Raw genomic sequence first — 144,179 nt, 5'->3', positions numbered from 1 at the left:
AGAGATCTTTTTCCCATTGTCCTCTTGGATCTTTAAAAGGAAGGAACTCTAATAAAATTTTATAAATTGCAGAAATGGTGTCTAAGTCCTCGAGGTTGAGCAGTATTTTTTCTAGCATAGTGGAGGGTATGAGATGAGGAAAATCGGGCAAGTTCTGTTTAACAAAGTTTCTAATTTGAAGATAGTGAAAGAAATGTGTAGCTGGAAGGTTAAATTTGGAATGTAATTGTTCAAAGGATGCAACGATGTTGTCTATATAAAGATATCTGAGCAATTTAATCCCAAATCTTTTCCAGATATTAAAAACTGGATATGTTTGCGATGGTTGAAAGAGGTGGTTCTCTTGCAGGGGTGCCACAGATAGATTTTCCATCTTAAATTGCTTTCTAATTTGGTTCCATGTTCTGAGTGAGTGAAGCACAATTGGGTTATTAGTATATTTGCGATAACTTGGATTTATTGGAGCGCAGAGCAAGGAATATAAAGAAGTGCTGCAGGATTTTATTTCTATTGCGGACCAGGCCTGTGTATGTTCATTTATTTGTGTCCAGGTTTTTATGGCTTGTATGTTTGCTGCCCAGTAATAAAACTGAAAATCAGGAAGCATTTTAAGATAGAGAATCTTTTATCTGTGGCACCTCTGCACGAGAACCACGTTTTTCAACCATCGCAAACATATGCAGTTTTTAATAACTGGAAAACATTTGGGATTAAATCACTTGGAGATCTGTACATAGACAACATCTTTGCATCCTAAGAACAATTACATTCCAAATTTAATTTTCCAGCAACACATTTCTTTCACTATCTTCAAATTAGAAACTTTGTTAAACAGAACCTGCCCGAGTTTCCTCATCTCCCGCCTTCCTCTATGCTGGAAAAAGTATTGATCAGTTTCGAGGACTCAGACAGCATTTCTGCAATATATAAAACCATTTTACAGTCCCTCCCTTTCAAAGATCCAAGAGGACAGTGGGAAAACATCTCTCTCACTCAACATATCAGAAAAGGAGTGGAAGGTAGCAATGCAGAGAATTCACTCGAGCACCATATGCGTAAAGCATACAATTATTCAACTCAAAATTATATATCAAGCACATCTGTCTCATTTAAAATTGTCCAAAATGTTTCCAGGGCAAGATCCAACCTGCGAACGCTGCAATCAAGTTCCAGCCTCACTGGGTCACATGTTTTGGGCTTGCACCAAATTAACATCATTCTGGACCAAAATCTTTAAATGCCTTTCGACAGTGTGATGAATTAAGCTCACAAACAAAGCATAAAGGTTTGGGGATTAGCCCCTTGTAATATTTTTTTCTGGTCAAAATGATAAAGTAACTTAAATCAGACATTCGACGACAGTGCTTGTTTCTGCCACCCTTTATATAGTACAAATTATTCAAAATGGCTACAGGAAATGATTAAAGCAGGATGTGACGTCATCAATGGTGGTCGGTGGTGACGTCATCACTGGGGGACTGGAAGTGACATCATCAATGGTGGTCAGTGGTGACGTTATCACTGGGGGACCGGAAGTGATGTAGTAAACTGGAGCCGGAAGTATTGTTGGTTTTGAATTACATTCTGTGAGGGTATTTGTTTCATTATTTGTCGTCTTTATTTCTGTAAGGTCAGAAAGAGAGGCATTAATACCATCATACAACCCCCCCATCTGATAACCATTCACTCACCTCTGGGCCTTTTGATTGCCTCCTAAGTGCACATGTGTGACAAACAGCCTTGGTGTAACAATCCCTCCTAACCCAGCTGTGTTTGGTGTACTTCCAGATGGACTTAAAGTGGAGAAGCCAAACAAACTGTAATTGCCTTTACTACACTATTGGCGCATAGACTTTTAAGTTTTACTCTGTTGGCCATGCTCTCTTTCTCAGGGGTGTGGGTTGATTTGTTTTCAGTCCTGTTTTTGTAAAATTGATCTATTTGTATGGAATGATTACAATAAAATAAAAAAATAATTTTAAAAAATAAATTAAAAAGTCTTTTTTTTTTTTAAAGTCCTAAATTTATGTGCCAAAATCTGAACTAGTGTGTAGTGGTATTGGAATTGGCTGTATTGATATCGGTTTCAGAAACTGAACTTCAAAAGCTCAAAGATGAATAGTAGGGATTCACCCAAAACCTAATCAACTCTTAAGACTATCAAGTGTAAGTTGTTCCCAAAATGTGATCAGACTCAGTCCATTTGTTTTTAATTTAATGTCCACAAAATGTCTACCACAGAAAATGCTCAAAACATGTTCTAGGAGTATCAAAATTATTTTTTGATTTAATAATATTTCTGAAAACAATCTTCCATATATTAAATAAGCAGAAGGTAAAAAAATATGTTTAAATTTAAAGGTAAATTTTTTTCTAAAACAATTGCTACTTGCTTATAGTGTATAGTCCCTGGAAGCATAATGCCATTTTTCTGCACGCACTGTGAGGACATTCTCCATGCATGCCACAAACAAGTTAGAAGTTGTTTTCAGGGAAAATGCCATGGAACATTATTCTGTTTTTCTTTGACTGTTATTGCAACCACATTGCTAAAAAAAAACTTAATTTTTATTACATTTTTCTGTCACAAGTGGAAATATTCCTGCCTCAACAGATGTTCTCCTATTAATCACAGACAAGTGATTGAAAGTACATTTACTCTGTCATCAGATTTGCTAAAGTTAAAGAATACAAATTCATTAGTCATCAATGCATTTGTTTGCAGTTTGATTTATTTTGATTTAACTAAGATCTTTAATTGAATGTATAAAAAAGACAAATAGTTAAGGCAAATATAAGAAAGGCTAAGGTGATGTAGAAGGGGCAGGAGAGCACAGAAGTTCTGAGTGCCTTATTGTGCAGGAAGTGTGGTAAATATATTTGGAGGACTTGGTTCATGGCACAGGCTGCTTTGTAACTAACACTCGCTTATGAAAAGTAGAATTCTGCCAGTTGTAGTCTCTGGCCAATCGAATGGTGCACCTTTGAAAAAGAGTTTTGTTTTTGTTGCTGAATGTTTTTTTGATGCTCATTTTTTGATCATTGTGCAATATTTGCAAATGTTTCCCCCACACCACTTTCCTTGATCCCTTGATGTTGTTCCTTATAGTTCATTAACAGTGAAATATAAAAACAGGATTAGTGCTCACACACTATGATGGCCCTTTATTAAGTACACCTAAATAATGACAAACTGGTCCTTCATTTGCCCTTGGAATGAACTGAATGGACCAGCATGTAGATTCAAGAAAGTGTCAGAAGAGTGACAAATTCTGCTTCATGTTGACTGTGCCATGGTTGTTGCAAATTGATGGTAAATTTCAACTCTGAATAAGTTGCTCCATCTAATTTTTAATACATTTAAATTCATTTGGGGAGTCTTGTGCATAGAGCATCATCCTCTTGTATTAAAAAAAACACTTAAAATTTATAAGTTAGTACACTCTTACCATGCAAGGATGCAACAACAAGCAACTTGTTCAGATATCTTGTTACTTATAAATGTTGCTGTACCGTTATAAAAGGATCCAACCTGTGAGGTGTCCCAACATCTTTTTACATTATCATTAACAGGCAGGATGAAACCATTAATTTGAAGGCGTAGTCTTACCTGGGTCCTCCAATTAGCACAATACAGTAAGAACTGCAGAATATCTGTGTAGGTGATTTTCTTCTAGTCTTCTAGTGTCAAACAAGGGGGCTCCGCCCCCTGCTCGCATCGCTCGCCTACCCCCAGCGTTGGGTATCCTGAAATACATTAGTCGACCCAAGCAGCACATTATTCCTAACTTCACTCCGCAGTAGTGCCACTCACAATATGGCGGTGACGCCTGTGCCTTCATTCCGCAGTAGTGCCACTCACAATATGGCGCTGTTCGCCTGCGCCTTCCGTACTTTATGGACCTGTGGGGCCTCCGTAGCCTCTTCCGTTTGAATCTGGGCTGCAGCGCAGAGGCCTCTTTTTTGTGTGGCTGTGTGGGTAGTCGTTAGCCATGGGCGCGTTTTTGCTTCATTTCTCATTCTCGGCAGTTGAGCTCTTTCGTTTTTGGGCCATGACTCCTTCGTGCGCGGTGGATACGACTTCGCGTGCGGTTTATGAGACGCGCGCTGTACGTGCCTGCGCAGTATGTCTCATGGTCCCAACGCCGTGTACCTGCGTCCATGCCATCCGGTTTACCATTCTCGGTTAGTAATATGGATGATTGCATACCTTAACCAAATGCAACTGCATCTTGCAACTGGTATGCCACAGTCATGTCAAGGTACAGGTTATGCATTCTGATATTCTTCTTTTGGCACTAGTTCAATACTCCAATGTTTGTTAACTGACTGTTGCTTATCTATTACTATGTACAAATGTGTTCACTTCTGACAGCACTTTCATTACCAGTCTGTTTCTGTCCACAAGATCTTATTTATTTATCTCATTTAACACACATTTGGCGTGTTGTCACAACAGTGCCTTTGCTTTTTCTTGAATGAGTGGAACCACATAAAAACTGCTTTTTCGACATCTTCAAATGCAGCGGTTTGCATATGTTTGTGCTGAGGAGGGTGACAATGAGTTAAATTCCAATGGATGTTTTTCAAATGTTAACGAGCAGTAAGTAAAAAGGTATCACAGAAAACAAACACCGCAAAAAACAGTACAAGGAAAGTTCGAAGAAAGAAAAAAGAATTATAATGTTTCTATTCAAGGATCATTTTGCACAACTGAGCTGTGATCACAGAACTAACTGCTCTGTGGATGATTCATTCAGGCATTTCAAGGTCTTTCATTACAATGAAGTGCCCAAAAGTATCTGCTGAATGTATTTCGTAGTAACAAGATTTCTATAGACTCTGTCATATGGGGAAACTGCTGGGACCGTAAAAATACTTTGTTGTAATGAAAATTTTTTGCAATGATATTTGTTGTAACAGAATTTGACCTGTATTATATAGTGAACTTTTACTTAAATATCTCGTTAATATTTACCACTCGCGTTAGTTTTTGCTATTTTTGTTTTACTAGTCATCAGACAATTTTTTCATGCATGAATACTAAATAATAATATGACCTATAAATCTGGTTTGGGTTTGAAGGAGCCAATAAAAATCTGAAAAGTTGAAAACAGCCATTTGAACAGTTTATCAGCAAAAATTGTACATTTGTATTTTCATAAAGATTTAGATTTGTACAGGCTTTGTTGTAATCTTTACATTTTTAATATCATGTCATGGCTTGCATGTTTGTACTTTTTTTTCATCTGGGCCATAGTGCTTTTAGTGAATTTTAATTGTTCTAACCACAGTTGAATGGTTCCCATACATGATCTCAGTGTGTACATTTTGTTTATGGTTCAATAGTTGCACTACTTCTTTGTGCTTATGACACAACACCTGACCTGCCAAACATTCCCTTCTGTGACCTTGGGGAAATAATGAGTTAGTGAATTTTGAACTGGTGAATTGTTACCAAAAAAATCACTTGTTTTTACTCTTACTTTGTTAGAGCACATGCACACCACTGTGATGAGATTGAATCTGTTACTTGTTTCAGATATATACAGTAGATCTACTGATTTTCACTTTAGTTGTTTGCTGCAATTGTGACATTAAAATATAAAGAACTATGTTGTATGGCTGTAAGAAAGAATGTAGTCATGTCTGTGATTGGTTTTGCAGTGTGGTGAACAGTGTTGTTGAAAAATGGATGGTGCAAAAAAAAGTTGTAAAAGTTAAATACTTGGCATTAGTAAATGTAATATTAATGTTTTAAAGTTCATTTTTTCTGTATAAATATAGCTTTTTAAATTTTGGCTTCATTTTAAAATATCAATGTTTTCTCTGTAGTTTGAGACATGGTTCCAGAATGTATTTACTTCTGTTATTTTATGTCATGGCTATCCTATAAAGTAAACGGACATTGGGTCTGAAATAGCTGTTGAGCCAGTTTACAGAAAGCTTTAGCAGCTGCACAAATTAAAATTGTGCCCCACATTTAATGTTTATTCCTTGAACCACCTTTAAAGATGGTTGACAGTAAACACTTGAACAGATGTTACATTGTTACCTAAATGTAATTCCAAATGTGTCAACAGCCAGAGAAGTAAAATAAATTCTTATTTGTATTTCACAAACTCTGTTTTCTTCCTACCTTGATTTAATCATATTACATTTTTGTAGCATTGATTAAAGTAGCCCATCATAAACTCATTGTTATGTTTGTGCAATTATTTTGGTTGGAATAATGAAGATATACAGTGGTGTGAAAAACTATTTGCCCCCTTCCTGATTTCTTATTCTTTTGCATGTTTGTCACACAAAATGTTTCTGATCATCAAACACATTTAACCATTAGTCAAATATAACACAAGTAAACACAAAATGCAGTTTGTAAATGGTGGTTTTTATTATTTAGGGAGAAAAAAAAATCCAAACCTACATGGCCCTGTGTGAAAAAGTAATTGCCCCCTGAACCTAATAACTGGTTAGGCCACCCTTAGCAGCAATAACTGCAATCAAGCGTTTGCGATAACTTGCAATGAGTCTTTTACAGCGCTCTGGAGGAATTTTGGCCCACTCATCTTTGCAAAATTGTTGTAATTCAGCTTTATTTGAGGGTTTTCTAGCATGAACCGCCTTTTTAAGGTCATGCCATAGCATCTCAATTGGATTCAGGTCAGGACTTTGACTAGGCCACTCCAAAGTCTTCATTTTGTTTTTCTTCAGCCATTCAGAGGTGGATTTGCTGGTGTGTTTTGGGTCATTGTCCTGTTGCAGCACCCAAGATCGCTTCAGCTTGAGTTGACGAACAGATGGCCGGACATTCTCCTTCAGGATTTTTTGGTAGACAGTAGAATTCATGGTTCCATCTATCACAGCAAGCCTTCCAGGTCCTGAAGCAGCAAAACAACCCCAGACCATCACACTACCACCACCATATTTTACTGTTGGTATGATGTTCTTTTTCTGAAATGCTGTGTTCCTTTTACGCCAGATGTAACGGGACATTTGCCTTCCAAAAAGTTCAACTTTTGACTCATCAGTCCACAAGGTATTTTCCCAAAAGTCTTGGCAATCATTGAGATGTTTCTTAGCAAAATTGAGACGAGCCCTAATGTTCTTTTTGCTTAACAGTGGTTTGCATCTTGGAAATCTGCCATGCAGGCCGTTTTTGCCCAGTCTCTTTCTTATGGTGGAGTCGTGAACACTGACCTTAATTGAGGCAAGTGAGGCCTGCAGTTCTTTAGACGTTGTCCTGGGGTCTTTTGTGACCTCTCGGATGAGTCGTCTCTGCGCTCTTGGGGTAATTTTGGTCGGCCGGCCACTCCTGGGAAGGTTCACCACTGTTCCATGTTTTTGCCATTTGTGGATAATGGCTCTCACTGTGGTTCGCTGGAGTCCCAAAGCTTTAGAAATGGCTTTATAACCTTTACCAGACTGATAGATCTCAATTACTTCTGTTCTCATTTGTTCCTGAATTTCTTTGGATCTTGGCATGATGTCTAGCTTTTGAGGTGCTTTTGGTCTACTTCTCTGTGTCAGGCAGCTCCTATTTAAGTGATTTCTTGATTGAAACAGGTGTGGCAGTAATCAGGCCTGGGGGTGGCTACGGAAATTGAACTCAGGTGTGATACACCACAGTTAGGTTATTTTTTAACAAGGGGGCAATTACTTTTTCACACAGGGCCATGTAGGTTTGGATTTTTTTTCTCCCTAAATAATAAAAACCATCATTTAAAAACTGCATTTTGTGTTTACTTGTGTTATATTTGACTAATGGTTAAATGTGTTTGATGATCAGAAACATTTTGTGTGACAAACATGCAAAAGAATAAGAAATCAGGAAGGGGGCAAATAGTTTTTCACACCACTGTATAGTAACCTGTTGCTTTTAGTAAATGTTTAGCTCAGAGCATCTGTGTGTGTGTTTATTTTTTCATTTAATACTTAAAGATCCACAAATATAATCCTTAGAGAGCCATATTAAGTGTAAAGCAATAAACATAAGGATGATTATAACAGTTCATCATGAGGTGAAAGTTTATTGTCTGTTATTGTAAAACTTTTTGTTTTTTAATTATCTGGCAACTAGTATGGTTCAAGCATGGTTTTCCAGTTTACTTGCTAGGCATGTACCTGTCTAAGATGGGCTGAAATGTAAGTTTTCAGTGTTGACCTCAGCATTAATGTTGGCAGTGCACCATCTATTGGAATGTATTTTGTAATACTTTAAAAAATGTGTATAATATTGTAATAATGTTGTATATGTCATTTCAACAAGTGTTGCATCACAAACATTAGTGGTAATAAAATGCATTGCCACAAATGTTTGTGATGTGCCATCTGTTGTAATGACAAATGCAACGCATTTTAACATTATAAGTGTGATGTACAATTTGTTGGATTGACACAGAGATAGCAACTGGACAGACACAGAAACCCACAGATGCTTTTTTTTTTTTTTTTTTTAACTAAGTTGGATTTATCTAGATGCTAATAAATCTTTTTTTTATTAATTTCTCATGTCTATTTTTTTGGCCAAGTGTGTAACTTTGGAACTTAAAATCTGTGTCCAGGAAAATAAATTGCTTTTTAAGATTTCTTTGTTGCTGCCTTTTTCTTGCTTTCAATGGTTATGATATTAATCTTTTTTTAGATGGAAGACCACAATGGGAAGTAGATGCAAAAATAATGCGTGAGAAGTTTCAAGGGGTAAGTACTATGGAAAAGAAAAAAAATAAATGCAATTTTTTGATAACATCAGCAATACCATATCTGAAGTTCTGTTTACATTATTTAAGTCACAAGATGAAATGTGTATTGTGGGTGTAACTGTGTAGTAAATGTTTTCACCTGGTGTTTACCTAAATTTTTATAATTTGATAAGATTTTCTTTTATATTTAGTAAGATGTTGTTTGGTTTTCCTGAATTTTTAGTCACTTGCTGGAAAAATCAAACCATCAATGACAACTTGCAAACTCAATAACTAAAGACTTATTTTATCTAAAAAAGCATTTATCAATTTAAAATGTTGTTATTAAGCAGGCATCTGGTTTTCTATAAATGTAAACTAACACTATTTTCATCTTTTCAGACTAACATAGTTGTTGAAGTTCCTCCATACCGAAGTAAAACAATCTCATCTGCAGTCCAGGTGCAGTTTTTTGTTTGTAACGGAAAGAGGAAAAGAAGTCAGTCTCAACGATTTACGTATTTGTCAGGTAAACTCTATAAACATGTATTTCAGTTTTAGTCAAATATGCATCAATCCAGTGATTACACAAGGAATATTAATTTTAAAATTGGGCATCATGTTGTGGGTGCTGATATTGAAAGAGTTTTAATTTTGATCAAGTGTAGATAAGATAAAATGGTGTGTACAAAGGCTGCTGAATAATTTTTTTTTCTATATTTGTTATACATTTAATTCTACTGTATATGGCTGTAGTTTCGTACAAGAGCAGTAATTAAATGTGAATTGATAACCATCACTGATAGTGTATTTATTAATAATATTTTTATTTATTTTATTTGTTTAGAAATTTTGTCCTTATTGTTTCAGAGCTATAAGATACATGTGCATCAGTTATTATTTAATAGTGTGATAAAATAAAAACACTATATAAATATTATAGTTGCACAATTGTTGTAGATTAGTTTCCTTTGGCACAAACCACTTGTTTCAAACTCCAGTAAATTAAATCTGTCCTAAATTTAAACTGAAAGAAAAATTTCACGAAAGTGTGTAATTTGAACCAAAACCTAAACACCCACCTTCAGTGCTTGTAGTGCACCCACTAGATGTTGCCTGTTTCCTGTTTTCCTTTTAACAGCCAGAATATGAACCAATGAATGACACGCACAGGTGGCTGCAGGAAGTGGCTGTTCATAGTTTTAAGCAGCAGTCACTGATTATCAGTTAACCGCGGCCTCATCGCTTAGAGAGAGTGACAAAGGCAGGGGCCCTAAACCGTCAGCACAATGTTTGTTATTAACAATATGCTGCACGTGGGCGGTCAGCAAGTGTAGGAATGGTGCGAATTGCGTAGGCAGGGGGTGGCAATATGATCAATTTGAAATGAAATGTAGCTTCTATGAACTATTTTTCAGATGAAAAGTCTTTAGAATATGTACACTTTTATTAAAATTTTCAATTTTTATGTAAAAAGCTTTAGGAATACATATTATGTTACAGAATATTTCTAATAACTGCATTATATATCTGACAAGATATTTATTCTTAAGTTGTCCACATAGCTGTTATAGAAAACAAAAAGTTTGCCTTTCAAAGTTGTCCTACTAAGTTTATTCTGTAGCTGTTAAAGCTTATTTTGTGCCAGAAAAAGCACATGCATTTTCTGAGAACTACCACTTATATTATGTTAAATCGTGAACATTTTCACTTTTGGTTTTTGTGGTAATGTTTCCTGATTTTCCAAATATGACAAAAATACCTTTTGAACAGCTTTTACTGTTCTTTGTAACTAAGTGACTTGTTATTATGGTTTGACATCAGCATAATGTCACAGAGCTTAAGTACAGTTTGTAAGATGAAAAACTGGGGTTTGAAGTAATCATCAAGTAATTATCCAAAAAGGAAAAAAATTAAGCTCTTGACAGGTTCATTTCAAATATTGTTGCATGTCCAAGATTAGGTCAAGTCAGGATGTAAAGACCTCCCAAGGATATAATTTCATCTACACTGTTAGTGTCTTTTAATATTTATCTACTCTGTTCTCTTTTTTTGTGCAAAATTAACAGCTTGTGACTGTCATTTTAACATGGAAAAAAGCAAAAATATTGTTGTAACATTTAGGCATTTTAAAAGGAAACTACCGGTGCACTTTACTCTGCCTATCGTGTCCCTCAACAGTGATCTTTCAGGGCCAGGTGTGTAGATTTACAATGGAAAGTCATCAGCAAGCGCTCTATATTGACATTATTGAGTGTTGATTCCCAAAGTGAATTTCTGTCTGTTTTGTAGACAGCTAGATTCTAATACCTGAAAAGTCACACTTTTTCAAATAATTTTCATTCTTTCAATATACGGAAATATTTCATTATTTTGTAAAGTTATTGCCTGCTGCTGCCGGACTGATAATGAACACATGTGCTTCAGTCAGAAAGGATATTGTAATGACCCAGTGGGTGGAATTAGCCAGTTTATACTAATTACTGGTGAGATGGCTCATAAAAAGGACTTTTTGATTTTTTCAGAGGGTACTTACACCACTGTCAACCAGATATTCGATGGCAACATGCTCTCCCAGCTGCTTCGTCCTGTTCCATGCCTATGCATGCCATCCAGGGTAGAAGCAAGCCTGTTTGTCATTCTTTCACCAGGGTACACATCCAAGATTCATCAGTAGCCACATATCAGAGTCTATGGCATCTAGGATCCAGGAGGCTCATCCAAAATGCTCTCTAAGTGCAGGGTCTGCACATCCCTCCACTCCACTGCTTGCAGATATCCTTTCCTGCTTTTAAGTTTCTCCATGTAGCACAGATCTGTCATTTCTGCCTTATAACATCAGGGTCTGCATGAATTTTACATTTTCTCACTGTGTATTTTCACATGGATTGATCGGTATGAGTGAATGTCAGTGACTTTACCCTCTCAACCTAATTTTGCTTTGTTTTTTTATTACCATATTCTCAGAAAGAGCAATTCATTGTACATTCAAAAATTAGATAAATATCTGTGGCGCTTCAATCTGCTCTATTGCACACTCTGCTTTTTTCATTTTCTGAGTACCATATTTTTTTATTTTTTTTTTAATCGTGCATGCATTCAACACACCACAGATAATGCGGTGTGCAGGTGTCATGGCTCTTTCAAAAATCTAAGGCATTTATTATAAATACAATTCAGTGTTATCATTTCACTTTAGATTTATTGTTACTTGTATGAAGTACAGTGAAACTCTTATGTGCTTTTTTCAATATGTTGCCACACAGTGTGAATCTCTTGCTATATACTATGTAAAATAGCACAGAATTGTATGGGTGAAAAGCAAAAGTGCCATTTAGAGGGGAAAAAAATGTGTGAGTTTAACAAGCATCTGTCTGTTACAAGCCACGGCAGAACACAACTGCTGAAGAAAAAGAATTGTCAAAATAAAACTAAGATTATATGCAGAATATAGCTAAGTGCTGGGGGCTTATTGGGGTTTTCATAACTCTACCCATGATGGCTGTGAGTAGACAACCAAAAAGGAAATGTATTCTTAACTCAAGAAAAACAGTTCTTAAAAAAAACTGATAAAATAATTGTTTCTAGCTTCCTTTTGTTATCAGAAGGATGGATGCCTTATAAACACAAAAGGCAAGCTTTTGTAACTCAAAACCTTTGCTGCTTCAAGGTGGCTATATTCGGCAAGTTTTAAGGCTTTTCCATTCACTTATGGACCCTGGTATCCTTCAGCCCCATTGTAAGCTGCAAGAATAGACAAGGTTTTCTTAAAATTTATTTTTAAAAAATGGTTCACTTTACAGCTCAATTTTATATGGTAAATTAATATATACAATGATTGTGAACAAATAACTTTGACTGAAGAATACCTAACCTATCCTTTAATCAGCATTTTTACCTGTAGAAACTGAAAGTCCCCCCCCCATTCCCCCAGTGACTCCCATTTGTATGGTTAGCTATCTTGCATAATTGTTATAGAAACAGATCAAGGCATATTTATGTTTGCACAAATATTAAAGTTTGTTTTTTTATATGTGCATTAACAGTTATAATATTCTTTCCAGTTTTAATTAAACAGGAACACCAAGAAGACCCCGATTTACCTACAACACAGCCTATTTCTGTGCCCATGCCAGGAATCCATGCAGTAAGAGCACAACTAGCTTCTTCTGATCCTAGTCATCTTCATGAGAGCCTTCTGTCTGTGTCACCAAGGAACCTTGTTTCTTCACTACAGCACCCACAGCCTGCATATGCATCCATAGTGGCATCAGCAATACAGCATATGCCAAACGTCCAAGCTCTTAGTATTGGTAATGCTTCAGACTGTCAAATGGTTAATCCATCAATAGTGCATCAGAATTTTCATAATTCACCACCTCCACCTGTGAGGCCTTCCTATCAGACTATGCAGCAAAGCATGATGTACAATGGACAGTCTGGTCTTCCCATGAACTCTGCCTCCTCCCAGGGATATGAAAGGGTGCAGTTCCAGTCTGATGCTGTAGTATCCCATCCTTTAAATCATGGATGCCAGCCTATTGTTTATCACTCCTCAAGTCCAGGTTCCACGTCTACGCCACCACCTCCTTTACTTCAAATGGCTGCATCATCTCATTCAGGGCAATCCACACCTAACTTGCCACCACTTGGGTATCACTGCCCAAATGCACCTACAGCTTCTTCACCAACAGCTGCTCTTCCTTTGGCACATCCCTCACAACATATACAGTCAATGTCCTATCATTCTGCAAATCCGGGAGCTGCCTCATCTCCCTCTCCAACTGCTCCACTCGGTATGGTGCATTCTCCACACTCTGGGCCGTCCTCCCCCCAAATACATTCAATGCCATACCAATCCCCCACCTCAGGGCCAGCTTCCTCTCCTTCTCCAACGTCTGCTACTTCTATGATTCATCTGGCACATAGTGGGCAGCAGTCTCCTCAGGCGCACAGTCCAGTAATGACCAGTCTTTCTGGAGCAACATCAATTATCCAGCAACATGTACATGATTCTACACCATACTCTACAGAAAAAGGCAGTCTGGACATTAAACAAGAACCCGAAGAAGGTGAACTAACTTTCCAGTCCATCGGTCTACAGGACATCACACTTGATGATGGTAAGTCTTCATTTGGGATCTTGTGTATGTGCACACATGCAGATTTGTAATAGAAATAGCTGCATTTATTAAATGCTTATTTTGACAACACTGCTCCCATTTAGTGTGTGACCTTTCTGAAGTTGTACAATATGTGTATTCTGTCCTGTGCAGAAAGAAATTTTAGTTTCCTTGTTCATGTTTTGTGTTGTTTTTAAACACAATTTCTTTTTATGACTGCTGACCAATAAAAATGTAAATATAATTAGGTGTTTTATGTGATAGATTTAACTTGTGATTTGTGACTTTCAAATGTCATGGCAGGGACTTAAATAATCCATACCCATTCCATCATATTCTTAATACAGTGATAATGCAAACAACAGTTGGAAGAAAAACAAAAGTCAAACAAACAACCAGAAAACCAGTTAATAAATTAAACCAAAAATGTATTTTATGAAAGGAAAAGTAAAAGTTTGCTGATAGCTTTTGAAGTATCCCACACCATTTATGTATGGGAGAGTAGAACATCTACTTTTTCTACAGCCAGATGTTGGAAGTGTTGAGTTTAGTTTGTTTTACCTCAAAGCATTGCCACACATTCTTAGGACAGTTTGACTTGTTCTGTTGTATAACAAAAAGAAGCTGAAGAGTTGTTGTTTTTGTGCTACAGAGCCCATATCTCTTCAATATTGATTCAATACTGCATTTACTTTATACTTCATCAGTGATGGGTACATTTTTTATCTTGTCTAATAATATGAATGTTGTACTTTGGTTATACACTCTAAATGGGGAAAAGAATAATGTGGGGAGGAAAGTCATTACTCTTTTGTTTCTGATAGAAGAAAATTGGATCTCTTTAATTCTTGGGACTATATATTAGATTTGGATGCATCTTGCCTGAAGAAGGGACCTGAGTTTCCTCGTAAGCTTGCATATTGTAATCTTTTTAGTCATTTTGCTTGACTTCTCACTACATGCATAATGGCTAACATGGTACAACACCTTAGATTTGTTGTACATTTTTAACTTTTGGAAACAATAAGAAAATTGTTCCCCATTTCCAATCAACATAGTTTAGCTTATGCATCACTATAGAGAGCATATCATAATGTTAAATTACTTTTAAGTTTGATCAGTTTTTGAATATTCTTTTCCTCTTTTTTGCTGTACTGTTAATTGTTTCCTAAATGAGTGAAACAATTCATAATTAAGTAAGAACAATTACAGATTCACTGATCACAAAGCCGTTCATCTCCATTTAATTTTAGTTTAGTATGTCTGTGATTTGCGGTTCAGCAAGCAAAACAGTGCAGCAGTGTACTGTCTATGTGAGGTTTCATGACGCTTAAAAGATCTTTCTGATGAAGATTATCTTGTATTGCCACAAAGAAAGTTTAAGATCAAGTTCACAGTGTTTTACAGAATGATATTTTATATTTTTACTAAAATTACATTATACAATTTAGCTTTTTAATTTACTACAAGATTAGTTTGGTCATATTGACTCAATATTGAATTATATACTTTGTATCATCATTACTAAGAAATTCATCTTTGAAACAATTAAATTGTCTTAAGCTGGAAAGCTTCAAGTACAGATATGGGTTGTGGATGTTGTAGAGACTATACTACCAGGTGTTGTAATAGGCTGGATTGTTAATGCTCAATCATCAAACAGATTTCTACCAAAGGTTTTGTTTTTTAATGAAGCCAAATAGTCACTGAGATAAAAAAAAAAAAGAAATAAATATGATGTTCATTTCTTCAGTTTATACAGAAGTCAGTCATTTTCTAACCCACTTAGTCCTGAACAGGGTCACAGGGGATACCACAGCCTATCCCAGCTAGCACTGGGTAAATGGAGCAACGAACCCTGAACAGGGTGTCAGTCTATCACATTGTGAACACACACACACTCACCATAACCATACACTATGGCCAGTTTAGCATCATCAATCCACCTAACCTGCATGTCTTTGGACCGTGGGAGGAAACCCATACAGACACGGCGAGAACATGCAAACTCCAAACAGGGGAGGACCTTGGCCTCCTTTTTGCGAGGCAGCAGTGCTACAGAATTATCAAATTCATTTAAAAAATTGTTAAAAGGGTTATTTTGACATGTTATCTTTTCAGTAATATTTTAAGCAAGTTTGACAGTGCTTTTCAAGGTGTAACATTGATTGTGAAGAACTTTCTCATTCTAAGAGTGTCCACACTCACTATGCATTCTTCATTTTGTTATTCTCTCTGTGTTTTAAATGCACTAATATGATGATGGTGGGATGGCATGGCATGATGTTAGTTTTTCTGGATTTCACATGACAGCTTAATGTAAATCCACAAGGCTGTCAAGTATTAATAAAAAAGACTTGTTTTTTCCCATTGCATTTAAGTCGAGAAGCTCCACTAAAAACTTACTATGTCTCTGACAAGATATCATATTCCATATAAACTGTAACACTCAAGCCTAGCACTTATACGCAAAGCAAGAGGTACAAGGCTATATACTCTGCATCAAGGAAGTGATGTACAGTAATCCCTCACTTATCGCAGGAGATAGGTTCCAAGGCCAACCATGATAACTGAATTTCCGCGAAGTAGGGACACCATATTTATTTAATTATTTAATGTGTATTTGGACGTTTTTAAACCCTCCCTGTATTGTTTACAACCCACCCTTTACTCTATTAATAACAGGGACAACTGCTAAGCAATATGAAATCGGTAGATAAGTTTACACTTACTGTATAGCGAAGTACATGTAGCAGCTTGTAGGCGGTCATGACGTCGTCGACCTTGTTGCAAAGATTCCTAAAGCAGATTCCATCCAGACTACTGCCTTATCACGTCCACTTGCAACTCGTTTTGCGCCCTGGTTAAAGGACACTGCGGCCATAGATCTTATATGCTTTTCCTCCTTTTTAAATAAAAAGAATCGTGGACTCATTGATGCTGTAATGGTGTCCTGCAGCGGTGTAGCTGTTCCCTTCCTTCACCATATCCAAAACTTTTACCTTTTCTGCAATCATTTGTATCTTCTGTTGGCGCTTGGACACGGCCCCTGAAGCAGTAGCACGTTAATGCTGAATGAGTGAGATAAGACTTCCTGGTTAATGCAACACTCCGTCGCTGAGCCAATCAGCAGCACACAGGAACTTAACTGTGTGCTCTGATTGGGTAGCTTCTCAGCCATCCGCCAGTAGCATCTCTTGTATGAAATCAACTGGGCAAACCAACTGAGGAAGCAAGTACCAGAAGGAAAAAGACCCATTGTCCACAGAAACCCGCGAAGCTGCGAAAAATCCGCGTTATATATTTAGATATGCTTACATATAAAATCTGCGAAGTCGTGAATCCGCGAAAAGTGAACCGCAAAGTAGCAAGGGATTACTGTATTATTTAAAGTAATTCAAAGCAGACTTGCAAAATAAAGCCTCTGCTCAGTCAGGCTGCTTAATCAGCATTACTGTAGTTAAAACATAGATACGTAGCTTGATTCAGCCACAATTGTATTTAGTTGTTTTACATGTTAAGTGTCCAAGCAACATTATAAACAATCTAGTCCTGTTGTAACAGCTAAAATATACCATTAGAGTTCAGTGTTAACCTTTATTAAACCCCACAAAATGAAGAAATTCTAAAAATGAAGTACACACAATAAAATGTGTACACTTTGGCAGTTAATTAAATGTGTTGGTCTCAATTTATTGTTACCATGATACTTAACATATTCCACACAACTGCTGTATAGCACACTTGTAATATTATGTGACTAATGCTAATAATAACACAGTAGTTCAGCTATTGTTTATGCAAGCATAAAATTCAGTTTATATGTATACATATATACACAGAGAGAGAAATTGTGTTTAATGAGGAAATAAAACCTTATTTCCTAGATAACTAACTTTCAAAAATGTTCTAGTATGGTCCATGACTTTGCACTGTAGTGTATGTAGAGTAGACTCAGTATATTGCACTGTTGGTGTGTTGTCCTAACACTCATATTTATTAGATATGCTTAGTTAATTTGAGTACTTCCAAATCTCTGTACCCTGTAATCTCTCATTCTGAAGTTTTCCAGTCAGTATCTTCAAATCATGTATCATTACCAGGAACAACCTGCTTATATTTTTCATTAGAGAGCTTCTATTATAATCAATTAAATTGGAAGGATTCCAGCCATTGAGAAAGAGCAGACTTTTTCTGTTCTACTGAGCTACATTAACATTTTGCTTTACCTTTACTTTCAACTAGATGCACTGGCCTGAGTATAGATTTATGGTCACAGAAGTCTTTTCTTTATGCAGAGCTAAATTTCATATTCTCTGAATGCACAAACCAACACTTTCCAAAGGCAAAGTGGAGAAGCCCACACTTGAAGCTATATGTCTCATTTTGCCTGTCACTCCTAGTGGGGCTGTTGGAGTTTTCTGTATAGAAAAAGCAGTGTAAAAATCATCAATGATTAGTCAGACCTATCACATATAGCCAATCATCCATGTTGTTTCTTTCAAATACAATGTGCTGCCAGAGGCTAGAATGCATAATGTCACTGGCAGTTTCACTTTAATATAAAGTAGGCCACTGTAAGGCTTTACACAAGTGATTTTATTGCATGTTATAATGTAATTGTCATGAGAGATGGATCATTATTATTATTTTTTCTGAATTAAATATAAAAAAAATCAAAATACTGTAATCAAATTATTTTGAGCAATTAGTAAGAAAGAATAAAGTTAAGAACATAGCAAACATTAAAGAAGTACACCAGATGTTTTGTTGGATGAAAATAGCTTTGTAACAAAACCACAGCTTGGCAAAGGGTTGATAACCAGGAAGGTCAATATTGATCCAGTAGAACAATTGAGCAGTTGCAATCCTGAGCCAATTGAATATGCTTTTTGAAGAGGCTTGTTCAAGATCTTAACTGGTCTCATGGATCTCTACAGTGTATTAAAGTGTCTTATTAGTTAAGCAGATAGTGTTTATATTTTAGTTTGATGCCTAACTTCTTATGTGATACCTTATCAAATGTATTCTGAAAGTCGAGATAATATTCTGTGCAAGTGTGTTAAGTATAAATCGCCTATCCACACATGTAAATAAATACAGTAATCCCTCCTCCATCGCGGGGGTTGCGTTCCAGAGCCACCCGCGAAATAAGAAAATCCACGAAGTAGAAACCATATGTTTATATGGTTATTTTTATATTGTCATGCTTGGGTCACAGATTTGCGCTGAAACACAGGAGGTTGTAGAGAGACAGGAACGTTATTCAAACACTGCAAACAAACATTTGTCTCTTTTTCAAAAGTTTAAACTGTGCTCCATGACAAGACAGAGATGATAGTTCCGTCTCACAATTAAAAGAATGCAAACATATCTTCCTCTTCAAAGGAGTGCGCGTCAGGAGCACAGAATGTCAGAAAGACAGAGGAAAGCAAGCAAATCAATAGGGCTGTTTGGCTTTTAAGTATGCGAAGCACTGCGGCACAAAGCTGTTGAAGGCGACAGCTCGCACCCCCTCCGTCAGGAGCAGACAAAGAGAGAGAGAGACAGAGAAAAACAAACAAGCAAAAATCAATATGTGCCCTTCGAGCTTTTAAGTATGCGAAGCACCGTGCAGCATGTCGCTTCACGAAGCAGCTGCACAGAAGGTAGCAACGTGAAGATAATCTTTCAGCATTTTTAGACAAGCGTCCGTATCGTCTAGGTGTGCGAACAGCCCCCCTGCTCAATCCCCCTACGTCAGGATCAGAGAAAGTCAGCGCAAGAGAGAGAGAGAGAGAAAAGTAAGTTGGGTTTCTTCTCAGCCATCTGCCAATAGCGTCCCTTGTATGAAATCAACTGGGCAAACCAACTGAGGAAGCATGTACCAGAAATTAAAAGACCCATTGTCCGCAGAAATCCGCGAACCAACAAAAAATCTGCGATATATATTTAAATATGCTTACTTATAAAATCCGCGATAGAGTGAAGCCGCGAAGCGCGATATAGCGAGGGATCACTGTAAATTAATACAATGCTTAAATGTAGGGATGAAGATCATTGACTAATTCATATAGAAGTTTTATTAGTATTTATAAAGTAAAATGACCTCAAAATATTTTGGTCTTTTAATATCAGTGTCTAGATCAGAAGTATGTATGAAAGTTTAATTTACGTTAGCATTTTAATGTTTTTTTTTTTTTCTAGTTTTGTGTTCTTAATGCAGAAACATAAATGTAGACCCATAATTGAGTGTGTTTGAAAGTAATACATATTGTTAATATGAAACATTTGAAGCTGGTGCCAGAGGTTATTTTTTCCTGCTGTAAAAGATGGCCCGGACACAGACAGACATGACACCAGATGTCCACAACACACACAGATTATTTCTCTTTCCTGCACACACAGTACACAAACCAGTACCATAAACTCAGTTCTTATCTTTTCTTCTCTGTATTGCTGTCTCTACTCCACTCCTCGCAAGCTCCATCCTCTTCCACCTGACTCTAACTACTTGAGTGAAGTGAGGCAGCCTCTTTTATAATGCACCCAAATGTGCTCCAGGTGCTCCCTGCTGATCTCTCTGTAGCACTTCCTGGTGTGACGGAAGTGATGCATAGGCACCCGGAAGTACTCCGGGTGTACCTGCTTCCAGGTTCGGTAGCACTTTCTAGAGTGATGTAAGTGCTTCAGTCCAAGGCTCCTTAGTTCTTTGGGCACCCCGGTGGTCACGGATCCCCATAGGGTTGAGCCTTCCAGTTCCATGGCTCCCACACAATCCAGGATGGCTGCCCTCTTGTGTCCTGGGGAAGGAATTGCCCCTCCCAGTCCCCTGCTTCTCCAGGTCTCCTGGTGGGGCAAAGTTCCCGGCCATCCATCACACTGCATTAATACTAATTTACTTTGTTTATTGCAATCACATGACTGATGAAGTATAAGTAATAGGCTTCTCAGAAACTTAGAGTGGCCTTTTGCGATCTTAGTGTTCAAACTACAGTGATGTATATCACCTTTGTCTAGAATATTAGGAAAAAATTAGAAGAGAACAGACCATTCAGCCCAACAAAGCTCTCCAGTCCTGTCCACTTTATTCTTCTAAAACAACATCAAGTCTAGTTTTAAAGGTCCCTAACATCCTCCTGTCTACCACACTATTAGGTAACTCATTCCATGTATCTGATTCTCAGTGTGAAGAAATCCTTCCTAATGTTTGAGAAATTTACCCTTAATAAGCTTCCAGCTGCGCCTCTGTATTCTTGTTGAACTCATTTTAAAGTAACAGTCTTGATATAATTCCTTTCATAATTTTCATCATTTCAATCATGTCACCTCGTAATCTTCTTTTGCTTAAACTAAAAAAGGCTAAGCTCTTTTAATATTTCCTCATAACTCATCTTCTGCATTCCTTCGCTCTTCTCTGGACTTTTTCTAGAGCTGCTATGTCTCTTTGTAGTAGCCAGGAGACTAAACCTGTACACAGTACTCCAATGAGGCCACACCAATGCATTAAAAACTGAGCATAACCTGCTTTGATTTTACCTCTTCACATCATTCTGCATAACCCAACATTCTGTTAGCCTTCATAATGGCTTCTGAACACTGCCTGTAGGTTGTTACCGACTTGTCCACTACAGCTGTTAAATCCATCTCATAAGGTGTACTTTGAATTTTCACTTCTCCAATTATGTATTCAAATCTAACCTTTTTATTTCCTAAATGTAATAGCTTACATTTACTTACATTAAATCTGCCAAGGCTGTGTGCTGTCCAAGTCCCTCTGTACTACTCTTAAGATCACCCAGTTTTGATAGGGTTTCTTTCACCATAACCCACTGCTCCCTATATTTTAGCAAATTCTACACTCACCTATACACTACACCCTTGACTCCTACTCCTTTTAGTGTGATGACCAGCCACTCATTTGGTAAGTTATCAGACTTTCTTTGAAAGTCAAAATAAATAACATTATATATATGCACCACTCTAATTGTATCTTTTTGTTGCTTCCTCATAGAATTCCAGCATGTTAGTAAAACACAACCTCACTCTTCTGAACCTATGCTGACTGTTCAGTAAAACACCTGGGGCCTCATGTTTAACGCCATGCCTAGAACTCACACTATAACATGGCGTAAGCACAAAAGCGGGATTGTGCGTACGCACAGAAAAATCCAGATGCAGGAATCTGTGCGCACGCATACTTTCACGTTCTTCCACTACATAAATCCCGATCACCGTGAAAAGTAACGCACGTGCACGCGCCTTCTGTCCCGCCCCAACTCCTCCCAGAATTACGCCTCTTTGAATATGCAAATCAATATAAATAGCCTTCTGTGAAAAGACAATGGGAAAAGCACGGGGGAAAATATAAGAATTTCAGCGAATACCAAGTGGAGGCAAAGGAAAAACGTACTATTTGTTGGTTTAAACAGTGGTATAATCAACAAAAGAAAGTTGATCAAGTGACAGAGTATCGGAGAAACTCGAAAGATCAAGTTCACAAAGTCACACAGTGCCCGAAATAAAAAAGAAATCATATATCAAAGTCGCCATGAAAAGGCAAGTCGTAGCCCACCGTCTGAGTGTCATATGAAAGCTTATTAGGGTACAGACAAAAAAAATAGGCACACCGTGGGGAAAAAAGCACGAAATGTCAACTTTAATCTCGAAATTTCCACTTTAATCATGTAGTTTATTTTGCCATTAAAGTAGAACATCATAAACTTCAACTTAAAATCGTTTATTTTACTAGTTTCTCAAGTAGCACGTTAAATGCTTTGTTCTGTATTTGATCTTCTATGTGCTCTTTGTGTGTGAATCACTACGTGCTTCCGTTCTTTCTCTTTCTCCGACAGGACACAGAATCCATTACATTCGAGATATTACAGCCCTCTGAATAATTAAAATACTGAGATGTATACGTGATATCATTTTCATGATGATAGGAATGAAAGCATGTTATTAAACATGGGAACACGGTGGCGCAGTGATTGTTCATATCTCACGCAAGAGGCTTGCTGCGCCATGTGCGACCTTCGATGAAATAATTTATTACAGAAGTACTGTCTCTTTCAAACGTACTAACCTCCAATTCCTGTACTTACTTTTCTTTCTCCAAATACCCAATCGCCACACAATCAGCTCTGTAATAGACGTTAAGCCATCTGTAAGCTTAGAACGCCGATTCTTCAAAACTTTTAAGGAACATTGAAATATCTTCGTAGTACATGTTTAATTATTCTATTCGTCTATCCTTCCAGTGTCGCATCAGCACTAGCAAGAATACAGCGCAAGGCAGGAGCTATCCATGAACTAGCTATATGCTGCGGCACCGTGTCCTCACATGTTTAATTATTAACAATACAGATTATTTAAATGAAGTTAAAGTTTTATCTGTATACTATAAGCAACATATTTTGCTGCATTTCATCTTATAAATGATTTTGTCATCATACGCGCTTTATAAAGTAGCGCAGGTTGTGCAATATTATAACTGTAGTGTAAGTTTATAGTGAGGTAATTGTACTTATAAGTACAAACAGTTCTACAAGGAGCACTTGATGGACTGATTGAGTGCGTTTATAGTTCTTGGGATGACACTGTTTCTGAAACACGAGGTCCGTACAGGAAAGGCTTTGACGCTTTTTGCCATGGTTGAGGTAGTGTGTACTTGAAACTGTATACCGATAATTCTCTTTCCAATCAGCTGCTACTGTGATTCACACTCAGATACAGTGATATAAATACTCCGAGTGGTGCAGTGAGAGTAATATGGAAAAAGATGATCCGCAGTGGCAACCCTTAATGGGAGCAGCAAAAAGAAGAACAAGATGCAGTGAGCGTAACAACGCTAAAGCAGTTATGGTATTTGGAATACTATGGCTATTCCCTGAACCATTATATTGCTACAGGTTAATTACAATCAGATGCATTACACTAATAAACAATATGCAGTTAATTTCAGTGTATTTATAAAGCCGCGTCAGGAATGTGGAGCTAAGAAAGAAAGGGTGACCACACAGGAACAGTAGCACTGCTTTGACACTGGGTGCTGCCAGTCTGCAAAACCGAGCGGAGAAATTGCGTACGCCAAGGTATGAGTTACCGTGGAAATGTGCGTGACTTTACGCCAAGTTTAGGTTTTATACATCGCGATTTGAGTGTGGAAACGTTCGTACGCAACATTTCTGTGCGTATGCACCGTTTATACATGAGACCCCTGTTCTTGACATGTGTTTCTCAATCTTATCCTTAATAATTCCTTCCATTAATTTATTTGTGATCTATGTTAAGCTTACTGACCTATAGTTACCTAGATCCACCCGATCACCCATTATATATAACAGAATATTATTTGCCATTTTTCTGTCCTTCAGAATTTCCCCAGTGCACAATGAGTTCCTAAAAATATGTGTCAAGGGTTTTTGTGTGTGTATTCATTAATCTCCTTAAGCACCTCAGGGTACATAATATCTTGTCCTGGTGATTTGTTTGATTTCATCCTATTTCATCTGAGCAGTACATCTGCCTCTACAATTTCAGAATCCCTCAATACCTCCTTACTAGTCTGTATTACCACTGGGAGGTTATTTATTTCTTTATATGTGAATGCTTCAGAAAAAATTCAGTTTTGAGCATTTTCTATTTCATTGTCTATATATTTTAATTCCCCTTTACTATTCCAAATACACTTGCCTTCTCTTTAACTATTCTTTTACTGCTGAAATACTGTAAGAATCTCTTTGGAACCCACTGTGGAGTTTGTTTGTTTTTTTTTTAAATTTCCTACTGATTCCAGATTTTGAGATGTACCTGTCCTGCATTATTTGTAAAACAGTTTTAAACATGTTCTACTGCTCCTCAACTAAATCTACACTTATAGGCTTATTCCAGTTTATTCCTTTTAGACTTTGCTGCATCTGTTCAAAATTTGCCCTACCAAAGTTAAATTTAATAGTTTCAGTCTTTACACCTGTGCTCTTCCAGAACACTGAGATCAGTATTATATTGTAGTCACTTCATCCTAGTGGTTAATTAATCTCTCCAGCCTAAATTCAATCCTGGTTATTACATAATACTAAATCTAGACACCCCAGCCCACCTGCTTTGGTGGTCTATCATTGTGTTAAAAAATAGGGACTGTTTACGTCTACAATCAGTTAATATTCAGGTAGTTTAAAGTCTCCCATGACTATAATATCCCCTGTAATCTTACCTTTTTAATATTATTTTAAAAATGTGTATTGAAATTACTGTCTATATGGGGGGTGTGGTCTGTTGCACACCCCTAAAATAAAACCTCTATCCCAAATGCTTTCCAGGTGAATCCAGACAACCTCACTGAGATATGGCTCATCCTCCAACTGAAGAAAATTTGTGTTTAAATTATCTTCATTAGTCACTAATCGTCTACTGTAGAAAGTGATAAAAATAAGTAATTGGGGAATATGTCAAACTAAAGCATATTATCAACAGGAATAGACAGAGACTTAAAATCATGAGCAGAACTTCAAAGTGATGAACATTGTGCCTTTCATTTGAGATATTTGCTAAATTCTTAACCACATCACATATGTAAAAGTAAGTAATCAGAATATCACTGAAGTGTCACAACTAATTAACCACAAAAAAAAACAAAAAAAAAAACTGATAAATCCTAAAATCTCCATATGTGCAGTTAAGCATATCTGTTTCCTTAGGCAGTAATGAGGAAGACTTGCCCGATATATTTAGAAGTACTGCTGAGAAACACACTCTTCTCAGATTGGAACCTAGGTAATGTCAGGGATTATACATTAATCAGACACTATAAATAGTAAAGGTAACATTCTGACACTGCTGGAAGCCTAATTATTTTTCAAAAGTCAGCTCAGTATTTGCTGGTCAAGAAATATGATCTGTAAAATTAGAGCATTAAATAAGAGTGAAAACATGTTTTCAGTGGTTTGATTATTTATTTTAATTCAGAGTGTTGGTGTTTTTAGACATATATGACATTTCATGTCTTTCTGTTGCAAAGTCCATGTTTTTACGTAACTCAAATCTCTTGGAGAACAAAATGGAATTTGTTTTAATGTCAATAAATTAATAAATCCTTCCCACATTTTTAATGTTGTATAAAAAAAATCAGGCATTACAGCAAAAGACAAAATTGTTGAAAAACATAAATCTTAGCCTTCCTAATCCTTTATAGGTGTACAATTTTGGCTCTTGATTCAGATGGAAAATAAACTATATCTTCATGTCATGAACAAACCATGAAATTGCCAAGAAATATGACAACAGCAGACAGCAGTGCACTAGATTAAGCATTAAGAACATTTATAGTTACAAAAGTATTGGAAAACAAATCCTAGATACTGTAACTTCCAAACCACTGAATGTTGTTTGTCTTCTGTTGTTATGCTGCTTCCACCATCCCCAGCCAAATTAGAGTCATGGAAGTGAGTGTGTTTGACCTTGTGACTGGCTGAGAAGAGCTGGATTTTAGTCGAGTGGATAGCAGACTTTACACTTTGAAATGGAGAAGGCGTTCTTTTGATTTGCAACCTTAAAAATATTTATCTGTATGCAGTAATCCGTGATCTCCTGCTTCATACCCATAGGTATTCGGCATTTGGAAGCTCCAGAGTTTGGAGCTTTCTTTTGACGATGTAATTCTCCAGGCTTTTAAATATACTTAACAAAATATAAAATTCAGGAATATTTGTATAATTAGTGAATCTGTAACTGTAAAACTTCTTTAATATTCTACATTTAGTATTTCACATATGAGGTAAATTGCCCAATTAGGGTCAAATACAAAAATAAACTTAATTTAACATTTAGGTAGTAAAAAGTTTTGGTTGTCTTAATGATTTATTTTCCATTAGTAAATAAATGCATTTTATTCTCGTAACTTGATGGATATGCATACAAGGTGACAAACATCCCAGGAAATGACAATTAAACATATTACATACTGCAAGTAATTTGCATAATTTGTATTTTTACACTTTGTCCTATTGTTCTTTCTCTTTCTACACAACATTCATTTCAGACATTAAATAGTGATTTACCTTTCCATTAACTTGAAATTTTAAGGAGGTTGATTTATATCGGCTGAATTATTTTTTGGCTGTAATTTACAATCCAGTATGATGCAGTGAACACTCGGAGGACAACTGTGCAAATATTTTTGCATAAGGAACTTCTTTGATATAAATGCTGGTCAAATGGAAGTAATGTGACTTGATTCAGGCACAAGAGTATGAATTAGGTTCTTCCTAGTTTAATATGATTAATTAGCAGATGACCTTCAAAAAGTGACGATTTTTGGCTAGTATTGCCCTTTTCTGAGAATCTTTTTAATTTATAGAACATATGGCATTTTTGTTAATCTAAAGCAACAAGATTAATTTTGTGACTTGATTTAGCAATACAGAAGTCCATAATGTGTATAACTATACTAAATGACTATTTTGTTTAAACAAATGTTCATTTACTGTGTTTCCTGTGAGGTTTCATTTACCTGTCTTTTAATCTTTCTAATCCTTCTTTTCTTTGTATCCTTATTGCGTACAAAGACTAAAATCCTATGCTTAAGACTTTGTACGTTCAGCATACTAGACCTACTTACTAAATGTGCATTGAACAGGAGTTAATTTCTTATGTCACTTGTTCTGTTAGACAGGAAGCAGATTATTGCTATAGCTATAGCCATAGACTGCCGATCCCGGCCTAGAGTTAACCTTGTTAAATATAAAGTAGATTTACTTTCTGGTGCCCTTTTTTGTGGGAGGATAAAAGCATGTTTAAGTTTGCGCAGAAGTAATATTTTAGGTTACAAATATACAGTGCATTCAGAAAATATTTGTCCCCCATCATTTTATTCCACATTTTGCTGAATTACAGTTTTGTACTTAAGTCATTAGGTTTTTCCCCAACTTCAACCAACACTCAATACCATAAAGTCATAAAGCAAAAAAAGTTTTTGATATTTTTTTGCAACTTTACTGAAAAATAAAAATCTGAATTCTTACATTGACACAAATATTCAGTTCCTTTTTTCAATACTAATTTGAAGCATATTTTTCAGTGATTACTGCCTGGAGTCTTCTTGGCTGACTTGGCAAGCTTTGCACACCTTGAATTGGGGATTTTCTTCTAATCTTTTTTGAAGATTTCAAGCACTTTCAGGTTGGATGAAGACCATCAGTAGATAGCTGTTTTCAGCTCTCTCCAAAGATTTTTGATTGGGTTGAACTGCAGGATCTGTCTGGACCACTCAAGAGCAGTCATATGTGCTTCAGAACAGGTCATCCACTTGAAGCTAAGCATGTTCGGGCCTGGCCAGGACTTGGATGGGAGACCATCTAGGAAAAGCTTGGGTTGCTAGTGGAAGAGATGTTGGTGAGACCAGGAGGGGGTACTTACCCTGTGGTCTGTGTGTGGATCTCATTGCCCCAGTGCAGTGAAGGGATCAATAAATATGGTGCTATCCTTCAGATGAGACTTAAAACCGAGGTCTTGACTCTCTGTGGTTATTAAAGATCCCTGGGAAGCTTTCGAAAAGCCCTCCATGGCCTAGTCATTGTGGCCCCCTAATCATCCCCTGTCTCTGATTGACTATTTATCTCTCTCTCTCCACTTCACCTTCTAGTAGGTAATGTGTAGTTAGCATGCTGGCAAAATAATGATTGCTGTCATATCATCCAGTTGGGTGGTACACATCGGTGGTGTTTGAAGTGGTTCCCCTCTGTCTAAGCACTTTGAGCAGCAAGAAAAATGCTATATAAATGTAAAGAATTACAGAGCTTTCCCTCAGCCTTTGTGCTTAGCGTTACTGTTATCTTTGAATCTGAACCTTCTGAGGTCCAGAGCACTCTGGAGCAGGTTTTAATTAAAGGTGTCGCTGCACTTTGCTCCATTAATGTTTTCCTCAACTCTGTCTATTCTCCCAGGTCTTACCACTGAAAACAACCCCATGGCATGATGCTGTCAACACTAAGCTTTACCATTGGAATGGTACTGCACAGATGATGAGCTGTGCTTGGTTTCCTTCAGACATTATACTAATCGTAGCTTCATCAGGCCAGAGAATCTTGTTTCACATAGTATGAGTGTCCTTTAAGTGTTTTTTTTTTTTTTTTTTGCAAACTTCAAGCACACTTCCATGTCTTATAATGAGGAAAGTTTTCTGTCTGGCTACTCTTCCATTTCCACAAAGATGCTCTGGAGCTCAGTCAGAGTGACTGTCAAGTGCTGGGTCACATCTCTTACCATGGCCTTTCACGGCCAGAAAGAAAGAAAGGTTTGATCTTCCCTGTTGCTGTTGAGTGTCGTGCAGGCTAAAAGATGAAACACATTTTGTAAAACAAACTAGCAGTGCAGTGGTATTATTAGGAAAGTATTAGAAAACACAACTAATTGGATAAATTACATATCAATAGATGACCTACTTGGCTCTACATTTGTGAGCAAATACCTAACTTGACATCATTAGCTAGCACCAAGAATTCTGTTTCTAAGGATTTGTCTAATAAAATTAGTCATTATGTACAGTCTTCTTAAGATAGTGACTCTTAACTATGTAGTTTGTTTTATAGTTAAGAAGATGAAAAGAAAATGAGTAAATATTATGGATCCCCAACAACAGATTGAAATGCACACACAACCCTATTATGCATTGTTCTAGTTAATTGTTGAGTTAGAAATGATTCTGTAATACAAAGGTTCTGACATTGTTTAGCCTTGCCTATAGTAGCACTCTGCTTGAACTGTCAAAGTCTTGTCATTATCATCTCTGTTACTAAAATATCACTAATCTGGTCAGCAGTGGAGAGCTGCGGTAAGCTCAGATGTAAATAATGCCACAGTGCAGTCATTGATCATGTGCATTTTATTAATCTGTATTTTAAATGGTCTGTTACATATTAGAAATGTAGGTTGATCTTCATATGCAGTATGATTATTTGTCCTGTTTAAGGTCATTGGTGGGGAATAAGTCAGAAACTACAGTATATACTGTAGGTTCAGCATCTTGTATCTCTATGCTACACTGACACATTATGGCATACTCTGACCTTATATACATTAGCAAGGCATATAAGGTCACATCTGAAGTACGTTTGAAATGCTGATAATGTTGTAATAAAGTTATCTGTCTAAACAGTTACGATAAAGTGTTGCATTATGACAGAAACTCAAGTTTTAAAAAGTGTTTTACAAACAAAAAGTTGGCCTGGTAAATTCAAGCTCAGTTAAATGTACTTTTATTATTTTATTTACATCCGTAAAATGTTTCGGATTGCTTTACTTTGTCATCTTTTATCATTAAGAATACACTTAAGTCAACGTTATTCTTAAGAGAATATATAATAATAAATTAAATGTATTGGAATAATGTGATGTGGTGAGACTTTCACTCGTATGCAGCACAAATTGATTTTTCCTAATAAGAAACACGGAATTGAAACACGTGTGGATGTATGTCAACTGAAAAAAACCATTTTAATGTACAGTAAGAGAAGGTGCTAAGTTTAGGTAAATTTATTATTGTTATATTCATCCATAGATTCCACTAGGGTAAGGTTGTTTTTAAAGGGTGTGTAGGCAGCCTATATATAGATCTACAAAGGGTGTATTTCTGTCACATGGAATACTAGAACCAGCACATGATAAAGCCATCCAAACAAAGTGAGCGCATTATTTTATGTTTAATTATTTATGCTAAAAACACAAACTGTAGCTTTGGCATTCAAAACACTAATCATGCCATGTTCTCCAGAGAATGACTGGCTGTTGAAGCAGTTACATAAAAATTCATATTGTATTAGGCCTTGTATTTAATTAATTACCTTACAATTGGATGCTGTTTACACTGTCAGTGTAAGAAAAGCCTCCTATCTGCCATATGCCTATCTTTGTTTATGCTCCTGCTGAGAAACGCAGCTGGTGCACAACGCAAAGAACGATCTAGGTTAATTATAGGCACAGCCTGCTGCTATGGTGAAAGTCGACACTGTTCCACTTGCAGCCTCTACGCAGTCACAGACAAGGCTAAATATACCACACCAGCTAATCTGGTGCAGTTACTGGGGCTCCCGACATGACCGCAGCTGTTACAACACTGCATGTAGACGACATACATGCCAGCTCTTATCAGGGGAAGCATACGCTGTTCACTGCCCTTCATATCCCTTGAGGCTTACCGGTAAACTCGCATCTAGAGAGAGAGAGCATGTCAGTCTCTTTGAACTACACAGAGGTTATATCTGACTTTAGAGCGCATTTTTACAGGGCCTGTTGTACGTTGTATATGTTAGGGAAAGTTAACAGTTTGATTTCACACTTAATTTTCTAAAGTAGTCTCTCCCTGTATATAGCTAGTTTGGGGTTCACCACAAACCTATTTAAAGGCAAACAAGAAACCCCCACTGTGAGCTGCTACCCAGTCAATTTAGTTCCCTTATTTTGATTATTTAGATTTAAACATTGACTTTTTAGATTTTATTTAAGGACTTGGGCAGGAGACAGGGCAGCATGACAGTTAACTATTAATGTTTCACGTTGTTTAGGTACCTGGAAGGAAATAAAGCAGTGATACTTCCTGTGTGAAGATGCATTTTTGTGAGGCTCCCTGCTGTTTCCATTAATAACTGGTATCTGAACTGCTGGGAGATCTACAGGGCAAAAAAAATAAGAAGAGATGGATTTTTAAGATAAGGTTAACAAGTGACCTTTATCCAACGCAAGATCAGGAATTGTATACATTAATAGTTACAGTTGGGCCGCAGTCAGTTAAGTGTCTTTTTCAGAGTTGCACAGTGAGTCGGCGTAAATTGAGTTGGCAGTCTTGCAGATTTAAGTCCAGTGCCTTACCCACTGCACCACATAGCCTGTGGTTCTTAAGTATCTCACCTAGTGTTTGCCTACATTGTTTTTTCTGTTTAGTTCTAATTTGGAAAGTATTTGCTCAGCCCATTTAACAGACTACTGTTTATATAACAGCTTCAAGAAACTTAAGTTCAAATCCATGCCTGGTCACTGTATGTGTAGATTTTGCATGTTCTCTCGGTTGGTATGTACTGCAGGGTCAGTTCCTGCCCTGCACTCAGTGCTGCTAATGTAGGAGCCAGGGCCTATGACATGATTATGGCATTTTCTTACAAGATTCTGATTGTCTCAATGAGAAAATAATAGAATAAAAAAGAAAAACAACTGTCTTGTTAAAACACTTCACCCAATCGTGCATTAGTCTCTTTTCTCAATCCTTACATCTCACAGAGAGCACAGGGCCATTAGCACTCACACCATTAGATTTAGGCACAGTTTCTACCCACATGTTTTAAGGTTTCTGAATACATAGTCAGAATAACAAATCCTGTATGTGGTTTTTATATGTTGATATTACTGGTACAATTCTCAGAAAACATGCAAGTAACAGTTTCATTGTACTATTGTACATTGTTGCTGTCATGTGAACTTTAATGTACTGTATGCATAACAAACCTGACCCTATCCTGGAATGAGACTACGACTGCCTTACAAATTATAATAGCAAACTGCATACATAAAAAATACAGTCAATGACAGTACATGTCTGGCAAAAATTAGAAAAAAGAAATAGTACTTTTGAGTGCAGTTCAAGCTGAAGGGATACTTGCTAAGATAACAGCCTTCTGAATGGAGAAACCACAAAAATACATTTACTGTTTGGAGTAAAGCTGAGCGTGTTAGCAAAATTCTGCTGCCTTTTATATAAGAAATGAGCTTCACGTTTTCCCAGAGCTGGGTAACATCAGGCACATTGTTTCCAAATCATTAATTAAACTCAAGTCAGTGAGTAAGCTAGTTAGATTTGAATTCTGCATCTGCCCTGTGCATCTTGAGATCTGTTTTTAATTGTGGTCAATATAGAAATTACAAATTTACGTTTAGTTAATTTTTATTAGAATGTACAAAGCATTTGTGTATGTTACGTTGAGTTAATATTTTTTTTCTTAACTTAGTTTTTAAGATTTTCATCATCATCATGTTTATTGTTCTGTTTTTCCTTGCGTTCTTGTTATTTAATACATTATTTATCAATGAGCACGAAGTAGTTGCTCATTGAAAATGAAGCAGTTGAAGCCTTTCAGCATTCAGTATCCTCTATGTAGGTGTTTGCTCTACTTATACTCGGATACAATAAAGAGAATAAACTACACAAAAAAGGGTTAATTAATAGGAAAACAACAAAATAGAGTTAAATATTCAATGCTATAGCGAAAATGCTAATATTTCTAATTGTTTTGTAGGATTTAAAAATCACACTGACTGCCAATTTCTGAGTGTAAAATAAGAGAAGAGAAAAATGAAAAGGGAATTAAATGAAATCAGTTAGAGGTGAAATGACTCACTGATTGTTCAAAAAAAAACAAAAAAAAAAACCTGTAACCACATGGGGGTCCCAGGACAGAGTTTAAGTATCAATGCCTTAAATATTACATATACCCTAGATATCAAGTTTGTTTCTCTTTTAACTCAGTTCAGTTTGAATATATATGTTTGGCCAGTTAGACTGACATTATTCATAAAGGCAGGCTCTGCCATACAGTAACAACTCCAAGCCTACCAGCACTTCCCCAATTTCAAATGTGCTCATACAGAAAGCCTGGGCTTGTGCCATTCTCCACAATGTATCTGTGGGGTTGTGATGACCTCTATTGGCATACATAGGCACTGAAGCAGAATAAGACCAAAGGCATCAGTGGTGTAGCGGTTTATACCCACAGCACCCTTATGATGTTACTTCAGGTATAATAAAGAATGTATCCAGTGCAACATGTTATTGCCTCAACAGAGACTGGTACAATGTCAGTTGACACATCATTAAATGAGATCAAATTGTTTAGGTCTTGGATCACTGAAAAGCAAAAAAAATACATGTATATGCTATTCATCTACTGTGATCATTTACTTATATTAATTAACAATGGGATTAGCAGGTTGCAGAAATTGCAGACCTTTGCTAATATACTACATATATTCACAAACAAATCTCATCTTGAAATACGAAAGCCCAGAATTCTTTCAGGACTCATCATGCAGTCACGAATGCCCTGAGTGTGCTGTGCTGTCCTCATCTTTTAGGTATCATTGCAGTTAGCACTTTGCTCTGTACCTACGGACTGATCATGTTAAAGAGATTTAAATTCTCCAGTTTAGATGCGCAGCATCATTTTATTTTTTGTATGATTGCTGCCATAGCTATGAAATACAGTATTAAATAATTATGAAATGATATAATTCAGATTTTTTTTGCATCTTTAAGTTTATTTCTAGTAGTGAGAGCTTTTGATTTGTTCTTTTGCTGTGTACAATCTTCTGTATGAAGTCTACCAACAGCTGCTGTTTTTCATATTTCCATGTGTTTCTGATATGTATGTGTTTGTTTGTTGTAATGAATAGTGAATCTGTTTTTTCATCTTAAAAAAATACAATATAATGATTTCCAAGTTTCCTGACTGGCCGTATTAATGAATATTATACTGCTGGTGGATCAATACACTGTGAAAGACAAATGAAAAAAATATGAGGCGGGCATTTCCCATGTCAGCTGTAATTAGGACAATACTACAAGCGACCTTTACTTGATTATCTGTGTGGTCAATTGACTGGTGCTTAACATGCTTACATAAAATACAAGAGGGCTGATAACCCTGCCTTTTGCCTTTCATTTGCTCCTCCAGTTTTTGTTTGCAGTGCTAAGTATTTACTGCGTAAATCGTACCCCTTAAAAAGAGAGGAAAGTAAAATAACCTCACCTTCACGATAAAGGCTGCATTCAGCCCAATGGTTAACTTGAGGGTGAGGAAGGGTTTTTTTTGTGTCCTTGAGACAGGCAGAGTGAATGGTATTTTGCTTCCGAAGGTGCACTGGAGTATTGTTGATTTTTCCAGTGTTTAACTGATTAAACAAAAAAAAAAATCTTTGAAACACATGAATTTATCTCCGATTATGAAATTGTTTTAAATAGTAATCTGCAATTAGTGAAGTCTACATGAGTTGAGTCTTGTTGCAGGTTACGTGTTACACTCGTTTGTATTAAGTTTAAGTTTAATTCTGTATGTCTGTTTATCATGTATTACTTTACATATCTATCTGTTCCTTTAATTTGTATAGTAATTATGCTGTAAATCTAGCTATCACACAGTACTGTGTATAAGTATTTGGCCTTTCCTAACACCCAATGTTTTTTTGCACATTTTACTCAATGAATAGCCTTAGACCTTTAAACTGATTGCTGTATTAAAGAAAGAAAACCTGTTTGACTACAGTGCAGTTTTTAAATAATTTTCTTTATTCAAGGAACAAAGTTTTCCAATGTGTAAAAGTAGTTGTCCCCATAGTTCCAGTACTTGGTTGCAGCATTAATTGTGACTAAAGGCCTCCTATAAGTTTATATCAGTCTTTGACATTATTGAGGAATTTTAGTCCACTTGTTTCAGGTCCAGCCAAGAAACCTCCATTTAACCAGGCCACTCCAAAATTTTAATTTGGTTTCTTCTGAGTCACTTAGTTGTGCACTTGCTTTTGTGTTTTGGGTCATTGTCAATTTCTCCTTAATAATATTCTGAGAAAATACAGAGTCGATGCTTCCTTCAGTAATGGTAAGTCTTCCAGGTTTTGAGAGAGAAAACCATCCCCCAACTATCACAGTGATATCTCCATATTTTATTGTGTGATTTTTCTTACTGTTAAATTCTGTATTAACTCTATAGAAGACAGAGTGGTACCTGTGTTGTGCGGAGAGTTTCACATTTGACTCATCTGTCCATAGAACATTACTCTTAAATGCTTGTGTATCATCCAGATATTCCTTTGCAAATGGGAGACAAGAACTGATGTTACTCTTCATTAATCTCATTTTTACTCGGTGTCTGTCTTATCATGGAGTCATCAGCACTGACTTTAGCTGAGGCTAGAGAGGCCTGCAGCTTAGATGTTCTTCTGGGATCCTCTGCGACTTCTTGAACGAGTCGTCACTGTGCCCTTGGGGTAATTCCAGGAGGGCTTTATTTCCCGGGAAAATTTACCACACTTCCAGATGTCCTCTTTTTGGAGATAATGACTCTGATGTAGTGGAGTCCAAGAGGCTTACACTTGTGAGCTTGTTATCTGCTATCCAGTACTTGAAAAAACAATGGCCACTTTGAATGGATCTGTATTAGGAATTAGGAAAGTTACATTCAAGTTTTTGTTTGTTTTTAGTAGTCGTAAAAGTCCTCATCACTGACACAGACAATGAAACAATTAATATATGCAAATAATAAAAAGATGCAATGAAAATTCTGCAGGTACATTTTTACTTATCTTCATATAAACCATCAAATATCCAATTTTCATAAAAAAGCATGAAAAATCCATGAGAAAATCTGCAGTGTGTTACAAATGTTTGTTGCTGTCTTCTAATATTTGCTAAATTAAATGCTTTGGATAAAATTTATTTCTTGTGTAAACTGTTCCTTTTCTCTTCCTTTTTTTCAGTGAATGAGATCATAGGACGGGACATGTCCCAGTCTCCTGAGGCCCATGGGGCAGCCACACACATGGCTGCAGTTTCCAGGTCCACCTGAGATCAAACGCCACCATCTCCGGCTCCTTACACTATTGTGCTTCCAAATCTGTGGCCTTTTTGGACTGTAGCATCGTCTGGAAACTTTGAGCAAAATTGCGGTTTGACTAAAGAGATATGCCTTGGATTTCTAGCTCTCATTCTGATGAGTGTACATGAAGTACTAAGTTATGTTTTCTTTCCAGCACTGTTAGGTGTACATGTCGGAGTGTTTGTGTGCCTGTGTGTGTGTGTGTGAGGAGCCTGACTTGCAAGGGCAGGGAAGCTCTTTAACCTGCATTATCGTAGCCAGCTTTATAGGTTAGAACTACTGAAGTAACTGCTTTAGCCTGGCCGTCACTCGATGCTCCTTTGTAGTATGAAAAGCAAACAAATTTCACTGAAATGCAGGATCTTTGAGTTTTCGTTTCCAGGAAAACTGCAAAAGGTAATACTTCATCTGTAACGACAAAGCGGAAGTCTATGACGCCTAATGTAACCGCATAGCAATCTTCAGAGCTACCACGTCTGTAAGCCACAGGTTCCAATATGAACGCAACCATTCCACTAGGAACTATTAATGAATCGCAACATTCCACACATTTGTTTCTTTAATGTTTTATAACTTTGTAGAAAAATATCTGTAATTCAGGTAGCAGTACAGATGCCTTACACATTTGCTGTAGCTTTTAAAGTTGTCAAGTAGCTTTGAATAAGAAATCCTTTTATAATAGTTTGTATTAGATAATCAGATTTTTATTTCACACTTCACAAGGGCATGCTGAATGATGTGTGCTACACGTGTACACACATCCTGAGTCGCTTTGCTGTAGCCAGTTGCAGCCCAAATCCCAAATTGGAGGACAAAATAAGTATCTGTTTATGTAGGAGCACCTTAAAGACAAGTTATGTAAAAGTGTTCATAAATGTAGCAGTTTTAAATTTCTGAGTAAATTGTACACACTTAAAAATCCTCCGCACAGTCCTAGTGAGTAGGAGTGCGTTTGTGCCTTTTTTTTATCAACATAGCTAATGCTTTTAATATTTATTTAAAATGTGGAATGCACATAGTAAAAATAGAAACAAATTAAAATTGACGATGTTGTTCTGTGAACAGCATTATAAAATGCATAGTGAGCAAAAGCCAAGCACAACAGAACAGAATTTATAATGGGAGATATATATTATATATTTTTTTTTTTTAAAAAGGTAGCACAATAGAAGTGTGTCATTTTCATGCTGTGTCGTTTGCTGACATTTAAGAGTAAGCAAATAATAAAATATTTTATTGCCAAAATATTTGTGTAGAAATAAGGATTTAGATGCGTAAAACATGGGGTAGATGTCATTCTCAAAAGACCAAACTGTAAAGAGAGTCTCCTGTGGTCCCCATGCACAGTGCAAGACGAGCGTCCAGGCCTTGGATCGATCACAGACGGCAGGTCTATGCACATTTCAGCTGGTTTGATGCCTTAAGTGTCCGACTTTGTATATTTCATTTGCAGTGATGGCCACACCATCGCAGCCGCCTGTACAATCAAAAGTGTTTGTGTGTGTGTGTGTTTGACCGAATGTGTGTACATAAATGGAAAAAGACAACCTGCTATGCACTAAAACCTTTCTGATGCCTTTCGAAAACCTTGATGCCTGTAGATTTTAGAAGCTGTAGAGTTGCTTGAATATTAAAAGTACTGAAACCTGAATAGTTGTATATAAAGAGAAGCACTTACTGTTGCTTCTGCATACTCTTCCTTGTAAAGAATGCAATACAAGGGTCTTAAGATTTTTTTTTTTTTATTATTTACGCTGTTCTTGTTTTTTTGGTTGTAGTTAAGGACTGTTCGATTTTTGTTTTGATGTTAAAGCACACAAAACCTTGGGCTATGCAACTAAATCTCCACTCTTTGGAGCACTTTGTAATTATCTAACGCCAGGCAGATGGAAGGATGACTTTGTGTTTCTGCACAGACAATATGTGCTGACACAAGGAAAGCTTAGTTGGCACGCAGGATGTGCTGTGACTTGGTGGTTGGAATGTGGCCTGTTCTGAGGAAGCTTTCATTGCAATAGTCCATTTTAGAAATGGGGAGCTGCGTCTGACCAAGTGCGTGCATGCGTGTGCATTGAGTGTTAGTCCATGATAGACTGGCGCCCCCTCGTGAGCCTGTCAATAGGCGTGGTGCTTTTGCATTCTTCAAACCGATTTAGAATTTACAATGCATAAAGTAGAAAAGCCTTAATACTTTCAACTTTTTATAACTACTAGTTTTAAGCTTAGTTTGTTATTAAGATCCACATACAGAAGCAAAAGGAGAAAAAAAAGAGAGATACTGAGTAACTTTACATTGTGGTGAAAGCTCTCTAACATAATGGCAAACATTTTCCCTATTCATTGTGTCAATGGAGTTGCCATTATTTTTTAACCAAAGAGTAAAAAAAAATGTTTTATGATCGTTTTACTTCCTGGTGTGAATACAATTCTTCAAAGCTCTATTTTTGATACTCCAAAGAGGAATATCATTCCTCGGGGTTAGGGGGGTGTGGGGTTGGGCAGTAATGGGTGATAAGTCAATGTTTTTTTTAAAAAAAGAAAAAGAAAAAATTAATAATAAAAGGGAAGATGTAGGCAAAGAGAAATTTTTAGCTGATGTTTACAGAGCCTTGTATTGTAATTTCTTGTACATTTTGTATTTTAACATTTTGTAATTTTTAAGATTGCAGTGCTATTTGGAAACATTCAAAGGGAATACCTTGCAATGTAGGCTCTTTAGTCATAGTGTATAAATAAAAATGAAAATGCAACAAAAATGTCGTCTTAGTGGGGGATGTTAAAAATGCTCTGCTTCTTCACTCAACCTTTTACCTGTCAACTGACTGCCCTTCATCTTATGAATCCAGTTTTTGGGCCAGTCTAGGTGGTCCTGGTGTAAAATCTGAGTACCCATAGCAGTCCCACCTACACAAAGGAAGAGCAACCATTGAAAGGGCCTGAAGTCTAACTCTGGAGCTGTGCCTGATTGATAAGGTGTTTTGAGAAGAACACGTGAATAGTCCAGTAAGCTTTTGTAATGGATCAGGGTCCACAGTTAGATTTTCTGTTGTAATCTTACATGGCATGAGAAGGACCTTGACTTGTTAACTGTGCCATACATTTGTAACATTAGTAAGACTGTTTTAGGTCATTTAAACAGCAGCTGCATTCAGCACTCCTTGGCACTACACCTTATTTTGGTGCTACGATATTTATTTCCTTATCACATGGTGTCCTCTGGTGGCTCAACGGTGTCAGTACAGCTACAACAGCTTCTTTACTTTTAGAGCTAGGCCTGCCCAATTTCCTAGTCAGGTTTTTTGAATTTGTGTCAAGTGACAATGAATTTTAAGCAAGTGAAAAAGTCTGAATTGGTGTAAGCTGTCCTAATTTCAGGTGTGCATAAGAAATGTAATAATTTACTTCATAAGGTAGAAGAACATAATAAACAAGAATTGTTGTGTTATATGTTGAAAATATTAATATTCTTGATTGTAATAGAATTTGTCATTTTTCACCCTCTGGTTGGGGTCTGTAAAGAGCTAAAGTCTCAGTAAAGGATCAAAAATAATATCATTTCATAATCACTGACCTTGAAGTAGTCTAAAACAATACCCCACATGATTATGTCTGAAATTTCTCATTTGTAACCTTCTGGGAGTTGCTGTTAGAGGGTTAGGACCATCGATAAAGAATCGCATATCAAAAATAGTTTTGTAAAAAAGGGGGTGAATGGCTGGGGGTTGATGTGGCAGGCACAGCTTGCCAGTCCTGATTGTTTTTGCTTAAGTGGTACCCCATGTTGTGGGAATTGGCACCATGCTACACTCTGGGCACTTGAGGTTCATGGACCAAATGTATCAATGGTGAGAGGATGAAGAGACACAGACCCTAATTTGTAGCAAGGTGAAAAACAAAGTGTTCTTACTTTACAGGTACTCCTAAAAAAGTGCAACAATTAAACGGAGAAATAAAACTCATAAAAATGTCTTTAAATAAAACACAGCCTCATAGACTGTGACACTCACACAGAAACAGAAAAAAAGATGAAAAATATTTACAAAAATGTAGTCCTCTCTCTTCCTCCTGCTCCAAATAAAAATCAGGAAAGGAGGAAAAAAGAACTCCTGTACACAAAACAATATTTACAAAATGAAGTGATCTTCTTCCTTCAAAAGAAATTGTCAAGGGAAAAGAAAAATGTATCAAAAAATACTTACACAAAATTATTTCTGAAAATAAATCCCTCCATCTTCTTTTGAAAAGAAAAATAATAAAAGGATGAAGAAAAAGTGTTGACAAGGTTATAACCAAAATAAAAGCACTCTCATGAGTTGTAATGCCAGGTAACTCTTGGACTGATGCACAAGCTCTCTGTGACACTTCCTCCACTCGTGTGGTTTGTTCTGAAGGCTTGATGCTGATCGCTCCACCCAGTCAAAAGACGACCACCAGCATTCATGGAGGTCATGGTGCCCAATCCCAGCTGATGCACACTCATTCCTCCTATTAGTAGGCGTGCAGCGACTCTGCCCACACTGCACTTCCCCACCTCCCAGGGCACCCCATCTTCTTCAGTTCCATTTTGTGTGTGCCCGTCCTAATGCAGCTGATCCGCCTCGCTGTTGCACTCTCTCCAGTAGATGCTCTCATTACTTTTCAGACTTATTTCTCTGAGGCTTTTCTAAATTCCTACAGCTTCCTGTTTTTACAGGTGCTGGTGATAAAATTAGAGTATCATGACAAAGTTGATTTATTTCAGTAATTCCATTCAAAAAGTGAAACTTGAATATTAGATTCATTCATTACACACAGACTGATGTGCAGTGATCCCTCGCTATATCGCGCTTCGCCTTTCGCGGCTTCACTCCATCGCGGATTTTATATGTAAGCATATTTAAATATATATCGCGGATTTTTCGCTGCTTCGCGGGTTTCTGCGGACAATGGGTCTTTTAATTTCTGGTACATGCTTCCTCAGTTGGTTTGCCCAGTTGATTTCATACAAGGGACGCTATTGGCAGATGGCTGAGAAGCTACCCAGCTTACTTTTCTCTCTCTCTCTCTCTCTCTCTCTCTCCCGCTGACTTTCTCTGATCCTGACGTAGGGGGATTGAGCAGGGGGGCTGTTCGCACACCTAGACGATACGGACGTCTAAAAATGCTGAAAGATTAGCTTCACGTTGGCTACCTTCTGTGCAGCTGATTCGTGAAGTGACATGCTGCCCGGTGCTTCGCATACTTAAAAGCACGAAGGGCACGTATTGATTTTTTTATCTGTCTCTCTCTCTCTTTCTCTCTCTGTCTGCTCCTGACGGAGGGGGTGTGAGCTGCCACCTTCAACAGCTTTGTGCCGCGGTGCTTCGCATACTTAAAAGCAAACAGCCCTATTGATTTGTTTGCTCCTTTGAAGAGGAAGATACAGTGGTGTGAAAAACTATTTGCCCCCTTCCTGATTTCTTAATCTTTTGCATGTTTGTCACACAAAATGTTTCTGATCATCAAACACATTTAACCATTAGTCAAATATAACACAAGTAAACACAAAATGCAGTTTTTAAATGATGGTGTTTATTATTTAGGGAGAAAAAAAATCCAAACCTACATGGCCCTGTGTGAAAAAGTAATTGCCCCCTTGTTAAAAAATAACTTAACTGTGGTGTATCACACCTGAGTTCAATTTCCGTAGCCACCCCCAGGCCTGATTACTGCCACACCTGTTTCAATCAAGAAATCACTTAAATAGGAGCTGCCTGACACAGAGAAGTAGACCAAAAGCACCTCAAAAGCTAGACATCATGCCAAGATCCAAAGAAATTCAGGAACAAATGAGAACAGAAGTAATTGAGATCTATCAGTCTGGTAAAGGTTATAAAGCCATTTCTAAAGCTTTGGGACTCCAGCGAACCACAGTGAGAGCCATTATCCACAAATGGCAAAAACATGGAACAGTGGTGAACCTTCCCAGGAGTGGCCGGCCGACCAAAATTACCCCAAGAGCGCAGAGACGACTCATCCGAGAGGTCACAAAAGACCCCAGGACAACGTCTAAAGAACTGCAGGCCTCACTTGCCTCAATTAAGGTCAGTGTTCACGACTCCACCATAAGAAAGAGACTGGGCAAAAACGGCCTGCATGGCAGATTTCCAAGACGCAAACCACTGTTAAGCAAAAAGAACATTAGGGCTCATCTCAATTTTGCAAAGAAACATCTCAATGATTGCCAAGACTTTTGGGAAAATACCTTGTGGACTGATGAGTCAAAAGTTGAACTTTTTGGAAGGCAAATGTCCCGTTACATCTGGCGTAAAAGAAACACAGCATTTCAGAAAAAGAACATCATACCAACAGTAAAATATGGTGGTGGTAGTGTGATGGTCTGGGGTTGTTTTGCTGCTTCAGGACCTGGAAGGCTTGCTGTGATAGATGGAACCATGAATTCTACTGTCTACCAAAAAATCCTGAAGGAGAATGTCCGGCCATCTGTTCGTCAACTCAAGCTGAAGCGATCTTGGGTGCTGCAACAGGACAATGACCCAAAACACACCAGCAAATCCACCTCTGAATGGCTGAAGAAAAACAAAATGAAGACTTTGGAGTGGCCTAGTCAAAGTCCTGACCTGAATCCAATTGAGATGCTATGGCATGACCTTAAAAAGGCGGTTCATGCTAGAAAACCCTCAAATAAAGCTGAATTACAACAATTTTGCAAAGATGAGTGGGCCAAAATTCCTCCAGAGCGCTGTAAAAGACTCATTGCAAGTTATCGCAAATGCTTGATTGCAGTTATTGCTGCTAAGGGTGGCCCAACCAGTTATTAGGTTCAGGGGGCAATTACTTTTTCACACAGGGCCATGTAGGTTTGGATTTTTTTTTCTCCCTAAATAATAAAAACCACCATTTACAAACTGCATTTTGTGTTTACTTGTGTCATATTTGACTAATGGTTAGGTTAAATGTGTTTGATGATCAGAAACATTTTGTGTGACAAACATGCAAAAGAATAAGAAATCAGGAAGGGGGCAAATAGTTTTTCACACCACTGTATGTTTGCATTCTTTTAATTGTGAGACAGAACTGTCATCTCTGTCTTGTCATGGAGCACAGTTTAAACTTTTGAAAAAGAGACAAATGTTTGTTTGCAGTGTTTGAATAACGTTCCTGTCTCTCTACAACCTCCTGTGTTTCTGCGCAAATCTGTGACCCAAGCATGACAATATAAAAATAACCATACAAACATGTGGTTTCTACTTCGCGGATTTTCTTATTTCGCGGGTGGCTCTGGAACGCAACCCCCGCGATGGAGGAGGGATTACTGTATTTCAAATGTTTATTTCTTTTAATGTTGATGATTATAACTGACAACTAATGAAAGTCCCAAATTCAGTATCTCGGAAAATTAGAATATTGTGAAAAGGTTCAATATTGAAGACACCTGGTGCCACACTCTAATCAGCTAATTAACTCAAAACCCCTGCAAAAGCCTTTAAATGGTCTCTCAGTCTAGTTCTGTAGGCTACACAATCATGGGGAAGACTGCTGACTTGACAGTTGTCCAAAAGACGACCATTGACACCTTGCACAAGGAGGGCAAGACACAAAAGGTCATTGCTAAAGAGGCTGGCTGTTCACAGGGCTCTGTGTCCAAGCACATTAATAGAGAGGCGAAGGGAAGGACAAGATGTGGTAGAAAAAAGTGTACAAGCAATAGGGATAACCGCACCCTGGAGAGGATTGTGAAACAAAACCCATTCAAAAATGTGGGGGAGATTCACAAAGAGTGGACTGCAGCTGGAGTCGGTGCTTCAAGAACCACCGCGCACAGACGTATGCAAGACATGGGTTTCAGCTGTCGCATTCCTCGTGTCAAGCCACTCTTGAACAAGAGACAGCGTCAGAAGCGTCTCGCCTGCGCTAAAGACAAAAAGGACTGGACTGCTGCTGAGTGGTCCAAAGTTATGTTCTCTGGTGAAAGTAAATTTTGCATTTCCTTTGGAAATCAAGGTCCCAGAGTCTGGAGGAAGAGAGGAGAGGCACAGATTCCACGTTGCGTGAGGTCCAGTGTAAAGTTTCCACAGTCAGTGATGGTTTGGGGTGCCATGTCATCTGCTGGTGTTGGTTCATTGTGTTTTCTGAGGTCCAAGGTCAACGCAGTCGTCTACCAGGAAGTTTTAGAGCACTTCATGCTTCCTGCTGCTGACGAACTTTATGGAGATGCAGATTTCATTTTCCAACAGGACCTGGCACCTGCACACAGTGCCTAAGCTACCAGTACCTGGTTTAAGGACCATGGTATCCCTGTTCTTGATTGGCCAGCAAACTCGCCTGACCTTAACCCCATAGAAAATCTATGGGGTATTGTGAAGAGGAAGATGCAATACACCAGACCCAACAATTCAGAAGAGCTGAAGGCCACTATCAGAGCAACATGGGCTCTCATAACACCTGAGCAGTGCCACAGACTGACCGACTCCATGCCACGCCGCATTGCTGCAGTAATCCAGGCCAAAGGAGCCCCAACTAAATATTGAGTGCTGTACATGCTCATAATTTTCATGTTCATACCTTTCAGTTGGCCAACATTTCTAAAAATCCTTTTTTTGCATTGGTCTTAATTGATATTCTAATTTTCCGAGATACTGAATTTGGGACTTTCATTAGTTGTCAGTTATAATCATCAACATTAAAAGAAATAAACATTTGAAATACATCAGTCTGTGTGTAATGAATGAATCTAATATACAAGTTTCACTTTTTGAATGGAATTACTGAAATAAATCAACTTTGTCATGATATTCTAATTTTATGACCAGCACCTGTACACTCACCCTTACACCATTCTTATTGCCTCTTTCTATCATAGCCACAAGATGAAGACAGACAGCTGGCTTTGCCCGTCTGTGCACTCAGCCCATTCACGTAGTGCTCCATGAGTCAAACGTGCACCGCAAACCTGCATAACGTGAGTTGCTGTCAATCCACTTCAAATGCGGAGATTTGTTGCACCTCGTGTTTTTCTCTCCAGGTAAGTATCCCCTTTTCCCAGTAATTATTTTTTTTAAAATTAATGTTATAAACCGCTACACTTTGTGACAAGTTTTTTTACTGAAGAAATTTCAGAGTATTCTTACTTCCAGTTTATGTCAGTCACTTAACAACGCCGGTCAACATGGTAGCCACACTCAGAGTGCAGTCAACGCATTTACTAAAACTCCCCATCCTCACTGCAGAACTTGCTCAGCCAGTAAAAACAGCAACAGTGAATAATTCAATCAAAACAGGAGCCATTTTACTGTGAATTTATATTCCTGTATGGATGTGGTACTTTTTCATGAGAGGTGCCATGTAGGCCTCTCAGGTTCTTTTGCTATTTGTGGACAAGGCCCGTTGACCTTGTATTTTTCGCACTTGCAGCTTTGCTCACCCCTGGGGACCTCGGGGCTCTGCCTTACACCCCTTCACCTTTCCTTCAGCTTGGCCTCATCCCAGTTTTCTGCTACTACGAGGGCTGCACATTTGTGTCCCTATCAGACCAGCATTAGGTAAGAAAGCAACCCCTAACATTTTGGTGACTACTAATGTCCGTAAACACGAGGTTCTTTCAGTGAGACAATAAAAAAAAAATTTTACTTTGGCTAACCTACATGTTTATTAGCAGATAAGCCAGGCTTCTTAAAACACTAGGAGTTAAATAAATGAAAACCTACAACCTGAGCCGTTTTGATCAGATGTCCACAGAAGCTTCGTGTGCTTCACCTTCAGCAGTTCCAGAGTTGGCAGTTGTTTTTTTTTTTTTTTTCTTCTTAACCCAGCTAAGACACCCGTGGTCATCGGGGTGCTGTCACCCAGCCATGTCCGCAGTCTTTTCCTCTTAAACCTTGAGATGTTTGTGTATGCAAGGGGAGCTGTTGGCAAGTGTCAAGCCTGACACTTATGTCAACTGGAGTGCTCTCAAGCCCCCTTTCAGTCGTGATGCGTTACTTTTGTTGGAAAAGCACTGGTAAACCGTATGATGCAGCGAATCATGGAGAGGTGCAACGTGCTAGAATCAGAAAACTGATGACTCACCAATGGACTTGTTACTTATCAGTGAGGTGTCCCTTATCGTGGCCATATAGCGAAGTACAATGGCATGCCAGACTAAAAGCAGCCCCAAACCATAACATTTCCAACATTAATCTGGTTCTTATGGTCAAATGCTGGCATTGGATGTGTCTTCTGGTACAGTGGCCAAATAAGTGACATCTTTGCCTTGTTTGTCACATTCAGCACATTGTTCCAGAAGTCCAGAAGTGGCAAGAGCAACCTGTAGGACCTGTCATAAAATTCTGGGGTTCTTGGGGACTTTCACCATCTCAGACTGAACATGTTGGCCTGGACAAGTTTGCAGTTATTTCAGACTTCCAATTGCGATACAATAGAATACAGTTTATTTTTTCTATAGCCCAAAATCACGCAAGAAGTGCCGCAATGGGCTTTAACAGGCCCCCCAGCCATGACTCTCTAAGAAGACAAGGAAAAACTCCCAAAAAAACCCTAGTAGGGAAAAAATGGAAGAAACCTTGGGAAAGGCAGTGTAAAAAGAGACCTCTTTCCAGGTAGGCTGGGTGTGCAGTGAGTGTCAAAAAGAAGGGGGTCAATACAATACAATACACGGAACAAGTCCTCAAGACAGTATAAAAAATAAAATATTTGCAAGTACGGAGGAGAATTTAACAGTAGATAATATCACATGATTTGGATTTGTTCAGAGACCTCGGCTATCAAGCTGCCTCCCCCATTTGGCCATTCCACAGCTGAGACAGCGCTGGGCCAGCCAATCCGATGAAAGGACCCCTCTACCCCACAATTCCTGCAATCCTCTATCAAGGATGACTTTACCTTAGGCAGACAAACAACTTGGCAGGTGGGCCGTGGCACCAAGTGCCACACTTGAGTATCGAGAAGAGAAACAGAATAGGTGAGGGTTAGTATCCAATTCTAACTATCATGTAACTTATGTTTTAGTGCTAATGACTAACAACAGAGATGCAGTCTGTACAGTTAATCAGCAGCTCTAGTCAGGGTGTGCTAAACTGAAGTAGTGAGTCTTCAGCCGGGATTTGAAAGCTGAGACCGAAGGGGCATCTCTTATAGTAGCAGGCTGACCATTCCACAGTTTAGGAGCCCTGTAACTAAAAGCTCGACCTCCCACTGTTATTTTATTAATCCTTAGAATCATAAGCAGACCAGCATCTTCCAGTCTTAATGTACGTTCTGGTGTGTAAGTCATGATAAGTTCAGACAAGTAAGCCGGACCTCGGCCATTTAAAGCTTTAGATGTTAAAAGGAGGATTTTGAAATCTGCCCTCAACTTAACCAGGAGCCAGTGTAAGGATTTAAGAACTGGAGTTGTATGTTCGTATTGTTTGGAGATTTTTAAACCCTCTGCAGATTAGGCATCTAGAACCTTCTTTCTGAAGGTCTCACTGACCCCTGTTGATCTTGGCATGGTGATAACACACACTTCAACAAACAGCAACCCAAACTTTAAATAAGATGGGTTCCTCTGTCATGATGTTCTAATCATTAACACCAAGTTCCATTTTTAGCTAGTCATAAATGTTGGATTGGACTTCTCCACCTGTGAACTTTTCACTTATTTTTATTTAAATTTACACAATGGACTACAAAAAGTGAATGCAGACTGATGTTTGTTCATTTCCATCACCTGTATCTAAAGATACTGTTTACATGAAGACCAAATCCTGCTATGTCCGCGTATGTTAGAAAGAAGAAACATTTCAAGGCTGTTCCTACTTTTCCAGATCTTCATTAGACACCTGAGTTTTGTACAGTTCTGTCCCATCAGCTGTTCAGCTTACATCTAAACTCCTCTTCTCCTTCCTCTTCCTGGTCCTTGTGTTTATGGACTGCATTATCTTTTTTGTTTGCCATGATTAATTGAAGGCACATCTCCACTGACATTGTTCTTTGCGTATGTGCTGATTTGTAATGACTGCTCAATTCACTGCACAATTTAGCTGCTCAGAGTCACTGATTTGGCATTCATTGGGTTTGTTTGAACCAACTCTTTCCATTGATTTTTTGAATCTACTGGTGACTGTTGAATCCATTGGTTTGCAAGGACCAGCGTCTCCATACGTCATCAGCAATCTACCCAAAGTCGTATCAGCCTCACCACCTTTCACCCTCCCCCTGTCCCCTCATTGAATAAGACCACCACAGCGTCAGCTCTGTAAATTATTAACAAATGCGTCCACCAATTGTATATTTCACGTTGGCCATTTGCTCCACTGTCATCACTCCTCACGGTGTGGAACAGGCAGCCCTGTGGATGCTGTGTCCCATTTCCAGTGTCACTGTGGAATGCCCTAAGCCCCCTTCTCAGGATCTAAACACAGCCATTATGAGAGTGCAGATGGTCCCCTGGAGTTGGTGCAATTTAGTTTTATTTTTCCTCCTTGTAGAAGTGACTCCCATCATTTCGACCTGCAATGAGAATGGCAGCAGGCAGGCAGTTTGACACCCCCAGTAATCTTTGAGGACTTGGTGCTCACAGAGTTGCCTCTCATTCTTCTTTTTCCAAACCACTGGCTTACCTTCATGGCCATCCTTGGGGTGACGAGTTGCTGTCCAGCACAATTCCTTCCTAACTAAATCTAACAACTGGATCTCCATGTTGATGACAATTACTTGTTTGGTCAGAGATTTCGGGGTGTGGGGGGTGGATGATAATTTACAAGGTTGATAAGCCCCTCTTTTAGCTTACAGTCCTGGCACAAAGTTTCTTGAACAACAGATGAAGTAGATTCATTTAAAGGCTCACTTTTAAATGTCAAAAATAATTGTAAGGTTTGATAAATCCACAGACTCTTTCCTGCTGCAGGAACATTTTTCAGAATGCTGGAATTTATTTTTGAAAATTCAGAAACTTTTGTAACATTCCCATCACAAGAACTCGGGCCATTTGGTTCCTGGTACTTTTTTTGATCAACTAGGATCTATCGTAGGGCTCGGGCGATGAATTGCACTGATTGGTTCACCACTCGCACCATCGTAAAACACTGGTAGGAGTTTGAACTTTGGGAAGTTAGCAGTGAAGATGGCGTGCCACATTTGCACGGTGATCACTCGTCATAGTGCCAAGAACCGCACAGAAGTGAAGTTGTGGTTGCTTTGAAGTAGTTTGGCGTGGGGGGACCTCTGGTGACCTCCCACTTGTACCCTATTGCTCTTCAGAGCTGCCTCCCTGGTGCACCATGCCAGACACGGTGACACATCCCCACCTGTATTGGGTCTTCATCTCACGCTGCTCACAAAGTTTTTTTCTGACCACGTCGCAAAGTGGACACCGTGCCGTGTGTCCAAAGTGGTACATTTCAAGGAGAGGCTGGTTATGTGACTGTCAGATTGATGAAAAAAGGTTTAATTATGAGGCAGCAGGTCATCAAAGCACAAAATGAACTTGCAAAAATATCAGAATCCTATCTGTTCATTAAATGGCAGTAGGAGGCGATCAACATGCCAGTCGAACAGACTGCCCACAGCATGAACTTGTTTTGGCTGCTAACCGCGTTGCCATGTGCTTTGTGTTGATGTGGTGAACATAAATCACAGATTTTGTATGAAAATTGTATGTCCTGTTTTATGGTGGGAACACAACACACAAAGGGGTACAGGAACTCACCGCGCCCTGATAAAGGTTCTGTGGTGAAACATCTCAGTGCTATCCACCCCAAGTTTTGATTTGTTGAGAGAGATCTTTAAAATGTCTTTAGACGTGCACTGAGTACAGAAGCTCGGGTCACTGCCACTCCACCAAGGCCTTGCATCCCTCCAAATGCACAAATACTAATAATTCTCCTGCTAAATCAGTTTGAATTTCATTATGTTTTGGCATGGGGGCAGAGAGACACATTTACCTTGCTCCGTGGGATCATGGTCCTAAATTTTAAAGAAACAAAGACTTGCAATACTGGAATAAATTTAAAAACAAAACCATCACACCAGGGCAGAATGGTGGCTCTGAGGCTTGGGATCTACACCAGCAATCAGAAGGTTGCTAAACTCCAGAATTGACTTTACACCATTGGGCCCTTAACCTGCAGTTACTCCATCCTGAGTACAACATGAATCTGCATCCAGTCCTACAAGCAGGTCCTCCAACTTACAGAGAAAACTTGAGGGTTGGTGGCAGGACTGGGACTCCAGCCACCATAAAAAAAAACCTCACACTGTTCTGAAGTGTCACCCGCTGCACTCGGGTTCCAATCCAGGTGGGCACAGCCCTGCACTAGCAGGGCATGCTCCCCACCCCTCTCGTCACACCATGCTCACGGTTCACTTACACCGCTGCTGTTCTGCATGGATTAGGGTCCTTCACATGACAGTCCTGTGCATATGAAACAGAAGAATGAGGACAGGGTGTGGTGGCAGCGCCGGGGTTAGTGCTGCCATCTCAGACTGACAGATTCGTGGCCAGGTCACCATCAGCATGAAGGCTGCAGTCCACCATGTAGTCAGTAAACCCGCTGCCCTCACCTTTAGTTGAGCATTTCCTGATGTAAACCGCCCAGCGTTGACATTTCTGTGATGGATGGTGTCCTGTGCCACCAGACCATGGTGTGACCCCCACCTGGTGTGGCAGCATTGTGCCATATTTACAGACTACATAATCAAGGTGGACACACAGCACTGATGTCTCGGGTACACGTTGGGTGGTAGAGGTTTCGTTTTTCTTCTGAATTAGTACATGAGTAGATAACAGTAAATTTTAAATTAAATGTTACTGAGACAATTATGTGTTTCATTAAAACATTTTAAAATACACCACTTTTCAGCTAAAATTCTTTTTGTAGGACTCTAGCCCAGTACATGATATATGAAAGACAACAAACAAACAAACATGTCCTAAAGCTGACAGACCTCATGAGTTGATTGAACCAAACTGATGAATTAAAATAGAAATGGTTGGAGAAGAAACCACACGGGCAAAGAACAACCAAACTGAACGCGACCTGTGATGGGAGAGTTTAACTATCCGTTTAAGAGAGCGCATAGGAACAAGGCACAAGGTGGTCATCCTGTATCTGCAAGGTCTCTCCCAGGCAGGAGATGCGGGCCAAGCTCTTCTAAAGAAGAACAATAAAACAGACAAGGCTGAGGACCAGAAACACACATAAGTGCAGCAGGTGAAAGACACGTTAAACTGAGGTTTCTTCAAAATCAAAAGAAGTTCAGTACTGTTATCAGCTCTGAACTCAGAGAAACCACTGAAACTAAAGTACACCCCTCTACGGTTCACAGAAGTCTTGTCAGACGTGGTCTTCATGGAAGAGTTGCTGTCAAAAAGCCAAAAATGGAAACAAAGCTAAAAGATTCAACTGCACACCAAACCGCCAGCAATTCGAGAGTCCTCATGGGGAGAGAAAAAAAAAAGGATATTAGCAGACGACCCCATGGAGCAGAACAGTAAAGCACAGCAAAGGTTCCCAGTAGGTTTGTGGCTACATTTCTGCTGCTGGAGATGGAATCTTTAGAACTAAAAAGCTGAAGCAGATTTTCATAAATCATCTGGGAGTCCCAAGTCACAACTAATGAGTTCTGCTGTAGGACACTGATCCCAAACACATGGCCAAGGTCATAAAGAACACAGTTCAGGAAAGAGAAAAACTAGAAGTTCTGCAGCAGGTGGGCAGCCCTGATCTCCACATCACTGAGACGATCTGGGATTAGCTGAAGAGACAGCAAAGGACTGGAAACAAACCACCAGGTGACTTTCTACGAGAACTGATGCAGTTTGTAAAGCCCAGAGGACCAAAAAAAAAAAAATTTCATTTCTCTTGGCTGATGAACATCCCTCTCCTTACCTGTAGTCATCAACCAGTAGTGAGGAGCAAACACCGTGGAGTGTGGCTCACCACACGTTTAGAGAATTGCTAGGAAAGTTGTTGAATTCCACCAAACTCCATGAAATGCACTGAAGTCAGTAACTAGTGTTGAGTGGCTTATAAAGGTGCAGTGGTCTTTAAGTGTCACTGAATGCCAGGCAAGCATCTGCGAACTATGGTGGACCGATTCTCATGGCCAAAAAATGTGACCAGGGGCCTCATGCATAACGCCGTGCATAGAATTCACACTAAAACATGGCGTAAGGACAAAAGCGGAAATGTGCGTACACACGAAAAAATCTAGATGCATAAATCTGTGCGAACGCCAACTTCCACGTTCTTCTGCTCTACGTGCACGCGCCTACCGCCAATCCCCAAACTCCTCCCAGAATTACACCTCTTTGAATATACAAATCAGTATAAACGGCCCTTAAGCTCAGTGTTGTGTGAAAAGGCAATGGCTAAACCACGGGGTGGAAATAGAAGAATTTCAGCGGATACCAAGTGGAGGCAAGGAAAAGCGTACTATTTGTTGGTTTAAACAGTGGTGTATACAACAAAAGGAAGTTGACTGAATGACAGAGCGTCAGAGAAACTCGAAAGCTCAAGTTCACAAAGTCGCACAGTGCCCAAAATAAAAAAGAAGTCAGATATCAAAGTCGCCGTGAAAAGGCAACTCGTAGCCCACCGTCTGAGTGTCATATGAAAGCTTATTAGGGTACAGAGAATAGAAAAAAAAAATAGGGACACAGTGGGGAAAAAAAGCTCGAAATTTCCACTTTAATCACTGTTTATTTTGTCATTAAAGTAGAACATCATAAACTTCATCTTAAAATCATTTAATTTACTAGTTTCTCAAATCCCATCGTAACTAAAGTAGCACGTTAAATGCTTTGTGTTGTATTTGTTCTTCTATGTGCTCTGTGTGTGTTAATCACTACGTGCTTCTTAAACGGGCTTCCTCCGACAGGACACAGAATCCATTACATTCATGATATTACAGCTCTCTGAATTATTAAAATACTGAGATGTATACTTGATATCATTTTCATGATGATAAGAGTTAAAGCATGTTATTAAACACGGGAACACGGTGGCACAGTGGTAGTGACGAGCTGGCACCCTGGCCAGAGATTGTTCCTGCCTCCCGCAAGATGCTTTCTGCGCCGTGCGCAACCTTCAATGAAATATTTTATTGTAGCAGTACTGTCTCTTTCAAACGTACTAACCCCCAATTCCTATCCTTCCGTTGCTTTCTCCAAGTAACCAATCACCACACAATCAGCTCTGTTAAGATGTTAAGCCATCTGTAAGCTTAGAACTCTGATTCTTTAAAACTTTTAAGGAACATCGAAATATCTTCATAGTACGTGTTTAATTATTCTGTCTATCTATCCTGCCAGTGTTGCGCCAGCCCCAGCAAGAATACAGCGCGAGGCAGGAACAATCCCAGAATGGGCACCAGCTAGTCGCTAGCACTGCGACACCGTGTCCTCACATGTTTAATTATTAACAATATAGATTATTTAAATGATGTTAACATTTTATCTGTATAATGTAATTAACATTTTGCTGCACTTCATCTTAAAAATGATATCGTCATCATATGTAAATACGAGCTTTATAAAGTGGCTCAGGTTGTGTAATATTATAACTGTATCGCAAGTTTACAGTGAGGTGATTGTACTTATAAGTGCAAACAGTTCTACAAGGAGCACTTGATGGACTGATTGAGTGCGTTTGTATTTCTTGGGATGAAACTGTTTCTGAACTGCGAGGTCAGCACAGGAAAGGCTCTGAAGCGTTTGCCGTGTGAGAGCAGTTCAAATAGACAGCATGGCTGAGGCAGCGTGTGCTTGATGCTGTATACCGATAATTCTCTTTCCAATCAGCTGCTGTAGAGCTGCGACTCCACACTCAGATACAGTGATATTAATACTCCGAGAGTAATACAGTGAGAGTAATATGGAAAAAGATGATCTGCTGTGGCAACCCCTAACGGGAGCAGCTGAAAGAAGAACAAAAAGGTGCAGTGAGAGTAACAACGCTAAAGCAGCTATGGTATTTAGAATAGTGTGACCATTCTGAGGACCATTATATTGTCACAGGTTCATTACAATCAGATGCCTTAAACTAATAAACAATATGTGGTTAATTTCAGTGTATATGATAAAGCCGCGTCAGGGATGTGGATCTAAAAAGGAAAGGGAAACCACAGCGCTGCTTTGACGCTGGGTGCCGCCAGTTTGCAAAACCGAGTGGAGAACTTGTGTACGCCAAGCATTTAGCTAGCGGGAAAATATGCGTGGCTTTACGCCAAGTTTAGATTTTATACATCGTGATTTGAGCGTGGAAACGGGCTTACGCAACATTTTTGTGCGTACGCATCGTTTATACATGAAGCCCGAGCTGTGAGGCAGCAGTGCTAACCACTGCACCACAGTGTCTCAAACAAAAGATACAAACAGAACGACAGCCACAAACAAAATACAACAAATGGCCACAACCTAGGAACAGGTCAAAGGAAATATATACGTACAATATATACAATATATAATAACTAGGAATCCACAAGGATGAGGGAGGAATGAATCATGTATTTTTTGATGCTTATCAGGTGGCCCACTACATATTCCTCACCCTCAGACCACTCTTTGGTTCAAAGTAGGGCTTGATGTTGGCCACATTGACAGAGTTGGTCTTATCTCCTGTATTGGTATGGCAGGTCCAAACCATTGTGCCGTAAGCTTTGCAGAAAATTTCTGAGGTGGCTTTGGAGAGGAGAGGACTACACAACCAGAGCAGATATCCATCAGTGTATTTCACAGATCGCTGTTTCTTGTTAAACGCCTTGGCCAGCCTGCCCTAACATCTACTCATCCTCTCCTGAAGCCGTTTCTTTAGCAATGCAAGATGGTATAAGGAGTTATATGGACCAGAGGCAGGATGTGGGGGGGGAATATGGAAATCATTCTTTCAAGGGGAATTTGGTGACAGCCAAAACCGGAGGAGTCTCACCTGTCACTTCATGCTACACGGTGTTCAGAGTAAGGCAGAGCTCTGGGAAGCATTGTTACCACCCCTGATGGTGGTCCCCAAAGAAGGATGCCAGCATGGTCTTTAGGGTCCAGTTAACTCACTCAGTCAGGATGCCTTGGGTGTGATAGGCAGTAGTCTTCTTATGCTGCAGGTTCCACTTCTTTTGGGGGGGTTTGGGAGAGTAACCATGCTGGTAAACTGCAGCCCCCCTCTCTGAGACAATGCTCACCTTTTAGGATAGAACAAAGCTGCTCTGTTTTGACATTGGGTAAGGCAAACAGTTCCACCCAATTGGTGAAATAATCCACCACCACCACCACCACCAGCGACAAGGCCTTCTTGTTCTTGCTCCGAGGCAGTGGTCTCAAGAAGTCAATTCCCAAAATCTCTCCTACTGCTGTGGATTGCAAGAGCCCTGCAGATAAAGCAGGAGCGTTTTTACAGTGCTGACACACCATGCACTTTCTTACATGACTCCACACATCCAGACAAACTGTCAGCCACCAGGCTGTCTCCAAGATCTTCTGGACAGTGTTTGTTCCACCAACGTGCTCCGGGCTGTCATGGTAATATTTCAGGAAGTTCGGAGTCAAGGCTTCTGTGACAAGCAGCTGATATTGGATACCCCAAAGCAGATGGGACACTCTCCACCAGACTCTTTATTGCCACCCTACACTGGACGGCTGAGCTCAGGCTTTGTCCTGCAGGCCAAGAGGCAAACCAGTCCACTGACTTGAGACAACACCGACAGCTGATGTCTGGCTCTGTTCAGGAACCCAGGATAATTCAGCTGGAGGCACTTTACCACAACCCTTCTGACAGAACACCTTAAAATGGAAATGCTGGAGTCAAAGAACACACCTGGTTAGTCGAGGTGAAGTCTTCGGGCAATTAATAGCCCAGTTCAAAGCACAGTGGTCTGTGTACACTGTGAACCCCCTCAAGGCAGTGGTGCCATTTCTCCACTGTACTTGAGCCATAGGCTATAACCTTTTGTTTGCCATCTCATAGCTTCATTAATACAGGCCTGAGTCCGTGATCACTGGGGGCAAGCGGAGGGGCGAGCTGTGCCAAGACAGGCGGATGCTGCATTGCCTTCTTTAACATCTCAAATACATCTTGACACCCATAGCCAGGTCACCTCCTTCCTTGTCAGCCTGGTTGGGAATCAATTTGTGATACCACTCCACCATACCTAAAAAGCATTGTAGGACGGGGGTACCCCCCACCCACAGTCACCTTCTTCAGGTCAACCCTCACTCCTCCAACCAACACCAACTGTCAGAGGTTTGGGTCTGTAGGAAGGGACACTTTATGTTCAGTGGATGCAGAGCCTGTCTGAGCCATTGAGGTCCTGAAGGAGATGGACAGTCAAGGAGAAGACAATGAGGTCCTCCATGCAAATGAAGTAGATTTTTGCAAGCGCCCCCCTTCAGCACCTCCTCCATTACCCACTGAAATGTTGCTACAGCATTTTTTTTTTTTTTTAGCCCAAAAGGCATGGGGTAAGCATTATGGTGGGTTTTGACATTAACACCCCTATTAACACCCCTATTAACCCGCTCCTGGCGGGCCGCAGTGGCTACAGGTTTGCATTCTAACCCTTTTCTTAATTAGTGACCTGTTTGTGCTGCTAATGAACTTCTTTTGAATTAATTTTAATTGACTTGCTTCTGAAGACTCAGACCCCTGAATTGTTTCTTTTTCCTTAATTAGATACAAAATGAGCCAAAACAGGACCAGTAAACGGTGTCCATCATAAATTATCTGAAAAGAAAGAAAGATGAAGATCTTAGGAATGCAGATCTGCTCAGGTCAACAAAACATTTTAGCAGAGCTCTTAGAAAAGAGAAAATCAACAATTTGTGAAATGTCTGCTATTGCACAGTGAGAGCAGCACAAGTCATGTAATTAAACCACGGGTTTAATTAACAACAATTAAAATTCCAAAGAAGTTAATTAGCAAAAACAGGTCACTAATTAAGAAAAGGGTAAGAATGAAAACCTGCTGCCACTGTGGCCTTCCAGGACTGGAGTTGGAGAACCCTGATCTAAGCCCACACAAAACCGGCAAGTGCGATCAGATTTTGGGGTTTATACCACCAGTGATGCCCAGGATGAGGAGGTGCCATCATCTTCTTAACGCACTTGGCTCTGTGCCCAACAGGAATCTCACCCACTGTTTGAATTTGCAGCACTGATTGTCCCTGAAATCTCTTTTGTTAAATTTAAACCATGAAAATAGAAAATACATTGTAAACACTAATAAATCTTTCATTGTTATTATAGCACAGGGTTACTTTATTTTCATGGAGGGGGAAGGCTATTACTGACTGGTAAGGGAAGCACATGGCTAATTATGCATGCAAATTCCCCATGTGGTGCTGCACAGAGATCATCAGTGTTATACGCCCAGTGGCAGTACTTCCAGTATTCCGATTACAATCTACTAATGTACCCCTAAACACATCCAGGGTGATCAGATGGCAACATGTGTGCCCGAAGCAGCTCTGCAAAGATATTACAGAATGCATGCTTGAGAGATCTGTGCATGGCTGCTTCAGCGGTGTGATATCATGCTGGCATCACAATGCATCATTTCATCTTTGGACTCCCAGTTAACTGTACCACACCCCCAGAGGCGCTGCTCCAATCTGCTCGGCAATCTCACATTCTCGTCTTCCATCACTCGAACAAGATCCCCACATGCAGATTTTAAAATTGTAGTAAACTTCCAGCTGCTAGAAAGCACAGAGGATGCCAGCAGATTTACGCTACATTTTAAAAATGAGGGCCGGACAGAATCAGGCCAACAACTAAGCCTTATAGCATTTCCACGCTGATGCCCAAATATTAACTCCCCAAAAATACCTATATAGATTAAACACATTCAAAAAAATATATAGTAAATAAGGGACATTTATAACTACTACTGTACTTACAAACATTGTAAGTGAACATGAACAAGCCCCCATACGATTTACAGTCCTAGAAAAGTCTTTACGTTTCTAGAACCACTTTCATCAACTACAGTAAACAAAGGTTAAAGGATGGAAAGATGCGCACAACACTCCTTTTAATAAACTTGGATAGTGATCACAGTCCTACCACCAGAGCCCAGAAGATGAATAGTCTTCGGGGGTGCACCCCTTATCAAAGAGCATTGGTGGGCTGGATTGTGAGGAGAAAGAATCCACTGCCATCCTTCACCACCACAAACGCCCTTAGGTGCTGCTGCTGATGGAGTCGATCTGAAAATGGTACAATCAAAAAAGTCTTCTGGTTTTATCTGTGTAATGTCTACAAACCACAAACAAAAAAAAACAAAAAAAAAATATCCCCCAGTCCCCTCCGTATCTTGCAAACTTGTATAAAGACAGAGACCCCAATTTACAAACAGGAATCTGAGACCAGCGTTGTTGTTCAAATTTAACAATCACTCAACAGTACTTACATACACAAAAATAAAAGCCCCCTATGTGGCTCCGCTACAAAATCTTGTACTTATTTCTGGATTTACATACATCCCCGTCACAAATTTGTTGTAAAAGTTCTACGTAGAAGCTAATTTCTTTGTGTTTATCTTGGACCCCCTTCTACAATCTAAATTTAAAAAAAAAATTAAAAATTCAAGTGTTAGATGTTCCCATTATGGCTCTACACCACTTCCTTCATATCTTACCGTTTCATTCACTGGCATCGCCTCACAGACAGGTGACCGATCTTTATTTCCTTATTTTTCAACTCTTCAGGGATGAGCAACATAAATCACTTTCCGGATTTGGTCCTTCCCATCGATTTTATCCGCAGCTCGTAAAGGTCTATGTCACATTTGACATCCTCGAAGTCGTGTAATGGGAGAGCAGCTTAAGGAGAAAGCAAGTTTGTTTTTAATTTCTACTCAACATAACCTAAAGATGCAAAGCAATATGTCCACAAATACAAAAATGTACCAACAACAACATTTATTTATATAGCACATTTTCATACAAAAAGTAGCTCAAAGTGCTTTACATAATGAAGAGAAGAAAAATAAAAGACAAAATAAGAAATTAAAATAAGACAACATTAGTTAACATAGAAAGGAGTAAGGTCTGATGGCCAGGGTGGACAGAAAAAACAAAAAAAAACTCCAGAAAGCTGGAGAAAAAAATAAAATCTGTAGGGGTTCCAGGCCACGAGACCGCCCAGTCCCCTCTGGGCATTCTACCTAACATAAATGAAACAGTCCTCTTTGTAGTTCGGGTTCTCATGGAGTCACTTGATGTTGATGGTCATACAGACTTCTGGCTTTTAATCCATCCATCACTGTTGGAACATCATGGTGCTTTGGGTAGATGGTGGTGGCGCACGCCACCACCAACAGGACACCGGAAAAGGAAACAGAAGAGAGAGTAGGGGTTAGTACAGATTTTGAATGAATAGTTATTATAATTAATTGGATATACAGAGTATCAGGATTAAATTACAGTGAAGTTATGAGAAGGCCATGTTAAAGTAATGTGTTTTCAGCAGTTTTTTAAAGTGCTCCACTGTATTAGCCTGGCGAATTCCTACTGGCAGGCTATTCCAGATTTTAGGTGCATAACAGCAGAAGGCCGCCTCACCACTTCTTTTAAGTTTTGCTCTTGGAATTCTAAGCAGACACTCAGTTGAGGATCTGAGGTTGCGATTTGGAATATAAGGTGTCAGACATTCCGATATATAAGATGGAGCGAGATTATTTAAAGCTTTATAAACCATAAGCAGAATTTTAAAGTCAATCCTGAATGACACAGGTAACCAGTGTAGTGACATCAAAACTGGAGAAATGTGTTCGGATTTTCTTTTCCTAGTTAGGATTCTAGCAGCTGCATTCTGCACTAGTTGCAAACGATTGATGTCTTTTTTTGGGTAGACCTGAGAGGAGTGCGTTACAGTAATCTAGCCGACCGAAAACAAAAGTGTGAACTAATTTCTCTGCATCTTTCGATGATATAAGAGGTCTAACTTTTGCTATGTTTCTTAGGTGAAAAAATGCTATCCTAGTGATCTGATTAATATGCGATTTAAAATTCAGATTACAATCAACGGTTACCCCTAAGCTTTTTACCTCCGATTTGACTTTTAATCCTAATGCATCCAGTTTATTTCTAATAGCCTCATTGTATCCATTATTGCCAATCACTAAGATTTCGGTTTTTTCTTTATTTAATTTGAGAAAGTTACTATTCATCCATTCTGAGATACAAGTTACCAAAACCTAAGAGTAGTAAATGTATACATTATGTTGATGACCAAGGATTTCTTTAACCTCCTTGGTGTTAACCCTGAGCAGGACTTGGGCTCGGAATTCTATGTCGAGTAATTACAGTTAAGCTGAAATCAGAATCGGGGGGGGAAATTTAATTAACTGCTTTCAATTTTTTTTTAATCTTAAACTCTCAAAACAGTAATCTGCTGCCATCTAGTGGATGAAATAACATCCTGCAAAAAAAAAAAAAAAAAAAATTCTGTATCTTGCCACTGTAAGGGTACTCAATATTCGTGAGTGGGGTGGAGCCTTCAACCAAAACACAATGGCATCAACACCAGAAGTGATAACGCCAGCTTTAGAACAAACTGAAACTAAACCATTAGAGTGATGACAAGGTGAACTGGCCAATAGATGGTGACATGGACATGGCACTCTAGGACCAAAACTGCCAGTATCTACGTGGCAAAAAGGGAAAATGAATGCAATCAAGAATGACGACAAGATAGATGTAAGCCCCCTTAGCACTGTTCACCATGCAGCAACTGTCAATGTTCATGTCAGGGGAAATAAATAAGTCATAAAGCCTTGTTCTGCGATAGCCTACTTGAAAAACATAAGGAGCACCTCAATTGTGACATTCTGCCTCCTCATATGCAACTAACTGTTCCGACTCCAACACATGGCAGAGTGTTGCTGAGGGTCTCAAAACCTGTCACACTAAGATCTAGCAGTATAGCACAGGGCAACTGCACATACCTTTCCCACTGTATGTATGACTATGTTTTGGTTACTTGGTCATTTCTGTTACACATCATCACATTTTTATTGTTGAAGTAAATTCAATGTTTGACTAATTTTTCTGGGGTTAAACACTAAGGCGGCTACTTAAAATGGCAGGCTGATCAGTTAGTTACCAAACTTAACAGAATACTCACAGCATAATAGCCAGTGCAATACCAGCTTATTCTTTTTCTTTCGGCTGTTCCCGTTAGGGGTTGCCACAGCTGATAATCTTCTTCCATATCTTTCTGTCGTCTGCATCTTGCTCTGTGACACCCATCACCTACATGTCCTCTCTCACCACATCCATAAACCTCCTCTTAGGCCTTCCTCTTTTCCTTTTTCCTGGCAGCTCTATCCTTAGCATCCTTCTCCCAATATACCCAGCATCTCTCCTCTGCACATGTCCAAACCAACACAATCTCGCCTCTCTGACTTTGTCTCCCAACCGTCCAACTTGAGCTGACCCTCTAATGGACTCATTTCTAATCCTGCCCATCCTCATCACACTCAATGTAAATCTTAGCATCTTTAACTCTGCCACCTTCAGCTGTCTCCTACTTTCTGGTCAGTGTCACCATCTCCAACCCATATAACATAGCAAGAGTAAAAGGGAAGATCTGCAGGGTGGTAGTGAGACCAGCCGATACCCATCTGTCACAAATTACTCCTGACACTCTTCTCCACCCATTCCACCCTGCCTGCACTCTCTTTTTCACCTCTCTTCCACAATCCCTGTTACTCTGTACTGTTGATCCCAAGTATTTAAAAACTTATCCACCTTCATCAACTCTACTCCCTGCATCCTCACCATTCCACTGACCTCCCTCTCATTTACATACATGTATTCTGTCTTGTTCCTACTGACTTTCATTCCTCTGTAGAGCATATCTTCACCTCTCCAGAATCTCTTCAACCTGCTCCCTACTCTCGCTACAGATCACAATGTCAACAGCAAACATCATAGTCCATGAGGACTCCTGTCTAATCTAGTCTGTCAACCTGTCCATCACCATTGCAAATAAAGGGCTCAGAGCCAATCCCTGATGTAATCCCACCTCCACATTGAATGCATCTGTCACTCCTACCACAGACCTCACCACTGTCACACTTCCCGCGTACATATCCTGTATAACTCTAACATACTTCTCTGCCACTCCCGACTTCCTCATACAATACCACAACTCCTCTCGAGGCACCCTGTCATATGCTTTCTCCAGGTCCACAAAGATGCAATGCAACTCCTTCTGGCCTTCTCTAAACTTCTCCATCAACATCCTCAGAGCAAACATCACATCTATGGTGCTCTTTCTTGGCATGAAACCATACTGCTGCTCACTAATCATCACCTCACTTCTTAACCTAGCTTCCACTACTCTTTCCCAGAACTTCATGCTGTGGCTTATCAAATTTATTCCCCTGCAGTTACTGCAGTCCTGCACATCCCCCTTATTCTTAAATATCAGCACCAGTACACTTCTTCTCCACTCCTCAGGCATCCTCTCACTTTCCAAGATTCCATTAAACAATCTGGTTAAAAACTCCACTTCCATCTCTCCTAAACACCTCCATGCTTCCATAGGTATGTCATCTGGACCAACAGCCTTTCCATTTTTCATCCTCTTCATAGCTATCCTTACTTCCTCCTTGCTAATCCGTTGCACTTCCTGATTCACTATCTCCACATCATCCAACCTCTTCTCTCTCTCTCTTGTTCTCTTCATTCATAAGCCTCTCAAAGTACTCTTTCCATCTGCTCAACACAATCTCCTCACTTGAGTATGTTTCCATCTTTATCCTTTATCAACCTAACCTGCTACACATCTTTCCCAGCTCTGTCCCTCTGTCTAGCCAATCGGTACAGGTCCTTTTCTCCCTCCTTAGCGTCCAACCTCTCATACAACTCATAATACACCTTTTTCTTTAGTCTTCATCTTGTGCCTTATCTCCTTGTACTCTTGTCTACTTTCTGCATCTCTGACTATCCCACTTCTTTGTCATCCTCTTCCTCTGTATACTCTCATGTATTTCCTCATTCCTCCACCAGGTTTCCTTTTCCTCTTTACAGATGTCACGCCAAGCACCCTTCTTGCTGTCACCCTTACTACATCTGCTGTAGTTTCCCAAGCTTTCTGGTAACTCTTCACTGCCACCCAGTGCCCGTCTCACCTCCTCCCTAAACTCAACCTTGCAGTCTTCCTTTTTCAACTTCTACCATTTGATCCTTGGCACTGCCCTCACTCTCCTCCTCTTGTTGTTGGTCTCCAACGTCATCCTACAGACCACCATCCTATGCTGTTTAACTACACTTTTCCCTGCCACCACTTCGCAGTCTTCAGTCTCCTTCAGATCAGCTCTTCTGCATAGGATGTAATCTACCTTTGTGCATCTTCCTCCACTCGTGTGTAACCCTATGTTCCTCCCTCTTCTTAAAATACGTATTCACCACAGCCATGTCCACTCTTTTGGCAAAATCCATTATCCACTGACCTTCATTCCTCTCTGACACCATACCTAGCCATCACCCCCTCGTCTCCACCGTTCCTTTCACCAACATGTCCATTGAAATCTGCTCCAAACACCACTTTTTGTCCCTTGGGTACACCGTTCATCACTTCAACTCACTCCAAAGATCTTCTCTCTCACCAATTGTATACTGAACTTGCGGTGCATATGCACTAACAACATTCATCAGCACACCTCCAATTTCCAGCTTCATAATCATTACTCTGACACTCTTCTCACCTCCAAAACACTCTTGACATGCTGTTCCTTCAGAATAACCCCTACTCCATTTCTCCTACTATCCACACTATGATAGAACAATTTGAATCCAATCCACCTGGCCTTACTCCCCTTCCATTTAGTCTCTTGCATGCACAATATATCAACCTTCCTTCTCTCCATCATATCTGCTAACTCTCTCCCCTTACCAGTCATACTGCCAACATTCAAAGTTCCTACCCTCAGTTCCACTCTTTACCTTCCTCCTCTCCTCCTGCTTATTAAACTACAAAAATGTTTTGACAACTAAGATGCTGGGGGGTTGGGCATTTACAAAGGCAAACAGATCAAGCAGCCTTGGCCAAAAGGACTTTGGCAAATCAAAGTTTGGAGGTGTGGTAGGCTTTGGTGACACACCAGAGCTGCACAAACTGGGCATCAGTCTCAAATTTTATTTCTTACCTTCATATCCTCCAATGCAGGCCTAACCGTAACTGCTTCAGACAAGCAGCCGCAGTATTCAAAATTTGTGGGTTTATGACTCCTGTCCTTTACATTTGGCTCTATTAGCAGAGTCTCTCAATTCAAAAAAAAAAAGAGATGTTGAATTTTCAAAACCCTTTTTTGTTTTTTTCTAAAATTGTCATCTGCCAAGGACAAAATACAGAAATGTAGACAGTCTTGCTTAAAATTAAATAGGTCACATTACAATCACAACAGCACCTTAGACACACAATTGGGCCTTTTCAAAGAAAGACGTTAGCTTAGCCCAGAGACTCCATTCTTAAAAACCCCAACCAGTGAATTTAACAATACTTTATTAAAGCATGAAGGGAAATTCAAATGATTAGTGGTGCAAAAAGAGAATAAAAACATAATTGAATAAAGATTAGGTTGAAATAAATGTAGTCTGCAATATCTTCCAGTGACTTCTGGCTGGAATGAAGGACAGAGCAAAAGAGACGTCCCACTCTTAACATTGTGACACAGAAGCAGTACCTCAGCAATACTCAGAAAAGTATTTTAGTCTTAAAAAAATACAAAAAATGACTCATTATATTAGGTTTTTGTTTATTATTTTAAAGATACATACAAATCTCTCAAATCAAACAAGTTTCAAACTTGTTAAAATAATAAAAAAAAACAAAAACAAAAACCTCAAGCTCTATTCTGTTGAGGTTCTCATACATTTTCTGCTGCTCTGGACACTCATTTAAGGCATAAAATAATGAGCGAGTCAAGGTGTCCATGTAGCAGATTGCTTTCAGACAACTACAGTTAAAGTCAATCATATGCATATACAATACACAGTATGGTTTGTCCACATACAGAAAAAAAAAAAAAAAAAATCTACATAACATGCACTATAAGGCATAGTAACTGAAAGCTGGCCTCAGCTCCACTGGACTCAATTCTCAAGTGTTAAATGTTTTGAAGGCACACAAGGGTACAGAACTGTTTAAGGAAACAAATCTCGGATGTCCAGGTTTTTGTAGATTCTTATGAATGTATACAAGTCCATCTATTTGGGTTCAAGAAGAAAACATTTCCAAGGTCTCCATTTTTTATAGACTTATTGTATCCTCTGAGGTGTGTTTCACTGTAAAAACAAATGGGAATGGCAACCAGGATTTACATTAATGGAAGGCAGACTGTTGGCTCTTGTAGCACTGTAAAGTAAATGAACTTCACAGAACTTCAGACCCCCCAGCAAGCCGGTAATGGGACATCCAGGATGAAACAGATGGAACAAAAACAGAGGTACTTTGAATCTTTCCAAAGATTTGAGGGCCAGAAATACAGGTACAAAATAGCTTTTCATATTTATAAATCCAAGGTTTCCAATTATGCTAGTTCATAAACAGATCAGAGTGCAGGCATTAAGGAGAGTGACTGCTTCTTCAAACAACTTGTAGAATCTCAGATGCTGGGATGTGTGCAAAAAGAAAAAAAAAAAAGAAAAGTTGGGGCTATAGAGCAGCAGTACACTGAAGTGCTTGGCCTTTTAGGTCCTTTCACCCACACGCTGATCAGCTAGGTAGGTGATTTGCCATTTGAGGTATACCCATCAGGTCTCTTTTGAACAATCAAACTTCAGCATTCAGGACAGGTTTAAAACAAAAATAGGCACTTTAACAGGAACAACTTAATTAAAAAGTCTTCCAGAGGTATCTGTGCTCCTTTCCATCTGCCAAGCCAAAAAAATTATACCACAAAAAGATCAATGTATCTGCCTGCAATAGTGCGACCAGACCGCTCAGCCACAGCTTGCTTTGCCATTTCAAGACTTGGAAAGGTAACCAAAGCTTCGCCACTGCGCTGGCCACTGAAATTGTACAACACAAGTATAGAATCTGGATGCAGCTGGAATAAAAGGAAACAAACATTCAAACTTTCTACCATTCTACCAAGTAATTCCTAAAAGACCCAAAAAAAAAAAAAAAAATTCCCACTTCAATTAATCTCTTTTATTGAACGTTAGTGAGCAATTTTTTAAGCCGACATGATAAACGTCCCTGTGTTACTCATCTTCTAAAATTCCATAAATTGCACCAAACCATGCTAGAAAAGACATCTTTGATAAAGGTTTCATTTCCAGCTTACTTAATGAGCTCAAAAAGGTTGACAATAATAATAATAAATAAATTAAAAAAAAAAAAATTAAAAAAAAATTACATATTGGGAAATCATTGCACTGTGGGCTTATAGCAGATAAGAATGAATGAACAGCAAGTGCTCAAAGGCTTGAGAGAATTCATTCACTTGTAAATTAGTGTACAATAAGTTAAAAAAAAGTGCATTAATTTGTATTGGACTTTTACATATTTTTTCCAGCTTTGCTTCTAAATCCACAACCTTAAAGGAGAAAAGCAATCTAGATGAAAACAGCACCCTCACCAGGTTCATTTAAATGAAACAATTCACTGAAGTGTGATATTCAGATTTTAAATTTCTACTTAAGATTAAGCACACGTATCCAAAGTAGCTTAGACATTACATGGAAGAGTCTGGAAATAACTAAGAAATGTTCTTACAATAAATGAAAGAACAACAAACCTCAAACAGAAAGCAGCAGTTCTCACAAACAATTTTAATGAAATCCCAACACGATTTCTACATTGCCCTGCTGAATTACATACCCTCACAATATTTGCCAATTCCATTGAAAATTCTTCATTGCCACTTGCATAATCAACACTGTAGCAATCACAGCCCCAACGCCACCACTCTACATAGTGCTATTTTTCCGAGTCTCCAACATATACCAAGTGAAATTCTGGCACAACCATTCCCCATCTGTTACATCTTAACTCCAACTTCTGCACAAGGCTTAATGAAAGCTCAAGAGAAAAGCAACACCACTAGTAAAGCACATCTTGGCGAGTTATATCCAAAGGCTTGCTTTACAATTTGTAATTTTGTTTTTTTGCAAGCACTCCAACAACTACTACCACCACCAAACAAGAAAAACGAGCATCAGAGATGTAGGGTCATCAGGAGCCCTGCCTTCTTCTAGTCCCAAAACCATTTTACAAACATGTTTTCTTTTTGGCTGGTCTGGCAGTTATGGCAGTAAACATTAGCTTGAAACAAACTTATAAATCATCTGAATGTGTTTCTGCAATTGCATGTTCAATTTACTGAATTTATAAAATTGCTGCAAAAATTTTATAACATGAAATAAGGGTATGCACTATAGAAGTTAAACCTCTATCACATTTTATTCAATGCTCTCTGTACAGTATGTTTGTTACCGTACTCAATGACCTTTAACAATTTCATTCTGCTACACTAAAACTTACCTTTTGCTGGCTTTCACAGTGGTTTTCCAATTACAACATACATAAGAGTTTTAATTTCAAGATTGAGCACAACTACCGAATTTAAAGTGAGATTATTGGGGAGAGGGAGATGGGTCAAAATAAGTGACCACTGAGCTTGTTTGGTTAAGCTCTACCAATCTGTTATGTAGCAGATTTTAAATACCACTGTATAGCAAGCATTTGTGTGCGAAATGGGAATAATTGTCATGTTTTTATCTTGGTTTATTAGTTAAGGTGTTCTGCTAATTTAGGTTTGATGCCCAAATACCTGTAGCATTCAACACCGAGTCATGTGTCCTGGTGTCAATTTCACATGTCATTAATACCAAGATACAATTAAGCAAGGAAACTGAAAGTGTAATAGGAAAGTTGCAAAAGAGTTAAGACCCTAAAACTAGGCCAAACACGTTCCAAAATGTCTTTAAAATGTAAATCTCACTGTACTGCTCCATTCTAAATACAAAATAAAAAGAGAACTAAGCAAACAAGATTAAAGGTAAAATGACTAATTATAAAACTGGCTAGAGCAAAAACTTGCAGGAATAGGACTGGAAACCATCAATCATAAGTATAGGAGTAGATTCATACCTGATAGCATGGATCGTGGACTATCTTAAAGACAGACCTCAGTATGTGCGTATCGGGAACTGCAGGTCTGACATTGTGGTCAGCAACACAGGAGCGCCGCAGGGGACTGTACTTTCTCTGGTCCTGTTCAGCCTATATACATCACATTTCCAATACAACTCTGAGTCCTGCCACGTGCAAAAGTTCGCTGACGACACTGCTATCGTGGGCTGCATCAGGAGTGGGCAGGAGGAGGAGTATACGAACCTAATCAAGGACTTTGTTAGATGGTGCAACTCAAACCATCTACAGCTGAACACCAGCAAAACCAAGGAGCTGGTGGTGGATTTTAGGAGGCCCAGGCCCCTCATGGACCCCGTGATCATCAGAGGTGCAGACCTATAAATATCTGGGAGTGCAGCTGGATGATAAATTAGACTGGACTGCCAATACTGATGCTCTGTGTAAGAGAGGACAGAGCCGGCTATACTTCCTTAGAAGGCTGGCTTCCTTCAACATCTGCAATAAGATGCTGCAGATGTTCTATCAGATGGTTGTGGTGAGTGCCGTCTTCTAGGCGGTGGTGTGCTGGAGAGGCAGCATGAAGAAGAGGGATGCCTCATGCCTGGACAAACTGGTGAGGAAGGCAGGCTCTATTGTAGGCACGGAGCTAGACACTTTGACATCCGTGGCAGAGCGACTGGCACTGAGCAGGCTCCTGTCAATAATGGAGAATCCACTGCATCCACTAAACAGTATCATCTCCAGACAGAGGAGCAGCTTCAGCGACAGACTGCTGTCACTTTCCTGCTCCACTGACAGACTGAGGAGATCGTTCCTCCCCCACACTATGCGACTCTTCAATTCCATCCATTGGGGGGTAAACATTAACAAAATACAAAGATATTGTCTGTCTGTATACCTGCATTGTTATCACTCTTTTTTCTTTATCAGTATGCTGCTGCTGGAGAGTGTGAATTCCCCTTGGGATTAATAAAGTATCTATCTATCTAAAGAACTTAAATGTTTTCCATGGTTTGTATTCAGAAATGCTAGATAGATATTCTATTCCTGAATGGGAATACCATACTTCTAGAAGAGTATCTCCCATCTCTTGGTGGAACCCAAGGACTTGCAACATACAAAGAACTCTGTTAAAAACTAAGAAGTCATGAATTAAAGATGGACAGCGAACACAACTAAAAAGGAGTTTAAAAGTAGCCATTTCTGCAGTTTTAGCAAGAGGGACACCAAAACTTTAAGGTACTAACAGATCAAAAATTGACTGGCACTGGCAGTAGCCAAAAAGAAGACCCATGTCCAAGGGACTGACGGCAAAGCGGTTCAGTCACAATTAGATGATTGATGAATCATAAGAATACAACCATGTCTGGAGGAAGCAGTGCCAGAATAATTTGGTAGGACTGAACATCAGTGCTTAAAAACGGGATATTGTGGGAGTTTCCTGGTTAAAACCGCTACTTAAAGTATGCTCTGTGTGGAGACAAAACCAAGAACACTAAAAACTAAGGTGGCACTTTGCACATTTAAAATGGGTATAAGACAACATGTATGAATTATCAACAAGAACACTCGCCTTTGCTTTCCTTAGCAAGCCTACTTTGGAATACTCAAAGCTTCAAATACAGAATCAAATCAGAGAAAAGGAACAATTCTGCTGGCTCTTTAAAAAGAGATACATAAAAGGCCATAGGAGTCCTCAAATCTTACCCAAATATTTTAAGCCCTCAAAATATAGTGCGTCTTATGGTATTTTTTTTTATAAAACAAAAGTAGCTGTGGAAGTAGTGCTGCCTTACATTCACAGAAAGGATGTTAATATGCAAACAAATCTGGAGAGTACGCAGTCTGGAGACTTCAGAGTTGTACCAGAGCCATTTGCAGTTGAAGTGCTTTGACAAAACCTTTATCACTGTAACAATTCTTACCCAAGAGTGAAATAGTACGAGAAAATCATAATCAAGTTATTTTATTTGCTTTAAACTCAAGATAAGAAAATAACCTTTATATAATGTAGTCCCTTTAGAAGTGGACTGCACTTCTAATCAGCATCTACAGGAAAGCGGCTTACAAGACAATACGTGGGCTTTGTCACAAGCCAAGATAGTTTACCAGCTACTGATTTATCTGTTGAAGGTTTCATTTTTATTGCAGTTTATAGTGCCAATCAAATCAAAATTAACAAACAACCAAAAATATCAATGTACAAAAATCTTAATGTGCGGACGCTCATAACCTTGAATTGTTAGACACATTTAAGACTTTGCCTCCAAGTGTTTATATAACATTAAGAATTGCCTCAATGACTAGAATGACTTTCTCCCATATCATCATAAAAGCAGCAACTGCAGAATTCTAGCATAAGTTCTAATGTGTACAAATGAAAAGGCAGTAACAATCTTGCTTCTATAAACTGCAAAGGCTACACAATATAATGTAATACCCCAGGAGAAGGCTGCTAGATTAATGCTGAGTATTACTTCCTTTAAATTCACAAGGACAAATTTTACAATGCAGTTTGAATGTTATAATGAAAATATTGGCAGCTCCTCCCTTAAACTTTAACACAGGAAGTTAAAATAGCAAAGTTAGTTTATAATGCAATTTTGATTCTTTGCATTTGTTAGATTATTATAAAACTATATAGAAGTAAAACTTAAAACATTAGAAGCTTGCACTACAAAGAGATAGACACCATCCAAATAAGCCCAAAAATCCCCACCACCTATTCAATACTGATTGTTGCTCATGTTATCCTGGCGATTAAAAACCTTTATTTTTGCTCCTGTACTGGCAGCATATGGCCAGTTTAGTTTAATAAAAATGTGTAAAGAACAAAAAAAATTGGTTGAGTAATTAGATACTGCTACTGAAAGTATATAGTAAATACATTTGTACTCTTAAGACTAATCAGTGTAGAGATCTGGCCAGCTTATAATACACATGTACTGTAAAACAGAAGAATTTTACAGTGGGGATAGAAAAGAAAAAAAAATAAAGATTACCAGGTGCAAAAAAAGGTTGATCATCGCCAAAGAAAAAAGTGTTAATCGTAATACCTATTACAACCTAGGCGAAGGCGGATGATTCGCAAAGAGTTAGGAGGATTAGAGCAGGCGAGGGGGGAAAAAAAAAGGATTCTGGAATGACCACACCAACCCAAAGTACGGCTCGGTTGGAAGGCACGCCTCATGCTGCATCTTACCTTTTCGATTTACCAAAGGTAGGGAATTACAAACAGAGCCACTCTTTGGGGGGCTGTAACAAGCTCCTTGCTTGATCACTCACTGGAATGAGGCTGTTGTACTCATCAGGTGCAAACTACAGTACAAGTCAAACCATACCAAATAGTCAGCACAAGGCAGAGAAGACAATGCTCACAGTACAGAAAGGCACAATCACTCATCATGGAGAGGCAACACAGATCACAGGAAGGCATAGTCAAAATGTCAGCTCAAGGCATGAAACTCAATGCAACAACAACAGGACGCACCACCACCAAAGTGTATACTAGCATGTTTTCACTAACAGGAAGGATTCACCCTCAAACAAAAATTAGACTGTTCTCTCTTAAAATTTAATTCAATCAGAAATCAAAAAAGTTTTCCCTTATGTTACTCTTAAAACGAAATGTAGTTAATCGATTTTCCCCAATATATAAATGAAAACCCATTACTTGCTCTAATCCTCCAACATTCCATTTACTTCTTTTCTTAGATACAATCTTGGCAGTGTGTTTTGTTGCTGTCACTTGCCCTTTGTGACATACTGTATAAACACTTTAAAAAGAGGTGAAACAAACAGTCCCACCACAAACAGTAAAGAATTAAACTTATCCAGTTCCACCACAGCCACTAAATGAGATGATACTGTACCGCATACAGCAATTGTGACCATAAAAAGCCACCTTGTCTATTAAACTACCAGTGAGGTGGACTTAAGCACACCGTTATCAGACATGCGATATAAGGAAAAGAAAAATGGTGTAACAAAGTAAAATCAAGGAGGCTAATATACGAAATTTCAGCTGTATAGTTTACTCAATTGTATATCTTGCCCTATTTTTTTTTTTTTTTTTTTTTTTAAACAGTAAAACCATCACTTTTCCATACTGCATTTGAAAATTTAACATAATCCACCACTGAGCCATGCAGGCACACCTTGGAAAATGTATAAAGCATGGTTGTGATCAGGGTGCACAACTTCAACCCAAAAATAAACTTTGTTTTTGCTAAAGTCAGCTAACATTCTTGGCTGGAAAAGTATACATGTGCCTGCAAGACTGATGTGAGGCAAGTCTGGTAACGGTTTTGGCAAAGTGAATGGTGCACAAGCCATTATACCCAGCTCCCGTTTCAAACATGCCCAGAAAAATGGGGGGGTAGGGGGGGGTGGGGGGAGGGGGGGAATGGAAGACACACAAAAGACAAACAATTGAACAAGTGCTCATTAGACTGGCATCACCATTCGCTTCACTGCTTGTCAAAAGTCATACCAAATGAGAGAAGGTCTTATCACTTTAGGACATGAAGAACGCCTTTCAAAAGTTAGCAAAAGGAAAGAAAATACAAGTTAGGCACATATTCAACATGGAAAAGTGAAGGCTGCACAATTTCAAAACACATTGTGGTGGAGACAGGTAAGCTTATCTGTTTGTTTCCCCTTCTACCCTACCACAGATGCTATGCGGCATCCGTAGCTGAGCTTGGCTGGGTAGAAGTTCAATTTATTGAATTTATGTCTTGAATATTCACTACCAAAGAATCATCAAGTGAAACTAAATTTTTACCCATGTTTCCAATATTATAAACTGCTTCAATTAGAAAAAGAGCTAAATATGTTTATCATCCTACAATAGGGCACAGCTTCCTCTTTTTTACTACAAGGATCGCATCCATACTGCCCACATATCCCTTTACTGAATTTTGGGTAACTATGATAAAGAAAGAGGGGTAAGGAAACAAAATATTTTTGGAATGTCAGATTAAAAAAAAAAAAAAAAAAAAAAAAAAGGGGAAGGATAATTTTAAGGAAGTAGACTTTATTGATCTCCTATGTAAAGGTCTCTCTTAAATAGGGTCTATCAATACTTAACCACTTTGTTACTATAACCATGCACACGTTAATGAAACTTTTAAAGCAAGGAAGAACTTACCTGGTAACCTTGAAAGAAACTGAGAATTTCTTTGACACCTGTGTTATAGGGAAGTCCTTGCATGCGAACCAATGCCCCCGGCTGTGGTAACATCTGGCTTTGTGAGGCCTGGGCTGCAACAGCAGCTGCCACAGAGCCCGGAGCAGCAAAGTAACTTACAGTGGTTGGCGAAACAGGGGGGCTGCAGGCAAAAATATGCATACATAAGTCCCATGTAACATTCAAAATTCCTTCTTCAGAGGACATCCTCAGCAATATATGCTATTTGAACATGGACAGGACACTAAACTTCTGATAATTATAATTTAAAGGAAATGATTTGGACAAACAAAACACAGGTAGATAATTCAGGTCCAGATGCTACACAATAAGGTTCTCACAGCATTTTGGGAAGCACATGACCAATTCAACAACAGTTAAAGCCACTAAGTAGTGAGGTAACTGTAAAATTATGAAGGTTGCAGTTTTGGGTTCACAGGTTAGACACATCAAAATGCAAAAAGGTTTTGTCTTTCCTCCACCCTAAGTTTATTGGTTAGTTTACAGATTGCAATAAATGGCAATTAAGATGAGAAATTAGTAATAAATCTGAAACTTAAAACAGCTTATTCTTTTTGTGTAACATAAAACTTTTTTGAAGGTAAAAACAGTAACGTTCTACTTTACAAAGTGATCAAAATTTTAAAGACCAAGTTCACAACTTTAAGCTTGGGATGGGGTGGGGGGGAAGTGTTCTCTCACTATATCCTTAAAAGGCACAGATTTTAACGGAAGACCCAAACAAGTTTTAGCTGATGAGATTGGGTCAGATTTTTTATTCAACTACTACATTTATTTTTATATAATTAATATATATATTATTGTGATATTTAAAAAGGTACCTACAGTGGAACCTCGGGTCACGAACGTCTCTGAACACATACAAATCGGGTTACAACCAAAAAGTTTGCCAAACTTTTGCATCTGTTCACGACCACACACTCGGGTGACGAACAAGCCAGTTTCCCTTCTGGTTCGTACGCGCCGATGATTACCGCACGTGTTCAATCTCTCCCTGTGCATTTGCTGTGAACTCTTTGTGCTCCATTTCGTTTCCCTTCCGGTTTGTACGTGCCACCGATTTCCACACATGTTCAATCTCTCCCTGTATAGTATAGGGTGGTCCAGATCTAATTATGCAATTTTCATTACGCTAAAACTAAAGTTTATTACATAGAAAAATCACCCAAAAAATCCTGGACCATCGAGAAGTGTGCGAACTGACGACATGAAGAATCATCTTTGCGCCGAACTGGAATTGTCCTTGCATAAATCAAAGTCATCCAGACGATCTGGATCTGCATAATTAGATGTGGACCGCATCGCGCAGACACACTTTGTGGTATAGCGGGTCCACAGCTCACGTCAAGAGGCCAGTTTTAAATAAATTGCTGCACTACAGCTGCCACGTCCTCTTCATAAAGTAGAAGCACGAGGCGGCTAAAGAGAAGAAAAAGAAAAGAAAGACTGAGGTTGTGGAGTGAGGAAGTAAGCAGGAAGCAGTGTGGAAAGAACCGGTGTGAGCGAGCGACCACGTGCTCGCAGGCATGCAGCTGGACAGTGAGCCCAAGCAGTGGGGCAGAAGGAAGTGGTCGCTCCAGCTGAGCGATCAAGGAGCTGGAGTAACCAGAAGGACGACGGCTGGCCGTGTAAGGCCGAGAAGGCAGCGGGGGTCACCAGTTAAAGAATGCACCGGGCTTGTTTTTAAAGAGACTGCTTCCAGCATTGTTTGAGCCTCGTATTTAATGAAGACTTTTTCTATTGGATTTTAACCTCCACTTCTGTTTTTATGGGATTATTTATTTATTGAAGGATTCTGAAAGCACTGCACTTTAATTTGGACTTTGTTTTTGATTGTTGTTTTGTTGATTTTAATAAAAGCACTTGGCACTTTTTGCACCATCGCCTTGCTCCATTGTAGTGCCTCACCATCGTGCTCATCGGTAACATTACCGACAGTGATGGGTTTAAGGGCTCCCGGAAGCGAGATGGTAGTATGCAGTGAACCCGCATCGTCACAGACTTTACCTCAAAACTAATCTCCTCTCCACCCAGTTCCTCCTCACTTCCTTCATGCCAGAACTCGACTCATGCAAGGTTAGTTTTCTTGGTTGTTTATGGTTAGTTTTTATATAAATTAAGGATTTTTCAAATGTTCGTTTTTTTCCCCTGTGCTTAAAACTCATTAAAAAAAAAAAAAAAAAAGTGTTTACAGTGAGCGGTTCGTTAAGGCTATAGCGTGAACTCTTGCAATGTTAGTTTTCTCTGTTCAAGGTTTTCTCAGTAAACTAAATGTAAAAACATTGAACAACACTATTACACTGTGCATTCTATGGCATAACTATTTTTGTGCTTAAAAATATTGAAAAAAAATATATTTATATGCAATTTGTATGGTCCGGAATGGATTATTTACATACAATCCTATGGGGGAAATTACTTCTGGTCATGACCCAATCGGGTTGCAACCAGAGTTTTGGAACGAATTACGGTCGTGACCCGAGGTTCCATTGTATATTGAAAATATATTTGAATCTTTTGAACAATTTAGTTTCAAATTTAGTCCTCCAGCTACACATTCCATGTTCTATATACAATTTTAAAAACAACCTAATTTTCCACAACTATCTATCCAGTAATGCAACAGTGTATAGGAGAATTTTACAATCTATACACTTCAGTACTCATTGGCTTAACTCCAAGTTGGCATGGTCTATATAACATTGCAGCTGGACTGTTATTGTGAAGTGGAAGCTTCTAGGAGCAACATTTACATTTGACAGAGGCAAAAAAAAAAAATAAATCAAACAACTTTCACTTACCAACTTGTAGCAAAAATAGCATCTTATGACAGTGACATGTTTAAAGTCACACAGCTCTAATACACATACCAGTTCTACTGCTAATGTTGGTCTATGGAGACTGCATAGCAACTGTATGTGCTTGATTTAACGCACCTGTTCACAATAAATATGGCTGAAATACCTGAACTGACTTGAAGATGTGTCCATTTACCTTTGGCCATAATGGTGAACATAAAGCAAATTCAAGAAATTCATCTACTGATCTTAAGGAATGAAGGGAAAGGGATCTTTCCAAGGATTTTTACAAACTAAAAAGTTAGCAAGAAGTCTTAGTTCTAAAATAAATGTTCTGGGCCCAAACTTATTTTACTTGCTTATATTTCATATACAAAAAATATCAGAGGAGGGTCTCTGTGTTCATTAATTTTTGTCAGTTGTGACTTTTTTTCTTTCAAAGCATATTGCACTTACTATGCAAAATGTATTTGTTTGATTCAACAGCATTATGTTAAATTTGTTTCCAAACAAAAGGGGGGGGAAAAAAAAAAAAAAAAAAAAAAAAAAAAAAGACTTAAAAACTGACAGGCTCACATCTCTTAGATTTCTGCCATTTAACAAATACTTTTCATTGTCAACTGTGCTTTTAAGAATAGGCTGTACACTGCTTCAAGATTAAATCCTTAATGACTTACACACAAAATAGTTTTAACTAAGTGCACCACAAAAAAAAGCATCAAAAATTGCAATTCACCTAGGGTAATAGGTAGTATAATTCATATAGAGTTGAGCATGTGCTTGTGCAGGGTAGTAGGCAACCGTCTGAGGCAAAGTTGCAGTTGTCGGCTGGGGAGTACGAGGTGAAGCAAGAATGGCTTGGGGTTGGTACAATGCTGCATCAGCTGGGATCACAGTAGGAGCAGTTTGGAAGGCAGCATAACCAGGTGGAGAAAGGCCTAGTACAGAAGGAAAACAATGTTATCTATACTTTCAAAGCAAATGTAGCAGCAAAAGTACTATTTACAATTTCAAAGTATGAAAGAACTTTTCAGAGGTTTAAAATAAGCACTTTTACCTAATACGATTTTAAAAAAAGCAAATCATTACGCTTTGTATTTCCCAGCACACAAAATGCTATAATACAATTTAAAGGCATTCACTGATCACTGAGCTGAAAATCAATATTTAGAAACTGACTCTTTTAGGCTATTCAAGATGGAGTCAATAATGAAAAAAAAAAACCACAATTCTATTTAGCTAATTATCTAATTACAGTACATGTTATAATCTATTTAAAATATTAAAAACTTAATTTAGATGACTACTCAGGATTTCTAAATCTAACTTGTCAGGCTATAATTAAAATCAGACTATAAAAAAAGTTGGTGTGTAGACAGAACACATGCACCACACCTAATAATAATAATAAAAAAGACACACATCTACCTGTATTTAAGCACTACAGACATTTACTATTAAGAATTATATTAAAAAGTACTGCACAGTCAAAAGACCACCTCTAGCAGTGAATTCCTTTAAAAAGTATTAAACTAATCCCAGTGAGAAATTTATAGGGCAGTTTAAGGAATAATCAACAATAAGCAGATCATATTAATTGAATTCTTTGAATGATTTAGTTACCACCCCCCTATATTATCAGTCTTTAATCAACCAGAGCTCCAGCACCTACCACACAAACGGCATAGGCAGCGAAGAAGCAAAATTTGGGACTCACATGGTAACTTACACGGAGGCGGGGATAAGCCACTACGATTTAATGTGCCACCCATTAAAACAAAACTCATCTCCTCTCCAGAACACTGAAACACCTCAACATAGCGATCACGCATCATCTTCTTGTGACACTTCTGGGCAACAAGAAAAGCTCGTTCAGCAGACTTCATCTGGATAAAAGCATCTCCTGATGGTCGGCCCTAAGGGGTACGTTAGAGAAGAAGTTCACATTGTAAACAAAAAGCTCCTATGGGCCAAAGTTTGTTTAGAATTAAGGCATTTATAACAAGAACAAGCAGATTAAACTTAATCAGTGACAAGTTAAAAAATGAAGCCACACTTCTACTAAACAAATGTACACAAGTGTTTCAGTAAGAAAAATGTGTGATGTTTCAACAAAAATAAAAATAGAAATTTAAAATACAAGCTTCTAAACATGGACACTAACACACTGAGCTTCCTTGGGGCATAATGACTGAGATGAAATACTACTTTCCAAGCTCATGAAATACACTTGAGCAAATCTAATACGCTGTTTTAGTGATCCAGCAAAGTCACATGGAAAATGTGCAGTAATGATATGCAAATGGTAATGAGGATATAACTAGTTTGTAAACTAATTGTACCATACAATTTAAAACAAACAAAAAAAAAAGTGAAATTTTAATACAAAAAAAGAATTATGCATTTTCTACCCACAGCATAAAAAAATGCTGAAAGTTGTAAAAAAAACTTGTGACTTACAGGTAAAAAAAGATAAACCAAATAATTTATTTCCATTTGAGATATGGTTATCTGAAAAGAAATCTTGCTGTGTCACCTTTTGGGGTGGTGCAAGAATCCAGTTTACATTGGACTCAAATATCTTGTTGAAAGAGTTGTAAATTTTATCCCCACTTGTGGTCAGAAAGTACTGAAAACTGAACATACTTGTATAGTACATGAGGCACAGCCATTACAAGGGCTACTTCACAAACAAGGAATGCATATTTATTCATACACACACACACACACACACACACTCCAATCCCTTTTATAAATGGTCACTGGGCAAAAAATGTACTTGTCTGATAAAACTGAAGAGTACTGCAATCACCACACTTGGAAAGCATAGCCAACCTGCTGGTTGAGGACCATGTGAACACCATGAGGCTTGATATCCACAGTAAACTCTCCCATAAACTCCAGGATGTCTTCAATGCTGGCTGTATAAGGAAGTCCTCGGAGCCGTACACAATCTCGTGTATTGCCGGTTGTTATGAATGGCTGTGTGATGATAGGGAGTACAGGAGGAGGGAGAGTGGAGATGAGCGGAGTTGACAGATACCGGTTTAATACCTGCAGATAGAAAATAAATGGATAAATCAGACTGCTGGAAGAGGTTCAACCTGAGCTCTGACAAAGGATTTTGATGTAAACCTTATCAAAATAAACATTACCTGCTGAACCTCTGCGGCAGTGCTTCGAAAGAGTTCAATGTAACGCTTTCCAAGAATTTCCTTGTGCTTCTTGATTGCATTCTGAGCATACTCCTCACAAGCAAACAACACAAAAGCATCCCCTGTAGGTCTCCCATCTGGATATTTCACAAAAAGCAGCCCCTCTTTTCCATCTGTCACAGGACAGTCAGTTCCTAGAAAGCCTAGGACATCATCTGCAGTTGCGGTGAATGGCAAACCGCGCATGCGGATTATCACTTGGTTCTCCTTTGAAAGGAACTGTACCACTTCATTAGAAGTACCTGATGTTTTCATAGAAAAAAAAAAGTAAGCTCATTTAAATTTAGCGGTGCACATTAATATCTAAAAGATCATTTATAATTAAAACAAAAAACTTTTTAACTGGAATTTCAAGCAAAGTGTTCAACATTTTGGTTGAAAAGTGCCCCTTCACATGAGGAATGCAGTCCTATCATGCCTCAACACAGACAAGCTCTCCTCACTGGAATAAGTGGTTAGCTCTTCATATTTCAGTCAAGAGCAGTTTACATACACATGCTACATTAAGATTGACAGAGTGCCTTGTGAAAACAAGTAAAAGATGTTTCATCTGAAAAAATGAAATTGGAGTGAATTATGAAATTGTATTTTTGATGGCTTATACTGTAATTCAATTTTGTTTTGAGAAAAAAAAGCAATAATTGGGAAAGCAATAAAAAACACCATGTACAGTTAAATACATAATAAAGACTTCCAAATTAAATTTTTATTTTTATGCAATTTTGCCTGGTTAAGAATCCTGAAATTAAAAAGAGGAAACATCAATTTTATAAATCCAATTCACTTCAGTGCCATGACCACTATTTGCTTCTTGCTAGTATACTGGTTTTTAAAAGCTTACATATTAAACGGTTTTGTCACAGATAAGAAAACTCATGTTTGTTGTATATTAACGAAGGACAACTTAGAGACTAGAAGTGCTTCTTGAATACTACAAAACAAAAAAATATATAATTTTACATATTTTACTGCCTATGGCAGTATAATGGGAAGCCTTCAAAAAATGTTTAGTTTTCAAAAAAATGTTGATACTTACCACCTACTATTTTTAAAAACTCGTCTCCTGTGGCTTTATAAACCTTTAAAAAAAACACATTAAACATATCGATATGTTTGAAATCAATCAAAAATATTAAAAACATTAGGACGGTGTCAAGCAAAAGGTAAACAAGCATTTGTTATTGGCATTCTAAAATATGCAAAACAATCTCACCAGTTTTAACTCAAACCTATTATGTAGAGGCCTATATATACCTAAAGAATCTCAGATTAAAAATTTAGAAAGTTGTACTCTGGAATGATTTTTAAGCATTTGAAATACTAGTCAATATTTAAGAGACTTCACAATTGTCCCTTGAATAAATAGCTACTGATAAAAGATCAAGGTGAAGGTGAAAAATATGTTTCATTAATGAACCAATTCTTTGGAAATCATGAAAAAAGCAATTTAAATGGTTTAGTTATGTTCCCAAAGAATTAATATGCTCTCTAACTCTAGTGTGAGGAATTAAGTTCTCAGCTGAAATGAAAAATGTCAGCTGTTTACTGGCTATTCAGGTAACAATATTCACACAGCAGCTTCTTAATGTTTATATGCACTATATATGTAGACAATGCATTTAAAAATGGCATTAAAAACAGTGCTACAAATATTTATGTATATAACCCAGACCTAAAAAGAAAAATATATAAACACTGAAATACAGTCCCACATTCAATGAAGCAAATAACCTAGAGAGGAGAAGAAAGGGAATGGAGGAACCCACAACAAAATAAAGGCTGGGCGATCCATATATAAACATTAATCACATACCAAGAAATATCAATGCCCATTCACATCCTAGAGTTTTTCTAGCATTTTAGGACTAAGAGGACCCTTAAACTGCTTGAAAAGAAATTTTCCATTATTTTCAATGCTGCAATTCACACATGTGTGTTTTAGCAGTGAAAAAGTTAAACTCCAGAATGCATCAGTTTTCAGACAAACATTGGTTCCATTTAAATCATTGGTAATGCTCCTAAAACTAAAGTGCGTTTAGAAGCGTTTTCACAGGAAGTCGATGCAGCAACTCATTGAAACTAGAAAAAAAAAAAAAAAACAGACCGCACCGTCATGAATGTGCAAGCTTCTGTCATCTATGCAAATTTTTTTTTTTTGCTGCAAAATGATGCAATTCCCCCCAACCCACATAGCAGTACTTGATATTTGTAACATTCATGTGTAATCCTGCAATTTTTCAGGATGCAGCCTATTTGGTAGGCAGCCCAGAAAGTGTCCTCTTGATTCCAGAACAGGGTGACCCCGATATATGCAATCACAGCACTGAAGGATACTGGCACTTCAGTAATATGATGGATTAAAAGCACCAAAGTCAGAAGATGCTCTTAAACCACAACAATCATCTCAACACCTCATAGCCTAGAAAATTGAATTGATATCTATTATATTTTCCCTATAGAACACTTTGAAAACTCTTAAAAAGCATGGAAAAGACATTACAGTGCTAAAAAATTGCTAAACACTGGAAATTTACAATGCTCAAGTCTGAATAGGCCCTAAAAATATGATTACGACTTTAGCTCTTACCTCTATGTATCTGCTACCCATGTGATGTTTGTGCCTCTCTAATGCCAAGTCTCTATGCTCTTGATCAACAAACCTAACCAGGGCCTCTCCATTTCTCCGTCCTTGGGCGTTGAGGCAGAGTGCCACACCTCCCCTGAAAGAATTATCCAGTTGTTACTATTAAATATTATACAAACACAAATGTTTTAGAGTACAAGATTTTTTTTTTTAGTACAGATAGCAAAGAGAACCTTAAGTTATATTATATGATGAAATTCTTGAAGTCAATACATAACATTCAGAAATACATGAGTAAGCACAAAATATAGAATACAAACGTAAGTGTAGAACATCTAGATTTTAAAGACCCACGCACTAATCTATGAGAACTCCAACTCTTGTTGGTCATAAAAGCTGTAGATTTTAACCATAACCAATCTCTTAGTAAGATGCAGATGTGTCTCTTTTACGGATACCCAGGCAAATATAAAATGCCAGACTTTTGCATTTCCACAAACTTAAATTTTAAAAATTTTACTGACACTTGTAAATGTAATGGAAATACTTTTAATGTATCATAAAACATGGAGTAGTTTCACAGAACCAATGCGTGTGTGTTTAAAAACAAAATAAAAACACCACACACTTGACCTACATTGTTTGACAACAGCTTTAGTACTTTACTGCAAGAGGTCTGGTTTTGAAACGTTGGTGAAAACTACAGATAAACGTTCAACACACATGCAAGTTTAAGAAATGTTTAAAGATTAATCATCCGGGTTGCACTAAAATTCCACTCTCAATAGTACAGATAGCTCCTAGTAAATGCAGAAATCAGTAAATGATCATTTAACAGGCTAAACTCTGTACTTACAAAATTAAGGTGAATTTTCCACAATTTCAGTGTAATATCATATTAAGCAAAATGGGATAGTTAGCATTAAAAAAAACAAAAAAAAAAAAAAACAACCCCAGTGCTAACAAAGGCAATAGATACTTGCCCACTTAAAAGATCAACAAGACCTAAAAATTAGCAAAACTTTAGAAGCAATAAAGTTCTGTTTTTACAAAACAGGTCTAAAATGCTTCAAGGTAATGTAAAATTTGTATTTTGTTCTTAAGACTAGAAATAAAATGTGCATCAGAATTTACTTAATACAAAATAGCAACACAGTTAACATGCTGTGTAAATGTGTATACACAATGTCCCTTCAGCTTTGACTACTACTTCCAATTTTGGAAAAATCTCTCAATTATAAAAAATCCTGGAAGGAGAACAGATTTTATTGGAGACACTAACATCCCACGAGACAAGGCAGTGAGACAAAAGGGCAGCTGCTGTACAGGCTTTTAAATATTCGAAGCGCTGTGCGACATGCATATCACACAGAAGCAAGCCAGCAGCTGAGCAAAGATGAGGCTTACATAAAAAAAAAAAAAAAAAAAAAGTTTCCTCGTTGTATCACCGTTTAAAAGGGGGTTGCAGAGGAGCAACCACATCTGCTTAGTGTGTGTTCAGTCCCCCTCTTGACAACGTGAGCGACAGAGATGCTAGCTCACCCCCGCGGATAGCGGGGGCTAGGGGGTGGGCGAGCGAAGCTTAATGACGACTGGAAACTCAACAGCAACAATGTGAGGATACGCTGAAGAAAACCGGTATTGTAGCCTGATATGTCAAAGATTTTCATTTGTGTAACAGCAAATTTCATTCTCTTCACCATAATGAAGTGTTACTAATAGCTAGCATTTCCCATGTGTCCACTACCAGTCACTCTAAGCACTACAGCAGCTCCATGATGTACATCTTCCTCTGTCTCTCACAATAAAGATTTCCCTCTTTATTCTATTGGGACGATTCCTCTCCAGCATATTCTGGCATATACTGGTACACAAGGAACCCCAGGAGTATACAAATTTGGATTGTTTAAATAAAATGTAGAGGTTCAAACATTAAACCGCTTTCCAAAATAATTTTGACAAAATCTTAGTATATCTGAATAAAATTTAGCAATTTGAAAATTATCCATTGATCCATGTTAAGACTTCAATGTTCAGGTCTACTATTCATTATTTGGACTAGTACTACAACTGTAAACTGCTGGAGAAAAGCAGTCCCCCCCGTCCCCCTTTGAAAAACCGCAGTATATCCTATATACCCACAGACATTCAATACATTTGTGGGGTTTTCATTCCTCCTAATCTTTAAAGGACTCTTCTGTTGGCGCCAGACTACCCCAGTACCACTCCTCAAGGCCTTCCCAAACACCTTCCTACACTCACTTGAGAAATACAACCTTCTCTCAAAAGTGTGCCATTTTTCAACTAGCTTCTCAATGTAGGACTTGAATGTACAAATTATTATGTCACAATTTTAATTTTCAGGTGTGCAAAAGCTTTCTAGGCTGCCTAAGAAATTTTAGTTTAGTTTTTATTAGCCAGATTTGAAGTATTCAAACATTTTGACCAATTCAGAATCATGGGTCAGAGCATATACAGAGATTATAGGGTGCAAGGCAAGAATGACTCCTCATTGCAGGGCCCACGTACACTAATTCAGCCAATTAAGAGTTGTCAAATTAACACACATGCTTTTAAGAAGCAAAAGAAAAACTCTTGCAGACACAAGGAGGCAGCAAGAGCTCAGGAGTCGAACACAAGAGGACTGATTGGTAAAACAGCATCATCATTAACCACTACAACACTGTCACCCTTCAAACTTAAATTACCCATACATTCTGGAAATTCATGCATTGATCCTAATGCTTATTCTTGGCACATTTTCTGTAAAATGCATCTAATAAAACTGGACTTACTTGGCAATGTTGAGACCTTTGAAAAATCTAGCAATGTCCTGATCTGAAGACTGCCAAGGTAGACCTCTTGCACGGATTACTGTTTCACTGTCCACCACCTCCGACTTGCTGCTGCAGAAGCAACAAAAATGAATTGCATCTTTGCTCCAAAGTGAAATTTTACTAAAAGTATCTAAGGTTGTTAACACTGTTGGAATGCGAGGGCCATACATACAGAGAAAAAGTTACCACCACCAGCATTTGTTCACATCAAAGAGAAAATAGATTAAAGAAAACAGAAGACCTTGATGCAGATGTTATTAAAATTTACAAAATTGAGCAAACAAATTTAAAGCCAAAGACACCACACTGACTCGATTTTAGAATACTCTATGTTTCTTCTATCACCACCATTTTGATGGCCATTTTCAAGATTTAACCTAGTTAACCAGCTGCCACTAAATATTTTCCAAAATTTGTTTTGGTCCAGAACAAAACTTTGGTAATGGTGGCAAAGGCAAACGGTCATTTTTTGCACATCATCTGACACTACTCCCAAACATGCCTTCCTTGGCCTCATCTATCTACCTTTAACTGCTCAATACCAGAGAGCCACAATCCTTTAGAGGGGGGAATGGGGGTAGTTCCCATAATTTCTTCTGTGTACTTCTCACATTGGCTATCACCACTTGTGCCCTTATCCCAATCAGCATTCAACAGGTCAACTAGGAATCAGAACTTGAATACTTTCTCCAAAACAACTCCACTGCCAACATCTAAATTTATACCGACTACATCAGCAGTCTGCACTCCACACTTTCCACAACGTAAAAGCAACTTGCCACCTGAAGACTAACCTTCACAACATTAGATCTTATGCACCCATCCAATAAGTGGTTTAAAACAGACCCCACATATTTAAGACACGAAGGCAAAGTTTGATCTAGTTCCCTACCAAATCCAATTTCACAGATGTGACCAAAGCAGCAGTTAATAGTGGTAAAATCATCCACAAGTGCAGTGTTAAATTTGAATAAACGTTGCTCAAGTCAATTAAAAGCAATCCATAAACTAGTTAGACCACTAGACTTCACCATCACTACCAGATCACATACATACATGCATATATGAAGAGGAGAAGAAAAAAAAAAACCTACTCTATAAGGTCTACTTACCATGCACCAGTTTCAAATTTGCATTTCACAGTTTCAAAGTTGGCAAACTTGTGATCTGCAGACAATAAAACAAACTGAATATGTTATATACTAATAAATTTACTGCAATGCCATGGCAGGAATACTGCTAAAATTTTTTAAATACCTAGAAATTTTGTAACCTAATGGATGGCATATCCTTTCAATCCCCATGCCATAACCCAAGTCACTTCTAGTAATGCGCCAAGCTACAGTCACACTGTGATGTCAAAAGTAAAATTCAAACTGCTAGAGAGGCAACATCTCTTCCCCCCCCAAATAAAAGCTAAATTTGTCTTTTACTTGTAAGCTTGTTAAGCATGTTAACCTGGTGTGTTTCATAGATTTGCAGCTTTAATAAACAGCATGAATATTTACTATTTGTCCGCACATGTCATACAGAATAAGTTTAAGAAACAAGTACTGTATAATTAAAATGGCAAATCATATCTATATAGTTACTCCAAGAATTATGAATGTCTAGCTAGTAAACTGATGGAAACAAAATACAGCTGTATACATTTTAAAAATGTACTGTATACTCTTAAAAATATACATTTATAAATGTAACTTTATATTTACTGATCCAGTAACTAACACCTGATCACAGCATCCCTAGTATCTGCAGGATTAAGCAATAGTAAAGTAGCCTAAATAAAGAAGAAAAAAAGAGGAAAAAACTGCCAGAGGCAGGAATCAAGAGGAGAATATTTTAGGTGGTCCTTTTAAGTTGGGCAATTTGACCTGAATTTTGACATTTCCAGGTCAATTTGGCAGTATTTGAGGTGATTAAATATCTTAGGAGAATGTTTTCAAATTTTAAAAATTGCCAGTCTATGCCAAGTTCAAGACATGCAAGGATTTACAAGTGGGGGGGAATGGGATTTGCATGGACCTATAAAGACATTATGTAAAAGGAATGATACAGATATGGAACTAGAAATATCCTCAAGTCAAGAAATAGTGTAAATTATTGTTAATAAGGATTCCAATGGTCTACTTTATACAATTCTGCACACAAATTCTTCTATATACACTTTAACTGCAGGTTTGTAACATTTATTTAAACTGCAAGTAAACTTAAAAATTTAAGTGTTAAGCAAATATGACAATGGTCATCCAGTTGACGCAAACCAGACTTACTCCAGGGTTCTGACAGTAGTTGCACAATGATGGCCACCATGGTCTTCACCTCACAGATTCCCTTTTCTCCCTCTTCTGCAGAAAGTGTTAAAACTAATTGTATGTTAAAGAAAGACTTTGTTAATTTGAAGTTAACTTTCATTGAAACAGATTCAGACAAATTACAACTGTTAAAAGCTAGCAGACTGCCAGGTTTTTTTTTTTTTTTTTTTTTTTTTTATATATATATATATATATAAAAATAAATAAATAAATAAATAAATAGAGTCCACACATGCAAACCATTTACTGAATGAAGAATATTTAACTTTTTCAATGATAAAATAAATGTGTTCCCAATAATCCACATACTTCCTCAAAAAAACACCCCACACTAAATGTAATCAGGACAGTTACTACTAATGTTTATGTATCCCTCCAAATTTGACCTAAAACAAAATCAATTTATGCCTCACTTAAATATAATGCCATGTCCACCACACACACATACACTACAACCCTAGAAAGGATACACTCTGCCATTGAAGAGAGGGTTTGATCTCTGGCACTGCCAGTGTCTGGGCAGCATTTGTGAAACTCCTTTCGCAGATCAAAAAAAGAATAAAAGCAATCTGCCAAAACCAGGTTCTGTTACAGAAGAAACAGAAAAATTACAAGAATAAGCATACTAAAAAGTGCACCAAATCCAACGGCATAAATAAAACTTACAACTAAATCAGATATTTAATATACAGTGATCCCTCGCTATATCACGCTTCGCCTTTCACGGCTTCACTCCATCGCGGATTTTATATGTAAGCATATTTAAATATATATCGCGGATTTTTTCGCTGCTTCGCGGGTTTCTGCGGACAATGGGTCTTTTAATTTCTGGTACATGCTTCCTCAGTTGCTTTGCCCAGTTGATTTCATACAAGGGACGCTATTGGCAGATGGCTGAGAAGCTACCCAGCTTACTTTTCTTTCTCTCTCTCTCTCTCTCTCTTGCGCTGACGTAGGGGGGTGTGAGCAGGGGGGCTGTGTGCAGCTGCTTCCTGAAGGACATGCTGCACCGGTGCTTCGCATACTTAAAAGCTCAAAGGGCACGTATTGATTTTTGACTTTGTTTTTCTGTGGCTCTCTCTCTCTCTCTCTCTCTCTCTCTTCCTGCTCCTGACAGAGGGGGTGTGAGCTGCCGCCTTCAACAGCTTTGTACCGGCGGTGCTTCGCATACTTAAAAGCCAAAAAGCCCTATTGATTTTTTTTTTGACTGCTTGCTTTGCACTCCTTTGAAAAGGAAGATATGTTTGCATTCTTTTAATTGTGAGACAGAACTGTCATCTCTGTCTTGTCATGGAGCACAGTTTAAACTTTTGAAAAAGAGACAAATGTTTGTTTGCAGTGTTTGAATAATGTTCCTGTCTCTCTACAACCTCCTGTGTTTCTGCGCAAATCTGTGACCCAAGCATGACAATATAAAAATAACCATATAAACATATGGTTTCTACTTCGCGGATTTTCCTATTTCGCGGGTGGCTCTGGAACGCAACCCCCGCGATGGAGGAGGGATTACTGTACATCAAAAGGATGAACTGGCCAATACAAGGGAGAAAACAGTCTTCCAAGCTCATCAAGCAAGATTTGGAATTTAGGTTGGCACAGCTATTAAAGAATAACAAATCACATCAAAAGGTGTTAAACAACTGTTGGTAGACACACTTCATTGTCCAAATCCATAAAATTCCATTTATTGTTTCAGTAAGACCAAAAAAGTCACTTATGAACATTTCACAATGGTGTTTCAAAATGAATTTTTCCATTGTTTCACAACCCATGAACTATTAAGATTACTGCTCCCTCTTCATTGCTTTCAGTCACGAGAATATTTAGCCATGATGAACTAAACTTAATTTTGGCTGCAACAAAAACAAAGTTTCAGGATTTTCCTTTCCAGGCAAGATATACTTAATGAAACAATCCTCTGAGAGAAGTATCCAATCTAAAGCACAGATATTAAAGTTATCAACCACTCTGATGACTGACTGGTAAACTAAAAAAGAGGAATATCTGAAGCTGTGGGGAAGATATGTATACTCTCCAAAACCTACTTGTCTACATTTACATAATTTGGCCAAATGTGTTTATCCAAGGTGACTTACAACATCCGATACATTTCATTCCTTTTGGTTTTCCAACTGGAGCACAGGCAAGTCAAGTGACCTGCTCATGGTCACAGAGTGTCAGTAGCAGGATTTGAACCACAACTTCAGGATTTGAAGTCTAAAGCCTTAACCACTACACCATACTGCCTGGTATACAGTTTGTTCAAAGTACAGGTCACTGAAGATGCCTGTACTGTGTACACTGAATGAAGGGAAAAAAATGGAGAAAAAAAAATGAAATAGGCATATAACTTTAATTCAGTAGTCATGGATTGGCTACTTTTTCTGCATTAATACTTCCTCCATTAAGTGTAATGGTGCTACAGTACATTGCACATCTTTCTCTGATACACAATCATTTTATTATTGTTTTTTAACCAGGAGAGAGAGAGAGAGAGAGAATGTAAATAACTACCAATTTACATATATGAAACAAAACTGAAATATATATGAAAGTAAATTACTACCTTTTTGGAAGCCTCTGGATGGATGACTTGTCGGACAAGCTGGGGTCCATCTGTGCAAAGGACATAAGAGTTCCTGCCAAGTGACTTTAGCTCACTAGAGATAGACTGCTGAAACTAAGGAAATGAAGTTTAAGATTAGTAGCGATTTTTTTTTTAAAAAGCATAGCATAAATTAACAGAATAGTTAGAAGGAATATAATGAAAGAAAAGGTTAAACAAGTTACATACATTTAATATGTACACAAAATGCCAAAATCCACAATAAAGTCTTAAAGTTCATACCCTACATAACTGTTTATGCAGGGGGCTTTTAGTACAAGGATGAAACCCAGGACTACAAAAAGTTTAACCGGCTTGCAGTTAGTATGTTTTCATTCAAAACAAGGTTAGAAGCCTTTGAGTCACTCTGATCAAATATTTCATGATACTAAGCTATCTGCTTATCAGACAGGTTTTTGTCAGTTAAGTCAGGTTGCTCAACTGCTTTAGGTGACTGCAATCCAAAGAAAGGCAGAAAACACAAGATACTATAGTAGGGTACACAAATATAATAGAAAGCATAAACCACTATGAGAACAGTTCTTGTGAAAGCAGCTTCCACTTCTGGAGTCAGTTAAGCCATTTTAAAGTTCATTTAACTCAAGTCAAAACAATCACTATACAACACAAAATTACATATGCACCCAGCCGAAAGCAAAACAAATCTTTCATTAGCAAGAACACAAGTAAGAGCTTATGCAAACAATTGTATACAGTCAAACCCGAGGGATATATTAAGGCATTAGACTGTATTTACAGCAAGTTAGTGAATCTGAATGTTACAGGACTCATTTAAATAACATTTTTATGGGGTTTTTTTTTCAGGCCTAATGAATTAACTAAAAAATGTTTTAAGTGATGATGAACGTCAGCACTTTGGTTTTCAATCTGTGAAATGACCACAGCTACATTTTCTAAAAAGAAGCACCTATTAAAATTAAAAACTATACCCCCACACCCCCTAAATCAGGCATGAATGTAAATTAGGAGAATACTGCTTTCTAGGGCACTACAATATTGAAAATGCACACAAATTGGAACAAACAAAATATTCAGTATAGACAACTTCTGCTGTGGATCCCATCATAACTAGTCTGGTAACTTTGACAATTGTTTTCAAGTCAGTGTTGGAAATTTTTTTTTTTTGGCAGACATTTTCCAGGCTACATATGAAAGCTTGAGAGTGGATTCATTGTTTGCATAAAACCTCACAGAAACACCCTTTGTCAATATCTTTAATACTTTACTCAACAATGTAAAAACTAAGTTGCAGTTTCAGGTTTCTGGACAAAAGCCGTATTCAATGATATAGTGGTTTAAACAGTAGCCTTATCAGTTCCTAATAATTTTGAGGTGGGAGTTGTCGACTACAGGACAAAATGTTAAAAGCAATTCAATTTTACCCAAGTTCAAACACAAAAGTTATTTTCTAATGTGTTAAAATATTTAAGGGGCAGTACAGTGGTACCACTGCTGCCTCGCAGTAAGGAGACCTGGGTTCGCTTCCCGGGTCCTCCCTGCATGGAGCTTGCATGTTCTCCCAGTGTCTGTGTGGGTTTTCTCCGGGTGCTATGGTTTCCTCCCACAGTCCAAAGCTGTTCAGATTAGGCGCATTGGCGATCGCAAATTGTCCCTAGTGTGTGCTGTGTGTGTGTGTGTGTGTGTGTGTGTGTGTGTCCTGCGGTGGGCTGGCGCCCTGCCTGGGGTTTGTTCCTGCCTTGTGCTGGCTGGGATTGGTTCTAGCAGAACCCCCCGTGACCCTGTGTTAGGATATAGCAGGTTAATAATAATTCATTACATTTATATAGCGCTTTTCTCAGTACTCAAAGCGCTATCCACACAGGGAGGAACCGGGAAGCAAACCCACAATCTTGTTGGAGACTGACTAAAATTTAATGATTTGCTTTTACTACAAAGCATTTAACAAGCATACAACTTCACAAAAAAGGAAAGCAATACTACAAATATGGATTACAATTAGCAACTTTTAAACAAAGTACAATTTCTAATCATGATAGACAAATTATCAGAATTCCAGAACAAATGCAGTTAATCATATAACTTCAAAAGAAAGAAAAGGCCAAAAAGCTTTCCTTTTAATGTTAGTCTTTTACTTGGGTTAATTTTATTAAAAAGTACCTAGAAGAAAAATGGTAACTCTGAAAATGAGTGCTTGACCCTCTGAAAATGTGCTTATTGTTGAAGCAGCACACCAATACTTTTAGTCCTTGCCAAGGGCATAAAGCACTTGTGCTAAGGCCATGTTGATCTTTTGCCCTGGCTCTATTGATTACATCTCTGTAGCTGGGACTGTTTACTCTTCCCTGGAATGTTTTATTTGAACTGTAAGGCAGAACCAGTCAGACAACACTGCCAATACTCAGGGGGCAACTCAACACATCAAAGATAACATACAAGAGTCCTCCCACCCAGAGAAGCCCATTCTCAGGAGTCAATTAACCAAGGTGGCTACTTAAAAGGACAACACCCATTATTTAGAAAAGTGCTGTTCTAAGCAACAGGATCCAACATGCCTCTATGCGCCACTAAAGGTGCAATAGGGCTGGGTTTACCTGCAAAGCAGATAAACAACTGAGGAAATAAAAACAATGTATTTATAGGATGAAGAAACAATTATCAGATGTCAAAATGAAATTATATATAATAATAATAATAATAATAATTCATTACATTTATATAGCGCTTTTCTCAGTACTCAAATATATACACACACGTGTGTGTGTGTGTATGTAATAAATTACATACATACATATATACACACACACACATATTATATATATATATATATATATATATATATATATATATATATATATACATACATATACACACACATATATACACACACACAAGTTTTAGGCTGTAAACAAAATGCTTTCAGAAATATAAATAATGATTGTTTATTGTTATCAATTTACAAAATGCAAAGTGAGCGAACAAAAGATAAATCTAAATCAAATCAATATTTGGTCTTACTACCTTTTGCCTTCAAACCAGCATCAATTCTTATAGGTTCACTTGCAAAGTCAGGGATTTTGTAGGATTAGTGTCAGGTGCATGATCAACCAATTATACCAAACAGGTGCTAATGATCATCAATGTCTCACGTAGGTTGAAACACAGTCATTAACTGAAACAGAAACCGCTGTGTAGGAGGCTTAAAACTGGGTGAGGAACAGCCAAACTCTGCTACCAAGGTGAGGTTGTGGAAGACAGTTTCATGTCATGGCAAGATTGAGCACAGCAACAAGACATAAGGTAGTTATACTGCATCAGCAAGGTCTCTCCCAGATAAAGATTTCATAGCAGACTGGGGTTTCAAGATGTGCTGTTCAAGCTCTTTTGAAGAAGCACAAAGAAACGGGCAACGTTGAGGATCGTAGACGCAGTGGTCGGCCAAGGAAACTTAGTGCAGCAGATGAAAGACACATCAAGCTTATTACCCTTTGAAATCTGAAGATGTCCAGCAGTGCCATCAGCTCCGAATACCATGACAAATGTTTACATTAATATATAGTGGAGACATTAGCTGGTTAATAACCTTTATTAAGAATATTAATCCTGTTTGGCATTAACCCAAACGAGACTTGGGCTTGAAACTATGTAAATACAGTTAAGCCCAAGTCAAACTCTGGGTAATCTATAATGATCCACTTTACAGTGTTAAGCCCAAATCTCTCTTGGGAGAGTATTTTGCTGCCATCATGTTAATTAAATATAATGCTACAAAATGTCATGAACATTTCTATGCATTCTGCCATTTTATGGTTCTCAATATATGAGAGGGTAACCTTCAAACAAAAACAATGACAAATGAAAAACCATAAAAACCAGTTTTAGAACAAACTAAAATTGAACCATTGCTGTAAATCAGACAGTGAGGACAAGGTGAACCAGTCAAATGTTGACACTGGTTCCAAACTGCCAAGTTTTGGTGATGTGTGTGTGTTTGATGTCTTCTTTATGCTACTGCACCTCCTTTGTTGCCCTTTTTTTTTTTTAAAATTTCGTCTTATACGATTTCTCGTATTAGAAATTTGTTAGTTTTCACATACCCCTTGGGGTTAGAGCGCAGGGTCAGCCATTGTACAGCACCCCTGGAGCAATTACAGGTTAAGGGTCTTGCTCAAGGGCCCAGCAGAGTAGGATTTCTTTTGGCAGTGACGGGGATTCGAACCGGCAACCTTCTGGATACCAGCGCAGATCCATTTAGGGGTGATCCCGGTCTAAAGATGTCTGTTGATCATGATTATCACAACTATTTAGGATAGTCTAGTGGAGAAAATAGTTGCTGAAATGAGCCGTTATGCAGTGCAGGAAAAGTCACAGTAAACCACTTGCTTGTTGCAATCGCTGGCAGCTTGCCATTGCAGAGGATAGTGGGGTGCTTTAGAGTCCAATACTGTAGGGCATAGTGGGAAAAATCAGTCCAAAGATGGCTTTAGTCCTCAAACTGGTTGTTCTAGACATCCATTTTCATCGCAGTTATGGAGGGTCATCTTACTCATTAGAAAACAGCTGCATTTCATGATGGCCATGATGAAGCCAATCATCTAACTGTACAAACATGGCATGTGTATCAGGCGATCATTAAAAATATGCAGAAGTTGTAGGTTTCACATTGTAACACAAGCATTGATGAAATGCCTCATGGATTACAAGGGAAGGCTTTTGTGGATATAGTACATTACATCCAAATGGGTATAATTTGGTATCAAATTCTATGTGCTGTGCAAGGCAAGCTCCACCTCAACCTGGAATTGGATTCTTTACACTGGTAGAGGGATGGCAAGTACAGTTAGTAAGGTGTTGCTACAACATCTGTGCTATCACTGGCAGACGCAAAGTTCTTATACTGCACCTGAACTGTTCAATACTTTAAATAATAATTGAAGCATACAGCACTGTACGATCAAACCACCAAGATGTGCCTGGTGACTTCAGTCACATGAATGTACAGTACCAAACTGCAGCAGCGTTGGCAAAAAAAATGCCGATCAAGTGTAAGGACTAAAAGAGATCTACCTCCTAAGCACTGTTCACAACACAGCAACCATTAATGTTTGAGAGGAAATGTGGAATTCACGATGTTCTGCATTGTAGTAGTCTTCAATAACACAATGGGCAATGTTGATTGGCACTGGATTTCTACTCCTGCGCCATGAACAAGCAACCAAAAAAAAAAAAAAAAAAACCTTTTGGTTCAATCTGCTCGTATAGTACCTTTGTGCGTTTGCATAGTTTTTTATTTAAAAAAAAAAAAAAAAAAACAACACTCACAAATATACTAAATCTGCATCAGTACAGCAGTGGACAATAGGCATACTTTTCCTAATGCAATTATGATTATGCCAATGTTTTGGTATTTAGAGGTTATTGGGGTTGAATTCAGCTTCTCCAGGGATTAACATTATGCAAAACTGGTTAATGGACAAGTCCATTACATTCAAATGTCACACACCTGATACTTTTAAAATTTTCCAAATCTCCTCCTGCTTTTTTTTTTTTTAAAATGTGTGCACTTTAAGGGTTCCTTTGTGAATTCAAATGTGATTAGACATTGCAATTGCTTTTACCCATACACAAATGCGGAATTGGTCATTAAATTGGACTGACTGCAAGTAAGTCAGTCTTAACAAGAGATGGCATAGCATTTGCTCCAGTACCATTTAACTGCATATCACACAGGCTTGATTGCTGAACCAATGGTCGATAAAAATATCCATCGCCAACTGTCTGGAAACAAAAAATAAAAAACAAAAACAAAACACACCTACTCTAACATTTGCAGAAATTACCTCAAAGCACCTAAATGTACTCATGTGCCTCACAAGAAAGCTGTCAATCACTCACATTCGCAGCAGGTGGTGTGCGAGAATCCTGTGCTATGCTAGTTTACATTTACATTTATTTGGCAGACGGTTTTATTCAAAGTGACTTAACATTTCAGATACAATTGGTTACATTTCTTTTGGTTTTCCAATTGGAGCACAATCAGTTGAAGTGACTTGCCACAACCTCAGAGTTTGAAATCCAAAGCCTTTACCACTGCGCCATATGAGTGTGCTGCAGCCAGACTTAGACTGCCTATTGTTTTTCACCCTTTAGATCACTCTTTTAGGTAGCTCACTATCCTTAAAATGATTGCTTATTGTGACTGCACGAGTTAGAATTCTTTTGTGCCTTTGGCACATTTTCCCCTACCCCTGAAGCTGTTCATTTGTGTGATGGAATGTCAGCTCACACCGAGGGTGACTGATCTCCAAGCTAATGCAACATGTCGACCATATTACAATATTTTTCTGTCACCATCAGTTTTCACAATCTGCTTACATGTGAAGGATCGCACATCATCCAGAGAGCATCTTTGCATTGTTATATTTTACATAACCAATGCAATGAAATCCGGGTACTGGACAAGAAGTGGTGGTGCAGTAGTGCTCGTTTGGTCTTGCGGGCAGTGCTTGAAATAGGCCAGTTCCAGCAGCACTCCGTTTCAAAGGATTACCTCAAAAGCACTCACAGACTGAAGAAGACTATTATATACCAATCAATACACACTTAATACATTTTATTTACAAAGCACCTTTCTCATGCTCAAGGCACTTTCTTAAACCTCCACTGTGTAAAGTAATAGTGAATTGGGAGTAGGAACCAGACAGACAATGACTAACAGAGTTCTACCAATAATTTGGTTCCATTTCAAGAATTGCTTGCAGGCAAATAGGAGTGTAATTTTACTGTGTAAATATAAATCTGAAACAATTTACATCATATATCAAAGCAGTGCCTTGCATTTTAAAAAGCCACTGCTATTGCCCTCCTGCATGAACATCATACATTGCAAACTTGCAATACCAATCAAGACTCGGTGAGAGGCCTTTAGTGGCATGTTGCTTGCATGCAAGAAAAAGGCAAAATATGCACTATAGACAAGCCACAAAGAAACAACGTACGGTCATGACCCGAGGTTCCACTGTGTGTATTTTTTATATTATATATATTCCACATAAGAAAATGTGGAAAAAGTGATTCCAGAAAGTGTTCACAGTGCATCACTTTTTCCACATTTTCTTATGTTACAGCCTTATTCCGAAATGGATTAGATTCATTTTTTTCCCCTCAGAATTCTACACACAACACCCCTTAATGACAACGTGAAAAAAGTTTACTTGAGGTTTTTGCAAATTTATTAAAAATAAAAAAACTGAGAAATTCCATGTACATAAGTATTCACAGCCTTTGCTCAATACTTTGTCGATGCACCTTTGGCAGCAATTACAGCCTCAAGTCTTTTTGAATATGATGCCACAAGCTTGGCACACCTATCCTTGGCCAGTTTCACCCATTCCTCTTTGCAGCACCTCTCAAGCTCCATCAGGTTGGATGGGAAGCGTCGGTGCACAGCCATTTTAAGATCTCTCCAGAGATGTTCAATCGGATTCAAGTCTGGGCTCTGGCTGGGCCACTCAAGGACATTCAGAGTGTTGTCCTGAAGCCACTCCTTTGATATCTTGGCTGTGCGCTTAGGGTCGTTGTCCTGCTGAAAGATGAACCGTCGCCCCAGTCTGAGGTCAAGAGCACTCTGGAGCAGATTTTCATCCAGGATATCATCTTTCCCTTTATCCTAACTAGTCTCCCAGTCCCTGCCGCTGAAAAACATCCCCACACCATGATGCTCCCACCACCATGCTTCACTGTAGGGATGGTATTGGCCTGGTGATGAGCCGTGCCTGGTTTCCTCCAAACATGACGCCTGGCATTCACACCAAAGAGTTCAATCTTTGTCTCATTAAACCAGAGAATTTTCTTTCTCATGGTCTGAGAGTCCTTCAGGTGCCTTTTGGAAAACTCCAGGTGGGCTGCCATGTGCCTTTTACTAAGGAGTGGCTTCCGTCTGGCCACTCTACCATACAGGCCTGATTGGTGGATTGCTGCAGAGATGGTTGTCCTTCTGGAAGGTTTTCCTCTCTCCACAGAGGACCTCTGGAGCTCTGACAGAGTGACCATCGGGTTCTTGGTCACCTCCCTGACTAAGGCCCTTCTCCCCCGATCACTCAGTTTAGATGGCCGGCCAGCTCTAGAAAGAGCCCTAGTTGTTTCGAACCTCTTCCACTTATGGATGATGGAGGCCACTGTCATTGGGACCTTCAAAGCAGCAGAAATTTTTCCGTAACCTTCCCCAGATTTGTGCCTCGAGACAATCCTGTCTTGAAGGTCTACAGACAATTCCTTTGACTTCATGCTTGGTTTGTGCTCTGACATGAACTGTCAACTGTGGGACCTTATATAGACAAGTGTGTGCCTTTCCAAATCATGTCCAATCAACTGAATTTACCACGTGTGGACTCCAATTAAGCTGCAGAAACATCTCAAGGATGATCAGGGGAAACAGGATGCACCTGAGCTCAATTTTGAGATTCATGGCAAAGGCTGTGAATACTTATGTACATGTGCTTTCTCAATATTTTTATTTTTAATAAATTTGCAAAAACCTCAAACTTTTTTCACGTTGTCATTATGGGGTGTTGTGTGTAGAATTCTGAGAAAAAAAATGAATTTAATCCATTTTGGAATAAGGCTGTAACATAACAAAATGTGGAAAAAGTGATGCGCTGTGAAAACTTTCCGGATGCACTGTATGTTTGTGTGTGTGTGTATATTATATAATATATATCTCATACACACACACTTTGAAAAGGCATGTGGCCTGATGAATAGCCATGTTAAAAAAAAAAATCCAAGAATACAGGACTCTTCCATACCTTTATTGTGGTTGTGTACTGTGCTGCATTAAGAAGCAAAATTTGCCACTTGCTTAACCCACTCAACTAACAGATGATTGGTCACATCTCACTCTCGAAGCATGTATGAATTATACAATTACTACTACAACCAATTCAATAGCACAAAATTGGCAATACTGATTATACTCCGTATCAAAGGGGATTAATGCATTAAAGAGGATTAAAACACCAACACATCTCTCTTCTTCTGGGACCGATGAGAAAACCACAACCTACAAGCCCATTCAATGTTAGCTCTGCAACTAAAGATTTAAACCTTTTCTAAAATCAAAGTTGCTTGATTTCAGACTGAATTTTGTGAAATACAACTCTGTCACACACAATTATCAATGTCTGTCTCCACACCGGTAATATTCTTCTCATTTCCCACTTCAGATTCAACGGTATTTATATATACCCCCCCCCCCCCCCCCTTAAGCACCTTAAATACAAAAGCTTGTATGTCACATGAGCTTATTCCCATCTCCTATTGTTGAGCAATGTATAAAATTTTCAGGTCAATTACCCCTCTTCAGCATCACCGATTGATAAAGTTATCCCCAGGTAGGGGGTTTCTCCATTGAAGCCGAGACCACCAGCATTGCTGTTCTGCACTTCCTGTAATTTTCCATATGACCACAGGGTGCCCCCATTGTTAACAGCCATTCACTATTATAACATATGGAAGTACCTTATTTAATATTGCAAAGCAAACAAACTGGTAGCTAAGAAATTAGGTGCACCAATTTGGAAATACTTCAGCTTCAAAGCAAATGTGTGGTCAGCCAAAAGATTTAACCAAACTCATTAGTCAACTAGGCAAAAAAAAAAAAAAAAAAGATACTGTTGTATAGTCAGCAGCAAGTTAGTTTGTGATACCTTCACAAGTTTAGGCAATGCTGCTGGTGAAAGTTAGAAAGGCTGATCTTACCAGCTGTTAGTTATTGGTGGTTTTGGATTTGGTAAAAGCATATAAGCAGGGCAATGCAAGATGAGCACAATGTAGCACATCCACATTGAGCACAAAAAAAAAAAAAAAAAAAAATCAGTTTTGACACAGTACACTTGTAGCATTATAGAACATAGATGAGCGATCAAGGAGACTGCAAGTCTTTATCAATAAAAACACTGTATAAAAATGGTGCAGCCACGATGTTCAACACCACAAAAATGTTGTCAGATTAGGTTTCCACTCACAAAATTCAAATTAGCAACTAGATCTGAATCAGTCTACTAAAGATGCATTTAAAGTTTCTAGTACAAATGCAATGTTTTTGCAGTCTGTGTGTATAAATTAGGATTAAAGTATTTAATCATGCAGTTCAATTCAGTTATGTAGGTAGTCATTGACTCATGTTTTGAAATCACTTCAGTTTTTTGTCCAGGGCCTCCCGATTCATTTGCACAGAAAAATCCTAAAATACAATAATACTGTTTGACTCATCTTGATGTCAGTAATATAGGCATGTGGAACATTGTTTCATGCCATTTTGAGTTTGGTGATCATGAATATTTGATTCTTTTGCAGTGGTCCTAATCCTCCAACAGCCACTCCCAGAAGGTTAAAAATGACATTTCAAGTTGTAAGGATATGAGGTATCATTTTGGATGGTATCAAGTGATTTTTCATCCTTTAGAGATATAGCCATCTATTGACCTTTGTCAAAGGGTGAAAAATGAAATTTCTCTTACAATTGAGAAACACACATTTATTATTTCAAATATCTGAAGCAACTATTGTTTATTATGCACTTATGAAGAAAATAGTTGCTTTGTTCAAATGAAATGTGAGTTAGGATGGCTTATGCTAATTCAGATTTAAATTTTATACTATTTTACACAGACAGTACTGCAATTTAACAACTATTGTTATTTATGAGATGAACAATTGGTGTATTACTTGTAAACACAAAACCGGTGAATAACCCAGATGAATTTTTAAGAAACCAGTGTTCTGTCTAGGTTTACATGGACAAGTTCACTTTTGAATCATTCCATTTCCCAGAAGCTCCAAAATCATTAAACAGTGCTAAAAAGAGGTACCATCATGGCCACCATGAATCCAAAAACAAGCATTAAGCCAGTGATAATTGTTATATAAATTCATTTAGTCCTTTATTCATTGTGAATTAAATGACATCCCACTCTTGAATAGCAACTGCTGCATCACCAGATCACACGGTTTCAACATACCTATAGGAAACAGCTACATAAAAACTAAATTGTCTCAACATTAAATGTTTGTTACCAGACTGTACGCAGTACACTCTTCAACTTAGCTGTGTGTTTGAGCCCTGCAAAAGGAGCAGTGAAGTGGTATGTTTTCTTTATACCTTAATCCAGTGCTGCTGGGATACCACCACCACAAGTATTTTTACTTCAGTAAAAATATATATTGCATTGAGTTACTTGTTACAATTAAAAAAGTAAAATCTGACTAGATGCTAAGCTTAGCACTGCACATTCAGCTCAACAACAAATTTTACAATTTATGAAAATATTGAAACATTTCAGCCAGGAGAAAGAATAATGCAATAGTGTGAGCATTTCACTCAGGAACTTTATGTTGAGGATACTTCGACCTGTGGCTGCTGAAAGCATATGTGAAGCAAAGACATGCAAAGGCGAACAGAGTTCAAACAGACATGCACAGACTACAAAATCCAGTTAAGAGCTTACATGGCCAAGTAAATGGGTTACACGCCGAGAAATCTACAACTGTTAACCATGTTTCTCAGAGACCAATAACCCAATTTTTTTTCTAAACAGAAAATTTTCAATTTTTATCAATTTTATAAAGTTGCTGCATGTCAATCTAAGGTATGCAAGTGAAGAACGAAAACACACACTGTTCAGTGTTCAGGTAGATTGGGCACTAGTTGACAAATTGTTCTTAGTAATGAAAGCAAAAGGTGAGTACACCACCTCCCCACCACCTCAATAATTCATTCATTACATTTATATAGTGCTTTTCTCAGCACTCAAAGCGCTATCCACACAGGGAGGAACCGGGAAGCGAACCCACAATCTTCCACAGTCTTCTTACTGCAAAGCAGCAGCACTACCACTGCGCCACCTGTGAGGACATATGAAAGTATTTAGTTCTGCCTCATGCAGAACAATTAGTATTTATTCAGCCTCACTAGATGAACCTCTAATACAAAAAGATTTTATGGCTTAGCTCAACAAATCAATTAGCATTTTAAACTCTAATACTTCTTGCAATATACAGTATTATGAATTTGGTCCTGTTCAAAGCCTTAAATCTGGTGCACATGTTCTACTAGACTTAGGAGAAAACTTTATAAAGATGTTTAGATGTTTTAAACACTTAATTCACTCTTCTTCTAGCCTTTCCTCCCAATTTTAGTTTCATGAGAGCAGAAATTTGAAAATATTTTCTTAGGGTAAAGAATACCTTATTACACACCTGCTTATCTAAATTACTTTAATTTGCTTTCTAAATAAAAAATGCACTACTATCAGCAAGGTGGAAAAGTATAGTGAAAAATAGGCATTAAAAATGGATAATGCTGCAATTCTTTTCAAAGCATGTATTGCACATTTTGTGTTACCCACATTCATTGTCACCATCAACAACAACATGGATCTCATTACTTTTCCTTAAATTATCCATAACTGTTACTTAGAGCCCCTGCCATAAAAATTGTACCTTTTAATTGGGTTTCCATTCTTATCTGAACAGAAGTCAATTACCAAGAATAAAGACTGATGATCACATTATTTAAATTACATTTCTCTAAGACACTATTTTAAACAGAAGAGCATGTATCATAAAGTTGATCAATACCTTTGTTATTTAATCCTTAGGAAATATCTGTTGATACTCATGACAGAAAAAAGCATCAATGTTTTACTGAAAATATATACTATGAATAAAAAAGGCAAATGATAATCGGTTTTCCCTCAGGTTTCATTCCCAATACTTTACATCAAGATACCATATGTACTGTAAATTCCCATTTAAACAGATCTGAAAATATACCTAAAAAAAGGTAAAACAGTCATTTCCCATCTAAAATAATATTTTATGCAGACTCCCTAGCATAACTACAATCATGAATGAACAAATACATGGAATTTAAACAATGAAGTAAAGAAGAAAACATAGAAAAAAAAAAAAAAATTTAGTTCAAATTGGGGGGAGGGGGGCTTTGTATCTAGTTTCATTAATATTGCTCAATAAAACATATATAAGTATATACATATATATAAAAAAAGATTTGATTCTATTTTGTTCATACAAAATATAACCAAGCCTCACAATGAACACCACCCAAATTTTACAGAAACAATCAAGCCACTTAAAGTTCGAATTTTGGCCTGAGGGACCACCCCTGGTAATGCATGTTTACCAAGTCATTAAAATTACCTAGGTGAAAAATGGACTGAACCTGACTAGTTAGATGTGTATTGTCTTAATCTGACATTTCATTAAATACCTCATAACAGTAAAGCTTTGGCTTGATATCAAAAAATATTTATTGTATTGCTCTTTTGCTCAATATTAACAACCATTAATAATATCCATAGAGAGTGACTATAGTCATCCCTTAGGATCTGCAGGGGATTTTTTTTCCAGGACTCCCTGCTGATACCAAATTCCATGGATGCTCAAGTCCATTACATAAAATGGACTAGTATTTGTATAAAACCTAGGCACAACCTCCTGTATACTTGAAACCATCTCTAGATTGCTTATAATAGCACTAGCAGCATTAGCACTTCCACAAATTTCAGCTTCATTCTGCAAATGCTTGGTTCTTTCTTCTTGATCTTACAGACCACTTTGGCAGGCAACATGCCATTCTTCGAAAGATTTTTATTTTCTTGTTGAGAAATAGCACTTTACTCTCCTTCCTACAGTCTGGTCATAGTCTGATACAGGCAACTGCTGATATGGTTGCACACAGAGGATGTACACCCGGGTGGATTTATAGTTCAAACATTTTGGGTGCAGCAGGACACTGCACAGTTACGGAATTTCCTGGCTCCCAAAATTCTTTGCCTTTACATATTGATCTTGCAGACTTTTCCAATTCAGCCTATACATCACTTCATTTGCATATATTCTGCATAGTGCTCCATGCAGGCCAAATCCAAGTATTTCTCTGTTTGGAACTTTTCGGATAATACAACAGGATCATTTTAAAGTCAAACCCACACGAGATGCAAATTTTCTAATTTATTCTTCAGTACATTTTCAATAACCATTAGCACCAGAAGCATTACCTTTCCTTGTAAACTGTGCTATACAAAAAAAATATCCTTATGTTACCCATAAGAGTGGTTTTAAAATACCATCGTAGCAATTATTGTTGCACACTTTTTACTAGTAGACTGAATTTTAGAAACGACGGTTTATGAAAATAAATTCCTAAATTGGTTAAGTACAGTTTATCAAAAACAAAAACTTCAAAACGACTATACCCAACAACTCATGTCTGCATTTTTAGCTGCAGCAAATCCATTAACCAAACCATGTCATTTTAAGATCATGTCCACAGATCTTTCACATAGTCAATGCTTTTAGCATGCTACTCAGCCTCTGAAGAACTGAAAGCTAAAAGGAATGAATTACAAGCAACACCATAATAGTTAGTTGGGATAGCATATAAAAGCTCAAGTGCAGTAATTTGTAGAGATCAATGGCAAATATTTCCCTAATAAGAGACAATGTTAAATTAGTTGACAACCTAGCAACACTAGTCATTTGACAGATTTAAAATATTGTTGCAGCACAAATTTTTCCTACAAACTACAATGACAATTACAATGCCATAAAAGCATAGTCTAGCACTGAAGCAAATTACTTCCCAATGTAACATGTCACATCTGGATCAAAGCTTGCTGTATCAGAAAAAGTGTGTTCACATCAACCTGCTAGGTACTAACCCAGAACAAAACCGATAGCTGTGCATGAATAGCACATTAACAGCAACACATTACTCTTCAATAGCTCCATAACAGTGCGAGTTATTCAAAAGTTAAATGGTATTTTTAAAAGATAAAATGAGGAATTTAACAATTACGTAGCATGAACTGCTAATATGGTAATATCCAATAAGAACCAATGAACTCTAAAATTGCATGCGACATTGTTTAGTCCAGTCTACTGCATTTTCCTTATTACTCTGGCATCAAGCATATGGAAAAACAAGCTAAATATTAAATGCACCATATTTAAAAATTGCATAATACAGGAAAAGTGTATAAGTGAGAGGTGAGCACATAACTCACAAAAGATTTTACATACTGCATTTAACTATACTTTAGCAAACACTTGATTTTAGTAAGCTCATCAGCTTGTGCTTATACTGTCAGTTTAAATACTATTGCTAAGGGCAGGGAAAACCAGAAAGCTCTGACTGGGTTCAAGAAATGTTCAGTTGCAATTCAGTCAAGATATTACATTGCCATCAAAAAACAGATTAAATACTGATGCATTAGATTAACCTAAATTTTTTGTGATGTAGTATGAATCAACACCGAGAGGTTATCCAGATCAAATGCTATCCGCAGCAATAAACAGGGTTATCTGATAGAAACACCTATGAAAATTAAATACAGCACCTTCACTAACTTAAGTCAAAAAAGGGGCATAATAGTACTGTATTTATAAAGGACACATGCTCCTTACAGTGAAAAATGGATTAGGCCCAATATCCAAAAAGTTGCTGAACAGAGCAGCAAACCATTTTCTGTTGAATGTTTTACCTCATAAAATGACTATATAATTAAACATGGGCGTGCTAGATGTCTACAGGCTACTTGGCAAGACAGGGCCTGCAGAGCTGCCATTACCAACTGCCACAGCTGCTGAAAGAAAGCTGCAGAGCCTATGGTCTTGTAAAGAGGCACATTCCCATAAAAGCACATAAGCCAAAATTAAAATTTGGATTGTATACACAGTATGGGAAATGGCAATGTTAATTAATCTTTACCTAACACTTTAACATGAAATAGTTACAAGTTAAATTTAAAATTCAGCTACAATTAGTATGTTTTATTAAAAGAAAAAAAACCATCCAAATACACACAAATTTCACATTCTATGCACACGTAAAGCAATCAGTTTTGTAAAAAGAAAATCTGATATATGCAATACTAACAGATTGAGCAAATTAACTTCCTCAGTATACAACTACTCCATATATTGCACACATACGAACTTAATGGAGATTGTTGAAGGCTGCTCCTAGCTTAGGAAGGGGTTTCAAAGAGCAACATTATTTAACATCCCCAGAACAGTAATTCAAATCAGGAATAATCATTTTATAGCATTTTACATTTTCTTCCTCCTCAACCACCAGTGCCTCACCACATTTTATCGCAAAGTTAAAATCCACCTTTTAAAGCAGCTTTCAAGTTCTTAGTGAGTTACGTTTACAAACATTTACAGCTGATCAGACGTTTCACTTAATTTGAAACTCTTCTGTCCCCCCCCCCCCCCCCCCCCCCCCATTTTAAAACCCAAAAGCAACTAATAAATTTAAAGTATAACAAAAACAAACCGGCAACTGGCTTGTACTTGTGCTGGCTGAGAATGTACATTGCTGCCTAAACTGTATGCACCCTTTTTACCAAACAGAAAAATATATATCTCAAAATATTTGGTCACCTAATATCACACCTGCTAAAGAAGCACAAATCAAGCAAAAATCCAGCCTGGCACTAAAAGGAACAACAAATATACAGCGGTTTGTATTTAAAGTTGAAATGCAAGTATCAAATTCAAATATGCCTTAGAATCATTTTCCCTTAAAGGACAGATTCTGAAATGCCAGTACTCAAGTTATTGGTGAAGCTGTTGCTTGACTACATATGAGAAATGTGTGTCTCTGTGAAATCTAGAAAATTTACTAAAACCTGTCTTATTGAAATAACCAATTCTATTCTAAATCAAACTGTAATCTTTTACAGAAAAGTTACACTACAGCAGATGAGACCAATAAAGCAAGTATTACAACTGATATTTACTCCATACAACACAAGACATTCAATTCCTAACAACAAAAACAGTTGAAATTAACATTGTGCAAGTCTGATATGCGCTTTTACAGAGAATACAGTAATAAAAAGATGTCAGTGTAGGAAGGAAAAAAAATCAACCATTAAAACTAACTGCATATGATGCCAATAAGATTGCTGTTTCAGTGTTAGAAGGGCTGCTTGGCTAGATCAATCTGGGCAAATTAGTACAGCATGACTTCATTGCATAACAAGACCCCTTTGCTTTAAAAATGTAATGCAGTGCACATGTTACTATGTGGAGAGTGTTCAGATTTACTGAAAAGCTAAAAAGTGTTTTAAGCGATAGACAGACAATACAGTATGTCTGCATCAGAAACGGTCTTCCTCTCCAAAACAGTGCTAGAGTCACTCACATCTCTGCAGTATTAGGCCTACTTCACAGTTATGGGTGTTAAAGTGGTAAGGTCAGAATCCTGTCCTGTGTTCATGTCTATCAGGATGTATTCCGACTAGAGGGACCAATTTCTAAAGGTGTAATTAATGAACAAAGTCTTGCACATCTTTCAACCCGCCGCAGTCATAAAGAGTTCTAGATGGGCAAAGCCCTGTGGAACAAAATAAGTTGACACGGTTATGACGTATATAAACAAAATGGGCCTTTAAAACTTTAAACGTTTTTAATCAGCACATACATCTGCTCTTCTCGACACTGAGGGCAACTTGCATTAATCAGCCGAGAACACTTGCATGTCCACTAGACAGGACACTCACACAAGCAACCATTCACTCTCATTCGAGGCCACTTTCGAATCACCAAAGAGTAGCACTCTAACCGTTTAAAAAGAAAATCAAACTTTATTGATGAAGCGATCACACAAACTATAAAATTACATCAATAAGCAATTCAATCAGCATCCCGACACCCTACAAATTTCACGAGTTTCAGTGACTGAAATCAGTTTTTTAAATCACTGATGTACGGAACGCTCATTCAACACGCCATTCCCGACAACCACTTCTATTACAGTACTGAGCGTTTTTGTCGTGCTTTAAAGTTATCATTCGGCATAAGCCATAGCAGAAAACACTTGCTACCGATTAATGATTGTGAAAGAAGCCTTAATTTGACTCACCTGCTGTAGGACCCTGTCCAGAGGTTCAGCTCGGCTCAGCTCCTCAACCGAAAGGCCCGTGTCCTCCTTGCACTGTTCACTTAGCTCCAAGTTATCGGGCTTCACAAGACACCTGTGCGTTTCCCCAAACTGGAAAAAAGTCATACATTTATGTTGGAGGTAGGCCTCAAGTTTTCAAATAAACACAACTAAGTCCGCAAGGCGATAAAGGCGGCGGGCGTCATTCAGCACAGCAAACCCACGCGGAGGTAAAGTTCCGAGTCGGCCGCCGGCTTCTAATTTGACTCCACCGCCGAAGCGTGCGGCCCGTCACAATCAGACGTATTAATAAATCTGATTAGCTCGACTCCCGGAAACACATTTACACCTGTGATACCACCGAAAAACCGCACTAGAGAAAACTTGCAGAATCTTAAGTGAAATGTGTCAGAAAAGAAGACGACACGAGCCTTTCTGACCCCCTTGTCGCTTTTAGGGGGAATGAAGAGAAATCAGCTCAGATTATCCGTACCTTGTTGTTCTGAAGATCCACAATTTGCCACACCAAGAGAATTAATTCCCTCTCATCCGAACCCAGTTTAGCCCCATTTGCACCAGCTGTTGCCCCAAAGAAAACCACCAGAGTATCGCTGTGCGAAGCCATCAGGAGGGGTAAACTACAATTCGAAGCACAGATGAAACAAAACAAAAAAAAAAAAGAGAAAATATAACACGAAGGGTTCACCTTTTGCCAAGTGATAAGACAGGCGAGGTATAGGGGAGGGTATGTGAAAGGATATATAAAAAGGTTAAATCCCCAACAAAAATATAAAAAAGCAACACATAAGAAGTGCGGAAAAGCGGAGGACCCGCTCCAAGTGTACCTGGCCACAGGTTCGTTTATGTAATTCCAGACTTTCTGGTTCGACTAGGAAATAAAAACAGAGCACTTTCACAGTGACACCATGACGCCGCTCGGGTGGGGGTGTGCTTTTCGTTCGCCTTTTCTTTATTTTTTTTCTCCCCTTTCACTCTTCCCGGCTACCTGCTGTCCACGTGATCCAAACCCCGCCCGACCTCGCGGCCTGCTATTGGTTTTCACCCCAGGTGAAGGTGTGGCGAAACTAGGGCGCACACCTGGGAGGGGCGGGACAAAGTTCCCAGGAAGTGGCAAATACGGAGCAGATAGTCTTGATTTCTTGTTTTAAACAGTACCCAACAGGTTAAATTTGTTCTTTGATGTGTTTATTATTACTATTGAGGGTTAACACTTACAGTCATGTGAAAGAGGAGTGGAAATTGTTGACTTTTGTAACAAATTTAAACAGGCAAACATTAGATCTTCATGCAATGCCTCCAGATAAGGTGACTGGTGTACCTGAACAAATGACACATAAATTTGACATGGTGTATTCATTCTCATAATCTTAATTTACAAAAGTGCAGATTTGTCACATGGAAAAAGTAAATCCACTCCTACATTTATCACCACACCAAATCCTCAAGATTAGAATCAGAGGTTCCAGATTAGGTGTCAATGATTAGAGCCTCCTTAAGGAGTATTCAGGTTGACCCTGTTTTACTTAAACTGCAGATTTAGAGGGTCTGCTGTTCTTATTGCTATTGATGTGTGCATTGTCATCATGCCCAGAGTGCTTTCTAAGATCCATAGAAAGAAGGCTATGGATGTCTAGCAGTCTGGCAATGGATTTAAAAAAGACCATCTGATTTTTTGAAATCAATCATTCCAATGTAAGGAAAATCATCTACAACAGGTGTACATTTCAAACTACTTCTAATCTGTCCATGACTGGCTGGCCTGGAAAATTCAACCCAACAGCTTACTATTTGATGCTAAAAGAAGTATCCAAGAACTCCAAAATTTCATCATAGGATCTTCAGGTAACTCTTGCAAACGTTTGGTGCCAAACTGCATTCATCTACAATTGGTGATTGCACAAATTTGACATGCATAATATGAGTGCCGGGTAAGTCTTTGCTGTACAAAAAGAACATCCAAGCACAACTACAGTTTGTAATTTAACATCTAGCCAAAGGCTATGAATTCTGGGACCGATGAATCAAAGATAGAGTTGTTTGGCCACTGTTAACAGTAGACATGTTTGGTTCTAACTGAAGACATTTCAGGAAAGGAAACCCATACTCATTATGAAGGATGGTGGTGGAAATGTTATGGTTTGGGGTAGTTCTGCTACCTCAGGGTGTTGGCAGCTTGCAGTTACCAAGTCAACTATAAATTCTACATCACTATAATGATCTGAAGCATAAAGCAAATTCACCAAGGAATTGCTCAAAGAGGAGAAATTAAGGGTTAAGGATTGGCCTAGTCAAATCCCTGATTTGAATCCTATTGAAATGTTATGGGGTGATTTGAAAAGGACAGCACATGCAAGAAGACCCACAAACCTCTTGAAACTGGAGGAATTTTGCATGGAAGAATGGACAAAATTTCAGTCTGGTGGGCAAGGTGGGCAGTAACACAACACACCTACAAGAAGTCATTTGTTGTAAAGGAGACAATACCAGCTTCAGAGGCCAAGTACGTACCTACTTTTTTCCCTCTAGCAGACCATTACATTTATTGAATAAATGATTGAAAAAAATTTCCTTCTTTTTGTTCAAGTATATCCCCTTTATCTGTAGGTATTGCTTGTCTGAAGATCTACTGTTTGCCGGTTCAAACAAGCTGAAAAAATCACCAATTTCCATGGGGTGTATTTACTTTTTCACAGGACCAAAAGGTTTAATCCATATTTAAAGATGGAATCACAGAGTATCATTTGGTTAATGTATTGTTCTTTTCATCATCATAGTAAATGAAGGAGAATAACATTAAGGAAACTCTGAAATTGAATTAAACAGTTTGGGCAATTTGGATAAGTTTGGCACCAGTGTGGTAGGTCTGACCTTTAACAGCAATAAGAAGGCTCACCTGGATGAAGTGGAGAGTGCCACCCCCTCAATATGAACAGCACTCTCAGTTCACCCTGCACTCTTAAAACTAATGGTTCTGAAATGGCATTTTAGTGGATTATGTGTTTCCTCATAGAACCATCGCTTGACAAAGAACCATTCACTTCTCTGAAGGGTTCTCCACATAGGAAATTGGGTATTTGCCTTTGAAAAGATTCCTAATATATGGACAAAACAGAAATCTTTAATGTATAATCGACTATCAGGATATTACCAGACCAAGAAGATCTGAACTTGGGTGTTGTATGCAGAATAAGTCTTTTAAAATCAGTGATCCACTAGTATTTCATAAATCCATTATTATCAATTCATAGCTATTTATAGAACCTGTTATGGACTTATGTAAATAAAGGTTCTCCCTGGAACCTGCATGTGGATTGTTGTTTTAGGAACCAAAAATGGTTACCTTATGGCATCACTCTGAAGAACCTCTTTGGCAACTTAAATTTTAAGAGTGTGCTGTATTACATTGTAGCATGTTTTAGAGTTTTGTTCTGGAGCTGGGCTAAATCTGCATAGCTCCTTCACGGGCCCTTGACTGTCAGTTCTGCTATGAACACTGCTTTCTACAGTTTGTAGAGATTCCCTAGACACCTAATGTTTAAAATCTATCAGGTATACTTCAAACATTCTCTTGGAGTCCTCTAGTGATATATTTTGTGTATTGATTTCTAAGTTTGTGCTGTTCAGTTGTTACTGTATATTTGTGACAGTCCAGATTATGTCTTTACCTGAAATAAAAAAAGCATTTTCATTATTACTGCGGTGGGTTGGCACCCTGCCCAGGATTGGTTCCTGCCTTGTGCCCTGTGTTGGCTGGGATTGGCTCCAGCAGACCCCCGTGACCCTGTGTTCGGATTCAACGGGTTGGAAAATGGATGGATGGATGGATTTTCATTATTATCAAGGCCACACCTGCTGATCATGCCTACATCATAAATAACAACCAAACAGAGCCTTGCTTCTTAAAGCATCATAAGTATCTTGATTTGCATAAGTAAAATGACAATTCACAATATAAATATATCACATAACAAACATTTTACATTTCCAAACATATCTGAATTGTAGTCATTAGTCCCTGTTCCCTATTGCCAATGGGATGCTCCTTATACTGTACAAAGGAGTTACAAAAGGTTCTATCTCATCTCAAGAGGATCTTCAAAAACAGCTCACCATCTTTGACACGTGTTGTTTTTCCTTTGTTCAATAACCCCGGCAGAGAGTGGCATCTGATATTCAAAGGACAGATAGAACCACATAAACTGAATTCTTCAGAGATCTCCCCCATCTGGGTCATCGAAAAAAGACCCTGTCCTCCTCTTTTTTTTTCCTTCCCAGTTCAGGGTTAGGACACTTTCAATTCAGATACCAATCCCTCTAACACTAACGTTCAGTACACTTTCTTACTTTGATTAGTAATGTATTATTTAAGTGGCTCTCTGTCCTCATTGATTCCATTACATGTACAATTATGCTGTTTATCAAGGAAGAACGGCGCACATCTGATATTGCATTGAAATATTGTTAGCTGTGCAAAGTGCCTTGTAAAAAAACACACTATTAATGCTACTATACAAAATGAATATTCAATGATTGATTATGTTTGTTGGAATATTTAATGATTAGTCACATTTGTTACAGTCTTTATTTTTTGCATTTGTTATTATAATTAAGTTGAAAAGTGTCTTTATTCAGATAATCTCCATAGTAAAAAGTATCATTCAACAAGACAATTGAAGAATAGTTTACATGAATAAAAATCTATAAAAATAGCATCACTGATTACAGAAAGACAGCACTGCTGCCTCATATCTACATTACAAACACACACCTATCCATTGTCTCTGTGTTCTTTGCATGTTCCCCCTGTGTCTGTATAGGTTTTTCTTCCAAGCATTTTGGTTTTAATCCTAGTATTTGAACCGCAAACACTCCAATATCCTAGAAAATGGTCTCAAATTATCTGCTAGTGGATCTCTACTCCTAATAGCTTGTTCCATATTTCACACTGGCTACTTGATTGGATTAAGATTGCATGTTTATATTAAGATGAATTCACTGCCATTTTTATAGAATTGTTTCAGGACTTTCCTAGTCTTGTGGCACTGAGCATTATCTTGCTTATAAAGCTCATGAGCCTGATCAGCAATGAAGCTCAGATATTCTGTGGCACTCACATATTTCTTTAATCTTATCAATTTGTTCCATGAAAACACCTACCACACTCTTGCACAGACTATACCAGCCTGCTTTTTTGACACTGGCCAAGGTGAATCCATAGACTTATGGGTTTTTTGCTGGTTCCCCATTCTCCTATAAGTCTGAATCATCAAGAACTGGATGTCATCAGTTCATTTGTTTCTCTTCCAGTTCTTCAGTGACCAGCATTCTTCAGTGAATGGCAATTGTAGCCTCTGTCTTTTCACTGACTATAAATGCAAAGAATTATTAATTATTATTATAGAGTGGAATTCATTTCAGTTGTTGGCTGCCTTTCTCCATGCACAGTTTTACATTCCAATATGCCTCTTGCTGCACCATTCTTGTACTCTGTTACCTGACAGACAGTAAGTCATCTGGTAGTGTGCTAAGGTCATGTCAGCATTTTTTAGGCATCTTCATCAAAAGTCACCTTCTGACAACAGGACCACTTTAAGCTGGGTATTTTGTTGGTGGTGGTCCATTCTGAATACTGTACATTCATGCCAATTTGTGTGGTATTATTATTTAACATTCAAAGTTACAAAAAAACTTTAATTTGCCATTCAGTGGTCTCTGTCTCTGAACTGCATGTCTATCGGTTTTAAATCAGTCCTTACATATGATTCTGTTATGGATTGAGTAGTCATTAAGGTGGGAGGGCAGGTAGATGTACTTACACAGGCACTTAGACCTCATCCATACTACAATGTTTTTATTTAAAAAAGCAGACATTAGTCTCTGTTTCATCTGTACACTAACCAAGCATTTTCAACCTTTGAAAACAGAGACTTCTGAAAATTTTGTGCAGAGCCATATACAGTAATTCTGAAAACAGAGCCTCGGCATTGTAAGTTGGATGAGTGAAGATGTGGACTGTGATCACACTCTCATTTGTTTCTGCTTATTAAGTAGCCATTACCTGAATGAATCCTGTACTTTGCAATGTTTCATTCTCTGATTAATCACCCTTCACAGAAGACTAACAATGTCCCACATGGCAGACATAGAAGAGTAGCTTTCCATGGTGCTTGTTGTGTTGCTTACCTGTATGCACCAAAATTGGATTTTGTACAGTTTGAATGCTGCATGCATGTGCAAAAGGCAAATAGTTTACCAGCTGCTATAGATTTCTAATAAATCCAGTGGCTGGTTCCTTGCCAGGATGGGAGGCCTGCTCAGAAAGACTGTGGGTGGCTGTTTCCAGGGGCTATGTTCTTTCCCCATGTACACAATGGCAATATGTCACTAGTGGAATTCCCATATGGATACCAGCAGGCAAGCCTGGGAATTGCAATCTCATAGGACAGCCCTGTTGGGGTTTTTGGGTGCCACCTCTGGGAGCTGAGTCAGAATATTGCACCTTCTTTGAAGCACTTCTGCCAGACCCAGAGGTGCTTCTGACATTCAAGGCTGTGGCATTGGCAACACTTCTGGGTGTGACATAAAAGAAGCTGGTTTTCCTGACTCAGGACTCATAGTCAGGAGTAGGTGGATGCAACTGCCTGGGAGATGTGGAAGGAGAGAAAAATTCATTGTTGTACTGTGGTGTCTTGACTTGAGTATTGGGAAGCCAAATACAAGGTCAAAGTATCATTGTAAATAAGAACATCTTGTGTTTAAATCTGAGACTGTGTTTGTGTAATTGTGTCTGGGGTTTGGAGAGCTGCTAAACCCATTAGTGGTCACAACTTGAAGAACACTTCAATATTTAACTAGCTGTACTACCCGTCTGGGATGGGTTGAAATATAAGTAATCAACATAGACCCCAGGGCACCATATATTGGAATATATTTTGTAATGCATGTAAACACATTGCATTTCTCGTTTCAAGAGATGGCACCTGAAAAATATTAGTAGTAATACTATGCATTACTACAAATGTTTATGATGCGCTTTCTGTTGGAATGACAAGTACAATGCATATGTCTGTTATATGTCATTTGGTATAGGATTTGTAAAAAGCAGTGTTAATGTGTGGGATGCACCATCTGTTGAAATGACAAATGCAGTGCATTTTATTGCTACAAATGTTTGTGATTCACCATCTGTTGGAATGACAGGCACACACACACTGCAAAAAATGAAATCTTAACAAGCCAGAAAATCTTGAAAAGAAATAATAGATCTTGTTTTTTTTATTTTAAGAATAACTGAATTGAGTAGATTTGTATGTGTAAGATATATAATCTCATTTTTAGAAAATTTAACAAGTTAACAAGTTAAACTTTCTCACTATATTGGCAGATAATTTTGCTTGAATCTAATACCTAGAAAAAGGTATTAGAAAAAGGTATTAGAATCAAGCAAAATTATCTGCCAATACAGTGAGAAAGTTTAACTTGTTAACTTGTTAAATTTTCTAAAAATGAGATTATATATCTTACACATACAAATCTACTCAAGTCAGTTATTCTTAAAATAAAAAAACAAGATCTATTATTTCTTTTCAAGGTTTTCTGGCTTGTTAAGATTTCATTTTTTGCAGTGCAGACACTTACCCTTAAGGTGGATGAGAAGATAGTTATTTTTTTGATTTCTATGTTTTAAGTAGAGTATTTTCCAGCTATGTTGACAGAAGCGCTGAGAGCTTACCAAAACTATGAATAGAAGATGAAGAAGAAGAAGGGAAAGCAGTTAAGGAAGATTAAGGTATTAAACCAATCCTGTCATAGGCTCTTGTAGTTTGAATGCTTTCCACTGGAGTACCTAATTACACTATATCAGATTTACTCTGTAGAATATTCACCCACCTCTTTTCCACAGCCATTTTTCTTGTCTAGTATGGGACTGTTTGGAGATATAGCCTAGTATAGAACCAAAGGCAATAAATAACCCTGATCTAGATACTTCTGGAAACTACAGCCAAACTTGGTCACACTGGGCTAACTTAGAGTCATCCATCCGCCTAACATCATGATGGGCAAAGTCCATTTTGAACAACCATAACTACTCCGACAGTCAGCATCTACAATAATGGAACTTGTTGCTTAATTCTTCACCCTGTTTATCTTTGACTGAAATGGAACAGTTTGTCTTTCTCCAGAATATCCACAAAGATCCTCAAATTACTTGGTCACCTACTTAATAAATGGAATGTCACTCCCCATGTCAAGGCACAAGTGTGAGTGAGATTTAATCTAATGTGTTATCATTTCCATGTTCTTTTCCCCAAAGAGTTTAATTAGTGCCAGAAAATTAGGATGGACTGCCCATTGCTGTCAGGAGAGCCCTGTGAGTCTGACCTGGAAAAGGTGACTATGGAAAATGCAACTCAGCATAGCACCAACCACTGAGTCCAAAAGCAGCCTTTCTGTAAGAAACCTTGTTAATGTGGCATTACTAACAAGGCATTTAATAACTCTGTGTGTGTGTGTGAATGGCCCTTTGTGACAAACTGACATCCTGTCTAAAGCTGATTGCTTTCTAGTGCCTGACAATATTGGGATAGACTACATCTTCTCACACTGTGTTATGGTGACCCTTGGTAGGATTTAATAGTTTTGAGAATGTTATTTTGCATAGTGCCATTGCCACTTCATTTAGTACTTGTTACTATAGATAGATAGATAGATAGATAGATAGATAGATAGATAGATAGATAGATAGATAGATAGATAGATAGATAGATAGATAGATAGATAGATAGATAGATAGATACTATATTAATTATTTACCATTCTTTTAGTACTTGTATAGCATGGACACATTTACTTGATACTAATTTGAAGTTTTATTTCTTACTTAAATATAGCTTCTGCAGTGGGTTGGCACCCTGCCCAGGATTGGTTCCCTGCCTAGTGCCCTGTGTTGGCTGGGATTGGCTCCAGCAGACCCCCGTGACCCTGTGTTCGGATTCAGCGGGTTGGACAATGGATGGATGGATGGATAAATATAGCTTTCATCTATGAACTAAGTACCTTCAGTTGCCACTCTTTCTGGCCATAGAGTAGAACAATGCATTAAATGAATGTGCACTAGAATTCAGAACTAATAATAATAATAATAATTCATTACATTTATATAGCGCTTTTCTCAGTACTCAAAGCGCTATCCACACAAACTATCAGTTGGATTGGGCAGAATGTATGAAAAGAACAATCTTTTATTATTCTTTTCTATGTTTCTGATTTTGTGAACATTTCACATCATTTTTACATTTTGTATTAGACAGGTAAGAGCCTCTCCCAGTAACACTGCGTACAGGATGTCAGTGCATTACAGGGACTACTTGTGCATATCCACTCACGGTCAATTTGGAGTCTCCATTTAATGTAACCTGCACATCTTTGGTAATGTGGCAAGAAAAACGAAGGAGTACTAAGATGAAAACCCATATAGATATGGTTAAAAAATATGTAACTTCCACGTGGATAACAAATGGGCGCAGAACACATACCAAGAACAAAGGATCCATAAGATGAAAGCACTGCTAACTTCCACAACATGCTGCCCCATTTATTATTTGTGAAAATATTCATTTTTTAACCTTCTTTTGTTTATGTTGTGCTCAGAGTGCACTCATGAAAGCTCAATGGCTTTTTATCGTCACACTGGTTTCTGTGGATGCAGCTGCCAATCCTGGTTAAATCTGCATGCTTTAGCATCTGACATCATAATGGCTTAAAAGGGGACAAAAACAAAATAATTATCAAAAAAGAATGTGGCGTCTTTGTGTTTAAATAAATACATTAACAATTTCAGGAATATGACATTAGACTTTGAACGTCAACTTCTACCTTTTGCCCACCCAGTAGCTTACATTTTCTTTTGATCATCGGATACTGTCTTCAATGATTTTGCCTTGCATCTGACTTTAATCTCCATCACTCATTTTTAGTTACTAGCTACAATTCTAGATCAGTCTTTTATGGGCAGATACTGTATACTGTACTGGATCATAACAATGTAACTTGACCTGCTTCCCATCCTCCAATGGTATCTTTGTTCCACTTCCATTTGGCAGAAGGTACTGTAGTATCCGAACCAGTTCTGCCAGGTTCTGCAACAGCTTCTATGCCTTAGCAGTCCAGACTCAAAGCTTTGTGCTGCCCCCTGCCCTCAGAGCTCCTCCTTGTAGCTTATTTATATGCAGTACAGTCATTACACTTGTTACTACTGTTTTATTTTAATCGTTAATTATCTTATCTCAATAGTTTTTCTTTTCTTGTAACTTTCTCTTTTTTATCTTGTAAAGCACTTTGAGCATCATTGTTGTATGAAAATGTTCTATAGAAATCAATGTTGTATTAGTTGTTGTTATTATTTATTTATTTCAAATTAATACTATAAATTCACTTACCTATCATTTATTATCTATTTACTGTATATATCTGTTTCTAGTATTTATCTAAATGCTGCACCACAGTCCCGGGGAATGTTATTTTGTCCCACTGTATGCTGCAATATGGCGTATAGATGATATGACAAAAAAGCCTCTTGACTTGACTTGTTTGAGAAAAGTGCTCTTATTACAATATGAGCCCCTGCTGTGACCCCATTGGTACAGGCTAAACCATCAGGCTTCTTAATTTTTTAATCCTGGTTTACAGTTTTTCAAATTGCCAAGCAAAGGCAGATGATTTACTTCCATGTAAATGGAAGTTTGGTGATGGGCTAAAAAAATACAGTATCGAGTTAAGCTTAGTTTCTGATTCTATGATGTTCAAAACATTGAGAAAAGGTGATTTTAGCACATGGTGTCTGTCTGTGGGAAATCAAAATTGATTTTTATGTCTTAAAATTAGAATTTTTGCTGGAAAATGTTGCGTTTATTGAGTTGTGGTCAGCGTCTTAATAACTACATCTCAAGAAAAGACAGACTATTTTAGAATTAGAGGTTTCCAAAATATTTGCTCTGAATGTTGAGATGTGTGTACATTTTTTAGGTGGGGAGACAAAGTCAGAGAGGCGAGATTGCGTTGGTTTGGACATGTGCAGAGGAGAGATGCTGGGTATATTGGGAGAAGGATGTTAAGGATAGAGCTGCCAGGCAAGAGGAAAAGAGGAATTCCTAAGAGAAGGTTTATGGATGTGGTGAGAGAGGACAAGCAGGTGATGAGTTTGGCAGAGCAAGATGCAGAGGACAGAAAGATATGGAAGAAGATAATCCACTGTGGCAACCCCTAATGGGAGTAGCCGAAAGTAGGAGAAGAAACAGAAGAAGTTGAGGTGTGTGTACAACTGTAACTTTGGAAAAAGGTGGCCTGTCTTCCTTACACAAGTAGCACCTTGTTTGCCCAATTGCAGGCTCCAGGCCTATTGTTTTCAGTTTAGTTTGGTCCAGTACCTATCCCCATATCCTTCAAAACAGTCTGACTTATGTTCAATGATAATTGCAGTAGAACTTATTTAATTTAAACTGAGCATTTGAAGTCTGCCACATTTAGTCATGGGACCAGGCGTATAAGTTTCCACCATTTTTGCATGAGTAGTTTTTGAGACTCATAATTGATTTGTACGTACACATGGAGAAACACGCATGCACACACACACAGACACATTCAACAAAATTTGTAAGTGAAGACGGCTAACAGCTTGTTTGCCCTACACATGCTGGATGATGAAGAGAAAGAAATGAAGGCACCCTGTATACCAATCTGCCTATCTGGGCAGTTTCTTTACTTCATTGTGTTTAGGTTCAAATTAAATATTATTTAAGTTGTGCATTTAATTCAATTTCTTGTTCATTTTACTCTGCATTAATATATGTACATAATAAATATGGTATAAGTTAATGTACTTGATTTTATATTATTCTAAAGCACAATTGATTGTATTATATTGTAAAATTTTCTGTTGAGTGGTTTCCTGTGGCATCACTAAAGTGTAATTTACATGGCAGTCTGCTATAGATCATTCCACAAAGATTTTTTTAAACATTGGAAAACGATGGGTTTGACTGGTTGCTTATATCAGATTCATGACCATGATTTATAATTAACAATAAGAATATCATTTTGATTTTTCATATCGTGGAAAATATTGCCATATGTCTCTTACTGTGTTATTTATTTTTATTCATCTAGGACATGGTTTCCTAACCTGGGGTGCCTACACCTCCTGAGGGTGCAAGTTAGCATTTCAGGTGGTGCAAGAAAGACAACTATTGTGATTCACCAAACTTGAGTGAGGATAGTTGTCTGACTTTATTGTGCTGTTGGTGTCTTGTAGTGTGCTGTACTGATTTGGAGGTTTGTTTGACATTTTTGCCAGGGGGCACAAGGGGGACTGAATTGGATGCAACACCTGCTGCTTATACTCAGCCCATCATTCCTGCTGGCTGTTGTGGCAGGTAGCGCAGCAATTTTTGCTGTGCACCGCATCTGTTTTGGAACTACAGTGCAGGTGTTATTGGGGGACAAAGCTCATTGACTGTGTTTCATTGCTTAGTGGCACGTCAGTACCCAGTGCTTCACAGGGGTCTCCAATCCCCCAAACCCCTCGATTGTTGATTGTGTGTCCTTGATTGATGCTTTGCGGGATACCCCAACCCTCTGATTCATCAATCAAGAGTCTAAACCTCACAAGGGACACATTTACAAGACTATTGAGATTTATAAAGTTAAAAGATTATTTTTTAGTTTAATTAGTTCATCTACAGTACTGTATGTGGTTCAGTTAGTGGCTTAAAAGTTGGAAATTTGAATTTTGCATCTTCAGATCTGATTTTCATTATGTAGGGGGTGTAAACATAAACATTTTCTTGGGGTACAGGGCATAGAAAAGGTTAGGATTTACTGGTCTAGGAGCATTTCATGATTCCCGGATCATTTACAATTATTATTTATGCATAGACACTACCTACTACTTACCTACAGACCATTTATTTTTATAACATCTTTATTTTTTTGAAGAACTAGAGCATTTTACTTTTGAATAGAACTGCAATATGTAACATTTCCCAAAACAGAGTTACAATACCCAAACAGTGCAGTATTGAAGCTGTGCCTGGTAAAGCTGGCCTTGGTGACCACTTAATGAAGCAAGGAGAAAGGCTCAAAATAGACCTCTGTGCAGAAGTGTAAAAAGAATGCAGTATTGAATTTATTATTAGTAGAAAACAGGCAATGAGGATGAGAAGAAAAGGACTGTTTGTAACGAAGGAAATCAGATGAATACCCCATTAACAGAGAGGTATTCATTGCTAAGTAATGATGGCATCTGTGTATAATCTGTTTTTACCATCAAACTATAGTTCTGTTCAGCATGAGACTGTACAATTGCCAAAGAAATGCAATACATCATGACTGAACCATATATTAAGCGTACCACCCATCCAAACACTGCATGCACAAACACATGGTTTATTTCTTATGCATGGATTGTGGTAAAGTAATTATCTTTAATCCTGCAGGATATGAGGTTGTAGGCTAATATGTTTCTCAACAGACCTGTCACTTCTGGCACCTCAAGCAAACACTCAGGTTTTTGAGAAAAGTAAGCTTTGTATTTTAATATTATTCTGAGATGTCACTTTTTAAAGTAATTGTCTCTATGTTTATATATCTTATTGACAAAATAAAGAAAATGGGTAAAGGCTTCAAATGATATTGAAGGCAGGTTCTCCACCTTGAGATAATTAACATATTAAACTGCTGGACAGTCCCAGTTGGCTATTATGGCACAAAGCAAAGTGGATGAGCTCATTACTGAGGCACAACTGGCAAAAGATTAACTGACTGATCTACTGATATTTCATGCAGAACATTGGGAAGGATGAAGGTGGCATGGACAGGAGCAGACTGGGTCTCAAAATGGGCCCGGGCATCCTTCAACGAGTGAGGTGACGAGGTCGACCCACTCAGCCCATTTTTCATTGTAATTTTCTTAAAATTTGTGATGAGTACGTGGCTTTTCACTTGCTGTGAGCCTATGATATGAACTATATCTAAACTGTTGCCAAACTTAATCTGTACACTGTTGTTTAGACACAACTTAAAATTTGACGACATACTTAGAAATAAAATTTAATGAAAAATAGTAAAATGGCTTACACTTTATTAGAGTACATGTCAAATGTCAATGTCATGTCCAAGTGCCAGTACCCTAGTAGGCTAGTAGCTGCTCATTTGCAGTGGAATAAATTATAACCAAGGTTATAACGAAAACCTCACATGATTGAAATATTCCACTAACTTAATGATAAACTATAAATGTTCCATCCCTAATATAAAGAATACCTATCCTGTGCTTTATAATTTTATTTCATCATACTAATAATTGCAGCTGAAAACCACTTATTGCTCATGCCAACGACCAGAGAACAATAAAATGCATAATACATATTCTAAACTAATTATTATTACCAAAGTATTTAAATACTAGATACAAGATAAAATAAATTGCAATAATGTATATGCTAACCGAAATGTAGCGGTATCAGAACAGAAATCGGAAAAAGGCAGTTTTGACCAAATTTTTTGCTGCAACGTTGTGTACTGACAACTAAAACAACTTATGACGTAATACAGTATATTATATAGGACTATATAAATCACAGTACCGGACAGAAAGTGTTTAGTAGTTTAGAAAATTAATTTTAATGTCAAACAGTATCCAGTACATAAAATGTATTTAATAAAATGGCTGGCCCATAACCAGACCAAATGCCCTAATGGCCATTCCGCCCCTGGGCAAGGACAACTGGAAGAAAGGCATCAATAGCTAGCGATAACTGTAGACTAAAGCTCCAGCTCCTTGACTGTGATATCTGTGTATCAATTCAAGAGGTACCAAAAACTGGCCAGCAAGTCAGGATTCACAAAGAGGTATACACTGGTCCAGCTTCATGACCTAAAATTACACTTTTGTAATGTTGTAAAGAAGAGTGGTCTAGTAACCAGCAGGAAAAGGTTTCTTAGTCAGGTAAGTCATCCTTCACCATTTTCTCAGCTGTTAAGATATACGCAATTTCATTTGATACATTTTTCTTCCAACGTCACCACCTTGGTTTTTTTGAGATTTTTAACACTGGAGAATGAATTCACTTCATTATTTTCTTTCTTTAAAGTGTAGTTATTAAAGTCAATTTTTACTTTTGTTCTGTTGAATGTTAACTAGGTCATGATTTTGTTTTCTGGTGGAATCGACCATTTTACGATGCTGTAGCCTGGACACAATTGTCCATTGCTAGGTGCATGGTTCCAGAAGGTGAGCAACAATACATCCCAAGTGAGACAGTATCAAAGCTGTCAACTAAGATTTCAGATGAAACAAAATACTTTTGTGTATGTTATTTTCATGAAATCCATGTTTTACTATTAATGCCATCCCCTCTGACTTCAATTTTCATTTCATTAGTGTTTAGGCTTTGACAACGGCTACTCTGACATTCTTGTTACAACCTTTTTTTGCATTTAGATGTATGATCCAACTTCCTGTCTCTTTAAACTTCTTTTCTGTGCAGGTTTCCATGGCAGAACACAAATGAGCATTGTCTACAGGCCAAAATGTTTGTTTCCTACAAGACAGATTTTTGAAGGTTTTGTTTTAGTGTTGATTGCATTTCCCTAGTATTGTTTAGGTTCATGCAAAGACACTTAGATGGCAAGATTAGTGGAGATGAATACAAATCAATTCATTTATAAATAACAGTGAAATTTTCCAGGATAACAAAGCCCTCTTCCTTAGAGAATATGTGATCAATGAATGTTTGAAGACCATGCCAACAACATAAACCATATACCATGGTTGGCTGAGACAGCAGATTTAATTCTGGAATAATCTTTCAGACAACATTTTGCAACACCATCTTCAAAGCACCAAATGAGGGAATGTCTTGTGGAAGAATGGAGTCACATCCCTCAAAACAGTTCCAATGTAGAACATGAGTTACAGTGCATAGTAGCTTTTCTGGTAGATTATTGAAGACCAACATTCAGTCAAAACCATTTATAAACTATATTTTAGTATTATATACAGTACTAGGGGGCTTCGCCCCCTGCTCGCTTTGCTCGCAAACCCCCGTATTTGGTTTTCCGGATACACACTTTTAAGATTGTTTTTTCTTTGAATGTTGTTCTTTCATTAGTTTCACTTTTATTTCAGAACTTCTGTAAAAACAATATTTGTAATCTTGCGAGTCCCAATATGCTGAATCTTTTTATTGAGGTCAGGATAAGTTTCTCTGTTTGGAATTTCATCATAGATAAAACGATCTACATCATCAGCATTTAATAATTTTTTTTTACAAAGTAACAAAGTAAGTAGAGTTCTGCATTGGACTCCTGTCTGTAAAGTCGTGCTATTTTCCTCTCCCAGTTCCAAAAGTCCATGGGTTTACCAAGGTGATACCCCAGCTTTTGTCTAGGTTTTTGTACAAGGGCTAGACAGAACGTTTTTGACTCCTGGGGTAAATTTAGGTTTTTAAATAAGCAGTCAGATAAATATATATACATTAACAAAGTAACCAATAAATGCATGTGTGGTAAACTCCGTTTTTGAAATTCTCAAGATTCTTTATTTGTCACATGCATGGTTATACAGGACAACACGCAGTGAAATGCATGCTGATCCGCTTATCAAAAACTGTGCAAAGTTAGAAGAATATCAGTTAGATTAACAAAAAGTCATAGATCGAAAGATAACAGTATAGTAGAACATAATAAATAAGTAAAATTATATGAATAAAGTAGAATTAGGTGTTAAGGTGCAATAGTGTAGTAATTATTGTGCAAAACAAAAGTTAGACTGGTGCGCTACTGCGATCTTTACTTTTTAATATTTTCTAATTTTCCTACTTTCTTATCCTTTAACTTTCTCCACATGTGTATAGCGCCAACGTTTTTTTTTTTTTCTTTGAGCCTTTCTAAGTTCCCTGGTTTCATAGTCTCTAACCTGCTCTGCATGTGTTTAGCGCCAACATTTGTAAACGTCTCTATGAAGTTCTACTTTGTCTTTTACACACTGTCATTTAATTCTGAGCCGGATTGGACGTGCTTTTTTTTCAATTCCACTTGTTCTGGGCTGATAATTACTTTCCTTATTTTCTGAATTTGCACCTCGATTATTCTTTTTTGCTCTTTTTTCTGTCCAACGCATTTGAGTCTCTTTTCTCCGCGCTTTTCTTTCTTCTTCTTTTAATCGTCGACATTTCATTTCTATCCTATTCATTTCATTTCTACCGTATTGACCTTGTACACTTTATATGCACTGAGAGCCCTGGAGCTGTGTGTGCTGCATGACTGCCTTTACGCTACTGATTTGTTTTTTTTGATATTGCTTGTAAGTAGGGTGTGTCTTGCAAGACTCTCGTTCTATGTTCCCATGAGACGCACCGTGGCAGGTCTCTTTCGTCTCGTGGGTCTTTAAAATATCTTCCGAGAAAGATCACGTATCGTAGACTATCAGCACAGGGGACAGGATTTCTTTTTATAATAGATAGATAGATATATTTACAATACAGCAAAGATAATAAAAAATTTTCTTGAAAGAGATTTTCGAAAAGAATAGTCAAGAGCCAGTCATGAGTCCTATTACATAGGGTGTCTATATTATCATTTTCCAAAACAAAAACCTACCCTAATCTAACCAAAATTAAAAGTCAAAATAAAATTAAAAAATGTATTTCCTGGATTTTTTAAAAATTTCTTGATTAGTAAGATTGTTATGAACTTTTGGTATAAGTGGTCTTAAAGATTGGATTCTTTTGTAAGCATACAGCCCTCTTTTTTAAAACAGCAACAGCATGACATCATGCACTGAGAATCACTTGAAGCATGGTGCTGTGATTGACAGGGTCTCTCTTAATAAAGCTCCTGTCCCAGAACACAACTAGCTGAGTCAAATAAGAATTTGTTGATGGATCCATATAGGAATACACAGGAGGGTTAATGTGGCAAGATGATTACTGGATGATAAACATAAGGAGTTAAGACTTCAAACTCTTTATGGGGTTGACTAGCTAGACAAGTCCCTCTTAGCTGTCAACACAGTTTTCATTTGCTCCAATAAACACACATTTTCTCCCCCTTTTCTTTTCTCTGCTATGTGAGCCACTGTCTATGCATTTCTCCTAACTCAGTTGACTGTGGACCAGAGGTTCCTTTTAAAGTCTGTACCCAGAAGCATCTCACAGAGGCATAACTAAGACGTTTTTCTAGTTGGATTTTCATAGAAATTATGAGGCTGCCTGTCTGCCTGTATGTTTTCTTGGACAGGCCACCAGAAATAGCACGGCTTCTATTTTTATTACTTTAAACAATGGAAAAAAATTAAATAATGATGGAGTTGCAAAGAATAAAGTAAAAAATAATGTAACTTGAAAAAACAACATAAAATGGATCAGGCTGATGTCCAACATGTTCCTAAACCTCTGAAGCTGAATTCTGCAGTGTTATAGACAGACTGGAAGACAGAGCTCAGGTCAAACATTATTTGCACTCCCTGAGAGTTAAGCAGCATTTTCATTGTTTTAATTAAAGTGAACATCACTTAATAAAACAGAGTTTTATGTCCTGCCACATTTTGACCTGCTTACTTTGGCATTTCACAAGATGTCTGCCCTAATGGCATATCAGGTAGGCACTGCTTAAACTGACTTACAGGAGGGGTGAGATAAGGACTCCATGTTCAAAGCATAAATACCAGAATGTTTCAGGGGAGAGGCATGGCCATTAGTATGGATTGTTTGTTCACTTTGTGCCTGTATGTTTGTCTTTTTCTTTGGCTTAAGCTTTTCATTGTATCCCATGGTTTATTGTCTAATGTTTTTCCAGACGATGCTTGAGGATTACTTACTAATTCATTCATTTTCCGCCCTGATATTTCCAATACAGGGCTGCATATGTCAATCTATTCCAGCAACATTAGACACAAGACAGAAACAAAACCCTGCATGAAGTGCCAGTCCATTGTAGGCTCAAGGACAGGCAAATCTGGTGAACTACATTGAAATGGACAGGGCAACTTGTCCACAAGCACTTAGCAATTACTTTTTTTAAACTTCTGACCTACTGTAATGTTTCTATAGTACATAGCATATATCTTGCAAAAGTGTACAGGCTATTTTAAATGCTAAAGCTGAGGACATCTATTAGTGCCAGCAGTGAGCAGTTTAGAACATACACCAGTAAAATGAAAAACAAACATTTTTACAATACAGTTAATCACTCTCCACAGTTATGCTTAGTGGAGGCATCTCAACAGGTGCTATTTTTAAATTTTATACACAAATGGCAATTTTGTATTAAGACAAGAGTAATGATTGTGTGTTGAAAGAAACAAATTTTTTCTTAAATTATGTTTTTTAGACCTTGTCCTGAGGAAAAATTTTTTGAGTCCTGGTGAATATCCCAGGCTTAGCCATTCAGGATCATCATAACACAATACTGCCAAAGCTACACTTGATAGCTGGGATGGTACTAAATAATGAAAGTTTGCAATAGTAGAAACGTTGTATGCTTAGAACAATATGTTCCAAATTGTGTCTTTCACTGCCAAATACATGCCTTCAGTGTCTTTTAAACCATTTCCTCCAAATATTTTAAAAATGTAGACCAATTCAACTCTGATACAACCAAACACAGGATAAACTACAGTAGTGATTAGTTGGCAAAGGAGCAGGCATGTCAAGTAGACAAATTATGCAAAAAACTGTCATATATAATGACAAAAGCATAAACAGCACTAGTTGCTTGCACATACATAAATAGGAGATGGCAAAGGACAATACAAATGAAAAAATAAATTAGAAGATAAACAAGCAGATACAGTATATTCCACAATTCCAAGACACCAAACAAATATTGCTAGATCAAAAAAAGTTAAAAGAGGAAAACAAAAGGAGCAATAGACATAAATATAACATATATATTGATGAAAAATACAATAAAATAAAAACTTAAAATGAACATAAAAATAGATATTAGTATATATATTCATGCCACTTACACTTAAAAATAAAGTTGCAGGGTGGTTCTTCAGAGGGAACCATTTTGTGGTCTCAAAAGACCCACCCACTTGATGGTTCCAGAAAGAACCATTTATTTATTTACATCTGTAACAGACTCAGTACAGTGAATAGATGGTAAGAGATTCGTGAAATACCACTGGGTCCTGATTTTAAAAGGATTTTCACTGCATCCAGGTGGGTGCTACACATCGGTGGTGGTTGAAGTGGTTCCCCTCTGTCTAAATGCTTTGAGTAGTGAGAAAAGTGCTATACTGTATAAATGTAATTAATTAATATTATTATTATTATTTTTATTATTATAATACAGTAACACAGACTAAGTCCAGGTTTTCTTAATCTGTTAAGTAGTCTACATTAATGATTTCAATTTTTTTCTACATATTAAACAGTTTTTCAATGCAGAAAGAACCAGCTTCATATGCAAAGAACACTTCACAGAATTAAATGGTGCTTTGCCAAGCAATAGTTGTACTGGGAACCACAAAACCCAGTAACGAACCATAAATTATCATTAAAGAACCATTATTTTTATGAATGTATACACAGGTGATGAGAGCAAGAAAAATATACAGAAAAGAGGTACAGTCACTTCAGGCCCTTAGGATTTGTTGAACCAGTGCGGCATGAACAAAGGGGTTTGGAACAGCTCAACCAAAAGTCCAAACAGCCCCCAAGTAGATATGTGATGTTTATGCAGAAAAGACAAACAAAAACACAGAGATTGTACTGACTGAGAGAATGTACAAATTGTTTCACTAAAACATTTACATAAATCAAATCACATTTTATTTGGTGCATACAGTTATACACAGTACAATATGTAGTGAAATGCTTAGTTGATAAATTCAGAGAGTGTGCTTCATAAGAAGAATAGAATAAAAAATAAATTCTAAGCTTTAGAAATATTAAGAAATATAAATATATTGTAAAAAGGAGACAAGATAAGGTTAAAGAGTTGAGGAGCACCACCCTGGATGAACCCTGCATATTAATGGAACGTAACCCCTGCGATAGGTGAGGGATGACTGTATACCCAGCATCTTTCCTCTGCACACGTCCAAACCAATGCAATCTCACCTCTCTGATTTTGTCTCCAAACCATCCAACCTGAGCTGACCCTCTAATGTACTTGTTTCTAATCCTGTCCATCCTCATCACAGCCAATGCAAATCTTATTATCATTAACTCTGCCACCTCCAGCTCTTTCCCCTGATTTCTGGTCAGTGCCACCATCTCCAACCCATATAACATAGCTGGTCTCATTTCTATCTACTTCATTCCTTCAAAATAACATCAAGTCAAATTTTGAATGTCCCTAAAGTCCTACTGTCTTCCACACTACTTGGTCTCTTATTCCATGTGTATATGGCTCTCTGTGTGAAGGAAAACATCCTAATGTCTGTGCAAAATTTACCCTTAACAAGTTTCTTATACTGTATGTCCCCATGTTCTTGATTAACTCATTTTAAAATAGCATTCTTGATCCAATGTACTATTCCACTTCATAATTTTAAAAACTTCATTCATGTCTCCTCTTAATCGTCTTTTGCTTAAACTAGAAAGGCTAAGGTCTTTTAATCTCTCCTCATAACTCATCCCCTGTAGTCCTGGAATCAGCCATGTTGCTCTTCTTTGGGCTTTTCTTTCACTGCTATGTTTTTTTTGAAGCCCAGAAACCAAAACTACACACAGTACTCCAGATGAGGTCTCATCATAGTGTTATAAAGCGTAGCTGTACAACCTAACATTCTGTTAGCTTTCTTAATGGCTTCTGAACACTCTCTGGAAGTTGACAGTGTAGAGTCCACTATGACTCCTAAATCCCTCTCATAAGGGATACTTTCCATTTTTAGACCTCCCATTGTGTACTCAAACCTAACATTTTCACTTTCTAAAATTTTTATCTTTTTTATGTCTGCCCAAGCCTGTATACTGTCCAAGATTCAACAGATTCTAGATTATAGGCCAGTCCTCCTAACTTGATATCATTTGCAAACTTAACCATCTTCTTATTTATATTCCTATCAAAATCATTTCTATATATTAAAGATATCAGAGGCCCTAGCATTGACCCCTGTGGGACACCACTCTTAACTTCATCCAATTCTGATAAGATTTCTCACAACATAACTCTCTGCTTCCTGTGTCTAAGTCAATTTTGCACCCATCTACATACAACACCCTTAACTCCCACTACTTTTAGTTTGACACATTTCCAAAGTCATTAACATTAAAGGTCAAACGTTTGTTCTTCAAACTTTAGGGTAATAGCAAAACTTGAAGTACTAACAAAACTTGTTTCTTAACCGGAATCATACATATCACTCAAAAACGAAATTTTCTTGCCTTGCCTTTCTTTTATTATTTAGCAAAGTGTGGACACTACTTTAACAACATAGTCATGTTAAGCTCAAATCACCTTACATGACTTTTAGATGAACTGAAGTTGCCAATCTCATCCCTGCACTTTGTCATTTTACTCAAGTGAAAATTGTTTTGGGGCTCATTAGCTTAAGATTGACGTTTAGGCAAGTCTATTGTGCCTCTTTTTGCTCTTTTGTGCATTTCTTTGTATTTTTCTATTTTTTGACTTATAAAAGATTCTCCATTTGCCCTTTAATACAAGCCAAATGTTTATAGCTATCCCTACTCTTGTAGGTTTTTTGATACATATTTGGATATTTATAGTTGTTTTGCCAGTTCTCCATTTGTGGGGCTGCTCCAGTTGAAGCCAGCATGTAGCCTCAGAGGCCTGACTGAAGTCAGGTAAGCCCTTGCTGGGCAGACCAGATAGGATTCTGGCCTGCTCCTTGGTTAGTTTTAAAAGCTCTCACATATACTTTGTCTTGGAGGAAGCTTGAGTTCATAATGGTTTACATATGCCTATGCCTGTTGTTGTCACATGACATATTAGGTCATCTTGTTCTGTCTATAGAGGCACTCTGCAGATTAAAAGAAGTAGTAGTTAGAACTAATAACTAGTAGACATAGTCTATAAATGAAGTGAAATTAACAAGAATTCAATGCTAATTACTAAATGTCAAAGCCAAAACAGAAATCAAACACATAGTCGAAGATCAGAAAGCAAAGATTTAAAAGAAATCCACCAGTAGCTAACTAAGTTCAGATGACCAGGAAGCACTTGATGCCAAACTTCTGACTCTCATCCCAGGATAATCTTTGAACCTTTTGGCCACTCCTGCTCCTAATACTCAACAGAAGCAACCAGCCCCTGGAGCACTGCTTCTCTCACTCCCTGCAGGGCCTCCTGACTAGGGAATCCATCGGGAGCCCGGGATTCCCAGACATTTTTCATTCCCGGGAATTAAACTGCTGTAATTCCTGGGAAAACTGGAACGGCCAAACTCGCTTACTGTATATAGCATGTAAAAATCGATCAAGAAATAACAGTTATAGTTGAAAATACTTAAGGTGGCACCATTGCTGCAGCTTGCACTTCATCTGACAACAGCTTTGAACAGCAACTTGAAATTGCAATGCATCAGTCTGTTGCATCTGCATTATCTGTGCCAAGAAACTTGCCATCACAGAATGATGACAAGAAACTGGATGCATCAGTAAAAGCTGAAACGGCAAGCGCAGGCGTTGTTTAGAACAAACATATCAGTATCTGGTGATTGTGCCGCCTACTTCAGTGGAGGCAGAGTGTGCTTTCTTAGAGGCTAGTGTACTTCTGCACGAAGGTGCGTTCTTGCCTGGATGACCGCACACCGGACACGTTAATAAAAATAATAAATTACATTTATATAGTGCTTTTCTCAGTACTCAAAGCGCTATCCAAACAGGGAGGAACCGGGAAGTGAACCCACAATCTTCCACAGTCTCCTTACAGCAAAGCAGCAGCACTACCACTGCACCACCTGTGAGGACATTGTGCTTGCTACGCTCTTATTACCACAACTAAAGATACATGTACTTATATGACAGCATGAACTGCTTGTAGATAAGGTTAGTCTTTTATTTGTGTCAACATATTGCAGTAGTTTATTAAAAATAAGTGTAAGTCATTCTAAAACCGTTCACATGTGAGATGCCTGTGCACTGTGTCATGCCCGGGAGCCCGGGATTCCCGGGAATGAAATGCGGGATTCCCAAATTCCCGGGAATGGATAAACCCGTCCGGGAATGGATTCCCTACTCCTGACTGCCTCGCCTCCTCTCCACTGCACTGGCTCAATCATCCTCTTCTGCCTCGCTGTCTTCTTCTCTAACTTGATTTTTTGTTTTTTTCTCCCCTTATTATACTTAGACCTCTTTGTTTTCCTGGTATGAAGCAGTGGAGGATCAAGGTCAGCCCCAGGACCAATATGTGCAAGGCAGAAACCTGTCCTGGATGGGACACCAGTGTACCCCAGTGCACTGTAACATACACACCAACACCAGGCTCAGAAAGGCCCAGTGTAGGGCTGCCAAAGAACCTGACAGCATGGCAGTGGATTGAGATAGATAGATAGATAGATAGATAGATAGATAGATAGATAGATAGATAGATAGATAGATAGATAGATAGATAGATAGATAGATAGATAGATAGATAGATAGATAGATAGATAGATAGATAGATAGATACTTTATTAATCCCAAGGGGAAATTCACATTTCATTAAACTAATTATATTGCACACCCTCTCTTGGCTTCTCTACTTTGAAGCTCAAATACTGGGTAATCTATTTTTTTAAACAGAGCCTAGTTTTAGGCATATTCGTAAAAACAATTTTAACTACAATTACAGTATAAGGTTTCTTAGAAAAAACTTTGTCACAATAACTAGGATTGTCTTTTAAGTCCCCTAGTTCTGTCTGAGTATACACCATTCCCAGAGTGTCCCCATTTTGTATGACAGAATTTTTTTATTTAACCCAGATCCTTTTGATTACAAAGCTCTGCTGTCAAATACTAAAAATGTAAAAGATTAAAACACTTTCTAGAAGATTATTACTTTGAAAAGACAATGTTCTGGATTTCAAAATGATGATATGGTAATTTGTGTCAGGTGCATGATGTCATACTAAATGATGTACTTTGTCTTGTTCACAGTCCTGAATTATTAATTAACATCATCTTAAACAATAAGCCCCTGTCACAGAGACGGCACCATTTGACAAACTCCCTGATGTGCTACAAAAGGGGATGTGTATTATTTACAGGTTATGTGCTGTTGTAAACTTTTGTCTGCTTGCATTAATGATGAACTGCTCTTTTCAGTAGAAACCAGTGAAAGTAAAAGCTTAACCAACTACAAAGATCCCTGCCAACTTTGGAAAAATGAAAGCAGTGAAACAGTTGAGTGTGATATGCCAGAAGGTACCAGAGGTGTCAGTCAGCAATCATGTTGAAGATTGAAGCTTTTAACGTCAAGCTGTTGATTTCTTCATCACATTATACACTTTAGCTAGTCAGTTCGTTTGGGGCTTTAGATAGATAGATAGATAGATAGATAGATAGATAGATAGATAGATAGATAGATAGATAGATAGATAGATAGATAGATAGTGTGGCGGACGGCCAGGACTCATGCCCGGCCGGGACGCCCCTTTGTCACTGGATCCAGGGGAGCAGCCATGGGAGCCAAGCTACCTCCCTCGGAACCTTTGTTGGTAGCCCCCCTGGGTTGCGTCGGAGTCACTTTCATGGAACACCAGAGTTCATCCTGGTTGGGCTCCGTGGCCTCCGCCAGGGGAGCTGCGTAGAGCTGCACGGCTTAATGAGCCCATCTGACCGGGAGCGCAGCCACACCCAGAAGTGCAGCCGGAAGTAGGTCAACGAGCACATGCAGAATTTCCGGGTGGGCTATAAAAGTAGCCTGCAGTCACTACTCAGTGTTCCAGAGTTGGGAGGAGAAGGATGAAGCTGCCTGGGAGGAGGAGGAGGAGGAGGAGGAGGAGGAGGAGGAGGAGGAGGAGTAGTAGTAGTAGTAGTAGTAGTAGTAGTAGTAGTAGTAGTAGTAGTAGTAGTAGTAGTAGTGAAGGAAGACAAAGAGTGTGATTTAGGGTGATTTTTCTTTGTGCGTTTTGGGGACTGTGTAGGGCCTGTGGGACACAGGGAAGACGTGTCCCACGGCTGAAGAAAAAATAGTTTGTTTATTTTACCTGTGCCTCTGGTGTCAGTCTGTGTCAGGTCGGCGCCAATAAAGCGCCTTTGCCACACTGGTGTAGTTGGCAGGATTCTTGTCCGTCCTTTGGGCAAGGACCTGCACATTTTTTTGTGTGGTGACCCGGCACAGCAGCACGAGGCACGCGCAGGAAGGCCAGAACACTCCAGAGGCTCCATAATCCCGTCAGAGCCAGTATTGGGAGAAAAAAGGCCGGGCGAACTCCAAGGTTGTGGGCCGGCCACCTGCCCACCGTCGGAGAACAACCTGGGGTTGGCGTGCCCCAAAGAGAGGCCACCCAGACAGTAGGTAGTCCGGAGGACGAGATCAGCTACGAGGTAGGTGCCGGGCCCAGGGAGGATTGGCCCTGGGGCTGTTATACAGTGATTCCACGGGCCTTCCTTGCGGGTGCCGAGGGCACAGATCTGCATCGATGGCCTTGGGGCAGCGATCCATAGCACAATGGTGGGGTGAGCTTGAGTACAAGCGAAGTAGGTCTGGCCCCCATTTTTTTTGCAGGACAACCAGCGGAAGACCAGCGCCCGGATGATCTGCCTGACATGGCTTTTCCTGGTGAAGAGGGGGTGGTGGAGGAACGAAGTGGAGGATGTGTGTCGTTTTCCCGCAGGTAAAGGAGTACAAGCGGGAGCGACAAGCCTCCACCCCAAACCTGATGAAAACCCAAAGGTGCTGGTGGAAAAGGAGCAGGAGCTGCAGGACTCACGGTCGGCAAGGTGGAAGAAGGTAAGTTCAGGCCTCCTGCTGATTGATGAGACTAACCTGTGTTTGTCTGTATGGGAGCTGGAGGACTGCTCCATAAAATGCTTGAGTGGCTGGAGAGGAAAGTTGGCGCGCCCCTAAGGGCTATAACACAATGGCTGAGGAGGCGTGACACTGGATTCTCCAGCTGCACTGACGTGGCGGTACAGGTGAGTGATGCCTGTACCATAGAGCATATGGGAGGAGTGAGCAAAGGGACTGCGGTATTGATTGGTTCTGCAAGCCAAGTAGCCACACCTCCAACACAGGACGCCACAGTGATGACTGAGTGCGCGGCTGGGGTGGGGCTGACAAAGGAGCGTGCAGGCCGAGTCAGTCCACATGGCGGCATCAGTCTCGTGGGCATCCAAAGGGGTGCAGATGGCACGGGGTCTTTCTTCTTCCCATAAGGGGACCCAGACCATCGGTGCGCCCCAGAGCAAGAGGAGGACCTGGAGGAAGAAATGGGAGACTCCTAATAGTGCGCAGCATGAGCCCGTCTGCTCAGAGGCAGTGGAGGGCTGCACTGCGAAGGGGTGGAGATGGCATGTACCCTCAGCGGAGCGGACGAGGGAGCAGGACTTTCCATCCTGCTTCCATTCCCGCAGGAATGGGTCAAAATTCAATCAAGCACATGTCCACTTAAGATTTCTCTATGATGTTAAGGATAAGAAAAAACATTTTTTTTATATTTTAAAAGTTAAAGGTCTTCACATAAATGTTTCGTGTTCCTCTTTAGAATTGTTCTGTAGATTCTATAGGAAGGCAATCCTGTTCTGGTTTGGCAGCCATTGCACAGCTCATCTGATTCTCACCAGCTTTCACAGAAGTTGCTTAAGCCTTTTTTTCTGCTTAATCAGTGTCGAGACAGTCATCTGGGTAATACCCACCAGCTGAATACAGCAGGCTACTATTAGAAGGTGCTCCTTTATCCCCAGTGTGCCAGCTATACTTAGAAGTAAGATGATGTCATCTTGGTGTGGCTTAAACTGTTTACAACATATACACTGGTACTTTAAATCAGGGTGCATGCAGTACATGCAGCAGGTTGTTTAGTTTTTTTGTGCCATCAATTGATATGTCCACATAAAAGTGTTATGAAATAGTTGAAAAGAAATGAAGAGTGGAGGTTGGGAGCATTCACTGATACAGCACATTGCTGCACCCACCACACCTCAGGATTCCAAATTAGGACTCGAACACATGGGTGAAACCTCAGCACCATACAAGTTCGAATGGAATGGAACATTTTTAGTTTTTTTTTTTTTTTACAGTGGCTGGAGTGCCAAATCTACCACCAACCCCTGGGATTTCCCTACACGATGGAGGACCTGATTGCAGGCCTGGATGCAGATTAACGTCATACCCAGGATGGAGTACTTGCTAGTTAAGGGCCTTGCTCAAGGGAGAGGAATCACTTCTGGCATTTATGAGATTCGAACCGGCAACCTTCCAATTGCCAGCACAATACCCACCCGTAGAACCACCACTCCACCAAAGAAGAGAAATGAAATATAATAATATTTGTCAAGTTTGCATGAATACCACTGAAGGATCAAAGTATTTAACAAATATTGGAAGCCTGTCACTTGGCCTTTCAAGTTCATACACTCTACATTGTCTGTGTGCTTTGGTATGCCTGGCTGAGTGCTCTGCCTTTGTACTTCAAGATGTCCCTTTTCTTATGTTTATTTTTTCTTATTTTTGGTGCTGTCCCTGCTTTAACTTCCTTACTTTTTGGGTGGCTTCAAACATGGATGTTAAGTGGGGCAAAAGACTACTCTGACATTTATACAGTCATGGAAATTGTTGACTTTTTCAACATATTTGAAGAGGAAAACAGTAGATCTTCATGCAAGCAGTGCCTACAGATAAAGGTGGTATACAGTTGTGGCCAAAAGTTTTGAGAATGACACAAGTATTGGTGTTCACAAAGTTTCCCGCTTCAGTGTTTTTAGATCTTTTCGTCAGATGTTTCTGTGGTATACTAAAGTTTAATTACAAGTATTTCATAAGTTTCAAAGTCTTTTATTGACAATTACATTACGTTTATGCAAAGAGTTTTGCAGTGTTGGCCCTTCGGCAATTGGTCCCGGCAGGCTGTCAATCACCTTCTGGGTCAAATCCTGACTGATGGCAGCCCATTCTTGCATAATCAATGCTTGGAGTTTGTCAGAATTTGTGGGTTTTTGTGTATCCACTCGCCTCTTGAAGATTGACCACAAGTTCTCAACGAGATTAAGGTCTGGGGAGTTTCCTGGTCATGGACCCAAAATTTCTATGTTTTGTTCCCCAAACCACTTAGTTATCACTTTTGCCTTATAGCACGATGCTCCATCATGCTGGAAAAGGCATTGTTCATCACCAAACTGTTCTTATATGGTTGTGAGATGTTGCTTTCTGAGGATGTTTTGGTACCAAAAAAATCAATAGATGTAGCAGTCTTCTGGGGAAAAGGTAAGTCCATCATGGGCATCAGAAGCTTTTATTGCCCCATTTAGCAAAAAAGACTTCTTATAGACATTTTGCATAACTGTCCAGTAGTCTTAGTTATCGACTTGTTGAAAATTTTGAACACTCCTCCTCCTGCCTACTTGAGTGTCTTGCTCCATCGTTGCAATCCCCCTCGTGTTCTTAGATCCGCAGATCAGCTGCTCCTAACCGTTCCCAAGGCATGTTTTAAAGTTCGTGGTGAAAGGGCTTTTTCCGTCTGTGCACCTAGGCTCTGGAACTCCTTACCTTTAGTGGTTAGGCAAGCCGCTTCAGTTGCCACATTCAAATCACACCTAAAAACGTACTTCTTCACATTGGCTTTTAATTCTTAACCTGTCTTATTTCCACTTGCTTTTCGCTATTTCTCTGTTTTATTGGGTCCCTTGACCTGTTTTTAGTGTCTCTGTTTTAATTCTCTCTTAATGTTTGTTTTTAATATTTTGCTTTTAGTCTTGCTTGTTTTAACTGTACAGCGCTTTGGTCAGTTGTAATGCTGTGTTTTTAAGCGCTTAACAAATAAAAATGGTATGGTATGGTATAAAGCTCCTTCAGGTGTAAAATGTTTGTGGGTGTTCTTGCATTTGCTGCCTGTTGAAAATCCCCCCAGAACATTTCAAGTTCAAGTCGACAAGGAGATATTCCTTGGTGGATTTGGTAGTGTGCTTTGAATCTTTGTTGTATTGAAAGGTCCATTTCCAGTTCAAACTTAGCTTTCAGACTGATGTCTACATATTCTCCTCATACACACTTTGATATGATGCAGAATTCATAGTTGACTCAATGACTGCAAGCTGTCTAGGCACTAAGGCAGCAAATCAACATTAAGCCATATCATTTTTAATGCCATGCTTCACAGCTGGTATGAGGATCCTCTCCTGAAACGTTGTCTTCAGTCTGCACCAAACATGTCTGCTATTACTGTGGCCAAACAATTCTATCTTTGATTAATCTTTCCATCGCACTTTTTTCTAGAAGGTCTGGTCTTTGCCTAAATGTCTAATGGCAAACTGTATTCTTGCTCTAACGTCCATTTTGGATAGCAAAGGCGTTTTCCTGGTGCATCTCATGTGAAGGTCACATTTTTCCAATTTCTTTCTGATTGATGACACTGGTATTTGGTGTATATTATATGACAACTGAAGATTATAACAATAACATAAAATTACATGAAATAAATTTCCCAAACCATGATAATCTAATTCATATTCACACGTGGTCTTTTTCACCAGTACCAGGTTCAAGGCACCAGCCTGTCCTAAACTGAACTTCCTGTCCATGATATGGTCCACACACCCACAATAATATTCACACTGAGCCAATTTACAACAGCCAGTCAACTGTAACTGTATAGTTTTGGGGATGTGTGAGGAAAGCCCATGCAGACCAAAAAAAACTGCAAGCTCCATACAGACAACAACCAGCGACAGGATTCAGATTTAGAACACTAGATCCTTAAGGTAGGAGCGCTAATCACTGTGACATTGTGCTATCTTGTCCATGCTAAGGGCCATGAATTTTGATCTTGATCTCAATTGACAGCTTATATCATGATACAGTATGTGTAATACAACCTGTGAATTGGTTGTTTGTGGGCTACCTTGGCCACAAAATTGGCAAGTAGTGGCATAATCATGCGCCATGTCTGACAGGAAAACAACAACAGGACAGGAACTGTGACAAGCTCTGCTGACAATGAAGCACATTGCAATGTCATTACAAGCACATTGCAAGCCAACTAATCATTTTAATTGGGAATGCCAGTCACACAGTCCAAACACAACAGAAAGTCATGCATGACCAAAGAACTGGAAGTGTGGGCTTTCTCCAGCGCGTTATTAGGTTTTGGGTCTTTCGTACATCGAGAGAGTCAGTGTGGCCTCATCAGATAGCAGTGAAGGACATTGTAGGAACCTTGGCAGAGCGCCTGGGACACTGTATTTCATGAGAGGTGCATGAACTGTTTTTCCTTGAGGACTGGAGGTGCGAGTGTCACTAGTTATTGTTATTATTATTAGTATTAGGAGTAGTAAAGATAGTGTTAGAAAGTTGTAAGGACAGCTGACAGTGGAGGAGACAGTTAAAAAAAACTCCTGTGGACATAGAATCGGTGGATTTTTTGACACCCATTTCACACCCAACCTACGTGAGAGGGGTTCTCTGTCTGAACTGCACTTGCCAAGATTTCTTCCATTTATTTCCTACAAGATTTTTTTGGGTATTTTTTCTAGTCTTCTTTGAGTGTCAAGGCTAGGGGGCTATTAAAAAAAACAGGGCCTATTAGAGCCCACTGAGGCATTCCTTCTGTAATTTTGGGCTATACAAGAAATAAATCATTGTTATTGTTGTTTTAATTACTTCATTCCAAACTGTAGTATAGTAAAATATTAAAGAAAGTCCAAAAGGTGATCAAAACCTTACTACATACATCACCAGATCCTGACAATAATAAACTTACCACAGGTCAAAGGAGCCATAACCTAAAATGTAAGTAATCCCCATTTGGGTGTGTTGCAAATACTTGCGCAGCTTGAGCTGAGAGACAAGTAAAGTGAGTACGCCACACCCTCCCTCTTTGCTTCTAACAGGTTCCACAGTTAGTGTTACTCCTTATCTTAAGGGCATCCTGTGCTTTGCCCCCTCCCCTTCCATCACTGCCAAAACAAGCTTTCTCGCTTCTGGGCCAACACACGTGTTGGCTGCTAATCACGCAGGTCACCTGTCATACCCTATGTGATGAATGGAGGGTGTGGCCACCTAACCACACAATAGCATGGCTCGGCTTGCTGTGTGACGCTGATACCTGCCTCATTGTTATTTATTTATTTATTTTTGGAAGCCCTTCTTAAATGCAGTGGCTTCCTGAGAAAGCCCTTTGCACCCCTGGACAGCTTAAGGTGACCAGAAAGAGCTTTGCATCTATTTTTAGCTGTCTGTGTGTTACCTGGTATCATGTTGACAACAGCAGCAGCTGCAGCAGCAGCTTATCTTCACAAAATAAAGCAAAGGGAGTGAGGTGGCACCACATAGGCATGAATAACCCCACCACACCCCTCATTCTGATCCAACACTCTTAGGGTGCGGTACTAACAACTCAACCATCCACATTCCTAAGGTTTTACATCCCATTTGGGGCCTAAGGTGAGACTATATCACTGAAGTGAAAGCTCACTTGACTGTTGGGTCCACATATGTAGCCACACTTAGGTGTAACCTCTAATCAGCTTGATAGCAGACATTTAGAAAGAAGGAAGAAGTCAGGCACTCTTACAAACTGCACACAATCACAGGGAAGGCCACATAAACTCCATGTAACAGTTGTGAGGCAGCAGAGGTAGCACAAAACTACAAGGCTGCTCAGCCATGACTATCACATACTATAACTGTAACATCTTCACTAGGTTCCAGAATTCCTCATGAATTTAAAGTAGGTCAGACGTTTCACATTTTTCTGCCTAATGACTTCAGCATATGGTAACAAACAAATAAGTCCACTATTTAACAGCTGTGGTGGCTGTAGTGCTAACCCCATGCAAATCATCTGCCTGTTTGTCTGTATCTTGCTCATCTTGTAATAAAGTGCTGATTCTTTTTTCCTGCCTGTTCCTCATTTTTGGTTCATCTGTATGGCTACTGTGAATTCTTTAGCTACACACATAACATACAATTCCCAAAACTAATTTAGGGTAGCAGGGGGCTAGAGTCTATCCTGGCAGCATTGGACACAAGACAGAAAACAGCCTGGACAAGGTGCCAACTCATGAATAGACCCACTTACACAAACACACTAACACTGGCCTCAGTCATGCAAATAGGGGAGGATGCAAAAGGTGCATTGTTTGGGGGCCCATAGTGTTGGGGGCCAATAACAAGCCTTGTTCATCATATAGTCACCATGGTTGTTCCCCAGTCGCAGTGGACTAAAGTAAAGTGCTCCATTTTCACAGGGGAAACCAATCCTCCACCTCCTCCTGGTCACAGCAGATTAAAATGTATCACTCTGTCTTCAAGGGAGATGGTTGTAAGTAAAGCACTGACAGAGATACACCACTATTGGGCCAAAAAAAGAAATCTTGCATAACCTCTTCAAAACAACAATTTATACTTGTCAAATAACCAAAAAGGCAAATCTTTAGGGATGTGGGAAGAAACAGATAGGATGGAGAGTGAAAATGTAGACACCACACAAACAACTCCATAAAGAGCTACTTGAACCCACAATGCTGAATCTGTACAACAGAAACACTAACCCCTGCGCCTTTCTACTTTTATAGAAGTCAAAGAAAAAAACACCACTTCTTCTCCTCTGTTGAATTCACATTTCATTGTTTCACTGCTGTGTTGCCTTGCCCAAACCTCTTCTTGCCTTTTAGGCCACATCCCTACTACTATGTTTTCGTTTAAAAAATGACACTAGAATTTTCATATCTTTTACATAAATTTTTCCATCCACACTAAGACAACCAAAAACACATATGATGTACAGTAGATATTCACTGGGCTTGCGCACATCATTGAAAAAAATCTTTGAAGGGGTGATAATGCTACCAGCCACAAGATTTTTCACAACACTGTGTTGTCCAGTAAATGTTATGCCTTGTGCACATGTATGCAATATTCAAACTGTACAAAATACTATTTAGACACATACAGGTAGGCAACAGAACAAGCACCATGGAAAGCAACTTTTCTATGCCAACTATGTTCAAAAGTGGTTTTCTTCCTTTTCGGGTGATCAGTCAGGGAATGATCCAATCAGGGAAGGCTTACACAATCAACACCAGCAAATGGGAGCATGATATGAATCTGCCATTTTAAAAGTCTTCATTTCACCCATCCACATTACAACGCTGAGGCTGTGTTTTTAAAAGTATACAGTGTGAAAGATGCCCAGACACAGACAGACACAGAGACAGCCAGATGTCCAAAAGCACACACGTTTATTTACAAAACACTACACAGCACAAACACAGTACACAAATTAGCCTAAACACAGCTCACAGTCCTTTTCTCCTCAGTCTATTGCCGCCTCCACTTCACTCCACTCCACTCCTCGAAAGCTCCGTCCTCTTCCACCCGACTCTGGCTCCCCGAATGGAGTGAGGCTGCCCCTTTTATGGCCCACCCGGATGTGCTCCAGGTGATCCCTGATGATCTTCTGGCACTTCCTGGTGTGGCGGAAGTGCTGCAATCCATGGCTCAGGAACCATCCAGGCGCACCCTGGTGGCGGCCATGGACCACCACAGGGATGAACTTCCCAGCTCTGTATCAATGGCCCTGATGGAATCCAGGGAAGCTGCCCTCTTATGTCCAGGGGAATATATTGCCCCTGTCCTGGCCCTTCCAGGTTCCAGGCGTCCCAGTGGGGCAAGATCTCTGGCCATCTGCCACAACAGCTATGGACAGTGGTTTCAAACATTTCTATTTTCTGGGGTTAAAAATGACATTGGAGTGACGACAAAAGGTGAAAACAGAGACTGATGTCTGAGTTTTTAAACAAAATGTAGTAGTGAGGATGGGGCTTTCAATATATGCATATGTTGTTTTTTTATTCTGTACTACCTTATTTATTCCTTTGAACGGAATTTTAATGCATTGCTTGTAAGCATGGTGGCACAATGGTTAGTCCTACTTCCTTACATCACTAGAGTCCTGGGTTTAAATCCCTACCACTGTAGTTAAAGTCTGTGTAGAGATTCCACCTTCTTCCTCTCTAAAGTTGTGCCGCTTAAGTGAGCTAGTGTCTCTTAAATGCTCCTGAGTGAGTGTGTGCCAATGAATATCTGGTGCCCCATCCAGGGTTGGTCCTTATTAAGAATTTATGAATTTTTTACTGTATTTTAATTGTACAAATATAAAATTCTTAATATTTATTGTAATAGTATTATATGTTTAGTATATTTTAAGGTTTTGTAAGATTTTTCATGTAAATAAAAAGTTACTGATATATTGTCCTTTACAATGACCAGAAGTAATGAAATACAGCATGCTTTCATTTTTTGATTATCGTTAGCCTAAGATAAATAATTTTTATAAAAATTTGAATTTCTGTCATAAATGTTAATAGCGTTTTCTATTTCTAATTATTTTATATTAAACTAGGGGGCTTTGCCCCCTGCTCGCTTCACTCGCCAGCCCCCTGACCTGCACTACATTGCTAGTCTCTTTGCGGTTCTGCCACTTGCGTATGAGGATGTGGATATACAATTTAAACAGATTTTAATTTTCATGTGAAGTGTTACATTTGAATCCATGTGACGTATATCTGTCCATGATTGAATTTCGTTTCTTTCTTTCTATTAAATAAAACAACTTTTTTGGCTCTGAGATTTGTTAATTGTCTTTGCAAAAGCTATTCTAATGCAAAACTGTTAACGTTTTAATGGATACATCCTTCTTTCTACAGTAATTCGTGTTGTGGAAGACCGGACGGTGTTAATGTAGATATTCTTCGTGGTATTGTAAGTTGTTGTTTTCATCTTTGGCACCACCAACTGTTTGAGCATAGTCTACTGATACGCATTTAACCATTTTGCTGTGTTACTGATCGACATTTTTGGCGTAAAATTGTTTGACTTCCTCATTTCTAGGTGCTAGGATCGCCCGTGTACTCTTTTTCTGTGTTGATAACCCTTCATGATGAAATTCTTCAATAAGATTTGGACATAATATGTCTTCTTTAATTGGAACTTAAAGTAAGGAAAACTTTAAAATTTATAAGAGCTGAGAGTGCAGGAAGTGTGTCT

At 38.4% G+C, this 144,179-nt stretch overlaps 2 protein-coding genes across 8 annotated transcripts in view; one reads left to right on the top strand and one right to left on the bottom strand.

The window, feature by feature from the left end:
* nfatc3a (nuclear factor of activated T cells 3a) overlaps positions 1 to 39,170 on the top strand; it is a 218,208-nt gene extending 179,038 nt beyond the window's left edge. For both annotated transcript variants that reach the window (XM_028809336.2, XM_028809338.2), the window contains exons 7-10: positions 8,645 to 8,700; positions 9,084 to 9,210; positions 12,746 to 13,804; positions 36,296 to 39,170. In XM_028809336.2, coding sequence (XP_028665169.1) covers positions 8,645 to 8,700; positions 9,084 to 9,210; positions 12,746 to 13,804; positions 36,296 to 36,384 — 1,331 coding nt within the window. In that variant the 3' untranslated portion in view covers positions 36,385 to 39,170. The remainder of the gene's footprint in view (positions 1 to 8,644; positions 8,701 to 9,083; positions 9,211 to 12,745; positions 13,805 to 36,295) is intronic.
* A 25,949-nt stretch (positions 39,171 to 65,119) lies between these two features.
* Positions 65,120 to 108,997, bottom strand: esrp2 (epithelial splicing regulatory protein 2). 6 transcript variants are annotated; one of them, XM_051931685.1, is made up of 17 exons: positions 108,845 to 108,997; positions 108,493 to 108,637; positions 107,982 to 108,110; positions 90,008 to 90,121; positions 87,912 to 88,026; positions 87,400 to 87,492; positions 86,239 to 86,293; positions 85,085 to 85,195; positions 82,293 to 82,425; positions 80,742 to 80,784; positions 79,646 to 79,947; positions 79,326 to 79,544; positions 78,208 to 78,406; positions 77,227 to 77,428; positions 73,633 to 73,813; positions 71,683 to 71,798; positions 66,281 to 66,429 (listed from the first exon to the last, which is right to left on the bottom strand). In XM_051931685.1, exons 2-16 carry the CDS (start codon positions 108,622 to 108,624, stop codon positions 71,709 to 71,711), a joined length of 2,118 nt encoding a protein of 705 aa, XP_051787645.1. In that variant the 5' UTR covers positions 108,625 to 108,637; positions 108,845 to 108,997; the 3' UTR covers positions 66,281 to 66,429; positions 71,683 to 71,708. The 6 variants fall into 6 exon arrangements, with proteins under 6 accessions (XP_028665163.1, XP_028665165.1, XP_028665164.1 ...); XM_028809335.2 differs by having other exon boundaries at positions 78,220 to 78,406; XM_028809330.2 differs by lacking the exon at positions 71,683 to 71,798 and having other exon boundaries at positions 65,120 to 66,429.
* Between the last annotated feature and the right edge of the window lie 35,182 nt (positions 108,998 to 144,179).

The sequence above is a fragment of the Erpetoichthys calabaricus genome, chromosome 9, assembly GCF_900747795.2.
Source record: "Erpetoichthys calabaricus chromosome 9, fErpCal1.3, whole genome shotgun sequence".
NCBI classification, from domain to species: Eukaryota; Metazoa; Chordata; class Cladistia; order Polypteriformes; family Polypteridae; genus Erpetoichthys; species Erpetoichthys calabaricus.
This window is presented reverse-complemented; position numbering and strand designations above follow the sequence as displayed.

Bases quoted from the DNA above. Each gene is read 5' to 3' on its own strand.
- esrp2 (XM_028809330.2), bottom strand. From the start codon at position 108,624: ATGGCTTCGCACAGCGATACTCTGGTGGTTTTCTTTGGGGCAACAGCT. The intron at 108,111-108,492 runs GTACGGATAATC...ACTTTTTTCCAG, and splicing joins TGGATCTTCAGAACAACAAG to TTTGGGGAAACGCACAGGTG. The intron at 79,948-80,741 runs GTAAGTATCAAC...TGAAAACATCAG, and splicing joins GTTTTTAAAAATAGTAGGTG to GTACTTCTAATGAAGTGGTA.